This window comes from Eublepharis macularius, chromosome 12 (assembly GCF_028583425.1).
Source record: "Eublepharis macularius isolate TG4126 chromosome 12, MPM_Emac_v1.0, whole genome shotgun sequence".
NCBI lineage: Eukaryota > Metazoa > Chordata > Lepidosauria > Squamata > Eublepharidae > Eublepharis > Eublepharis macularius.
In genome coordinates, this window is record NC_072801.1 from 33,476,200 (window position 1) to 33,586,569 (window position 110,370).

General features: G+C 44.0%; 2 protein-coding genes across 3 annotated transcripts; both read right to left on the minus strand.

The window, feature by feature from the left end:
* Positions 1–2,268: 2,268 nt before the first annotated feature.
* Positions 2,269–19,096, minus strand: GFAP (glial fibrillary acidic protein). Its single transcript, XM_054993029.1, has 9 exons — positions 18,594–19,096; positions 14,814–14,874; positions 11,939–12,034; positions 10,938–11,099; positions 9,519–9,644; positions 9,028–9,248; positions 8,070–8,113; positions 6,739–6,824; positions 2,269–2,741 (listed from the first exon to the last, which is right to left on the minus strand). Exons 1-9 carry the CDS (start codon positions 19,094–19,096, stop codon positions 2,700–2,702), a joined length of 1,341 nt encoding a protein of 446 aa, XP_054849004.1. The 3' UTR covers positions 2,269–2,699.
* Positions 19,097–44,011: 24,915 nt separating this feature from the next.
* On the minus strand, positions 44,012–100,048 carry ACLY (ATP citrate lyase). 2 transcript variants are annotated; one of them, XM_054992818.1, is made up of 29 exons: positions 99,941–100,048; positions 80,477–80,641; positions 78,028–78,150; positions 77,773–77,835; positions 75,701–75,891; positions 74,814–74,893; positions 73,571–73,701; positions 71,394–71,512; positions 69,097–69,233; positions 68,756–68,817; positions 67,650–67,767; positions 65,877–66,031; positions 65,290–65,380; positions 63,866–63,895; positions 60,355–60,496; positions 58,209–58,377; positions 57,060–57,164; positions 56,449–56,645; positions 55,583–55,664; positions 54,143–54,253; positions 52,620–52,747; positions 50,458–50,551; positions 49,394–49,548; positions 48,525–48,675; positions 48,016–48,159; positions 47,733–47,846; positions 47,191–47,273; positions 46,280–46,356; positions 44,012–44,891 (listed from the first exon to the last, which is right to left on the minus strand). In XM_054992818.1, the coding sequence occupies exons 2-29, from the start codon at positions 80,633–80,635 to the stop codon at positions 44,797–44,799; spliced, it is 3,306 nt and encodes a 1,101-aa protein (XP_054848793.1). In that variant the 5' UTR covers positions 80,636–80,641; positions 99,941–100,048; the 3' UTR covers positions 44,012–44,796. The 2 variants fall into 2 exon arrangements, with proteins under 2 accessions (XP_054848793.1, XP_054848794.1); XM_054992819.1 differs by lacking the exon at positions 63,866–63,895.
* Positions 100,049–110,370: the final 10,322 nt, after the last annotated feature.

Genomic DNA, 110,370 nt, shown 5'->3' on the forward strand with positions numbered 1-110,370 from the left:
CATTTTTGAAAGAAAGAGTAAAGAACACTATTTGAGGTAACGTTGCAGTATTAATGCTTTTAATGTTTGCAAATATTAAATGCATATTCCGACGTGAGGAGGGAATCCCAACCCTTTGTCGTCAAGTGTCAATGCACACGCACTGGTTACAAACTTAAATGGGCCGTTTCCACACAGCTTACCTGCGCTCGTAACGTCCTGGTAGATCGTGCAAAAAACGCAGAAGATCACGTTTTCTCGCGCGAGATCTGCTCGATGTCACGCGATGTCGCGCAAATCTCGCGCGAGGAAACGCAGTTTTTGCGCAATCTACCAGGACGTTACGAGCATAGGTAAGCCGTGTGGAAACGGCCATGGTTTTATTTAACTTTTTCATACACGTAAGGAATCTCTACTCACAATTCTTCTAAATAACGAAAGGAGAGAGTGCATCTTTCATGCATAAAGGCACTTGATGGAGCTTTGTAGACCCAGTGAATGTGGTGAAAAAAGAGAGAAGACTTGTTCCTCTCCCTGCTGAGGTGTGAATGAACAAAAGAGGAAATGGCCTTAACAAGTTTTGGCAGGCTTTGAATGCCCCAGGAACTGAACCTGTGGGGTAAGGCACTACAACTCCCAAGATGCACTTCTCTTAAAACTATAGGCATACATTCTAGTCTGGTACATACTGATTAATATAGTAAGCTTGCTGCTGGAACAGTACAATGCATATCCCCGTTAAGAACTTAACAGTGTTAGAAATTGGTTCAGCATTCAGAAATATGCAACCAATATCAAGATCCAGGATAACATGCACATTTTCAGAAGTACACACGGAGCAGCATACAAGTAAGACACAACCACTGATGGAAAATGAAAAAGTCAGAATTAACAATGGTCATTTCAATACTGACTGGTAATGGTTAACAATACTGATATATTGCTATTGAAAATAAGGTGTAGGCATCCAGTATTCCTAGACTCTTACCTATGAGCTCAAAAAAGTGTAACAAATTTTGATATCTGTGGTCAGGAGGACTCAGGAGGAGCTCTGATCTTTAATACTCATATTCTGTGCTTTCACATTTTCCAGAAACTCTACATCTCTTAACAAGAAATGCTTGTGTTGGGAGAATGATCAGTCAGTGTGTGCTGAGAATGAAAACTGACTTTGCTGAAGCCCCTTATTTGAGCAGCTGCCATAATGACTTCTCTGGGGCATGCGGGGAAGAGGTCCAGCATAGAATGCTAACCAATGAGGCAGCCTCTGGGAGGAAAACAGAGGGTCAATTTGTTGGGAGAAAAACTTCACACTTATTGCTGGCATGAATACGGCAACAGGTGTGTTAGGCAGACACAGACGCTGAGGACTGGAAAGCTGAATGGAAACTGGAACCAGGCTGTCTGAAGGAAGGAAGGAGGGAGACCATACAACTGTCAAAGGCAGGTGGAGAACTGGAATGTTGGAGTGTGGAAAAGGCAAGGTCCTGCGGGAAGGAAGGGGGAAGGAAAAGGGAAAACCTAGGGGAAACTCTCATGGAAGGCACAGGAAAAGCTTCAGGGACATTGTGAGATGAGGGCAGAGGGCCAGGGAAGTGGGAAGGCAGCAGAGCCTGCCCACAATTTGGCTGTGTATTGGCCCTGATTTTTGTGCTGGAAACTCAAGTGGTCCTCTCCCTTCCTCTGTCCCCCACAACCACTGCCCCGTCCTGGCAACAAATGAGGAGGAGCAGCAAGGCACCTGGGTCACAGACTCATTCTGTTTTATTATTTTGGGACTCCTCCTGCCACTTGAAATCAGGTATACCTCAGTCAATAGCTAACTTCCCTTGCCTCTAGTTTTCTTAGCAATAACAAAGGGGATTTGGCTCAATACCTTTAGTCCCCAAAAGTGTGTTTTAGGGAGCCATTTCAGATTCCGTTCTGACCTGTGCCCAATCCCTACCTTGATCAGAGCTTTTAAAAAGAAATACAAGCTCTCTTTGTCTTGTAGACCTCTGGTCATACCTTTAGCTCCCCTCTGGGTCTCCTGTAGTATGTCACCCTTCTCAAATTGCCCAACCTTTCCTCCTTATCTCTCCTCCAACTTCTCTGCCTGGTACCCCCATCAGCCTTGTTTACTTTTCCCTGAACTCCCTCCATCTCAGAAGGCCTGTGGCTCTTCTGCCAAACATTGAAACCTCTAGTTGGCCATACAAGAACACTGTAACCTTGGAATACAGCCATTTTAGGTCTCTGATCATTGTTTACACACCCACCACACACACACACACACACACAGAGCCCCTTTCCTGCAGCACATTCCTTTAATCAACAATAACATTTGATCCTATTTATTAGTAAGTTTATTGATCAGATTTTGGCATCAAGACTAAGTTGATATCTAGACAAGCTACAGTCTGGTCTAAACATCTGTTGGAGAAGTTAACATGCCAATTTAAGGAGGCAGGATAAGAGACTAGAGCTGGCCCCCAAAGATGCCTGCAAAAGGCTGAATCTACAGGCTGGATGGCAGCTGGCCAGTCTTACTCTTGCGTAATTAGATTTGCAAATGCTTCCTGTCTCTAGCCGGTGGTGATATGTTTGGTGTGGTCGCTGCATATCCATACACATATCCATATGCTGTTTGTAGGCCAGGAGATGGAAGCATCGAAAGGCAGGCAGGTTCTCCTAGCATCCTACAGCTACAGGCATCCTCCTTTACTGTGTGGCTGCCGTTTTCATGCGACCTCCTTATGCTCCTGGGTGGACTCCTTGATCACCTGCAGGCAGAATGGGGAGGAGAATCACAAAGTCACTCGCCCTGCTTGACAACTGCTTGTGCGCTTCTAGCTGACAGCGTGTGGTAAAAACTGCTCAAAGTAAACAAATAAAACAAGCACTTGGCTATTCCAGCCACAGTGAGCTTCTTGTTCAGTCCAAAAATTGACATTCAGAATCTGTCGAGTCCTTAGTGTTTATAATTTAATAAACTGAGGTTGATCCAAATAGGTGACAAGTAGAAATAGTGGTCAAATTTTCATCATATCTGGGGCCAAATTTGGATAAGAATAATAGAAACATAGAACTAGAAGGTACCCCAAAGGTCATCTAGTATAACCCCCTGCACAGTGCAGGAAATTCAACGCTGCTCAGTAAGCCCTGCTCAATGCTCAGAGGTGGGCAAAACCCCTCAAGGATACCTGGTCAATCTGGCCTGGAGGAAAATTACTTCCTGACCCCAACGCGGTCATTGGCATGGCCCTAGGCACCCAAGCAAAGGCCAAGATTTGAGGGTGGAGACTGGGGAGGACAGGCTTTGGAGAGGGGAGGGACTCGGCATGGTATAATGCTATAACATCTATCCTCCAAAGTAGCCATTTTCTCCAGGGGAACTGTTCTTTATCATCTGGAGGTTAGCTGTAATTCTTGGAGATCTTCAGGCCCCACCCGGAGGTTAGCAACCCTAGGTATAATACAGACAACTGAACTGAAAACTTAAGTAATGCTGGTATCCTGTAGTACAATATTGGACATGACATAAGGGATCTGTAATCCAGTTGCTCAATACGTAGCTTAGTTTTGCAAAGCGGTCATTTCCAACCCCCACTCACGAGAGCCATTGTACAGGGCAAGGGGGTAGATCTTTTCCCCCATGCAAAATCAGCTCTCTGAATGACAATTGGTTGTAAGAGGGAAAACAGAGATGCCTATCTTCTCTTCCCCATCATTACTGGGGCTAAAAGTAGCCTCAGAAGGTTTCAAATCTGGCCCCCTTTGGCAGCTTTTTATCCTATCCCTAAAAGGGATATCCTAGTTCCAAACCAAAATCCTTTATCCATGACAGGCACTCACCCAGAAGAAGAAAGGAAAAAGTGGAATGCGTGAGAGCCAAGCTACAAGTGACGAATGACACTTGCCTGCCAAGTGAACAGATTCACATGTATTCCTCCCTGTTCACTTGCCATTCATTTGCACTCCACTTGATCAAGTGAAGAGCAAGTGAATGGCAAGTGAACAGGGAGGAATACACATGAGTCTGTTCACTTGCCAGGAAAGTGTAATTTGTCACTTGTAGCTTGGCTCCGACTCAATCCAACTGCAATCAGGCCTATTGGACACCAGAGGGTACCCAAGCACTGAGCTCAGATTTCTGCCTACATGCCTTGGCTGGCAAAACATTTCATGAAGAGTTTCTTCCCCAAACAATATGCAATATGCAATAAGCTCTGTTATCACATTAATGGAAGAGAGCAAGAGAGTCAATGTAGTATTGTGGCTAAACTTGTCTCTGCCCTGGAGGGTAATAGCACTGGCCTACTTTTCAGGGTTGTTGTAAAGAGTGCAAGGACATAATACATGTGATGCACTATAAATGCCCCAAAGTGCTTATTACTGTATTTTAAAGCATCCTGCATGACTATCACTCACATGTGCGTTCTGTGTGCAGAGAGAGGCTGGTTGTTTTCTGGGTTTGTTACTCTACTGTAGTTGAATATTACTGGCTAAGCCTATCCTTGCAAAATCAGTTTGCAAGACCTTGCATCTGAATATGGAGCAGCTCAGATTCCGCAAAGAGTCCGCAGAGGAAATGAGGCTCCAGCAAGAGTTCTGCTTTGATCTGACAGCACAGCTTCAGCAAGGAGAGTATCCTAGTACCCAAGACAATCAGGTCTGTGCAGGTGACAGAGTAGTAGGTCCACACGCTGTCTCCACTCCTCTCCATTATCCAAACATACAAACCAGGGATTAATTATCTCTTCCCCAGTGGCCAACTATAAACCATCCCTTCCCCTCAATTTGGTAAGGATCCATATGATAATGCTGGACAATTCCTGTTCCTGTTTCTTTTGACTCTAAATTCTCACCACTACTCCTGTTCTGGAGAAAGAAAAAATATTTTGCATTGCCCAAAAGCATACTTGTATACCATAAATCTGGCTAGCATTTCCCCTCATAGTAAACTAAAAAGCTTGATAAAGCTCAATTAGAACGAAAACCCTCAATCCCAAGTGTCAACACAGGAAAAAGGAGGCCATTGTACAAGTTCAAGACCGGGCAATTGACCGGGTGGTGGCAGCAGCACACCAGAGAGAAAAAGATGAGAGGTTCTAGAAGATCAATAGTATGAGTCAACAGTCCTACGCTACAAGGTCATTTGTGATTGTATCTCAATAGAAGCCTCAATTCCAAGAACTGGGAAGTTACAGTATGGCTTTACTCAGTCCTGGTATATTATTTGTTTGGACTTCTGGGTACCACAATTCAAGAAGAATGAACTGGAAAAGGATGAACTGGAATGAAATGGATGAACTAGAAAAGGACAGCCGTGAATATAATCAAGGGTCTAGAAGATAAAGCCTACAGGGAAAGACTGAAGAAGGTGGGTATATAATCTAAACACAATTTAACTTCAAATATGCTGATAGTTTAAGAATGTTAGCAGAAAGTGAGTGTGTGATACAATGATTCACCCACTGACTACAAGACAAGATGCTAAGCGACTATCTTAGCAGCAGCCAAAATTTCTATAGCCCTTTGCTGGAAAGCCTCTACTGCCCCGACCTTGCAGATGTGGCATATATGATTATGGGATCAGTATGTGTTAGCTAGACTTACTTTTAATTTGAACCAGACGACATCAGCTAACTTAGTTTAAGAAAATTTGGTCACCAATTTTAACTTGTCTTTCTGAACAGGAGATTCCAAAGGAATTATATCACAGTTATGTTTAGTTTATGTCGTTACATACTGGCCATCGTCACACGGGCATCTCTTCCATTAAATTTACAGCATATAGCGTCCTACCTGTTATCGGCACAGTAACGTTTCTTTGGGTCACCTAACGGCTCTTCGCGCCACCAGCTATCCACACCGAAGCGCTCTGTTCTGTTCTCTCTAACCGCGCAGAAGCAGCTCCCCCCCCCTTTTTTAAAATTATTCTGGCGTTTAATTCCGCTGTAACGGAATAACAGCATATAAACATTCTGTTAGAGCAAAACGTTACGTTAGTTATGTTAAAAAATAAAAAAACTGAAAACGACTTTACACGGACATTTGTATTGTGGTATGTTTTTGGGTTAATCTTTCTCCAATGGCGATTGAGTCATTTTTACTTCAGCAGAAAGTTTGCATTGTGTTATGTCGTTATGGCGTTATAAGGACATAATAAAATTTTAAAAAGGGGAGTCGCAGGAAGAAATGGATTCTGGGATTGAAGGGAGGGCATAGGGCATTGCAAGGCGAAATACATCGATGTGAGGCATTCACACTGAGGCACAAAATAGCGCGACTATCAAGCACAAAGCAGAAGAGAGAAAATCGCTACAGTATTGGAATAAGGTGGGTGTTTGCCGGGAAATAGCGCCATTTTCGCACTAAATAGAAGCCCGTGTGACAACGGCCACTGTATAGTTAACTGATACATTCTCAATTTATATCTATTGTTTCTAATTTTAATAAGATCTGTATGAATATATCGGTGTTTTAAGAGGTATTGATATATATTTTATGTATTACTGTTTCTTTTATGCTCCATATTTAAATAAAACATTTTTAAAAAGACAAGATGCTAAGTATAGATTAGGAAGAACTTTTTACAGTTAATAGAAAGCAGAACAAGATATTTAAGGTGACTGGGGGAACTCTTTCCATGCAGAGAAGTGAGGTGTTTCGAGTGCTTGGGAACAAAGAATTTAACTCAGTGTTCTGTGGGGCCCCTTTCTGGTCAGAAATTGAAGGCTTCCAAAGCACAAGAAAACAGGGGTAGCTTTTTCCTACCTCACCATCTCTGGTCTCCACTGTTTTGACCACTATGCTCCTCTTCAGGTGGGCCTCAGAAACAGATTTTGTGTCCAGACTTGTTTCTGGTGAGGAGGGAAAGAACAGCCTGTCATAGATCAGCAATAATTAGATTCTGACCAAGGAATCGTGGGTGGGTTATCGGGCACCTGCAGGTAGTCCTCGAGACAACAGAAATAACAGTGGGGAATGCAGAAGGCCCTTTGCGGAGCAACACCAAACTACTTCTACATTCTGTTGCAGCTGTACTAAACACTAAGGGAAGAGGGGAAACCACAGCTAAAGAGTAGGTTGGTGTTGCTAAGCTTAAACTGATCCCAGATCGCAGCTTCTTGAAAGACTGATGTCTTTTTGACAGACAGCAGGTGAAAACTCTGTACAGCTGCATCAAATTGCAGAAGGAATCTTAAGTCAGGAGCAGGAAGGAGTTGAGGTTCATTGTAGAAGCTTTTAAAAAGACTTCTTAGTTGCACCAAAAATGAACACAGTGGCCCCCAAGAACAAGCCACAACAAGAAGGAAGGTGTTTGATGCAGCGGGTGCAGAACAGAGCTGACAGAAAGGCTAAGAATGTGATCCAAGAAGCTTTCCTAATCAAGCCACTGCCTTGAACTCAATGAGCTATGATGATGGTGGGCGGAGAGGAGAAAGAGTGGAGTGAATTAGGAGGTATAAAACTGTGAGGTCTCTCTGAATCAGCCTTACCCTGTTTGACTGAAACAAACGTGATGGGATGGACCACTACAGAGACAGCGGAGAAGTGGACTGAAGTGACTGTGTGTGGTGGGCTCATTTTTGAAAAAGCTGTGCTGTATTCTAGAAGCTGAGGCACACCCGGGCCAGGCCGGCATGTTCCCAGTTTGCTGGCTGTTGATCTCACAGTGAGAAATTCTCTGCTGGGGTTCACAGCTGCCTTTCTGGGGCCTGAAGGATGGTCTGAGAATACTGGAGATTGCAGGAGACCACATGGAGCCACATGAGAAAGTGGGATAGAAGTTATGCTGTGGCTGCAGAAGGTGCCCTCTGGCCAAGCAGATAAATAAATACGGAAATGTTTTAAACGCCCCCTCCCCCCAGCTTACTGCCTCCCTTCTTCCATTTTCTTCTGATCTTGCAAAATGTGTGCAGTCCACTGCCATTTCCAAAAGGCATCTTCAAGCCTCCATAAGCTCTTCCTCAAAAGGAAATGGGCTGTGCAAAGACCATCATTCACCATCTCACCACTCGTGGGAAAGGGGAGGGGAAGCTTAATGCTGACTTGCGGCTGTGACCACCTGGGGATTGCTAACCATGAAAGAATGAGTTCCTCACCTCGGATCTGAAGGTTGGAGAAAGTCTGCACAGGGATAGTGATCCTGCAGAGAAAGAAAGGAGGAAGGAAGAAGAGTGTGGGTTGTAGAATTTGGTCCTTTTCTTCCTTCCTCCCCCACCCTTTGATCCATTGTTCTGGAATGACCCAACATCAAAGCAACTCTCAGAGGAGTTGTTCAAACTGCAAGGATAAGGCAAAACCAGCATGCTCCACAGCTAAAGAAGCTTGGAGGGAATACCTGCCCATGACTCAGGTGTGTTTTTTGATGAAGTGAATGGAGGGTTTCAGCCTGCCCAATGTCACAGCAGGCTAAGGCACCACCTGGTGACCCTGCCAGGTGAGGTTCAGCTCTGACTGTACTAGACCATTCGGGTATCTATTCCACCAGTGGACTCAATGGAAGGAAAAAAGTCCACTTCTAAGATCATCAGGACATTCTGTGACTGATCCTCCTAGCTTAGGAGTAAGATCTAGTTTTCAGGTGGAGCAGAATGAGATGGAAGACCAGACTGTACCACTCTGAGTTGCAGGTAGGAGTCCCACTTTTTAATACTATCCTTTGTTGCTGTTTTTTAAAAGTTCTCTGCAAGTAAAAAACTATAGTCAGCACATCACAGAGAAAGGTACTGGCTCAGGCTACTTATTGTTCTGCTCTTTCAACTTAAAGAAAGGTTGTTTTTTTATTGTAAGAGAGCCTTAAAATTTAACTCCCCCTGCACATTGAAGATATTATTATTATTTATTATTACAAAATTATGGTCAATCCTACCATCTCAAGTCTTTGCTACTACATTCTGCTGCATAAATTTATGAGGCTTAACACGTACATCTTCCAAAGAACTCTAGGATGTGTAAGGTTCCCTGGAGAGATCAGTGGACTTCGGACAGAGCAATTTACCTGCCAATAATATCATGACACTTCAGATATAGGCCAGGGAAGCAGTTTCTGAGACATACCTGCTTTCCTCTCCTTCCAGCAGCTTGCGGTAGGTGGCAATCTCAACATCCAGGGCCAATTTGACATTCAGGAGGTCCTGATATTCTTGGAGGTGCCGGGCCATTTCCTCCTTGAGACTCCGAGTGTCTTCTTCCAACCGGCTCACCGTGTCCTGGTAGCTGGCTGTCTCAAGGGCATAGCGGTCTTCCATCTCTCTCAACTGTCTCTCCAGAGATTCGTTCTGTAAGGAGGAAAATGAAAGAATTGCTAATGAACATGAAGATGACCCAAAGGGTTACCAGGAACCTCGCTGCTGACTGGGGAGGGGAGGTTCCAGACAGGCCCAGCAATAACGAAAACAGCAGTGTTGAGAACGAGTCAGAGATTGAAAGGGGCAGGCATTCCCCTCTGCTCCCCCTCTCACAGTTTGGGGTTGCTCCTTGCCTTACAGAAACAGTGCAATTTGGAAATTGGAGCAGACTCTGCCTGTCCCAGGGCCTTCTCTACCTACCGATCCTCGCAGGGACTCCAAGTCACAAGTGAGGGCCTGCAGTTGCCGGCGGTATTCATTTGCTTCCTGCTTGGCCAGGCGCAGGGCTTCAATGTTTCGAGCTGCTGCATCAGTCAGGTCTGCAAACTGTCAGGCAGAAGTTTAAGTTTCAGTGGACTGAGTTTGTGGACTAAGAAAGACCCCATTGGACCTAGAAGTTCTTTGCTTCATTCCATGATGCATCAGGACCAAGTGCACATCTAATTGTGCACATGAAGGGTGCTTTTGGGGTGCTTTAGGACTTCAACATTCCCACCCAAGGTACTAAACATGGAACTGAAAAAAGAAAGTGCCTTATCGAAAAGCTGCTTCTTTTTGCAGAGGTTTGGTGCCCCCAGACATGCATTGCTCCTCCTCAAGCTGGTCATAGTGGGGTTGATTGTATCCTACCATTTCACTGTGCAAATTTGTATTTATTTACTAAAATATTTATACCCCAATTTTTCTTTTGGCTCAAGTTTGAAGCTTTCTTCCAATATAAGGAAACTTCCTCCATCCATCCATCCATCCATCCATCTCTAGTCCCCCTTTCTCACTGGGACCCAAGGGGGATTACACAGTGCAAGTCAATATAATCAACAGCTAGAACGTTCAATACAATATGATCAACAGCTAGGACATTCAATGAAAAAATACAACAGGATATGGGGTACTGAAATCTGAAAACAAGCATAAATCCAAACACAGAGGGGAAACAAAACATTAAGTAATTAAACATAACATCTTTAATGATGCGGAAACTACTCAGTAGGAGCACATCTACCTCAGCAGACAGTACCCAGTAGAATAGTCTACAGTCTCTGTCCCTACCAAGGTATCTCTCTGAGCCATTTCTTATGGCATAGCCCTATTACCAGAGTTAAAAAGCCCTCCTGAATAATTCAGTTTTGCATAGTTTGCAAATTATGGGAGCTGTCTGGACCTCCTCAGGCAGGCCGTTCCATAAGCCCCCCCCCCAAAGAAAGTGTGTGTACAGGTAGCTGTTCATTTTGCTCAACTGCCAAAACAATCAAATGCAAATCAAATATATTTCTATATATTAGATTATTTAATAACAAAAAAGTTAGTAGGACCTCTATGGGTGCAGGAGCAACCAGTAACAGTCCTGTGTTGCTAACCAGATAGTACAAAATGAATACCACCCATTCTCTTACAGGAGAGGACAGCATTCCTCCAAAGAAGTCTCAGCCACAAAGATCGGAGGGATACCCACTAATTTGAACCTCTGGGATGTATTAAAAACCACCATGGGCTGTGCCAAGCAATGGATGCAGAGCGCTGCACTGCTCTGCCCTTGAATCTCTGTGGCACACACCTGTCATAACCTGACTCAGCCAAAACTTGGTACTACCAATCGGGCCCGCCACCCCCTCACAGTACCTTGGACTTGTACCACTCCTCAGTCTCATGCATATTGTTGGAGGCCATGGATTCATACTGGATGCGAATCTCCCGCAGGGCAGATGTCAAGTCTGGCTTGGCCATGTCCATCTCGATGTGAACTTGCTGCTGCTGCAGCTGTTCCAACAATTCTCGCAGCTCCTGGCAGAGGACACGAGACACAAAATTGAAACACCCTGTAACTAATTCTCAGGCAGCAGATTGAAATCTCAGCAGAGTTATCTGCTAGCCCCTCTTTCTGTGTCTGACTGATCTGCGGTGACTACTTTACATAGAGATGGAATAATCTGGCCTTTAAACCTCATCTTCCTTGTTGCATTTCTAACATAATTAGTTTACATGTTGAGTTTTTAAAATATTTTCATGTGGTTAAAAAGGTAAAGGTAGTCCCCTGTGCAAGCACCGAGTCATTACTGACCCACGGGGGGACATCACATCCCAACGTTTTCTTGGCAGACTTTTTTTACAGGGTGGTTTGCCATTGCCTTCCCCAGTCATCTACACTTTACCCCCAGGAAACTGGGTGCTAATTTCACTGACCTCGGAAGGATGGAAGGCTGAGTCAACCTTGAGCCTGAACCTGAACCCATCTTCTGCCAGGATCGAACTCAGGTCGTGAGCAGAGCGTGGACTGCAGTATTGCAGCTTACCACTCTGCACTACAGGGCTCAATAGCCTTTTAAAAAAAAATTCACATGACTGTGACCACACACTGATTCACACAGAGACCAATCAGCTCCCATCACTGTAGAGCATGCTTGGCTTGGAACCGCCTAACATGTTGTGATTGACCCCTCCATGGCAGCCATTCTATGGTAGTGTCACCTCCCTTCCTTAAAAGTCCCCGAGTGCTCACACGTTCAGCAAGGTTGGGTAAGGGATGGATCTTTAGCAAGGAGGCTCTTTGAGGAGACCTGGCAATTCTACCCCACTATACTTCCAAAGAGAGGACTGCCTCAGCGTCATGCTCCGTGGTGTACCTCATCGTGGACTTTCTTTAAGAAGTTGATCTCCTCTTGCAGGGATTCAATTTTCCGTTCCAGGTCTATGCGGACCAATGCTGCATCATCAACATCCTACAGGACAGAGAAACCAGGAGATGAGAGAGCAAATTACTCACACGTTATGAGCGCTGTTCAGCTTCTTATGGCCCTATGAGGAAACAGGAGCTCATGGTGTGCGTGCATCATGCTCATCTTTCCAGATCTCACTCCACCGCTGTTTCTGATTGCATGTCCAATGCTACACTAGAGAACTGATGTTCAAAGGGAAGGTCTATTTTCTGCCAACTCCAGTGCAAGAGGAGGTGGAACTCAAGTCTGCCTGGAAGTTATGGAATGCAGGCAGACATACAACACGTGTTTTCCTGCATAGAGGAATACGCGCCGAGAATGATGGGCGGATGCTGGGAGAAATTGTATGAACTGTTGTTGTAAGTTTTTGTATTTGATTGATTGATGTTACTAATGACTGCCTGGATGAAGCACATAGTTTGAAATGGGTGAATTTGCCAGCCTCCCATTGCAGTTTCATTTAGCACCTTCAACTACCTTTGTGAAATCTTCTGGAAAGCTTTCAAGATTGGAATTCGTTCATATAATTGACTTTGTATGGTCATTTTGGAAGGGTTTTTACTCTCCTGTATTTTGCACTGCCTCTTTAAATTGTACATGTTCCATCATTACTCTATGTGCTTGAGTGTATGGAGTGGCATCTAATAATTGTTCATTGTTTGTATTATGTATAGTACAGGCTTTGTATAGGCACTAGCACTTTATAAAATAATAGGAATTGTTGAAAGTTGTTCACAAAGCACATTGCTCTTTAGCACAGCTTGTTATGTTACGGTTGTAGTTTAAAAATGTTGGATGCTTGCCTCTGACTCTTTACCTGGCTATTCAAACACTCCCTCTCTTTACATGCACATTTAAAATATAAAAAATATAAACATATGAATAATTTGTGATTAATTTTGTGATCTGTGGATGGCATTGAATACTTTTGCTTTAAATTGTTCTTGAATGTGATGAGTTAGTAAGTCAAGGCGTTTGCTTTGTAAAGCCCCCATTGTTCTACCGTGACTCTCTCTGTTTTTTTCTTCTTCTAGAGGAATACTGATGCAAAATACCTCAGAGCTCCAGCATCTTCAGAGGTTTAAGGCATGGTGCCTCTATTAAGAAAAGCTGCATCTTCCAAACCAAGCTACCTGTGATTCTTGCATGTATATGGAAGGAGGGAAATACACCACCTAAACTTTATCTCAAGCCTGAGACCTGAACTCAAAATCCTGCTCCCTCCCTTCTGTGCTTTGCCACTCTTCTGTCACCTCCTTTTTGTTCCATCTCCCCAGAAGTTCTTTGTCCAGTTAAGAGGCCAGGGCTGCTGGGAAATGTAGTCCTTTAGTTTCAGTCATTGCCATTATAGCAAACTTCAGCGCTCCACACACAATCCAATGGCCTTTTGCTTAAGATTTCTTCACAACAAAACCAGGTCAGTTTAAAACAAGAGCAATAAACCAAACTCTATCACATATCATTGAGCTTGCAGCCACATTGATCCCTCTAACCTGGTTCAGTTAACTCATGCTGAGCTGGGTTGCCAGGTCCCTTGACTCCCCCAGCGGGAGACTGGGAGCCCAGTACCTACCTCGCTGCACCCCTGGGTCCTGGTTTCTGCATGTGCTCCCGGCTTGCATGATGACATCACTTCCTGGAAGTGATGTCATCACGCAGGTCAAAGGGTGGCCTGGGAGCACTCCCACGCTCACCAAGAGCCTGGATCAGCCCACTGCGCCACTATGATACCATTTTGAAAAGAAAAAAACCTACTTGCACTAGAGACCTCTAAGCATTTCAGACTTAATTCAATGCAATTCAATAGTTCATCAGAGGAATCCAAATGTTAAGACCCAGCACTTGAAAGAAAGAAAAGTGGAGTCTTCGCACCAACCTTCCCAACAGACCATCTCATATACTCCTGGTCTGCTTGTGAAAAGTTACTGTTTACCTAGAGATCTAGGTGAATGCATTGGTTCAAAATGAAATCTAAGAACAGAAACTTTGCAATACCTTTTATTAGGACCAACCAAAAGAGCACAAAACAGTGTGCAAACTTGCTAGTTCTACAAAACTTATCACCAAGCTGGGTATTAAAACACACAAAATTGGGAGAACAAACAATGTTTCAGGCCATGATCTTAGGGGCATCTGGAGATTCCTTCTCTTTACTAGCTTGTTCACCACTTAGTGTTATTTTCATTGGTCTTAAAAAGTATTACAAGGCTTTTGTTTTTCAATTTTACTTTGGCTACCTGTGATATCTGTCTGTATTGGAAATACCTGCATTTAGCAGGCACAGAAAGGGATTCTTCAACTGCAGTGAAATGACTCCTGGAAAGGGACTGTGCTTTTGCACTTTTCCATCACCTATTCTGGCTTCTGCTGACTCTGGTGTCATCTCTCTCTCCAATATTGTTAACTTAACTACCACTTTCCCCTCTGCTCTCAAACTTTTACGGGACCAGTAGGTTCCATGTAGTGTTGGACCCAATCCAAACTGTCATTGTACAGTAGCATCAGCAGCGCATACAATGAAGCAGCCACTAATTTGGCACCCATCAGAGTGGGGCAAACTCCTACTTCCCCACTTTTCTTTCCTTTTTTTAGAAATTATGCATTGGGTTGTTCTAAAATATGCAAGCAGCTCAGTTTAACATATGTGTAAAAACCCCATGCAGAGACTTGAAATGAGACAGCAGGAATTCCCCCCACCTCACCGTGGTACCGAATAGAAGGCTGTCCTGCATTCCCCTTCCATAATCCCAAAGTGGGATTCATCATCTCGCTGCTGCCTCACCTGTCTGTAGGAAGACAAATTGTTTTCAGCTTCCAGACGCAGATTAATCTCGTCCTGTAACCTTAAACAAGAAAGAGAAAGAGGAGTGTAGAAATCCAGGCAGCCTCATTGGAGTAATCATTGATTCTTCTCTTCTGCAAGCAACTGGGAAGGGAGCCAAGGCCCAACATCAGGGCCTCCTCTGAGCACTCAGGCCTTGGCCGATCTCCTGCTGTTTATGCACCAGCAGCACACTGATCAGCCTCCCACATCTTTTGCCCTTTCAGCCTCTGTATGCCATGCAGTGCAATGGCCTTGTTATTAATAGAGCACCATCTTTGTAAATGGCTCTTCCCAGAGAAACTTAAGTGAAAAAACAGATCTCTGCCCTCAAGGGCAGAGATCTTCCCTGGAGCCATAAAAGGAGCAGAGGTGCCAGCTAAGGATCCATTTGTGCACTAGCAGTTACACCTGAACCTCCTGTGATATTAACGACAAGACATGCTTGCTCAGGTCTTGCTGTAAATCCCTCCCTGGAACATTTTATGTGCCTCTGTGGAAAGTTCCCACACTAGTTTAAAACATCCCTCCTTTAGCTGCTTGTGTGAAAGCACTTAAGAGCCAGTCTACACATTTCGAGCTCATTCAGCATTTCCCCTCGCAGAAACAGTTCCCACATCCAGTAAACTAGTGCATGAGTGAGCATTGCCTTTTCCCTTATGTGAAGCTTTCCTATCAGCGGGGAGCTTTGGAGTTGCAGGACTATGCTGCAACACAACCCTTGCAGCTGCAACCGAAAAGTCCCAGAATATGTAATGAAAGAACCTGATATAGCTACCTTGCAGTATCTCAGCAGTTGCCTGGATGGAACTCTGTCCCACAAGTGGATATAGCCTAGAGTTCTGCACAGTTCTCTCTCACGCATACATGCCCATTCCTCCTTGCCACATTTGGGCAAACACAGCCATGCAACTACCCTTTTGCACTCAAACTATCCCCAGAGATTCACATGTGCCCAGCTGGCTCATATTTGACACCATCCTCACATGTATAAAGAAACCACAAGTCCTCTCGGGGAATCACACAGGGCCAATTTGTTCAGCTCTCTACTGGTAGTTCTGCCTGGGAATTTCTTCCTTTTGGCAAAGCACTGGGTGAAGAAAGCAAAAGCCCATGGCTAGCCCCCTCAATTAATCCTAGGACCCAACTCAACTCACAGGAATCATCCTCTACTGCCCACCTTACTGCAAAAGGGAAAGCTCAGCCCATGCACAACCCTCCAGAGAAATGATTGTGGTGATCTGGTAGGATATTTTGAATCAATGCATTCAACTGAGGTCTCCCGAGCTTTCTCTACCAACAGCACTGCACTAGGCTTTGCCTGAGGCGCGCTCCCTTCCCCCCTCTTTAAGTCCCCCTTGTCTACCCAACATCACACAACCTTTCTTTTGGCTCCTCCCCTCCAAGTGTTCTAATTCCCATCAACACTGAGCTTTCTTGTATGGCCCAGACGTCAGCAGCATGGTCAATATTTTGTTGCTGACATCTTTCCCCTCAGCTGTTAGAATGTTTGTGAACATTCCATGATGTCAGCAGAGTTGCCAACTGCCTGGAGAAAAAAATACTGCCTGTTAGAGTATTAATGATGATGTTATTTATCTCAATTCCATGAAAAGCTTCAGCTGCCTATTTCTGCACATTAAACCTTTATTAAAGAGAGCCATCTTTCTCTGGGCTTGTTGGCAACCCTAGATGTTAGAGCTCCTTGGCCAGTTGCTGGAGAGGAGGAAGAAGGAGTTGCAGCAGCACTTATTCTCAGTCCTGTATGATTCATTCCCCCCCCCGCCCCTGCGCCACCGATAAATAAGCACTTTTGTGAATATTCTGTAACTTTTACAGTTGGTCAGCTTGTAACCTACTAGTCATGAGAGAGGGACAGAGAAGAAACAGCCACTTTTATCCTATAATATCCAATATTATAGGATATATCAATATTATTCTACAGGCTTGGAGAGAAGATACCCTCTCTGGGTGAAGACAGGCTGTCTTCCAATGCCTCTCAGAATGTTCCCAATGCTTATTTGAATGGCAAACACTGGTCCTGTTTCTCCTAATTGGGCAATGAAGCAGGGCCACCCACAGGTTGTCAACTCCAGGCGGGCCTGGAGATCCCCCAGAATTATAACTGACCTCCAGAATTCAGAGATCAGTTCCTCTGGAGAAAATGGGTGCTTTGGAGGGTGGACTCTATGGCATTATATCCCACTGAGGTTCCTTCCCTCCTCAAATGCTGGCCTCCACAGAGTCCACCCCCAAATCTCCAAGAATTTCCAAACCTGGAGTTGGTAACTGTATGCCACAGGCAAGGCTTTCTGCATGCTCAAGGTACACCTCTCCCCCAAAACACATTCCCTCTTCTAGGTAATTTAGGGTTGCCAGGTCCAAGTTGGGAAATTCCTGGAGACTGTCGGGGTGGAGCCTGGAAAGAGTGGAGTTTGGAGAGGGGAGGGGCCTCAATGGGGCATGATACCATAGAGTCTACCCTCCAAAGCAGCCATTTTCTCCAGGGGAACTGATCTCTGTGGCCTGGTGATACTGTAATTACGGGAGATCTCTAGCCACTACCTGGAGAGTGGCAACCCTAAGATAATTCCATACAGCACAGAGAGAGAGAGAAATATCCCTCTCCTTCATTGTACTGTAAACAGACCGAAGAGCACACTTCTGTCCATAAGATGCAAATCGCAAGCGTGTGCTGCCTCAGGGGGAAGTGCATTTTTTTGAAGGCCACTGCTTCCCTTCCTTTTAAAACGCAAATAGCTGAGGTGGGGTGGCTTAGCCAGTTCAAGTAGCAAAATTAAGTGATGGTTGAAGGGTTAAACCCACTTCTCTACAAACGCTGGGAGATTGCCTGCCTCAGTGGGAGCCTGGCAAGGCTACTTATGGAGACTTAAAAAAAAAAAGTCTCATAATTTGTGCTACTATATCCCTTCCATAGTTTTACTATAGAGTTTCCAGAAATTCTTACAGCTACCCTATAGCACATCTGAATTTTCCCTGGAAGTAACATAGCGGTGCAGATGACATTGTGCCCCCCCATATCCCCCCCCAAACCTCTTGCTGATTGCCAGGCATGTCCTGGCAATTTTAAGAGAAGTTTAGATTTCCAAATTGTTCATCTCTCCAGTGCGTCAGTCAGTGGCCCTCTAACTTGCAGTCCTTAAACAAGTCATCACATAGTGTTGCCAACTCTGGGTTAGGAAATTCCTGGAGATTTGAGGCTTGAGCCTTGGGAGAGCAGGAGAGGAACCTCAGTAAGCTATACTGTCATAAAGTCCACCCCAAAACAGCCATATTCTCCAGGACAACGAAGCTCTATCGTCCTGAGATCAATTGTTATTCTTGGGAATCTCCTGGTCTCACTTGGAGATTGGCAATGCTAAACTAGTGGTGCAAAGTGGTAATATTAGACTCTACGCTGAAGAGACTTATGGGGGTCCCCTTTTAGATAGCAATACATACATCAAATGTGACAGCCTGTTACAGAGCCCCCAAAACTGATCCTGTGAACTAGGGCCCTGGACTTCTGCCCCACAGTCCAGCCCTGATAGCACCACTCCTTGGAACAGCATTACATTTTTTTTAAAAGGAAAAGCTTTATCTGAAGTGACTGTAAGAGCAGCTTCATTCTGCATCCACTTGCTCCTACAAGCCATTCCTCTGCTTATATCTACCCCCCCCCACACACACACACCCCACCACCACCAAGTGAGTGGAAGGAATTTGAAGGAGTTCCCTTACTTTTGCCGGAGATTATTGAGATCCTCCACCAGATTGTCCCTCTCAATCTCCAGCCTGGCCTTGGAACTGGAGAGCTGATCCACTTGGCGGCGAAGCTCCCTCAGCTCTTCTTGGTAGATGTCAGCCAGCTTGGTGGGCTCCTTGTCCCGGATTTGGTTGAGCTCGGCCACCAAAACTTTGTTCTGTTGCTCCAGGAAGCGGACCTTCTCGATGTAGCTGGCAAAGCGGTCATTCAGCTCCATCATCTCCACCTTCTCATTGGTGCGAGTCTCCTTGAATTCTGTGTTGAGGGCATCTGCCAAGGAGAAATCCACCTTGTCTGGAGAAAATTTGGGACCAGCACGGAAGCTGAGGCTAGCCGTCTTCATCTTGGTGACAGAGAACCGGGTAGTGGGATTTGATGGAAGGTACCTGCGGCCAGGTGAGAACCTCAGAGCCTGATGGACAGAGGTGGCTTGGGAGCCAAAGCGTCGCCCATAGGATGACAGCTTCTGTCCCTCCATGGTTAGGCTTCTCCTCCAGGCTCTGCACACTCAGATAGATCTTTCCCTCTGTGCAGCAATGGGTTTTATTTAGGAGGATAAGCCCCCTCCCCCAGTGTATGCGTGTGATGGGCAGGAGGCAGCAGGGGGAGGGGGAAATGGGTTGCCTGCCAGGCCCTACCGCCTCACATCCACCCTGCCAAGTGCCCTGTGCCCTGGCAAAGAAACAAAAGACAGTCTTTAGGCAGAAGGCCTGAATGTTCATGGAGAATGCCCTCGTATGAGCTACGTGTCCAAGTCCTTTGCCCCGCTGTGGTGGCTTTTTGCACCTGCATCATCCCGGGACAGCAGGTTGTCACAAGACCAGGAATGTATCCCTTGCCTTAGAATGATAGAGCAGGTTATGGCAAAAGTGCATCAGCCACAAGGGTAGAAGATCCTTCCTTTATAAACAGGAGGACCCAAAGCAATGCTCAGCTATAAACATGGAAAGGCACCCCTCTGCCATCGGACCCAAACCCACTTTGAGAGTGACTCCCATTTTAAGAGCCCGTATCTCCTATTTTAGGAGCCCGTATCTTGCAGGAGAAAAATTGGATTCAAACCTGTTCTGGCCAGAAGGCTCATTCATGTTACAAATGCCATTTGGCTGCTTTCTCTTCCACAGGATTATTGATCAGATGTGCACACAAATAGCTCTAAAGAGCTTCAAAAGCAACTGAAGGCTCACATCTGATAAATAAACCAAGGTGCAAATTCTGTACATCAGTATAGGAGGGATTATTATGCTCTGGTGAATTTCTCAAATTTTGGCTCAGTCCTGCCTAAATTCCATTACTTGAGGGGGAGGTCTTATCTCTAATCCCAGATCTACAGGTTGTATGAGCAGTAGTTATTACGTGGTGAAGTATGGGCACTCTGCACATAGTTGGTGGAGAAAGAAAAAAAATTAGAGAGATTAGACCGTTGGGCTAGGATCTAGGAAATCTGGGCTCAAATCTCCACTCTCGTTCTTAGTTTAACCTACCTTAAAAGGTTGTTGTGGGGATATCATGAGGAAGGGGACAACTATGTGTACCAATAGATAGATAAATAGAACTCAGTGTTTCTTCAGAGTATCTTCCTGATTGAGTAAATTGCGTCTGTTTAATGTTGCTTAGTGTATTTTATTAGTTTAATGTTCCAGTGTTTTTAATTATGTGATTGTATACGGTTTAATTTTATATTATTACCCAACATGAGTCCTAACTTGATCAGGAGAAAGGTGGACTCACCAATAGTTTGAGATCCAGAGGTGTTAGCCGTGTTAGTCTGTAGTAGCAAAATAGAAAAGAGTCCAGTCGCACCTTTAAGACTAACCAACTTTATTGTAGCATAAGCTTTCAAGAACCACAGCTCTCTTTGTCAGATGCATCTGATGAAGAGACCTGTGATTCTCGAAAGCTTATGCTACAGTAAAGTTGGTTAGTCTTAAAGGTGCTACTGGACTCTTTTCCAATAGTTTGCGTAATTAAGTATCCAGCCCCAAACTGTCAGAGGTTAAGGGAAAATGGGCTTCTCAGCCAGAAAATACAGTTTTCCATGCAGGTTTGAGCCCTGGTACCTCTCTGACATGAAGCACAGCACACAGTTTTCTTTTCTCCAGTCATCTTTGGCCCTGCTGTAACCACAAGTGACCATATGACAGTTCTTGGATTCATCCCAAGCAGCTGAGAAATTAATTAAGGAAGACTTCAATGAACTGTCGTTTTGAAACCCCTGGCTGGTTTCCTACTCAGTGGTTCTTTAAAGACAGCCCCTCCCCACCACTACTATTCCCAAAACTTTATTTCTTCACCTGAAGCTTTGGCAGGAAACACATCCCCTGCCAGGGTGTTGAGAAGAGAGGAGGCTGGTAGACCAATGGCAGTGGCTAGGGAGGGAAGGAGGTACAGACAGTGGTTGCCAGCCTCCAGGTGGTGGCTGGAGATCTCCTGAAATTACAAGGGACCCCCAGCCACAGAGATCAGTTCACTTGGAGAAAATGGCTGCTTTGGAGGGAGGACTTATACCCTGCTGAGGTCCCTTCACTCCCTGAACCCTGCTTTCTCTACCCCCCAAATCTCCAGGAATTTCCCAAGTTGGAGCTGACGCTCCTACCTTGAAAATGTGCTTTTTGATTTGGTCACCTTTCCCCAACCCCAAAAATGTGGGTCCTGGTCATGAAATACATTAAGAGGCATTTCCTTGCCTGAAACAGGAACCCAGATCACTGTTCAGTCCCTCAGAAAGGAATTCACAAATTTAGAACTCGGTTAGAAAGTTTGAAAATGTGGCATCTGCTAGTGGCTCCAGAGCAAGGGGAGAAATAACTCAAGTCGTGATTAAAGCCAGGACAGTAGGATGTGAACGGGGCTTCTGGACACCTGGCTCAGAGGAGGCTGTTGAGCAGAGTGATTAAAGCGGATACCACAGGAAGTGCACTTTTCTGCTCCAGGAACATGATGCAACTTTTCTGTCCAGATCAGGGCCGTTTTCACACTACTAACCTGCTTCTGTAACGTTGCGAAACGTCGCACAAAAAACACGGAAGATAGCGTCTTCTCGCGAGAGTTTTGTACAACATTGCGAGTTTTGCGCGACATCGTGCAAAACTCTCGCAAGAAGACGCTATCTTCCGTGTTTTTTGTGTGACGTTTCACAACGTTGCGGAAGCAGGTTAGTAGTGTGAAAACGGCCCTGCTGTGTGACTCTGCAAATTGATTAAAATTTTTTACTATTACTATCACCATGAAGGCTTGTCTATTAATGTAGTGAAATCCAAGGTCATGATATTTAGTAAAAAGAAAAGGAGAAAAATCTTTGGATAGTATATAGCAGGCCAATCTATGGAACTGGTTAACCAGTTTAAATACCTGGGAATCCATTTTGAAGCATCCCTTGCATGGAAAATACATTTGGACTTGGCAGGGAATACTGCCTTGAGAGTAGGGAGCACAATTGTAAAAATATTTTTATACAGCAGGAGGTGAATTTGTCCCCTCAGCCTTAGGGGTATATAATGCCAAGGTTCTAAATCAATTTGTATATGGTGCGGAAATCTGGATTCAGGCTGCATCTGAGAGAATGGATTATATCCAGTACGATTTTTACCAACGCTTATTGGCTACTTCCAGATGTGTTTCGGGAATAGCTCTGAGAGCTGAATTGGGCAATATATCGATGCAAGCTAAGGCATAGACAAAAAATTTCTTTTTAAAGTAAAGATTTTAAAATCTGAGGGAGGGCCCACTCTTCTTGGACTCATTCAGGCAGATAAATATAATAATCAATGGGATCAACTACTGGGAAAGAAAATGAAATGCCTAGGAATAACAAAATAGCAAAGAGTCCAGTAGCACCTTTAAGACTAACCAACTTTATTGTAGCATAAACTTTCGAGAGCCACAGCTCTCTTCGTCAGATGCATGCAGCTTTATTGTAGCTTATGCTACAATAAAGTTGGTTAGTTTTAAAGGTGCTACTGGACTCCTTACTATTTTGCTACTGCAGACTAACACGGCTAACTCCTCTGGATCTAGGAATAACAAACAATATGGTCAAGAGGACTACAGAGACCCAGGGCCGGATCGAGGGGGGGGGTAGCTTGCCCCTGGCCTCCCGCCCCTGCATGATGACATCATGGAAGTGCCGTCATCATGCAGTGCCAGGAGTGCGCGCGCACTGCCGCACGCAGAAGGCCAGACAAGGGTTGCACCAGGCACCAAGAACCCTAGATCCAGCCCTGCAGAGACCAAAGATATAATTAGGCAAATAAAAATGTGTATCAGGAAGTTGGATATTACTAGTACATCTGTTAGAGCATGGAGGGTATGTTCAACTCTTTACTTAGGTATTGCCCTCCCAACGCAACTACCGAACTATTTTTATCAGCTGACAGTACCAAACTCAGAAGAGCTTTTACACTGGCAAGAATGAATGCCCTTCCCTGCAGTTTTGGAGGGTAGATACAAGGAAGTACCATATGTCAACAGTACATGCAGATTATAGATTGTCCCATATTTAATGAGCTGAGGGCTAGCTTAATCATCCCTCTACTTAAAAATATGGAACTACCTAACATGAGAGCCCAGGTGATGTGGTTACCATTGGATACAAATGACTCCGTTACTCTTTCTGTGGCAAAAGATATAGGGGCAATAATTAAACATCAGAGACATGATACCAAGTAAGGTCCTTCCCATTTTAACTTCTGCTTAAGGCAATAGCCGTAGGAGCAGTACTAGATAGGCAGATGCGACTTTTTTTGCTTCTGAGCTGCCTGAACATTTCAGCTCCAGACAGTGAAAGTTTTGGGGTGGGGTGGGGTGAGGAAGGTCTTCACTATAAAGAGATGTCATTAGGGGCAGCTTGGCAATGCCTGGGTCTCTTTTAACTGGCAGTGCCCCCTCCTAATCCCTCTCTGTAACCTTTAGTCCTTGTGGTTGGCAGGAGCTGGAGCCTGAACATTTTAATGGAGCAAGGGTGGGAAAGTTTCTCTCAGTTTCCCAGGAGGGGAGGTGGAGGTGGAGGGAATGGCTCCAGGAAGGAGGGAAAGAGAACTACTCGCAAAAGCCTTGTTGCTGTCCTGACTTGGCCCGGTGGTCTCCGGGCACCAATGGAACAGAATGGGTGAGTGGCAGATGGTGTGACTTCTGGGGCTGGCTAGCGCTCAATTTATAATTCAAAGGGCCAAGCTAGAAGTGACGAATTACACTTGAATGGCAAGTGAACAGACACATGTATTCCTCCCTGTGATTGTGTGGAGTGCAAGTGGAGTGCAAGTGAACAGGGAGGAATACGTGTGAGTCTGTTCATTTGCCATTCAAGTGTAGTTCGTCACTTCTAGCTTAGCCCAAAGGTGCAAGTACAGCACTGGCTGACAACCCTGTTTGTTATTATGCGTTCCTACTGTCCCTCACCTTTTCTGAAATCCTTCCCAAGCAGTAGGCACTGCACTAAACACAGCAGCTTGTATCCTAACCCCTTGGTAATATTAGAAGCCTTCTTCAGGCCACAAGAGCTTTCTTCCAACAGAAGCAAAGAGCCACTTCCACTTCAGCTGGAGGAAGAGGATGTCCTCAGACTGGACTGAATGAAATGGTAGGAAAGTAGCCTGTGTGTGAAACAACCAGCACCTCTAGCTTCCAGCCAACAGTTACCTCAGCACTGACAATAAGCTCAATGTAACCTGCCCTGCCCAGGTTCATGTGAGGAATTCCATCCACCTCCAATTGACCCATGGAAGCCAGATTTGAAATGCCACAGAAATGCTGAGGATATTCGGCTCTCTCTTTCCTTTCCATCTGATTCCAGGGATGTGGTGGAAGTGCTGAATCATGGAGGCTGTAACAAGGTGGAAGAGGGCAAACAAAAACATAATCCAGGCAAGTGGGAAGAGCTGTGGATCAGGCATGAAAAAGAAATGGAAATCTGGGAGGCTATACTCCTCCTGAAAGGTCAGATGGGCAACGTGGAGTTGTTCCTGGACTCATGGTGGTCAGAGGATGCTTCTTATTTTGTGGTTCACCAGCTGTTTCAGGGCCAGATTTGAAGTGCTGGCGTTGACTTTTCATGCTCTTAATGGCTTGGGTCCAAAGGGCCCACTCCACCTGACCATCCAGGGTCTTCTTGAGAAGAGATGGACACACGAATGAAAATACGAACCAAAGTTCATGACGAATGATGTGGTTTGCAAACCGGTGGTTCATCAGAGCCCATTTCTGACTAACCACCACAAACTTTAGTCTGGTTTGTTTGGTTCATTTTTTTGGTTCATCACTGCAGACAGCCTGGTGCCGATCAATCAGTTTCCTAGGCGACAGGGGATGGTCTTCCTGCAGACCCTCTGCTGATCCAGAAGTGGCCTTCTGCTGGCTCGGAAATGACCTTCTGCTGACCTGGAAGTGACGATTTGCTGACCTAGATGTGACGTTTTCACAAACCAAACAAACCACGATAGGTTTGTGAAAGTTCGTGGTTCGTGAAATGTAACGAACCACGAACTGCACGGTTCTTTCCCCCCCAGTTCATGCCCATCTCCAGTCTTGAGATAATCTGGGAGGGCCATGCTACAGAAATGCACTCTTTTGGAATATTGGTTGCCAGGGACTTCAAAAGGAGGGCTTCTTGGCTGCTATTCCAAGCCTGCAAAACTCCTTTCCATTGGCTTTTGGCTCTATTCTTGCAGGGATTCTAGAAAAAACTGAAAATGCATTTTGTTCTGGCCTTTGAAAGAACTTGACTTGTTCCTGGGGTATTTCTGGGTTTTATTTATTATTGTTGCACTTCCATTATGAGCCCCTCTGAGATTTCATAGAATCTGGGCCGCATTAAAGTGTAGAACCAGTAAATAAATAGCAAAACATGTCACTGAATGGTACCCACTGAGCACATAATGAGCTTTCAAGTTTTCTGCCTTTGGGAGACTGGCTTGTCTGGCTGGAGGGTTGACAACTCTGGGTTGGGAAATTCCTGGAGATTTGGGGGGATGGAGCCTTTGGGAGTATGGGGTTTGAGGAGAGGAAGGACCTCAGCAGAATGGAATAGGCTTGCCAGTCCCCCGGTGGGGGTGGGGGATCTGCCCCTGCCTCCCCCCCCACCTGGCTGGTGGGGGGAAGAAAGGCGTGGGAACACAGTGGTGGGAGTGAAGTGCACTCCCACGTGTTCTGGAGCGCCCCACCATGTGCCTGTGTTGTACCAGGAATTACATAATTTCTGGCATGACATGGAAGTAATGGGTCGCACTGGGGGCTGATCAGGTGAAAATTTCCCCCCAATTTAGGGTAAGTGCCCCCTCGCATGACTCTCCCCTGCACCTCCCCATCTCCCGGTTTGGACTCCCAGGGACCTGACCAGATGTAACTTCATACAGTCCATCACTCAAAGCGACCATTTTCTTCAGGGGAACTGATCTCTGTTGTCTGGAAATCAGTTGTTACTCCCGGAGATTTCAAGACCTGACTGGGAAGTTGGTATCCCTATCTGGCTGGGAACCCCTGGGCTTCTTTCACAGAAACACTGCTCATAAGATTCTGTTTACGGTGTAAGTTCACATTGCTCACTGCTGGCCAGGCCTGTGGAGCCTCACTAGCTTGCTACAAAGCTGCCCTAGAACAAAAAACACACAGAGAAGAGAATCAAGCTGTCGTCCAGGAGTTTACAAGCTTCTCTGGCTGCCATGTCTCTGGCCCACAGCTGAATTCCCAGCTGCCACCTCCATTCCCGGCACTCACTAGTCCCCTCCCTTCACGAAACTGCTACTATTGTCCAGTCCCCACGTCCCTCTGGAGCCAGAAGCAGACAGCCCCACAAAGGCCTTATTAATGAACCGAGGCCATGGCCTGAGTGAGCCCCCTTCTTGGAACAGAAGGGTCTCTGTGCTCCATCTGTGGTCTCAAGGTGTTTTCCAGTTTCATGCTCATCATGGCAAGATTGATACCCCCCTCTGGCTTTACCACAAGCACAGGGCCTACTGTCAGAACACACAGTCCTCCAAAAACCCAGCCTGGGAAGAAACCAGCTCCACAAAGAGCCAAAGTTAATGAGAAAAATTCTATCTAAAGATTATGGAAAGCAAAGCTGGCCCAATACATTTTGTCAGTCCCCGCCAGTGTATGAACCAGGAGCTTTACTCCAGCAAATTGTTCTGGGGCTACTGCACAAATCATACACTGCTTCACAGGTAGGGCTGCCAAGTCCCTGTTGAGAAATTCCCAGGGATTTAGGGGTGGAACCTGGGGAGGACTGGGATTGGGATGGAAAGGACCTCAATGAGGCATAATGCAGTTAAGTCCACCCCCAAAGCACCCATTTTCTCCAGTGGAACTGATCTCTGTAGTTGGAATTCTAGGAGATCTCCATGCCCCACTGAAGATTATCAACCCTATTCACAGGTAACAGCCGTCTCTCTTGAAGTTGCTCCTCCTTCCTCCCTAGATCCTGTGTGGTTTTGATCTGATGGCAGTGGCTGATTTAGGAGTTGTGTCCAACATGCTTCTTCATCATTTCTCTATATGAGGTTTAAACTGGCTTGAAGATTTTATAGATCTCTGCTTTGTCTGACAGTGGTGGTGGTGGTGGTGGATGGGCCAGCCATGATTGTAAACCAAATAATGCAAGGACTCTAGTGTCCTTGTTATACCTATGAGTCCTAAAGTACAGTGGAAAGAGAGGTCTCCCCGCACTGCTTGTATGGGGCAGAAGCAGCCCCGGGGCGCCAGCTCTGCCGAGTGCAAGCAGGATGGGGAGAAACTTCCCGTCTCTCTTAGCACTGGGAGAGCCGGTGCCACAGGGCTTCTTTTGCCCAGTGTCAGACGGACGAGGAAATTCTCCTCGTCCCTCTGACACTGGGCAAAAGCAGCCCCGTGGCATCGGCTCTTCTCATCCCTGTGACACTGGGCAAAAGCAGCCCCGTGGCATCGGCTCTTCTCATCCCTGTGACACTGGGCAGAAGCAGCCCTGTGGCGCTGGCTCTCCTGGTGCTAAGAGGGATGGGAAGATTCTCCCCACCCTGCTTGCACAGGGTAGAAGCAGCGCCGTGGGGCCGCCTCTGCTAGGTGCGACCGGGACGGGGAGAATCTCCCTGCCCCACTGGCACCGGGCAGAAGAAGCCCGGCAGCACTGGGGTGGGGCAGGGGGGTGGGGGTAGGGGTGTTTAAAGCACCCTGCTGCTTGCAAGCAGGACAGGGCCCTTTAAACTATCAGCTGGCAGGTGGCAGGGGGGAATCCCCCCCTGCCGCTTGCCAGCTGATAGTTTAAAGGGATCTTTAAATGGCCAGGTAAGTGGATTAGAGGGGAGGGGTGGCTGTGGGGGGGGGGTTGGGGGTGGGGGCTGCAGGCCCCCATAAACAACGAGCAACAAGCATGTTTGTGACAGCATCATGTTTGTCAATGTTCGTTGTTCATGGATGGCAATGAACCACGAACAGCATGTTTGTTTTACCCCCGCATTCATGCCCATGTCTATTAGAGACTCCCCGAGCCTGTCCCCGTTAAAATAATATATGCTTTTCTGGTAAATAAGGATCAGTGTGGCTGTTTCCTGGTTCAGTCCACCAAAGGATAGCCCGGCTTGCCTAAACGAGGTTCTCAGAACACCCTACACACTCAGACCAAGCTCTAGAATGTGCCCCGCATTTTTCTGTGCTGTGGCTATGCATAGCAGAGCCAGAAGGCCAATGGCACAGCATTTCTTTTAGGCCATTCTGTGCTCCAGCATTCAAAACCACCTTCTTCCATGTGAACTATTTAGACAGTGAGGACCCCTTCAGAGGTCCTTTCCTGCGTGCCTCCCATCCACCATCTAAGGTGCAGTGGGTGGCCACAAAAAGAAGTCTTTTAATAGAGACACTTTAATCCTGGAACTCCCTGTTAAAGAAGGCCCCCTGGCACCCTCCTTTCTAGTGCTTCCACTGCCAAAGCTGATGCTATTTAAGAGGGCTTTTCCTCTTGGTATCGTGTCTGGCTGTTAACTGTATTTTATTTCCTTAATTCTGGGCTGCTGACATGGTCCATGTTTTTATTGTTTGGTCAAATTTATCTTAATCTGAACAACAGCCCTAGAATGTGGATCAAAACATCCATACAATGCAGTCATGTTTTTCTACAAACATGGGACAGTCCCAAGATTTGCACAAAAATTGCCGCAGTGGGAAATTTCCTGGCTGGTTTAATGGCTAATCTGTCTATACTTGTAAATCATCCCAGCTTGTATTTTTTCCATTTCTCTTCTAAGCCACATTGGGGGTTCTGTATAGGAGAGAAGGATGGGATAGAAATGCTTCAAATAAATAAATTGTAATAAACATTATTGATCTTTTCACTGAGAAACTCCAGATAAGCTTCAAAGGGAACCCCACAGGGAGTTCCTAGGAATACAATTTGCAAAAGTACTGGACATGGAAGGGTAACTCTCAGGTCAGTATTGACAATTTATAGGAGAGCTTCCCCATCAGTTTCGTTTTGATCAGTGACTTTGGCTTTTAGCTTCACTCTCAGTCTCTGCAAAAACATATCTGAGAAACACTCTACCTCTACACTGGCTGGTCTGCATGCCTATGCACACACACACTTGCTGCTGTATACACATTTGTGCCCTTATATGACCTTGTCCACTGTTGTTTGTATGGCATGGTTCTCCTGCATGCCAACACACACCCATACCCCACGTACCACAGTGACTCATTTTGTGTTTATGGGGATTTTACAGCCCAACAACTCCTGGGGAGGAATGGGATCCCCCTTGTTCCTGGCCCACTGCCAGCTCTGATTCTACCCCATGCAATCCCCCCTTGCTTCATGCAGAGCCAATGGAGTCGCTTGCCAGCTCCCAAGTCTTTTAAGCCATGTTGCCCATTGGAACAGAATGAAAGGGCTGTTGTTCGGCTGCCGGGCAAGAGTTCGGCAGTGTGAATGGGATGGCAGGAGGGGAACGAGCTGCCTGTGCATAGCAATGAAGCTTCCTTTATCCCACATGTCCGAGGAGCTGGCACGACACAGGGAAAGCCTGATGATTCGAGCCGCCCCCGCCTGGTTCTGGGAAAAAACAGGGCATCGAGGACAGAGAACCGGGCCAGTTCCAGTTCCCTGCCAATGCTCTTTTCATCAAGTACAATGTGGAAGACGAGAGCAGCACATCAGGTGATGACTAGCTATGAGGTAATCACTTAAACGTTGAAGGAGGAAAGCCACCACTATTGGGGAGTAGCTGGAATTGTCATTTTGTAAATATGGGTGGAAAACCCAGAAAACAGAGCCAAAGTGTCTCAAATTTTGTATCACACAAATGGGATGGTTCTGGGGTCTAAATCAATGATGCATATTGTTTTAGTCTCTCTAATTCTCCTTCCACACAACACGGAATGGACAAGAAGCCAAATAGGGAATTGAACCATACTGCTCTTCCAACCATGGCCGATTCTGCACGGCTTACCTGAAGCCAGGCCGTTGCAGAACATGCCGGCAAAAACGCGGAAGATCACGTTTTCTTGCGCGAGTTTTGCGCAACATCGCACAAAACTCATGCGAGAAAACACAATCTTCCGCGTTTTTGCCAGCATGTTCCGCAACATCCTGCAACGTTCCGGTTTCAGGTAAGTTGTGCAGAATCGGCATGTCCCTCCTCAGGCCACCCTCTGGGTTCTGAGGTGTCATCAGGCACTGCTCACAGATTTTCAACCTAACCCTATGGACTAGAAACTTGCTGAGACTCTTTGCAAGCTGTAGAATTTTTGTGCCAGCTGCACAGCAAGCAGATAAGGAAGACACACAAGTTTTAGTATTACGCACCAAAAATAAGATTGTGAACATACTTTCCAGTGGACACAATAGCGATTACTCACCCCCCCCCCCTCCGCTGGGATGGTGGTTCTGGGAAATTTCATGTTTAAATGTTGGATGCACCCTGTACCTATCACTATTCGGTATTCTCTGCCATCTATGCTCTTCTGGTTTGGTGCAGTAGTTAAAACCAGTGAGACTCTAATCTGGAGAACAGGGTTTGATTCCCCACTCCTCCACGTAGCCAGCTGGGTGACCCTGGGTCAGTCACAGCTGGGGTTGCCAGGTCTCTATACCCTCCTGCTGGGAGGGTTGGAGGCTTGGCACTTACCTTGTGCTGGCGGTGTGTTCAATCTTTGTGCACACCCCAGAGCCAGCGCAATGATGTCACTTCTGGAAGTGACGTCACTGAGCCAGCTGCATGAGTGCTCCTGTGCTCTGCATGGGGCTGAATCAGCCCATTTGGGGCCCAAATCAGCCCTGAACGAAGCATGGGAATGCTCCCACAGCTGGTGCAACAACGTTACTTCCAGAAGTGACATCACTGTGCCAGTTGGGAGCATGCGGGCAGCACGTGTTCCCATCGTACCGCCCTGGGAGCACTCTTGCGCTCCGCAGCGGGCTGATTTCGGCCCCCAAATGGGCTGATTTTGGCCCCAAATCGGCTGAAATTGGGCTGCTGCGGAGCGCTCCCAGGGATGGCACATGGTCTGCGCAATGACATCACTTCCGGGAAGTGACATTATTGTGTAGCCCAGGAGAGAGGACCTCTCAAAGGTAAGGGGACCTGGCAACCCTAACAGCAGATTCCACTATTTTCCATGGTTCTTATATCCACGTAAGCATGCATAGGATTGCAGCATCCAGATCAGCAAAGCATGCATAGGATTTCAGTCTCTAATGGTGATTGGCAATAGGACCAGTCATGTTATACAAGCCAATTTTTAACCAACAAAAGTAGGCCATTGTTAATGATGGATATTTTCGATAGATTGTAAATGACTGAATCTGACAAGTTCATACCTAATATTCTTATCAGAAAGATTTCCTCCTCAAAGTCTTTTTTAAACTTGATACTTGGATATTTAGAAATGTTTGAAATTTCTGAATTGCAAGCCAACCCCGCATCAAGCTGAATTGCCATTGCTTCCTTTCCCAAGGAATCCTGGGAATTGCAGGGCTGTGAACGCATTAAGGATGCCCATTCTTTTGTAGGAATAGGGGAGGCTTAAAAAAGGCCTTATAGAAATCAGAGAAAATAATTTTGTATTTTAACTTTCTCTGGCCTGAATTCTTCCTTTCTTCCTCATATTCTGAGTTATGTTTGATAAATACTACTTAAGATCTATAGGTCAAAGGAGTAAAAGAAAGAAAGAAAGAAAGAAAGAAAGAAAGAAAGAAAGAAAGAAAGAAAGAAAGAAAGAAAGAAAGAAAGAAAGAAAGAAATGTCTATTTTTCCTCTTAAACAGGCTGCCAAGATAAATTGCAGAGATGGAGCCATATTAGGCTGTTGTAGTCAAAACAGCCAGGAGACTCACAACACAACCTCATTGTGGCAGAAGCTTTTGTAACCCCAGAGCCTATTTTGCATCCAATGCTCCCTCTTGCAAAAAGTTTGTACAACAATAAATGTAAGAGTAATAATGCCAAAGGATATTTCCCAGGAAGGATTAATTATGTTGAGCATTAACTACTGTTGCTGAAGCCATGGTAACTGGGACTAGGGCTGGCTCCAAAGAGTGGCAAAGCTGGCTATTTGCTGGAGCTCAAAGGCTGGTGACCCTGCTCGCATCTTACAGTGAACACATATGCATCTTAACTGTGTATGGGTACATCTGTTTGTAAAAAAGAATCAATACACACTCATTTTACCAGTGAAACCAGGGACCAGTACCTGGATAAATGTGGGACTTAAATCACACGTTCAGATGTTCATGCATTGACTAATAGTAAAGAGTCCAGTAGCATCTTTAAGATGAACCAACTTTATTGTAGCATAAGCTTTCAAGAGCCACAATTCTCTTCGTCAGATGCATTGACTGTAACACAAGAATTACTCAATGTTGGTGTAAGAAAAATCAAATGTTCACCAAACACAGACTGCACATGTGTTTACTGCCGCTTGTGACCAGGGCTACACAGGCCCTCTATTTCACCTAGATACGGGATGTTGCAAGCAGTCAGGATCTGATGCATGGCCTGCCCATGATCTGTTGTAGCTGAGGGAGATGGCATGGCTAAGTGGAGGGAGAGACGCAATTTATAATCCCCCTGTACCTCAGTTGTTGTTAAAGCTCTAGCTACCTTCTTCCCCCCCAGCAGGAATTCCTCCGGGCAGGACATGGTCTCTGTGACCTCTTCCCCCCTCAATATGAAAAGACTATTCATAGGTCCTGGAATATTACAAAGCCTGGCTGAAGAGAAGAGAATTGCAGAGAAGGACCGATTGTTACAGGAATGCTTTTTCTATGCTGGGGCACTGGCAGCAGTGAGGGTTTGGGGAGGGGGTAGACTGGCAGTCCTAGCAAAGGCAAGTCATAAAGCTGGAGAGGTAAATGACTGGGAGAGCATTTATGGCATTGAGAAAGTCCAGCAAAAAAGTTTCAGTTGTTTTTCAGTTATGTCCCAAAGGAGAGATGCAAAGTGAAGCAAGAACCTGAAGTATGGGAGAGAGGGTTGAAGAGGGGTATGCCGAGGATGGGACATGATGAGATAAACTTGTGGCCACATTTTGGTATAGTTGTGATACAGCAGTTACAGGAATCCTGGAGGTTTTCCAGGATATTCCATGGGCAATGGGCAGCTGCCGTAGGCCCCTCATGTGTGTGTGTGTGGGGGGGTCCAATAGCCCATGGCCCTAGCCTGGCATCTAAAGGAGGAGGGAAAAGAAGAGCGGGCTCCTATCTCCGCTTGCACCTGCCTCATTCTGGTGCTTGGGCAGCTGGCATCTGGTGGCAGTAACTGGCCCCTGCCTGGTGAGGAAGCAGTAGTTGTGGGGCAGTGATTCTGGGGCCCGATCTTGGACTTTTGCCCAGGGCTCCAGAATCACTAACACTGCCCCTGGATATCCACAATCTAATAACCTTCCTAACCTGAAGATCATGAATGCTCATGTTACTCACATGGTCATATCTCCAGAGTCTCCAAATTCACCCAACAACCATGCTCCCCTTCCCAGTTTGATTTTTAGCACACCACAAACAGCGCAGCCAAGGACATGAGAAATTCACCTTGGCTGTGTAGTAAAAATCATGTTAGCTAAATGGCTACATATAAATCTCACAATGGAGACTGAAGTGGCTCCCTGAGGTAGTTTGGAGACATTCCAATCTCCTTTGTTCCCATTGATTGCAACTCCAGCTAAAAACCTATCCCTTAATCTAGGGCCATCAATCAGCTCTGATAAGTTTAAGTTCTTCCTGGGAACATTTAATCACAACTCTAAATTCATCAGCCAGCTCCGGAGAACACTTAATTAAATTTACAGTTTCTTTGTGAGGCACCGGGAACAGGCAAGCTAACTGTCTTGCCCCTGCAAGCCAATCAAAGTTACTCAAGTCTTTTGTCCATCCCAGGAAACAACCACTTAGGTCTTTATTTCACAGGCTGAAGTCACTCTCCAGCCTCAGGGCCTCAGTTGCCCTATTAGTACTCTGGCTTTGCCCCAGTCAAATCGTACACGCTTACTCGGATCCAAGCACTGTGACCTCAGAACGCCTCTGAGCCTCTCTGGTTGAGAATGCTGGCCGTTTGAAGCCTTCTTCTTTTGCGAACTACTCTACTCCTCTGATAGGTAATGATCACCTGAAAATTCTGAGATCTATTCCCACTTTCACCACTGTTTTCCTAGGAATCTTGTGTACTTGTGAGTTGCTTTTTGCTGTCTGTGTTTGAATTTCCCCTTTAAATAAAAACACTTGTTTTGGAAAATACCTGTATCTCGTTAGTTTCCTTGGGGAGGGGACCTGGTAAAAATTGGTGGAGGATCTCACCTGTTACGGCCTCTTGCACAGCGTTCTCCTTGTTTGCTAATTCCCCCAACTCGCAAGGAGATCCATTCTGGTAATGTCCAGTTTCCTTCCTGGATAGTCGTTTATTGGCCTGTCCAAGGGAAATGCAGTTAAAATACTGGACATATAAATGTCCGATATTTACAGCTACTCCCCTGGAAGAGTGGCCAAGGGGATCCAGCACCTGCTTCCAGCATCCTGCTTCCAACCGGAGGCACACCTAGCTGACAAAGAGCCCAACCAACCCAGCCTCCTCTTCTGGTACTCTCCCTGTTTCCATGGCCAATCTGGGACCAATTAGCAAACACTTCACAAGAGCAGCAAAGCAGCCACCGATGATCCCACTTACTTCTGCAAGTTTCCAGGACTGGATTCAAACCATTGACCTGGAAGTCCTCTGAACCCCTTACTGAGCAGAAAGACGAATAGAAAGCTGGCCCATGAGGTTGAGACTTTTTCTGAGCTGACTTCAGATGGATTTTGAACAAAGAACTATTGGGGCTGCCTGGCCAGCTCCCAAGCCCACAGAGGGTCTCCCTCCCCTTTTATAGACCCCAGCTGAGGTTTCAGGCTGGTTTAGATCACCTAAGGGGTATCCAAGGCACCGACAAGGCTGCCAGGAGCTCAGAAGTCATTGCTTGTTCCCAGCTGAAATGATGCAGGGAACAGCCAGAGAGCCTCTTTTGAGTTTCCACTTGGGCAGCTCAGAGAAGTTCCAGAAACGTGGTTTTGCCTGGTCAGTGGCAGAGGGGGCTGAAGAGACTTGGGATGTCCAATTGACTGGATTGGCACAGTAAGAACATGCAGTATCCTGGCACCAGTAGAACCTCTTTGGTCATAGCTCTGTCAACCAATTAAGGGACTTTAAAATTTGATCGGTCATGCATTCTAAAATGTATTTATTATGGACTGCATCCCACCACTGTGCTCAGCTCAACATAGAACCTTCTTCCATTGGAAGGCAGCTGGGAATGGAGAAGACTTCCCAGCAGAGTGGTGAGATAGGATACAGGTCTTTATTTAGAGCAATTTTTTATCTACTTACCTCCAAAACCAGAATCAGTTGATCAACCCATTGAATTTAAATTATGTTTATATACAAACCACAAAGCTATGCAAAAAGGAAATGTTCCTATGGATTTTCAGGATCCTTACAGTATAAATGTGGGCTTGTCTCAGAAAGCGCTAATCTTTCATTAGTTTCTCTCAAAAGTTAGGGCTTCAACACAGCAACAGCCTTTTTTCCAGGATAGCCTGCTTTATCCCAAAAGGTAGGTTCTGAGACTTCCAAAGTCTCCAGACAGTTTCTCTCCCAGTTAACACTCTGGAGATGTAAACTGTATTTAACAGAAACAGAGCATCTCCTTTTTCTCTTGCTCCCTTCCACCACTTCTGGCTCCTCCAGCCCTACCAGAGATACCATTTGCTAGCTGCTCTGCTTACACAACAAAGAGGAGTTGTTTGTTTGTTGAAGGATTCCTGGGCAACAGGAGGGAGAGGGGAGTGATGGGGCAGATCTCACAGGCAAATGGGATCACATGTTAAGGGGACCTCCATCTGCCCAATCACAACGATTGTCTCATAGCTGATAGCTTTCAGACTATGGCCTGGCTGTATCTTGACTGCATTTCAGAGTAGAGTTGTCAGGTACCTATACGCTCCTGCTGGGGCGTGTGTAGACAATACTCACTAGAGGCATGATGCATGTTCCTGGCCCTGGTGCAATGATGTCACTTCAAGAAGCAACAGCATCGCACTGGCTACTGGAGTGCACCAGTGCTTTGCATTTGGGGGCAAAATTGACCCCTGCAAAGCATGGCAGCACTCCCAGGGCTGGCCCAATGATGTCGGGTTAATGCTGAGGGGGACTTTCTGTTGCAGTTTTGAAAAGTTTCTTTTCCTTTGACTTTTTCCTGGTTTTACTATTTGGGGTTTTGGGAATTTGTAGTGGAATTTGGGGGTGTTCAAAAATTGTACTGAGGTTTTAATAACAGTTTAGGTGAGGGTTTAAGTGTTTTAAAAAAAAATCAGTGTTTGAGAGTGGGGCTGAGAGAACTCTGAGACAGCTGTGGCTGACCCAAGGGCACCCAGCTGGCTTCAAGTGGAGGAGTGGGGAATCAAACCCGGTTCTCCAGATTAGAGTCCTACCACTCTTAACCACTACACCAAACTGGCTCCAGTGTGTTTATATTAGTGTGTCTTCTTTGAGAAATGCTCAGGACTCCACCAGAGAGTACATGAACTACAAAATCTAGACCCACCCCCCTCTCCGAGTCTTGTAGCGTGTGTAGTGGGTAACCAGGTTGAGGATAACAAAAGATTCATATATGACAAAATAAACATGTCTATTTAGATGGTAAACATGACTTGTAATTCCTTCCCACTCCACCCCACTAGTTGACAAGTCCTGGAGCTGGAAGTAGCATTATACTTAAGAGTTACAATGTTTATTCTTTTAGCAGCTTTTAAAGTAAAATCATTAACTAGACAGATTGAACAATTAATGTTTTTTTACCTGGGAACAGCACCCAATCCCTGCCTGCCCAAATCAATCACTACCATCTGTAGTGGACTCCTTGCCTAGTCCCAATCCCTGGGGGATTCATTTTTCCAAATTTGCAAATAAACTCAGGTTTCAGCAATCCCACATTGCAATTTTCCCTTGAAGTATCTCTGCTTGAGAACTACTACTCTGAGGTCAGCAATGGAATGTCCTGGCTGTTTGAAATGTTCTCCCATTGGTTTTTGAATGCTGTGGGTTTTGGACTTCCGGTTTGGGATTTATGGAGGTCTGACGCAGCTCCACTTGCGGAGCTGACCGGACTGCCGTTTTAAGCGGCCCGCGGCCAACTGCTCTCAGGCAGAGAGCAGGCAAAGAACGCTCAAGACCTCAGGGCGCGTCGATCTCGGGCGAGGGGGGGTTCTGCGCAACGGACCCTCTCCCGACCCTTGAGGTCCCACCCTGTGACAGGTCGGCTACGATCTCTGCGGCAGTTTCGGGGCCAATGCGGTTGGCATAAGACCTACGTACCCAAGCTTCAATAGGGGAAAGAAGAGTAGAGGAGAAACTAAGATTGAAACAGTGATTACAACCCAAGGAAAGTGAATGAGAAGGTAAAGATCACTATCTTCTGATACGGGACAGATTGTTAAAAGTAAAGAAGAATAAAAGTAGATTTTCAAACTGCAACAGGCTAATTACAAGGAGGGGAAGACTCGGCAAGAGTTGTATTAGAAAAAAGACTAAGTTTAAAGAAGTTATTAAAGAAATTGGACTATTGTTTTGAATACTTGCGGTTATGGAGCTGTGAGAAAATTTTACCATCACGAGAGCTACTGTGGGAAGTCGGGAAACAGGAAGTACGTAATAACAATAGAGTTGCTGGAGAGAAGCGGCCCCTGCCGGAGGGCAGGAAGAAGGGAATCGCCATCTTTGAAAGGGGAAGAGTCGCGGCTTCAGCGGAAGAGGAAGTAAGCCATTTTGGATTACAAAAATCATAGAAGAACCATAGAGAAAAGACGCCCGACATTTTGGACTTTTTAAAAGTTTTTTTTTTGCAAGAAGACCGGGACATTTAAATTAAAAAGACATTAAATTTTACGCCACGGAGTTAAGTAAGAGAGCGGACTCGTGGGAGCGAGCCAAAGCAAGCCCCACGATGTCGAAAAAAGAGTGGCAATCGGCAATAGAAAATTTAGACAAAAAACTCTTAGGAGTGATTAAAGAACTTAAGGACATGAAACCGGAGCTGATCAAAGAGGTTAAACAGACAGTGAAAAGTGAGCTGTCAGAAGTGAAGAAAGGTATGGAAACAATGCAAAATGAATTGCAAGGAACACAGCAGAGAGTCAAAGTAGTGGAAGGCGCGGTGGAGAATCTAGCTGATACGCAACAAACAGAGATGAGACTGATGAGGGGAAGAATGGCGGTTGCGGAAAGTAAACACATGGAGAAGCAGCTGAGATTTCGCGGCTTGCCGGAAGTGGAAGGAAAGACAGCGCAAGAACAGATTACTGAGGTGTTAGCTGAATACCTGGGAAAGGAGGAGGAGGAAGTTGTGGCTATCCTGGACGTGGTATATCGTGTAAATTCAAGAATTGCGACCCAGAGGAAATTACCAAGAGATGTGATTGTGCAGTTTACGACTCGAAATATGAAAGAGAAGATTGTGACTAAACAGTTTCAAGATCCATTGGAGATTCATGGCAAGACGATTATCATTATGAAGGATTACCCAGATCGGTGTTACTAGATCGGAAAAAATACAAAGCGCTAATTCAGATTCTGAAGGACATGAAAATCAGGTATAGATGGGAATTACCAGAAGGAGTGTCCTTTGAATTTGGAGGGGCCAAAAAGCGTATCAGATCTGAGCGAGAGATGGAGCGATTTTTAAGGGACAATGAAAAGGACTTACCAGCAACAAGATTATGATTATGGAGTGTAAAGTCTTATCTTGGAATGTAAATGGACTTAATTCACCGAATAAGAGAAAAAGCATTTTCCACTGGCTATTAAAACAAAAATGTGATATTGTATGTTTGCAAGAGACCCATATTCGAAAACAGGACGTAAAATATTTAAAATTAAAAAATTGGGTAATGATTTTGCAGCGGCCTCTAATAAGAAAAAAAGAGGAGTGGTGCTGTATATAAAAGAGGAGCTGCAGCCAAAGTTTGTAATGAAAGATGTGGAAGCCAGATTCATAGCAGTGGAATGTATATGGAATTTAAAGAGAGTGCTGGTAGTCGGAATTTATGCACCTAATGGAGCAAAAGAAAGCTTCTTTGAGGATTTGAGGAAGCAACTAGATGAACTTTCATATGACCAGATAATTCTTGCTGGAGATTTCAATGGAGTGACAAATTTGGAATTAGATAAAAAATCACCAACTGCACAAAAGAAAAGAGGACTGTTACTAAAGCTCTTTTTTGAATTGATACAACAGGAAACCTTAGAAGATGTATGGAGAAGACAAAACCTTAAAAGTAGACAATTCATGTTCTTCTCCGCAAGACATTCTACACTATCGAGAATTGACATGATCTGGGCCTCAAAAGACTTAGCGTTATGGACTAAGGAGGTGGAAATAATGCCGATGGTAGGCTCGGATCACAATCCAATTATGTGGAAATTGGGGAGAAGGAGCAAAAGGAAAGGATGGAGAATAAATGAGGACTTGTTACAAGAGGGAGAGAACATGGAGATGCTGAGAAAAGAGACAAAGTTCTTCATACAATACAACATGAACAAAGAAGTACCAACCAACAAGGTTTGGGACACCTACAAGGCGGTAATTAGGGGCATACTAATGGACTTAAATGGTAGAGCCAGAAAAAAGAAAGAGGAGAAGAGACAGGAGATTATGGAGAAAATAAAAGCCAAAGAAATACAGTTAAAGAAGAGACCAGGGAAAAAGAAAATCTATCAAGACATTAAAATACTTCAAGAACAGCTGACAGCAATGAATAACAAAGAATTGGAGTGGAATCTTAAAAGATTGAACCAAAAAGCGTTTGAAGGTGCAAACAAACCTGGGAAATATTTGGCATGGCAACTGAAAAAGAGAAAGGAAAAGAAAACAATAAATAAAATTTGTGAAGATAACAAAACGTATTTGGAACAGACAGCCATTAGTAGAGCCTTCTATAAATTCTATGCTAAATTGTATAATAAGAAAGAGGTGAACAAAGAATCAATAGCGACATATTTGGAGAAAATGAAGCTCCCAGTAATTTCGGAAGCTTGGAGAGATAGATTGAATAACGAAGTAACGGATGAGGAAATAAGAAAGGCAATACAGTCAACAAATCTGGGAAAGGCGCCAGGGCCAGATGGACTTACAGCTAAATTTTATAAGGTAATGGCCAACGAACTGGCACCATTCCTAAAAGAGGTGATCAATGGAGTCTTAAAGGATCAACAGATTCCAGACACCTGGAATGAAGCTAACATATCATTGATCCCCAAAGAGGGCCAAGATCTGACCAATGTGAAAAATTACAGACCTATATCGTTACTTAATAATGACTATAAAATCTTTGCGAAGATACTGGCGGAGTGAAGGGATGGCTTTCGGAAGTTATTGAGGAGGAACAAGCAGGCTTCTTGCCAGATAGACAAATCAGAGATAATCTAAGGACAGTGATCAATGCTATTGAATATTATGATAAGCGTTGTGATAAAGAGGTTGGTTTCTTCTTTGTCGATGCTGAAAAAGCGTTTGACAACCTGAACTGGGACTTTATGTTTGCCACTATGGAAAAGCTACAAATGGGAGAAAGATTCATAAGAGCAATTAAAGAAATCTATAGAGACCAGAATGCAGCAATTGTGGTGAATGACGAGGCTACTAAGAAACTGACTATAAGTAAAGGAACAAGACAAGGTTGCCCGTTGTCTCCGCTGTTATTCATTTTGGTATTGGAGATTCTGATGATACAAATACGACAAGATGAAGAAATTCGTGGAATAAAAATAAAGGACTTTTCTTATAAGGTCAGAGCATTTGCGGACGATATAATGTTAATTGTAGAAGACCCAACGGAGAACATGCCAAAAGTGATAGAGAAGATTAAGGAGTTTGGAGATTTGGCAGGTTTTTATATTAACAAAAAGAAGTCAAAGATATTATGTAAAAATATGACTAAGCAAAAACAACAATTGTTAATGGAAATAACAGACTGTGAAGTAACAAGTAAGGTGAAATATTTGGGAATTGAACTGACTGCAAAGAACATAGATCTATTCAAAAATAATTATGAAAAATTATGGACCCAGATAGAGCAAGATCTGATTAAATGGAATAGACTGAATTTGTCATGGTTGGGAAGGATTGCAGCAGTTAAGATGAATGTGTTACCAAGAGTAATGTTTTTGCTACAGACAATACCAATTATCCGAGACTCTAAGCAGTTTGAAAAATGGCAGAGGAAAATATCAGATTTTGTTTGGGCAGGCAAGAAGCCTCGAGTGAAAATGAAAGTTTTACAAGATGCAAAGGAAAGAGGCGGAATGCAACTGCCCAATCTAAGACTTTACTAAGATGCAATCTGCCTAGTGTGGTTGAAAGACTGGATGATGCTGAAGAATAAGAAATTATTGGCCCTAGAGGGATATAAAAAAATATTTGGATGGCATGCATACCTATGGTATGATAAAGTAAAAGCGAACTCTATGTTCTTACATCATTACATACGGAGAAGCCTATACGCAATTTGGAAGAAGTACAGAGACTATTTACAAGAAGGAACCCCCCTATGGGTGGTTCCATATGAGGTAATAGATCCGAGAGCTGTCGATACTGAGCAACAGTGTTTAACGTATAAGGAGATAACCCGAATAGAATCTTCTAAACTTAAAATAAAGACACAGGACGAGTTATCACCAAACTATGATTGGTTTCAGTACAGACAGATCAGAGATCTCTACAATTCGGACTGTGCAAAGGGAGGCATAAGAACAGAGAATTCGGAACTAGAGCAGACACTTTTAAAAGAGGACAAGAAGGAAATTTCCAAGGTATACCAAGTACTGCTGAAATGGTATACTGAAGATGAAATAGTTAAAGTACAAATGGTGAAGTGGGCCATAAATTTCAACAAAGAAATAACAATGGAGGCATGGGAATACTTGTGGAAGAATACAATGAAGACTACGACGTGTACTAATATTAAAGAGAACATTTACAAAATGATTTATCGTTGGTACATGACACCAAAGAAGATTGCGCTAGGGAATTTGAATACTTCTAACAAATGCTGGAAATGTAAAAAACATGAGGGTTCCCTGTATCATATGTGGTGGACGTGTGAGGTAGCTAGGCAGTACTGGGGGGAAATAATAAGAGTAATAAGTGAGATTTTACAATTTCAAATTAATAAGAACCCAGAACTCCTGCTACTGAACTTGGGAATGGAGGACATTCCAGCTCAACACAGGACATTGTTATTTTACATGACAGCAGCGGCTAGACTTTTGTATGCACAAAAATGGAAAGTACAAGAAGTGCCAACTATTGAGGATTGGATTTACAAATTGCTGTATATGGCGGAAATGGACAAAATGACAAGAAAATTGAGAAACCTTGACCCAGGACAGTTCAACACAGACTGGGAGAAGCTGAAACAATATTTGGTGAAGAAATGGGAGGTGGGAGGAGAACTGTGGCAGTTTGAGAACTATTGAAACATAATAAAATGCAGAGGGGGGTGACTTTACCGGGGGGTGGAGAGGCAAACGAGAATTTCTAAGCAGTGACTTTGTTAGATTATTATATATAGAATAATACATAGAATATTGATAAAAAATAACTAATTATAAGGACTGACTAACTAATATTACTTTTGGTAAAAATTGCATAATGTACTAAATTGAATAAGTCTACCTGAAGATATATATGGGTTAAATTGATTGATAACTTTTGATGATAGTTATATAGATGTATAATCAAAGTAGAATAAAAATAATAATATAATTAAATATAACTAAAGTAGAATGAAGATAAGATATGCAGAAAAAGTAACATATAGAGTATAAGTTAAATTGGTTGACTTATATGAATGTATGGTTTATATGGTTTATGGTTTATAGAAATATTTGAAATTATGAAAAATGGGACAAATTGTTTGTCTAATATGGAAGAAGGGACTTAAAGATAGGGTACAGAGTATTAAAAATAGTTAAAGAATTATTGCTTAGAATAAAGGGAAAGTATATGTTTGTTAGATAGATGAATTTAAAATGAGTAAGGGAAAAGGGACAAAGGGTTGGAAAACTGTTGGAAGTCTACAAAAAGGGGGGGAAAGGGAGGGGGTTAGAAATTGGGAAATGGGGGAATTGATTGTAATGTGAAATTAAATGATTCTAATCCAATAAAAATTTTATTAAAAAAAAAAAGAATGCTGTGGGTTTTGATATCAAGTTTATGCCCATTCATTCTTCTGTGAAGGGACTGATCTGTTTGTCCAATGAGGAGTAGAAGGGCATTTTTGACACTTTATGGTACATATAATGCTGGAAGATGAACAAGTGAATAGCCTGAAATGGTATAGCTGGTGTTCTTAGGTGCAGTGATTGTGTTGTTGGAGTAAATACGGGGGACAGAGCTGGCATCGTGGTTTATTGCAGGCCCTGGTCCCATAGTTCATGTCCATGTTGGGATGTACATTGTTGTGAGTGAAGTTGTTTAAGGTTGGGGGGTGGGGTTGTCTGGCGGCAAGAAAAGGTTTGCCTTGCACTGCCTTACAGCTGTTAATTTTACACACCACACCTATGTTCTTTCAATCTACTACATGTATTATAGCCAGCTTCCTGACAATCTAATTTGTAATACCTCCCCCCCCTCTACCTGGATTTTAAAGATTCCTACCTTTTCCCTACTCCATGAGTATGGTGAAGGGAGCTTTGACTCTCGAAAGCTTACACCCTGGAAATCTAGTTGGTCTCTAAGGTGCTACAGGACCCGAATCTTGCTCTGTGTAAATTTAAGTACCTGACCAGTACCTCTGTGCAAAACAAAACAGATACATTTCTGGGAAAGGTTTTCTGTTCACACAGAATATATTTTCCCTATTTAAAGCCAATTTGGCTTTGAGAGACTCTGCCCTTATATCCACAAAATTCAAATAAGGTTGTTGTACCATTTATTTGAGACTAGTTACAGTGATACAGAGGACAGATAAAACAGGACTATTATTATGAGTTTAAGATGCAAGCAAGTAAACTGGGTATAAGTTACAGGCCCCAGAGAAGACAGGTCTTACAAAGACACAGATACTCAAAAGGCCAGAATTTGCAGAATTGTGGTTTGTGGAGGGTTTTGTAGTAAGTAAAAATCTCAGCTGCATAAATACAGATAAAGGAATAAATGTAAGTTTCACAGTTTTAAACAAAAGTCTATGTTACAAGTTTACATTTTAAAATTACTACACCAGACTCTGAATGGCTTATTAAAGCAGCAGTAAGTCCACTGACCAGAAAACACAATCAGACTGAAGATTAACACAAAGGAGTCAAAAAAGGACAAATGTATCACAAAATTATACATCTTGTGAGGAAACATTCAAGGTTTCTGTAATGCGGGGACTCTCTCTGGTTCTTCAAGTCATAGATCATAATTTTTAAAAAAATTAAAACATGGCCAGAAAACACTGCTGAAAAGCAGTGGGGGAAGGGGAGAAATAAACACACTCACACAAAGCAGACAGACACAGTTCAGCTGCTTTTACATATTAAATACAATAGGACTTAGCGAGGGGTTTTGGTTTCTCATAAGATCCCTAGGGCTGTAGAGGCCGCCTTGTACAGATTTCAGTTTGATGTTCTCTTCCATACATCAGTCATGGCAATATTGTTAAGCTGTGCCAGTGTTCATCATCTGTACAGGCAACTCATTTTGTTGCCTTGGGTTGTCACATGGTCATGTGCTCTGGCAGGACGTAGGAGATGTCATCCCATGGGTGACGGTACAGGCCCTGCTTCAACCTCTTCTGGTCTAGGTAATGTCCTGCAAGTGAAGAGCTCTTTGTGAATACTTGTCTCTTAAATGACCTACAAACCACACTGTGTTTGCTGCTGCCACTACCGTTAAGAAAAGCAGGAGAAATTAAAAGCTGCATCCTTAATTTTACCCACCCAACACCTCAAACTAAGGAGCCATAGTATGAGTACAGAACAAGAAGTGAAAACTCAAAAACACAACTTTGCCGCTGGTATGGCAACAGTACTCGGCAGGATTGCTACAATACTTGCCCTCCACCCTCCCTTCTGCACAGGGTCATTCTGTAGCACCAGTGATCAGACTAGAACTAGGAGAGGGATAACCAAAACTGATCTAGAGTAGAGAAGGACACATCTGTATTCTCGGAAACTGCTTTCTTCTCCAGATGCTAATTGGGAAGTGGGGTTGGGCGGAACAGAACCACTATGTCGGCATGGTGACGTGGTGAGAGCATCATGCTAGGATCTGGGAGATCCAGGCTTGAATGCTGCCATGGAAACTTGCCTGGGGCCAGTCACACACTCTCAGCTTAGCCTGCCTCATTGGTTCTCTGATGGGATAAAATAAAGGGGAGAATGTTTTATGCTACTTGGGGGCAGTGGGGGGAATGGGATATACATGAAGTAAATAAAATAAATTAAAAACCATACCACCTGCCCCCTTTACAAATGGTGATGACCTTTAATAAAGTTGGTTCCATATAGGCAATAAGGCCTTTTGAAGCAACAGAGCACTTGGATGGTATAAGGCCATTGGCTGAGGTATCTGCCTTAAAGAGCACCTCAAACATTTATATAAAATGTCCTACATGAACTCTGTTTGCCTTCACACTGCTATTTTCTCCATCTTACTGTGCAAAAAGACATGAAAAAGTCTCTATGCCCACTTAAACAGGATCACTGGGTCCCAAGCCAGGGAATTTGGCTTGTTCAGCAGTAACAGCCACCTCATGTACCACAAAGTTTATCTCCAGAACTATTAGTACAATGATTACCAAGGAATTCCTTTTTTACTCTGCTTTTTAAGGGATCTTTTTATCTCACTGGGTATCGAAGAAAGACAGCTGGCCTTTGTAATTCCAATGGACAAATACCAATTATTGGTTTCTCTCTGCTGTTCAAGCACAGAGATGTCATGAGAGAAGGCCTTTAAAATCATGGCCTGGACATGTTTTTCTCCCCCCACTTCCTTTTTCATATTGTCACATATTGCCTGAGGAAGTATTCGGGCAAACTTGAAAACTTGTACACACTTTTGTACAAGTCATTGTAGCCAGTCCTAATGAAAGTATGACTTGGAATGTGATTTGTTTTTGAACACAGCATGAGCCTGAACAGCCTTTTGCCGTACAGAGAAAGGCCTTGCACTTCAACCATGGGATGTGAAAGACTTACCGATGAACCCCATACTTCTGCCGAGCACGAAGATGCCATTGAGTGCACCAATGTCAATATATTCATCGGCTTCCTCCCTGGAAGAGAAACCAAATGGTTTTTGCTTTTAAAAAAAATCTGTCCTTCACTGATTCTTGCCACCCATATGAAAGAGAAGAACATTTATCCCACAATAGTAAGATTTGCTTAAAGGAAAGAAAACATTCCCATTCCTATACTGTGCGTATGGAAACTGTGGGTTCGCAACATACAAATTGGAAGCATGAGTAGACCACCCTCCTCCAAATACTTTCCTCCTTGACATTTGCAGAAGACCCAGAGGGAGGTCAAACTATCCCCACCTCATTCTCATAACGTGGGTGAACATTCTTCAAGTCAGAATTGGAAGGCAGGTAGGCATTCATCTGGTGCACCAACACCCCTCAAGTCTTGTTTCAAAACTCTCAACCACAACCATGAGACAATTAGAAAAACAGAAGTGATAGGAAGTCCCATGTATGATTTGGGTAGTGGTAGCAGTGGGGGGCGCAGCTCAGTGACTGAGCACTTGTTTTGCATGCAGAGGGTCCTATGTTCAACTAACATACCTTTGCAATCATGAGGATAAGAAATCTGGGTTCTTTTTCCAAACAAAAGACAAGATTCTCTGGAAGCTGAGTTCTGCACTCAGCACTGCATCCTGTTTTTCCCCACAGGTCCTATGTAACTGTAATGTCCACCGAGTCCTGCCTATGGTTTGAGTGACAGTGACTGAACCTGGAACCTCACACACCCAAGCAACGTGTTCTGCTGCTGAACTACTGTTTGTCCTTATGGGATATTTTTGGACACGCTTGGTCAATTACGTGCCTCGAGCAGAGAGACTGGCTGTCAGAGCCATGACATACCCAACTGGATAACCAGTTACTCACCGTGTAAAGGAGCCACAGTTCCTGAGCGCATCAACAAAGGCCACTCCAATAATCCCATCGACATTCAGGATGAGGTTAGGTTTCTGGAGCAGAAAAAAAAGGAGGAAGGGTCAAATTTCCCAGGGCCCACAGCTACCTGGAAGAAGGCAGACTTTGCATAATTAAGATTCTTGAGTTAATCGGTTGTTTAAAAAACCAAGATCATTGTTTGGAGAATCACTGCAGGAAAAAGTATTTTATTTATTTTATTAACAAATTATAAAGCTGTTTTTATATATGGTATGCCACAATCCTGTGAACAACAGTTACCTTGGTCACCAACGGCAAGTACTAATTGTCTCAGGGTGACCACACACAGGAACTTTAAAATTAGAAGAGCCAAAGCTAAGTATGCAGAAAACCCTTGCCTTGACTGGGAGTGGCTGTTCTGGCACCCAGCTAGCAGTCATGGCACTAACAATTAGAAGGAGCAAAAGTGGTTCTATTCTCCCCCTGGCTGTCAGTGTAGTACAAGGGACTAGTTAAGTTGTTACATGAGGTACCTTGGAAGTAGTAATTTTTTCCACTTCCAGTGCATAGTCCAAAAGGGGTGTTGCAGGAAAATGCTGCTTCACATAATCCTTGAGGATTTGAACTCTCATATCTGGGTTGTTGATCTATAAAATTTGAGTAGGGAAAAAGAGAAACAGATTACAAACTTTGGAATAATTGTAACCAAGGGCTGAAATGAAGAACCTCTGCAAAATGACAGCTAGCCTCCTCGAAAGCTGTTCTGAGCGGCAGCCTTCCTGATGGACCCTCCCAGCAGGGAGGCCAGCCACCTACCGATTTGACTCTATGACCAATGCCCATAATCAGCTTCCCTTCTTTCTTCATCTTGTTCACAAACTCCATTGGAATGATGCCGCTGTCAAACGCTTTGCTGAACATCTTCGCTGCTGCATCAAGAGCGCCACCAAACCGATCCCCCTGGGGCCAACACACAGAGAGTAGCTTAGATTTTGTTTTTTCAGTAGGGGTTATTGGTGGAGGAAAAAATTGGAGGGGGAAGCAGGAGTGATGAGCGGACTGGGGAAGAAGAGAAGAACCACAGGGTCAGCAAGCTGAGTGGGGGGAAAAGACCAGGTGAGTGATTGGGCAAGGGAATGGGGAAGAAGAATGAAAGATCAGAGGAAGTGAAGACAGAGGAAAGGTGGGCAGAGGAGCAGAGCAAAGGGAAGAAGCAGGGATAAGTGTGGGATGGGACAGGACGTCCCTCCTCAGCAAGTCCTTGCAAGTCCCTTCTTTGTGATTTCCTTACAGTTACTTTAGCCCAGTTATTGTTAAGAGCTTACAATGGTGAGCAGGCCGGAGGTGAGACTGGAGACCAGGTCCTTCCCTGCTCTTGCACAGACTATAGTGTTATGGGCTCCCGAAACTGCAGGCCCATGATCAGCCGTCACCATCAAACACATCTCTATGAACTGGCAGGCATACTTGGGTAACCTACCAGAACAAAAGACATTAATGCAGGTGTTTGATAAACATTTGATACCTTATTTTCAACTCTTAGATGACTTTACAAAAAGAAGGAAATGGTCCCACCGCTCCAAACCAATCAGTTTTAAGTAAATAATAAAACTATGCACTAGCCCAAAGAGCAGAAAGCAAACAAACCAGGAACCTAAAATTAAAAATCATCCTAGACAAATTCTGTCAAGGTAGCTGTCTTAGTCTTTGGCAGCAAAAACAAAGTAAGATTATGGCAGCAATTTAAAGACTAACAAACTTGTTATAACAAACTTATTCTGTTTCTCTGACTCAAGGAAGTCTTACGCTTTTTTCTGAATAGTTCCAATAGGAAGTTCAGACAGGTCTGGCTGTGCTACTGGTTAAAAATGGTTGGGGGCATCGAGACTTGGCACAAAGACCAAAAGGGTCTTCTTGGCTGATCTTAGTGGTTATGCTAAGATAAATGGAAGATGTCTTCTAATTCTCTTTGCTAGGCCATAATTGCCCCAGAACTCAGTCAGATTTACTTCTAAGTATACACGTTCATGATGGCTTGGAAAAAAGCAAGCAGCACGGCTTACAGCATTCTCCTTTCCTCCACAGTTTATCTTCACAACAACCCTGTGAGGTAGGCGAGTCTGGCCCAAGATCAACTAAACTCTCTCCAAGTCCACCAGGTGAACAAACCCCAATCCTGAAAAGCTGCTCTCACCTCCTCTGGAACCACAAGAGTCCCAAGACACCACCAATTCCCATCTCTTCTTTGAAGACCTCAGTAATGGGCATGCCGGCATAGATTAGCTCCTGGCCTCGCTCATCACAAATGCTTGTCATGAAGGAAGCCGGTTTCCGGATCAAACCAAGTTCCTAAAGGTTGCAGGGAAAAGAGTTAAAAAAAGTGGCCTACTTCTCGCTGAAGACGTAAGCGAGTGACTGAACACTCCTCCATCAACAAAACATTCCCTCAACATGGAAAACCAGTGCATCAAGAAAAAGCTAACCCCCCTCTGATGTTTTAATTTTCTATGTTTAGGGAATGTTTTTGTACGGAGGAGCCTTCAATCATTTAATTTAATTTATTGTATTTATATTCCGCCCTCCCCGCTTTCGCAGGCTCAGGGCGGATAACAGAATACCATGCAAACTGGAACTAGGCATCAGACAATTCAGTATTTTAAAAGGCAGTTTAGGACTAGCTCCCATTTGCCTGGTTCTTCCATACAAAATATTCCCTAAAGACAGAAGGCTAACACATCAGAGACAAATCCAGAGGTCTCCCTGATACTCTAATTTTCTATGTTAAAGGAATATTTTCATATGGAAGCATAGTCAATCTTGCAAGTAGGAATTAAGAGCCAGCCAGCTTTCCCACACAATATCATCAATGACTTCTCCTTAGTACAGCATCCATGCAACATGGCATTTGTGCATGCAGATCCCATGATCCCCAACATGGCCTTTTTTCAGTGGTCACAGAAGATCCATTTCTCCCTTTTTCACCAGCAGAAAATCTGGTTGGATCCAGTCTTAACCTTCAAACAATTAATTTTTTAGATGATACACTGACAGACACTATCCTGCATCTCTCTCATGTGTCATGCTGTTCGTAGATGGGATTTTTTCATCTGGTAGCTGCCGTTTTTAGTTGGCCAGCTTCTTTCCATATCAGCTCAGAAGTTTTTGACTGGTGGATTCCAAGAAACCAGTTCAACCAAACCCCCTTTGCAGACCACCTGTTCAGTATTCCAGTAACCAGCCAGAAAAGAGCAAACCTACCCTTGCCCACGAGTAATCCATTGGCACAGTAGGGGGAGGCACCTCCTGGGCTGGCTCAACCACACCCTTGGAAACGAGATCTTCATACACAGTTCTAGCAGAAAGGAGAAGGAAAAATGTTTGCTACATGAAACAGACGAGGGTCACATTTCAGGGTCAAGTGGGCTGTATTTTTGCCATTGGGGCATCCTTAAACTTGGGTACAATTTCTCAAAGCTGTCCCAATCCTGCATTGCGAGGGAAGTTTGCTTAGATCTAACTTTACAAGCTTTAGTGCACTGGAGTGGAAAGGTGGAATAGAAATTTAAATAAAAGGAACACACTGCAAAACTCAGTTGAGGAGAACTCATTTTTATATCATTAAGAGAGCAGATTCTTCACAAGTCTTTTTGGAAGTGCAACTAGGATAAAAGATCCTGACAAATTAGATAGGTCAGCTGCCTAAATTAAGCATACCACACATAATCCACAATATTTGCAGTTCCTGCCACCTGTCCCTGCTCAAGTCCTGCAATCAGCTTCAACGTGGAGACTACGATACATTAACAATTGCCAATGTAAATATAATTGTTACTTTATTCTCCAGCTTTCTCATTATGTAATAATTTGCTATACTACATGGCAAGTATAAATTCAATACCCTGAGCTACGTAGATAAGATACGTCATTCCTCTGGTGCGGAACACTATGATGACCTTTGGCTTAAGCAAACAAGTTTTGCAACTTTACAGTTTGTTAACTTCTCTTAACTCTTTAGGCCAGCTTTAGGGATCCACTGCAATTGTTACACATTGCTTCTTTAATCTTAAGTCGTCCTGTGTAGTATCAAGTTGGAGGAGTTTTGTTATGCCTAAGGTCCCTTTCTCCAGCTTAGGTGGTCCTTCTGTTGGAGAAAGACTTAAAACATTGCTTTGCACAATAGAAGGATATTGGCCATTGTTCTTTGCAATTTAATTCTGTTACTGGTGCTATTTTACTTTGGATCATGGTATCTTATTTTTTATTAATAATTTTTATTAGAACCTTCCAAGAGTTCTTTGAATGAGGCTGGGGTAGAAATTACTTTTTAAAACACCACCACTACAACGCTTACACCATTTGGCCTCGTGGTATTTAAATTAATTTTAGTCTTAAAGAATGCATGAATTTTTTAAACTCAACCTGTACAGGGGCTTTCAAACTTTCTCTTCGAAGCCAAAGGCAAAGTCTAACGGACGACCTGGGGAAGCCTCAGAGCCTGATATGGACAGAGAGCACCTCAGACCTAGAGAGAAGAGCTCTGCCATTGAGAACTTTTAAAAATTGTACCCAGAACAAGAGAAACAATGCTGCTATTTAACCCAATATGGCTTGCAAATTGTTAACAACAACAAAACATATTTATAGTCCATCATTCCAGCAGACTATTTTATTTTAGACAAACAGGTCTCTTGCTTTCCTGGAATACGTTGCTTCCATTAAAGTGCCTGCTTAGAATTCTAAAGGATCTCCCACCACCACTGCCACCGCCAACATGCAGAGAAAGCTGGAATGAAGGGGGTGCTACTGGCTGCCTCTCTGGTTCTTCACTTAGCTTCCCTTCTTGGCAGCTATTTTCCCTACTCCTTGGGACAATTAGCCATTGCAAAGGAGGGAAAAGAAGAGGAGGCCCTTTTAGTAAGGGCCAAGCTACAAGTGATGCCTGACACAGATTGGACACTTGTCAGCTTCCCTCAAGTTTTGATGGGAAATGTAGGCGTCCTGGTCTTGCAGATTGGCTCTCCGACTGCTGTCCAATGAACTTTTCAACTGTCACTTGTCCAACATTCCGCCAAACTGCCTACATTGCCCATCAAAACTTGAGGGAAGCTGACAAGTGTCCAACCTGTGTCAGGCGTCACTTGTAGTTTGGCCCTAAGAGATTTCCTCCTGCTTCCTGTGCCTGCTGATGAGGGACGCCTGCAGAGTGTGACAGGCAGAGCTTTCAGTTGGCAAGGCTACTCTCATATGGCAGGGTAATAGCGAGACAGGTTTGTGGGTCTTCTCTAGGGACTTCCCCTCCAAACAAGACAGAATTACTCTGTCGGAGAGTGGATGGCCAAAGAGAAACAACACAGCATCTAACTAGTCAAAAGGATCCAGCTTTGACCACCTCAGCAAAATAATCACAAGGACAGACTTACTGAATCACATCACCCAGCTCATCGAAACTCCGAGGTACACAAACGCCCACTTCTTTGAGTGCTTGGTTCTTGGCCACAGCCGTTTCGGATGCCTGATTGGCGCAAGCTCCTGCATGACCAAACTGGACCTGTCAAATGAAAAGCAGGAAAGTGTCTATAATAGGGCTGGAGTCTTAAGTCATTGAATTAAAACCCAGATATGTTTTAAAAGCAACATTTCTGCACTTGGAATGATGCCTGCACCCTGCTTCTTTGGCTTCTACAATTAAAAGTATTAAAGAATGTAAGCTTTTGGACAGAAACAAAGCAAGGAAAGCAGTGCAGCAGTGAGCGTGTGGTATGCACTCAAGTGCAGAGGCTGGGGCCAAGTGATAAGTAAACTCATAAGGCAAGGGATTAAAATATATTGGATTATATTCGTTTAATTCATTCACTTTGTTATCCCTTGCCTCCCTTCCCAAAGCAGCTTCCACTGTCTTCCTGTCCTTCATTTTATCCTCAGAACAACTCTGTGAGGTGGCTTAGGCTGAGAGTGTGACTGGCCCACAGTCACCCAGTAATCTTACATGGCAGAGCGGGGATTTGAACCTGTCTCTCTCCTAGGTCCTAGTCCAACACTAACCACTGCACCACATTGGCTCTATATACAGCAGTGCTGAGATTTTGTGTTTGAGAACACAGGAGGGAAGAGATGAAGAGAGCCCCAAAAACATGTGTAGGAGGAGCAGGAATGAGAGAGAGGCCATGTTTACACATTCAAGAGAAAGAAGTGATAAAATGAACTGCACCATATCAGACTGCAGGTAGACTATCACAGCTTGAAAACAAAAAGTCAAACCTGCCAGAAAAGGGCTGGGGCCGGGGGGGCTGAGACTGACTCTTTCCTGTACTAGCTCTCCACTGGCCTGGAGTTTGCTCCATTGCAGAAAAACCAGAATACCCCACCTGCAGTTTATTCTACAAGCTCATTCTCTTGCAAATGTAAGCCAGTCCTAAATGCAACGGCGGGAAGGGGGGGAGCAGAATAGGAAGGAAGAATCCTTGCTGCCCCACTCGGTTCCAATGTGGGGTGCAGGACAGAGAGAAACAGCCCTAGCAGCCAGATATTGTGGACACATTCACCAGGCTCTGACAGAAGGAGAGAGATCATCATGAACTGTATTCAGACAAAACTGGTAATTTCCAGCCATTCCCTCTTCATGTCATTCCAAGAGGTCCCAAGTCCTTCTGGAGCAGCGGTTTGTGGAGATCAGTAGGCAGGGGAAGGCAGAAAGCTCCATTCTGCCACTGGAAAATTTAGTCTGGATCCAATCCTATAATTTGATCTCATTTCCATAACATCCAGCTGTCCCCTAAAGGCTTCCCCTTCTTCTCTTCTAGGAATTTTGTTCCTGATGTAAAGGTTTCAAAGAATTGTATAAAAATACCCTATCCTACAGTCCAAGGTCTAAAAGCTATTTAATACATTCAGCCACATTCACCCACCTACCAACAGCCCTCCTCTTTACTACATATCCCTTTACCTCTGAGGAGAACATGGTAGCGCAGGTCCCAATGCACCAGCAGACCACAGGTTTAGTGATCCGGCCTTCTTTAACCCCTCTGCAGATCTTGTACTCCTCTGTTCCTCCAATCTAGGGAAAAGAAATAAGGGTTACCCAACGAAACCAATCACATTCGGAAACAGTCTTGTCAAAAGGAGAGCATAGGGCTTGGGTTCAGGCAAGGGTGGATAAAAGAGTAATAACAGCGTCACTGAAGAAGCCCTCAAGGATGCGATTGGACACATTTTTTTCTGTTTAAAATTTGTGTAGTTCCAAACACAAAACTGCATAATATAAAAACAAATAAATTAGCTGTACGCTCTGATCTTTGTGAGGATGGCATTTGCAGGTTATTGGAAACAACTAACATTGTTGGCCAAATGAGAATGGTTCTTGCAGTTGTGGGAATTGCTATCGATAGTTTAACAACAATTCAAAATTTTAAGAATATTTTAGGTGACAAAAATTGGCAACAATTGGCTGCATTTTTTTTTTAAATCCCTTACGCTATCGGAATTGAATGGATAGGAAAGGATGTATGTTATTACTTTTGGCCTCTGACCATAATAAATATACTGATACTGATAGGAAAGGAATCATAACTATGTACATTCTCTATATTTGTTTTTAATTTTGAATCTGTTTCCTGTTAACAAACAAATCTCTACTGCTGCTCTGGGTTTATAAAGAAAAATCAGCCACAGAACAATTCCCACCCTCACCAAGAAGATCAGGCAAAATAAGAACATGTTCTCCTTAAATAATACAGCAATGCTACCTGCCAAGCCTCTAGAGAAAATGAAAACTGCTTAAGAGCAGTTCAGGGCGTGTGGAATGGTTAACCCAGCCCACCAACATCACAACCCTGATCAAAATCACCAGCACCCAATTTTTATCATTAAAAATGGAAAAGCAAGAGACCCAATCATGGTGTAGTTCCCAAGACCACTACATTTGGGGAGGGCTTGCCAAACAGATCTCCCTCCTTCGGGCAGGAAATTATCCATAAGATACACTGGTGTACATGATTCTCTGGTCAGATCAAAGCCTGAAAACAAGACTCTTTCATAACAACCAAGGGGTTTGTTCAGGTCATCCACTTTTTCTCTTAGTAATTTTAATAACTGCTGTATTAACATGAACTCATTAAAGATCTAGGTTTGGATCCATGATGCACAAGCAGAAACATGAACAGACCCAGCTGCCTCCTCCTCTCTATATTAGAGTGCCCAGAAATTGGTGGCTCAAGATGCTGCGCAAGCAGAAATGCAAGTGGAAATACAATAGGTCTGATTTAGTGCAAACAGCTACCACAGTCTATTTTTTGCACTTCTGCTTGTACAAGAGCTCTTGCACAAGCAGAAATTTTGCCCTGGATCCATCCTCTTTCCCAATACAGAGAAATCAACCTAAACTTACTTCTCCGAGCACCACTATCATCTTCACCCCTGGAGTGTCCTGGTAACGTAAAACATGATCCATGAAAGTAGAACCAGGATACCTAGGAAGAAGGGAACAAAAAATTGGTTAGTATTTATTTTAGGATGCTAGCCATGTTTAAAGATAATGCACAGGGAAGCAATCTTAGCCACTGAAGTATAAACAATCCAGCCCCCCCCCCGCCCCCCCGTTCCAGAGACAAGAGACACTGCAGCTTATCTGTTGAACAAATGCTTTGCACACAGGTGGGCCAGTGTTCAGTCTTTGGTACCTTCATACCCTTGGCCTGAAAACTTACAGTACTTATGCTACTCAAAGGCTGGGCAAGATGACCCAATGGTCTGATTCAATACAATGAAGAAGGGGGGCCGCACCAAGGCAAAACAAAGATGGCGAGACAATTGGTTGGTGCAGAAGAAAAGAATCTTTACTAATTGTCCAACACCTATGCATTTCACGTGGATCTTCATCAGGGGGAATCTTTCAGATTCTTTTTAATTCTGTTCCCCTACATATGTGGAAGATTTCCCCTGATGAAGCGACACGTGAAATGCATAGGAATTGGACAATTATTCAAGATTCTTTCCTTCTGCACCAATTGTATTTTCATCTCCAATTCAGTGCAAGACAGCTTCATATATCCTCCCCCCTCTGACTTAGGAGTTCCCTGAAAACTCTGGAGAAGCCCCCTACATTCTCCATTTGAGGTCACAGCCTATTAACTCTTGTACCGTCTTAAACTGGAACCAAACTTTTAGTTTTATGCAGGTGAGAAACTGAGTCCAAACACAATAAAGATTTCCAAGCCAGTATGCTAGGCACCATTTCCCTATCTGTAGTCTCACCTGTCCCCACCAATGGCTACGCCTTCAAAGACCCCATCTGTGGTCCTGGAGATGATGTTGTTGAGCTCATTGGACATTCCTCCTGAACGAGAAACGTATGCTACGCTGCCTGGGCGGTATAGCTTAGATGCCAAGATGTTGTCCAGCATTCCACCTGTGTTTCCAATCTTAAAACAGCCCGGCTTGATCCCACCTACCTATAAATGGAGACAAGGCCATCATATATTAAATCTCTGTAATTCACACAATGGCTGAATTGCATTCAGAATTACTGACACACAAAGTGCAGACATGTGAACCAGACCCGTATCAATCACCCAACAGGCCTGCACAGGAACTCATCCCCACTTAAAACCTTACCTTGACAGGTATTTATCCAGATCATCCCATACCACTACACTAATGATGCGATCCTATGCAGTTACTCCACTCTGCAATCAATTGGCTTAGAATGGAGTAACTCTGCATAGGATTGCAATGTAAATTAGGCAAGTGACCCATCTACAAGGAGCGGAAAGAAAGCCACAATGCACTTGAATATTCTATACCCCAGCTCAATAATAAGTCCTTCTCTCCCCAGAGAAAAGAAAAATAGACAACCACTCTCTCACCGTTGCAGGGCCAATAATTGTAACTCCTTTCTCATCTGCTGTCTTGATCAATTTGCGGGTCAGTGCCTCTGGGATCCCTTCAGCAATGATAGCCACAGTACGGATCTGCAGTTGAGAGAAACAACAGTCAATCTGTTTTTCAGCTCTATAAAGGAAGAGTTGGGAAAGCTCAGAAAGGCCTTTAGGCATCAATGGGTAGGAAAAGATCCAGATTAGCATCCTCTTAAATGCTAAAAGAAGGGCTGCGTGTATTGTGTGCTAAATTCAGCACCTAGGAAATCTCTTTTCTGCACTAGCTGACTTCTGCAACCTCAGCCACTTTGCAGAATCTCCCATTTTATATAATTCATTCCTATTTTGGAAGTCATGGCAGGGGCAGTCGAGCAGGAAGGCAAGGAAACTGATGCCTTACACACTAGCCACTGGAAATCTTAATCACCAACCTCTCTAGCTTCTAAGACTTCAGGCGACATTACACCAAGAATGCTTTGCAGGTTTATATGGTTCTTCCTCTCTGCCTGTGCACTCCACACAAACACTCACACTCTCTCTCTCTCTCTCTCTCTCTCTCAGTTGGCATTAACTATGATTTAGTATTATGATTATGTTGTTTGAATGTAACAGACCAAACCTTTAAACTACAGACTGAAACTCTGGTTAGAAGCTAATTTGTCTATAGTTACCACCCTCCTTGCTTATTTAAGGAAGGAACAGTCTACCGCATTCTAGGTGCTGTACAGGAATAAAGTCAGGCGCCTAATCACAGTCTAGCTGAGGTTATGCTATTTTGGATTCAAGCCTAAGCTATCATGAACAATGACCAAGGAAGGAAGGGGGGAGTTCATAGCAGTGGTAGGATGAAGTGGCAGCGGCACTCTCCGCCTCCCTTCCAAAATACAGACTATATCTAACTTGCAGTGTTGAAGCTTGAAAATGCAATGACAACACTTTTAGAAGGGAAGCCAAAGCAGCAAACGTCCGTTTTTCCATGTCTCTCGCTGCTTTCACCTCACCCCTCCCACTCTTCACAAGAGTTATCATAAATTTACGCGAGGCAGCTAAACAGAGAAAGAGAAGTGTTATGTTTCAGGGCTTCTAAATGGGAATACCACTGGATGTTTGCACACAAGTACCACCCGCTCAACAAACCTGCGGGTAGTTCATGGTTTCCATGGTACTGTCGTATGCTGAGCGAAGGGATGCAAAATTGATCAGCACGTCCACTTCTGGGTGCTTCCTCATGGCATCTGCCATGTTCTTGAAGACAGGGATAAGAATCTCTTTGTGGCCCCAGTAGAATTTCTGTTTGTGGTCACCACTATAAGTAAAACAAAACAAGTTTACTTCTTTGCAATAGAAACAGGGATATGCATAGGAGAACCACAGGAACCCTAATTCCATATTTCTAATTTTCACAGTGTGGGGCTGGCCTTTCAGTGGGGCCCAACTTAGTTATTTTATTTGTTATTAGGTTTTTTAAGCTGTTGCTTACCTTGGGGTCTCGTGACTTACAACATTTAACAATACAGTAAATTAAAACCAACATGAGAACAGATAACAACAAAATTGTCCCTATCAGCACTTGCAGAGCAGCAGCAGATGGAAATGTACTTATTTGCTTGGTTTAAGCACTTGTACCTTGCTCCTCAGCCAGAAAACTGGTTCCCAGTTTGGAACTGGTACCTTTTCCCAACCTCTCCTATTTCTCTCTAAGGTGGTGATCCTGCATGTAGACTGTAAAAGGGGACCTCATGTGACTGAATGCTCCTCTATACCCCCGTCCCGCTCTGCAAACAGAAAGGTTGCTTGTTAGGGAAAATAGCATTAGAACCCATAGCTTTCTAGCAATGTTTTTATGCAGAGGATCATTCAGTTATGTGAGCCCCTCACAGCAGTCTAAAGCAACACCAACATGCCACAACTCAGCCTTAAGTAGGTATGTTTCTGCTGCCCACAAAGAAACAACACAAGAAGGGGGAAAAACCTCAAGGGCCATGAAACACTACCTAGGGGTAAGAGGACAACATCGGGGGGGGGGGGTGGCGGCTGGCTGGTAAACATGTGGTAAGCATCAGTGGCTCAATTTGAACATCATGCACAACCATGGTTTATTTTAAATATTCCTTAGCTTGGGAAACCAGGATTTTGCTCACAGAAAGTCTCTCAGCTCCTGGTTTGCTTTGCCAAATGTTGATTTAATTGCCTTTTCTCTGTAGCCTGGGAGGGCTTCTCTGAGGAAGAAGCCAGGATTTCTGCATTGTGAAACCATACGTACGACTAACCGTGGTTAATAAGTGAGCTTCAGATGTTATAGAATAGTTAGTAGTGTCCTTCAGACCCTAACTATGGCTAGTTTAATTAAACCATGGTTTTTCCTGATGCCTGAACTGAGCCAGTGTCAACCTGGAGGATAAAAAAAGTTACAAGACTAAATAATTTGCTGGGCTAAGTAGAATAAGATGCTGCTCAGCACAGGAGTTCTCAGACGTGGAATGGCTTAAATGCTGCATGTCAGAGGGGTAGTCGTGTGAATCTACTGTAGAAAAAACAAAACAGAAGTTCAGTGGCACCTTAAAAGCTAACAAAGTTTATTCCAGCATGAGCTTTTTTGAGTCAGAGCTCACTTCTTCAGATGAGGTAGAAAAAAAAATCTCTCCTCATATTTTCCAAAAAGGAATAAAGTAGAGGGGGACAAGGAGAGGAGTTGAGCAAAGAGACCTGGTGTCATAAATCAGGTGTGATTCTCTATGTCAGACTTGAATAACTTAGGTTGTTATGCAGAAGAGAGGACGAGAGAGGTCACATGTTCTAGCCTCCCTCTCACAGGGTGAAGATAAACAGAAGTGCAATAAAGTAGGGTAAATCACAAACAAATTAAGGAAGAAACAGTTTGAAGCATGAGAAAAATTCTTGACATCAATAACAATCTGAAACACCATGTTAAGAAGACACTATTAAAGTTTCTTAGAAGTGGGTCCTGTTAGGGTATTAGAAATTATAATGAGTGATGAAATCCAGATCTTGGTTTAAGCCAGGATGGCAGAGTTTAAGTTCTTGATGAAGTCTAATTAAGCAACAGTGCAATCAGTAAGGGAAAGATATATAGGTGATGAAATGTGTGCAGGAGAAGGGAAGGGGCTAAATTCAAGGTAGGAGAGAGAGACACAGATTACAAACAGACAGGAAATTTGTGTCCTTGGTACCATCTTAACTATATTGTTCTTCCTTCAAAGTTGGCAGAAAGAGATGGGAAAGGCCAACAGGGGTAGCTTCAAACAGGATCCCATGAACGTACGTGAATGGATAGACCATGGCAGCTACAGAAGGCTCATCTCTGGAGCAGGTGTAGTCAAAGTCCAGCATCCCTTGCACGGCCCGAGTCTGCATCCCCCAAACAATCGCTTTGGTGTGACGGCTGAACAAGGTGGTAGCTTTACCTGCAAAGGGGAAAGAATCCCACCCACCCAGGGTCAAACAATGAACACACACTGAAGAAGCAACACACTGGCACACACACAGGCACATCTCTGACCAGAGACCTTTCTTGGAGTTGCAAGGAGCTGACAGACCAGCCAAAGTGAAAGCAAAGCAGTGGAGATGAAGCAGCCAGAAGCTGTTCGCTTCCTATCAGAAATACTTCCTTCTCTCATCCCTTGGTCACAAGCAGGAGACTTCGAAACCCTAGCAGAGCCACATGTGGCTCTGAGCAGCAGAAGGAGAAAAATGAAAATAAAACACTGGCATTGCATGCACTGTGACGTCACTTCTGGGGAAAGACCAAAAATAATGTCACATCACTCTAGATTCCTAGAGCAATGTGACATTTCCAGGCAAAACCTGAAAGTGACATCACAGCACATATGTTGAAGGCCCCCTCTATGTACATACCACCTATGGCTCTTTCAGGCACTGATCCCCATAGGAGCACCTACCCCATGTTTCAGGAAAGTGGGCAAAGCTGTTGCCTGGTGGGGCTTATGGTTGACAGGAGGTTCCCACCTTGAAATAGCTACAGCCAGAGGAATGGATAAGCTGCGAACCTCCCTAAAGTGCAGCCTTCATGCCAGGGACAAAAGTAAATGTGGCTCTTTTGGTTGATGGCAACTACAAATATAACTCTTTAGAAGTTCTGGGGTGTTAAAAGCATCCATGGCAGGGGGAGGGGAGCAAATACATTCACGGCTGTGGTACTGAGGTGTATAGCCCCGGACTGGGTTATGCAGCCTTCCAGACAAACTCCCAAGGTATTATTTATCATGCTTACAAACCCTATTTCTTTACTCCCCACAGCTGCTTTTAACTTTAAAAAAGAAAACCCAGGAAACGGGATCACCAGCTTCCCAAATCAACATGGCCCTAAACATTTCAGTAAAGCCACCAGAAAGGTTTGAACAATGGCATTCTTCACTTAAAGGCCAAAGAGGAGAGAATCTGTGAGAAGTGCACGTCTCAGCAGCTGGGCAGTCACCAACGCTAAGTTCTTGGCAAGGGTGCCAAGCCCAAAGATGGAACTAAGGGCTCTGCGACAGCCTGCCCCTTCAAATGCCATTTTAAATACAAGGTGCAGAACCCACCAAAGGAGGCAGGGAAACAAGGGATCTTAAAATGAGGGGGACAAAAATGTTTCTTCAGGGAAAGAACTAATTCATCAAAAGTAGTGATTGATAACGGGGCAAATTAGGCCAAATTAAATCCCTAAAAGACCTCCTCTGCCTCACACACCTTCAGCTCCTGAACCTGTGTGTTTGTTTTTTTAACACAACTGATGGATAGCCCTTCATCTTCACTGCTTCATCAACCAAAACACAGTTATTGGGCTGTCAACACCAAGTTTAAACATTGTTGAAACAGTTTAATTCCATATCTTAAACCTAACAGTATTTCACACAAACTCCATTCACTGATCACTAAGCTCCCCTTTTAAGCAAAATCTTTATTATTCTTACACCACACTGGCTCTTCTCATACCATCAAAAAAATCCACCACCACACAACACAGACAAGTGGAAACCTCCACAGAACCACCCCCTTTCATTAGAGAACAATACATAGAGTGTAACAGCACCCATGAGGGGAAAAGAATTTACTAAGAATTTTATGTTTAAAATTCTAATGAAAAATACATTTCCTTGCATCAGGTTCACCTTACTGACTGCTCCTGCTCCCATCAAATACCTCACTTTCTGTTTGCTACCAAAATAGACAAAACCTTTCCAGCTGTGTTGAGGGAAAATGCAGACAGGACAATTTCTCCCCCGCCCCTCCTCCCCATCACAGCCTAATAACCCGAATAGATATTAGACCACATGAGTTCTACAACACTGGAAATACGTTTTCATTATATCGGAAAGGACTGTCCAGAAAAAAGGGACATGGAAAAGATCTGCAGTCTTTTTGGTTGTAGATCGCAAGATTCAATCCATATATTTGTTCAGTACTCCACTACGGCCAGCTGGAGAGGTTTTGCCAGTGCAAGTAGCCATGCCACATGATCCAACTGGCTCTCCCTAGCATACTTTGCACTGCCACAGAAGATGCTGGAAGATCTCTGGGGCTGCATGAAGCTTCATGGCCTTCCTACAGGGCTGCTTGAGAGGTACAGGCCTTACAATCCAGTGGATCACACTAACCAAATATTGCTTGGCTAGAGAACAGCAGCTGTTCCACTCCCAGTGCAAGCACTCCAGGGCGTTCCCTGTGGAGACTTTCTCCCTGCCCAGCTCCATTCTGCTTAGCAATCTCTTACAAACACAGCTCAAAGCACACATCACATCAACATGAAGCTTCTATGAAACCACAATTTACCACAAAATATTGGTGGGGTCGGGAAAACACACAGATCTGAATTTAACCAAAAACCAAGCTCACAAGGCCAAAATAACAGAGAAAGAAGCCAGGCAAAAGAACTGGTATTTGTTTTCTGTCCAGAAAGCAAAATGCAGGAGTCCCTTCATTACATTTCTAGGAGACTCTTCTACCAAGAAGCTCAGGGCTATGTACACAGGGTTGATTATACCATTTTCATGGTCCCAAAATCTCCATGTGGTAGACATGGCCAAGACACTTAGTTCAAGGCCACACAGAAAGCTTTGTGGCCTGAGCAGGGATTTGAATTCAGGTCTCCCCAGTCCAGTACACTGACTGTTCCACTGCTTGTTATACTACTTTCAGATTTATTTTGTCTAGATTCAGTCAATGGAATGGCTTATTCTGCAAAGCTGCATTTATAGGGATGCAGTTCATTTTGCTAGCTGGAACCTTCCCAACTGGAAATGCCTGATAAGCATGGCTTAAACTATACACTAAGTAAGTGGAGATAATGTACTGATAGAAAAGATCAGAGTCACATACAGCCTAAATTTCCAAACCTAAACAGAAAACAGCCATTGGTCGTAACCACTCTTTGGAAACCAACAGAGGCACTGCCTTTCCCTGCTGAAAGAATCGAAGTGGCAACCAATTCAGTTTGATATGGACATGTCAATAAGGACTGCACTGAGCAGTGCAACTTTGGGAGCAGAAGAGAGATAGAAAGATGCTCCATGGTTAATAAGGCTCTTCACTGTCATATGTGCATTTCCAAAGGAAAACATAGCTTGGGGCTGAAGAACAAGAAACAAACAAACAAACAAACCACGTCACCAAAAGCGAGAAGGGACAGGGATTGTAAGCATTGTAAAATTTTTGCAAAGAGGATAAAAACAGTGGAAACAAACCAACAAACACCCCCAAAAATAACCGTAAAAAGAACTGGACAAGCAACAGTTAGCCAGGCTGGACACGGTGAGCTAGTGGTGGGATCCTACCTTGAACAGGTCTCGAAGATGTGGACGCATCTGTTAAAGAGAGAATCACCATTGCAAGAAATCCAGTATGATTGTCCACCTTCGGTTCTGTCTCACGCTATGATCACAGACAGTCCCTGGGTCCTTGGCTTACTATGAAAGCCGCTGTATCTCAGGACCCCTGGGGCTCCATGGAATCTCCTCAATGGGAAGAGCAGTCACATTGGGCAAGCAGCCCAAAAGAGTTTGCTCACTGTGACTTAGCTTCCTCTCAAAATTTGGGACAGACCCCCGTCGCCCCTCCCATGAAAAACGTTTGAGGGAAGGAGACCATCCTGCAGCAAACATAGCTGGAGGAATTTTCCTCCTGGCAGCAGAGATTCGGTACCGCTTCCAGCAAAAGTGCTATGCTCACCATGGGAATTGCAAAGCCTGCCCCGTTCACAACCATCACACATGCAACAAAGGGCCACACAGATGCTGTTATGTGCACAGATTCCCTATGCTTGCATGCTGGAAAGATGGCTGCCAATGGGTTAAAGGGCTTGGAAAGTGAAGGAAGTTTAGAAGGGAGCCCAAGTGCTAAACATTTAGAAACACTGTCCCAAATCCACAGCACAGAGCACATTTTAGGACTTTTCATGCAGTGAGAACTGAGCTCAAACTTGCAATGCAATCCTGGGCAGGAGCGCTTCAGTCTAAGCCCCTTCATTCCAATGAAACAAATGCTGCCTAGGATTATACTGCTGGCTGGCACAACACACAGGCTGAGCACATGCCACAGAAGAACGCACCACAAAAAAATCTTCCGAAAAATGCAGGGATTTTGTGACAGATGGCAGGAGTTCCTTGGCAGGCAAACTGATGAAAAAAGGATTCCCTGAAGACAGGAAGATGGAAATCCATTGAGGAAGTGTGAATTTTGCAGTGAGAAAAGCAAGCAAGAGCAAGTCTCTGGCTTGCCAATCTTTCTGCAAACTTTCCTTTCCATGCACTTCCCCAGGGGGACTCCCGGAAAAGAAATGTATATCCTGGTACTACTGGCTCAAGGTAGGAGAGAAAGAGGGGGAGACATGTTTATGTAGGGCTGCAAATTCTTCAGGTAACATTATCAGTTAACACAACCCTGTTTTTTAAAGCCCCTACTTTTTAACCTTGTCCCTCCATCTTCTTTTGGGCATCCTGTGGAAACTGTCATTACATTCCTGGTTCACGCCCCCCCCCCCGCCCCCAGCCTATACTCTCTCCCACCTTCTCTCCCCACTCCTCCCCCAAGGATACAATTCCTCTCTTAGTTCACCAGAAGGGAATGAGGAACAGTGCAGCAAAAGGTAGAAACTGGGGACCAGACCAAGGCAGCAGCAAGCACCAGGAAGAACGTTAAATTATGAGAGAGCAGTCCCACGAGAACATCCCCAAGACCCTGACCCAGGCCAGGCACTTACCAGAAGGGGCTGCCTGCTTGGCTTTCTTGGCTGGAGCCAGCTCGTCGGGTTTGCACTCAGAAAAAGATGCTGTCCTGCTTGGTGCTGGAGTCTGAAAGACAGCCAAGAATGGGGTCAACGTGCACAACAGGATTGGCGGCTTCACATCCCTCAAACATGGCAAGAATTCTGAGCAACTGCTGTACATTTAGGAGGAAAAGCCATGTTACTGTACTGTTCTCCCAGATAAGGATATGAAAATACCTGGGAATGAACACTGATTTTTTTTTAATCAAGTGTTCTGCAATCATTATACAATTAGGCCAGAGTTAACAGTTTTACCTTTGTTTATTCTGCTGCGCTTCTGCTAGTCCAGTGAGGGAAAAAGGTACTTAAGCAGCACAGAGATGTTCCAGGAATCTCTGGCTTTCAGGGTGATCACAGGGTTCCTGTTAGGTTTCTCGTAGCCTAGCCTTCTCCCTAATGTGCTAGCTTTCTTTTGAATGGGGAGACATTGAGGGACATAAGCCTTCACCTTCATGAAGCAGCACAATGCAGGAGACACAGGCTTACCACCAATATTGTGCCAACTTGCAAAAGAGACCTACCGAGGAGCTGCCACTGGCATTAAGGAGGAAGTTTGCCGTGTGAGCTGCAGTGGGAGGCTGGTTGGGGATGGGCCGGTGTCCCAGCGCCATGCCAACAATGGCAGTCATGTGGGTCTCTGTGCCGAAGACGTGGATAGGGATGCCAGTTGTTTTTCCTAAAGGCAAAGAGACCAGAAGCAGGTTAGAATGCAGCCCCTGTGTGAAAGCTCAACCTGGAGCTCTGGTGAGGAAGAGGGCCTCAGGTGGCACTGGCACACACTGATGACAGCACTAGCCAGCTCTGAAAGGCAGCTGATGGCTAGGATTGGTTTTTTAAAAATTGTTTTAAGTCATCAGCTACCTTATGCATTTCCCAGTAATTAATCCTCTTTATTTTGGAGATATGAGTTTTATGACAATACAGAATCATATAAATATACTAGTCAAGAAGTTGTATGTGACACCAACTCTCTGTTCGATGTACATTTATCTGGTGTCACAACTGTAATTTGGTGTTAACGCCATGGTTTTACCAAATCCTACAGATTACAAAGCTGACTGAGAAAAATGCACAATTGATACAGCTGTAGGGATGCCCGTTTTGCCTGGAATGCATCCTCCTGGTTAAATTTTTACAAACTGCCTAAGGCAGAGCTGGGTTTTAACTGAGAATTTTTAGTTGACAGCTGCATTTCTGTAGAGAATATCAACTGTTTTGGAATTCTGTGTTACCTCTGTGACCTATGACTATGCGTACTTTAAATGGTTTATAATTGTGAGTTTTTAAAACTAACATAAGCTACCTTGTTTACACTTGTAGAATAAGGTAGACTAGAAATGGGCCTAAAAAACAGAGCTCTCCTTTGCCCCTGGACTTCATTGCAGTCCTGGGAATGTGTATGCACATCCTGGTTATTTTGCCAATACATATTTATTGGGTAGAGCATCCCATGCCCACAGATCCTCTCTTGACATGCAAATTCCGTATCTTTTCAATAAAGAAGCACAGACCCAGAGAACTGGCTCCCTCTTGAACATGCCTGTATCAAAGACACTCACAATTTCGATGGCTTGTCAACATAGCTGAGATCTCACATTCAAGCCCCGGCCCTTGCAGAACACACTTGTCTACCAATTTATTTTTTTCATTCTTTTATAACCCAGTTTTCTCCCCAGTGTGGGCTCAAAGCAGGTTACAACATTCTCCCCCCCTTCATTCTACCCAGTGAGGCAGTTTACGCTGAGAGCATATGGCCACCCCAAGGTCACTTGGCAAGCCTGCATGGCCGGGGTGGAATTTGAACCCGGATCTCCCAGATGCTAGTCTAACACTCTTAACCATTACACCACACTGGTTCTCTCTCACATTGTCAGGATGAAGGGAGAACCAGACCAGACATTAATGCCCTGGCTAATAACTGATATTTAAACAGAGGGCCCATGCCACTGTGAACAGCAACAGAGACTCTCGGCACTTTGACTACCCAGAGGTGTGTAAGAGGAATAACTCACTTAAAGCAATCATAGCTATTCACAGTAGGGGGCAGAATTCTTCTGCCTTTGTTCACCTGTACAAAGAATGACCACGGGGGTGTGCATCTTTCGCTTTAAAACCATGCTAGTGGTCAGAAGGGAAATGCTGTGTGTCAGATGAAAGCCCACTCTGCCCATTATCTATCAATACTTTAATGAAGCCAAGCCCTTGGATTAACTGCAGAAAAGACAAGGCAAAGGAGCAAAGCCAACAATGGGGTACAAAACAATGGTTAAAACAGCCCTTCAGAATCTCCTTACCTACTTCCCCCATGACACGCAGGCCTTCCTGGTAGTTTGGCCCACCTCTTCTTACGAAGATCCGCACCTCATGCTCTTTAAGGGGGCCCTGGTAATCCTTAATAGCTCTAACAATCCCCTGTAAGAGGAAACATGGGATGGGGGGAATCTGTGAGTGTGCCTAACGTGCAAAGTTCTTTCTTGCCATAATATTTTGTCTTTTTTCCTTTTAGAAGGAGGCATACACAAATCATGTTAAGCTGCTTTAATTATCTCAGTTCATCCTGGAAACTGCAGTTCTGTGCCAGTAAGAGATTTGGAAAGCCCAACAGAATTCTTTCTACTTTCATAAAATGACAATTTTTCAGGCCTGTTGCAGGATGCTATTACAGTTAAAAGAATTTAGTCTGTAGTATAAATATGCTCTTAGGAAGTTTCAAATCTCTGCAAAACCACGAAGGCAGCTGAATGCCCGGGGTGGATTCAGACCACCAGAAGACTTCTGGTAAAGTTTTAAGCACCCACTCTTTGCACTCCCTGCAGGGGGGGCTTTTGCATTGCCCCAATCATGTCATTAAAACCAGCACTGCTCCTTGAAGTGTCCAGGCAGCTAAACAGGGAAGGCAATGCTTCCACCACATAATCACTGTCTGTCTGAATCAACTGTATGCCTCCACCTTTCTGGTCTGTAAAATGGCTCCACGGCCACAGCAAAACTGCATGCCACGCACTGCACCGACAGCTACCCTTTCCCTTCAGTTTCTCCACTTTTTCCAATGGGAACGGCAATCCTTGCTCGATGTTCCAGTGCCTCACTCTTCTGTCTTTCTCAGATTTTGAGCCTGGAATATTAACAGTAAGAGCCAGCACTGAAGGCTGGGTCAAGGAACCCAGGAAGAGAGCATCACCTGTCACTGGCTAGTGCTGGCCATGAGATGTCCAGGTGGCCATCCTTCCCGGTCAAAACTAGCAAAGTATTTCCACCTCCCTGGCGTAGTTATAACAGGCCTGGATGATCAACAACTGATTCAATGGCATTAAGGCCCCAGGATAAACTCATTAGGATGTCTCTTCCGAGACTGGCGGTCAGCCAGCCCACGACCACCATTTCCCAAGATCATCTTTACCTTAAACGTGGCAGCGACATTGGTAAAATTAGCGATGCTTCCTCCAATGATCAGGATTTTGCCTTATAGAGGAAGAGAGAAGGGCAGCTTTGTAAGAAACATTTAAGTAACTGTAGGCACTTCAGCAAGAGTTGAGAGGCAGAAGGATCATCCAATACAATACAGGCTCATTTGAGACAGCTGATTGTCTAAACCAACCCTGAAACCCCCGCGTATACCAGGGGAAAGACTCCATCTATGCTTTGCTTACAGCCCAGCAAGTAATCACCCCTAGACTCAGCCTCTGCAGGAGGACAGTCAAGACCACTTTGACCCCCTGAATCTGCAGCTGCCTCCTTTACCTTCTGGATGTTTTTCCCGGGTCATAAGAGACAGGATGGTCTTGGCATAGTCGTAGGTCTGCTGCTCACTAGGAGCTCCAGAGTATTCACCATAGTTGGCCAGTTCGTTCACCCCACCAAGGTCACAGATGGTGTCACTAAGGAGAAGCCGCACAGGTGATCTCAGAAGGCTTAATTAGGAGGACTGTGCTTACTCATGAAAAGCAGAAGATGAATGGGCATGCAGGCTGTGTGTAGGCTGAAACACTCACACCAACAAAAGCTAGGCCTGAACAGCTCCTAACCAGCATGAGCTTTTTTCCTGTACTAAGCAACACAAGTTCTCCATAACATCACAACAGCTCAAACCAATAACTGGGAGTGGTGGGCTATAACGAGGCAGTAACTAGTTTGTTTAGACAGGGCTCGAAGTTGTTTAATGCACTCATGGACCTCTTGTAGGCATAGTAAGAATTCATTTGGCAATGCTTTGCAGTTGAGGAAAGTGAAATTTCAACCAGCCAAACCAACACGGCCACCAAGAGAAACTATGGTAGAACTGCTCAAACTCTGAGATAAGCAGTTATGCAGCCCACTGAGTCTTTGAGCCTAAAGCTTTGCACAATGAACGCTCAGCCAAGACTGAGCTCTGCCAGGTATATGGGCTACATTCTTCCAGCAGAGGGAGATCTAGCTACTGACATTCATGCTCTGATAACCTCTAGACTAGACTACTGTTATTCTACACAGGGCTGTCCATGAAGACTGTTCAGAAACTTCCACTGGTATAGAAATGCAAACATAAGCATAAATTGCTCTAGCAATATTAAACCGGTATTAAAATGATTATTCATTTATTTCTGAGCCAAATTCAAGACTTCCAATTTTGATATTTAATGTCCTAAACGGTCTGGGCCCTGGGTATCTCAGACAGCACCTCTCCCAAATTTAAGACGGGCTGGTGAAACCTATTCCAAGCAGCAGCTTATCTATATGCCAAACTGGTATCCACCAAGGAGGAAGGATTTTTCAGTGGTCACTCCAAAGCATCAGTCTATGAGCTGTTTCGTTTGACATTCTCATTGATGCCATTCCCCCAAAACAGGTAAAAACGTAATTGTTCTGCTCTGCCCTTTTATATCAGTTGTGCTGGTGAGATTTGGACTTTTATTGGTTTTGCCCATGTTATCAACTTGCAAAGAAGAAAAAGAAAAAAAAGAGGGTGAGGTGGGGAGCACGACCCAACGAAAGAAGGGTAACTGAAAATACTGGAATAAAAAAACAGTGTAAAGTATTGCTCCAAAACACGATAGAAATCAATTAGGAACTGGTAAAAAATGTTAATGAGATAATAAATAATAAAAAATACAGTTAAATACAGTAACAGTGTTGTTTAACATATTACTACTGTACCACTGTATATAAAAATGAAGAATACCCAAATACAGATATTGTTGTACATTTATCACTGTATGTATAGAACCATATTTTTGGATTATTCATTCTCTGATCTAAAATTTTAACTAGTTTCTAATTGATTTGTACCACGTTTTGGAACAACAGTTGCACGGGTTTTTGTCTCAGCCTTTTCAGTTATCCATGTCATCAACTTGAGCATACAACTTTGAAAAACGTTGTATGAACACAGTATAAAAAAACCTCATAAATAAAACAAATCAATAAATGATAGCACGGTGAAATGATTGACGAGGAAGACCAAGAGAACCAAAATAACCTATCCAATCTCTACGGTAATCTTCCAAAGCCCTGCTTTGGGTGCCCTGCCCTTCCGAGATTAGGCAAGTGGAAAAATGGGAAAGGGCCTTCTCAGTTGTGGCACCAAAACTCTGGAACTCTCTCCCTAGGGATACTCACCTGTCCCCTTCTGTTGCCATCTTCCGCCAGTGAGTGAAGATATACCATTTAGCACTCGTTCAGTCATCCTTCCTGCTCTATGCTTTGTTGTTTTTCTATGTGTATTTCAGCTTGGTTTTAATTCTTTTAATTATTTGTTTTTGTTTGGTGTTAAGAATTAAGACTAGTTTTTAATTGGTATGTTTTTAATTTGTTACTCGCCTTGGTTGCCCTGATGAGGGCAGAAAGGAGGAGCATAAATTTCTGTAAATAAACAAAAAGCAAAAATGGATTGTGGTGGTGTGAGAAGGAAGTTCTCCTTCCGGGCACCTTTGAGATCCAGCTGATGTTTCAACCCATATAACAGTGGCAAGTTATTTCCTCCTGCAGCTGCCCTAGGACACACTCCGCTACACGTTATGAGCTGCCCCTCCCAGTCAGCCCACTTCTGCAAGAAACGGTACCTGTACACCACGGATGCTCCGCCTCCAGCCACCATGGTCCAAATTCTGCCCTTTGGATTCAAGATCGTCAGCTTCAAACTGGCTCCACTCTTGGCATCTAGGTCAGCAATGTAGGCTTCCTGCAGATCGGAATCCCAATGTTATTATTTCTCCAGGCAGAGTACTAAATCTCACATTTCACAAGTACTGCAAAGGTAGGACCATTCTGCAGGAAAAATTAGGAGAGGGAGTGCTTGATCTTCTGCCTATGTTTCCTCCACTAAACCAGCTGAGCTGCACATTCCCCCCACCCCCCATGAACACATGAAGCTGCCTTATAGTGAACCAGATCATCAGTCCATCAAAGTCAGTCATATCTACTAGCAGCTCTCCAGGGTCTCAGGTCGAAGTCTTCCACGCCAGCTACTGCATGTGCCTTTCAGCTGGGGAGGGGAAGAATTAGCACAACAAGGAATGGGTTAAATAGAATTATGTCCCACAAGTCCTCTCACACCAAGATTTGTGTTCTCAAAAAATGGGTATCCAGAGACAACATCTCCCTTATCACCTCTTTGGAGGTTGGAAAAGGTGGCAACTGTCACAACTGCCCTTTCCTGGGGAGGGATAAAGGGGATGTACTCAGCCAGGACTCCCCCCCCCCGCCCCCACCAGCAGAAACACAGGGCTCAAAGAGTTAGGTAACTCCCCGACAAAAGATGGAAGTGGGGAGAATAGATGTAGGCCCATAGGAACTCATTCAGCCATCACAACGTGAAAAGAAAAACACATGGATAAAGCGAAGGCTCAGACCTCAGCAAGCAGCAGCTTGAGCCTCCCTCTGCTAAGCCCACAACTGCACTTGGAGAACGCGCTCATTAAAATTCCCAACAAGCCCAGGGAGTCTACAAGACTTCATTAGTGTCTGGCAAGGAGAATGATTAAATACAGCTGAAATTAAAACTAATTCATTAGAAACCAGGCCAAATTGAGTTAAGAAATGGCACTTGAACAGCACACAAGACGGGAAGGAGACAGAAAAAAAGGGGGAGAAATATACCTATATATATATCTAAATGGATTTCTTGGCAACCATTCTTCCACTTGCATTATTACAATTATTAAATTGAAAATTCTGAAACATCAGATATCCCTTTGTGACGTTAAGCAAAGCATCAGATCAGCAGATTTTCTGTCAGGATGGTAGATAATCAGGGCTCCAGGCGTTCCCCAGTTCTACCCCACACTGAAGAAAATACACCCCTCACCATGCAGTGTGGCTGACAAATGGGACCTATGTCTGAGTGTCACAGGTGTATTTGTTGCTCTTTTGGGAAGTCCCTACCTTGGGAACTTTCAAACACTTTCTAGAGTGCAAGGGCTCTTTGACCTGTCTACTCCTACGCCAAGGATGGAAGGGAGCATCCCTAAACAAAAGGTCTGTTTATCTTTAAAAATTGCATTCACACGGAATGAAGTCAGTCAAACAGAAAGATTTCGAAAACCACAGGTGCTCTGTGCAAAGCCAGTTCAAGTCCTGCACCCACAACCTTCACATTCTTAACCACAAAAACACTATACAATTAATCACCATCTCACTAACCCTTACAACTACTGTAGTGTGGATCTGAAATGTTGTTTGTTTTTGTGCCTCTGACCATCTGTTTCACTGCACATCTGCACTTTCCTCCAGTGCTAGGTACTTTGTGGCTTATTGGAAAAAACACACCAGGATTTGAGTCCAGTGGCGCCTCAGAGACCAACAAGATTTTCAGAGTGTAAGCTTTCAAGAGTCTGAGCTCCCTTCTTCAGGCACTAGTGAAAAACACACTAGTCTTGTATAAGGGCAAAACCTAGCAGAGGGGGAACTCTCTCTGTAGCAGAAGATGGCCCCCCCACAGCAGGAAATGGCACAGTGCTAGCCAAGCTTAGAATCCAAGCTCATGTATGATACAGTAGAAGTATTATTTTTCTAGATGGGTATCCAAGACAGTCAGGGCTTGCCTAAACTTGATCTAGGGGGTCAAAGGAAGATTTGACCAGGGAGGAAGAGAATACTTGCTGATGGTTCACTTGCTGCAAAATGCCAATGGGTGGTACTGACTCTGCCCAACTCTTTTGAGCCAAGGGTACTACTTTCAGAATCAAAGCCCAGGATCACCTGGGGGAACTGCAATAGCTTCCAAAGCCCTTTGACTTGCCTCTGGATAAGCCTCTCTTCCAAAAGGAGGGGGGAACTCCACATCGCCCCATTTCACTTTGCAGATATAGTCAGCTGTTGCATCAATCTTTGCTGCCAGGTCTAGCACATAAACGCCATCTGCGGTTACGACTGTATTTTAAGGGAAAGAAAAAGAACGAGTCAGCATACACTTTCCCCTAACAGCTGTTAACACAAAGAATAGCCACACAAGGAGGTTTGTTTAAGAGACAATTTCAAGGTATTGCCCAGATCTGAGGTCATGTCTTGATTTCAGGATCTCACCTCCAATAGGATATTTGGGTGAAACAGTTCTGCCGTCATGGAGATAACCGCATGGACACAAAATTGGATCTGGTGTCCTACCAATGCAAGAGGGAGGAGGAGGACCCTTTTGACCCCTGAGAGGACAATCCCGGGAACCATGGGGCAGAGCTGCAGCCAGGACAGGAACCATACGAGACTGCCTATCCTGCCTCTTGTCCTGACGGAAAAGCTGGTAGGATCCAATCCTGATGTCAGAGGCAGCCGCAAAGGTTTGCTTTCAGAAGACTGTGTCAGAGCAGGAACTACCCAGTGCCTGCATTCTGTATGACTTTCCCTTGGCATGCCTCTTCTAAAGGTAGGTAACTGCACAGCATCTTTGCTTTGGAGCAATTGCATCACACCCGATCCAAAGATGTCACACAATTACCTACCCCTAGCAAATTCAGATTAACTCAAGCAGAAACATAACGGGCATCCTCCCTTTTTGGTGGTTACATTTTCTTAATAAAATACTTCTAAATTTATTTCTTGTGATACACCTAATGCTATTTGCACAGGGCCTGCAATCTGACTTGAGGATTGGCTTTCAGATTTAGGAACCCATCAAATAGTCGATTCAGGGTTGAGACCCCAGATCAGCCATACAATTCACAAAAGACTGGAAGTTCAAAGATGGTCTTTGCAAGTGATGCTTAGAACAAAGTGTCCATCTTTAGCAGTTTTCTAAAAAGTCACATTAAAATTAATCACTGAAGCAGTTCGCTTGCATAAGCATTCCGATAGACTGATGGGGCACCTTCTACATTTCCCATTTGTGCAGGAAGAAAAATTTAAAGTTATTTTGACAGTAAGGGCTCATGGAAATGTATTGGTTGTCTACAGCACAGACACTGCATTCCATCTTCATTAGGAGGTATACCGGAGAACGTAGGAGGAAATTCAGCTGTTTTGTTGAAAATAATGGTGGAATAAGTTACCTAGTGGATTGATTTCCAGATAAGTAAAATATAAGTCTTCATAGAGGTTGAACAGGCCGGAGATGAAGCTTGCCAAGACACTGCATGAAGAAGATTTTTGAAAAAAGCAAATTTATTAAAAGCAGACAGACATGCACTAACCCCATGTGCCCTCCACACTTGGCCAGCCAGATCACTAATTCCTTCACTCTGCCTGCCATGGATCCAGCTGATGACTCAGAGGCTTAGCCGGGATGAGTCAGGCTCCTCAACCACTGCCCTTCACCCTCATCCATCTTGATTCTGATGCTTTTAATCTTGTTAGATGGAAAGAAAAGCCTCCCTCAGAACGTCTCAAGGGCAGCTTCATTTGCAGCGCCACAAGCAAAAACATGTTGTTAATTAAGTAGCCAGATTTTAATCACCCTTCCCACACACCAAGAAACACATTGTAAGCAAACAGAGGGACACCCCCCCCCATATAAGATGGAAACACTTAACTTCTGAAGAGAAGGGTGCTAGGCCACAAGCCTTCCAAAAGGACATGTCTTTGCACAATAGAATTCAGCCTACTTGGCTGCACAGATGACGTTAGAGGAGGAAAGTAGCTTTTCTGGGATCCACCCACTGAAATGGACATTTTGTGGTTGGCCAGCACTGGATTCCTCTCTACACTGATTCTGAGGGCATCTCCTTCCACCATTGCAAAGCAGAGCAGAAGAAAACTCTGGGATATCCCAAGGTATCCACAAACAAGATTCTTCTTCTCTGGGAAAATAGTCTGGGGTGAAGTATTTCTTAGCTTTCTAAATGTTAGGTCGCATGAATACAGCTACTACTGTGAAGTGCCCCCCCCCCCAAAAAAAAACCTATGGCTAATGGGATACAAAACAGCATCTCAGAATTACTCTCTCTTGTCAGGCGGCGCATGCACCAAGAGGTGCTTCTTGATAGCTGACTCATCGAGCTTGTTGTCCACTCCCACCAGCAGCTTCTGAGCCTTGGCGTCCACGTCCCCCACATCCACACCCCCTTGGTGGTAGAACAGTACATAGTCTCCCTCACGGGCAGCATAAATGCACACATAGAATTCGTCTGCCTGTGAATGTGACACAAAGTGGTAAGATTGTAACAGGCCAGCCAGCAATTTAAACATGTTATAATCTGCAAGACCCACTTGTGTGCGATGCATGTTTTACAAAATGCCTAGCAATAAAGAGCAGGGTATCGGTAGGGGTCAACTGAGGGAAGGGGACAGCTTTTCACAAAAGTCTTTCCTCCTCCTGAAAAATAGTTTGCCAAGAGAAGAGAAGATGCAGGGGGAGAAATGACTGTGCTCTTCAAATACCTGAGGGACCACCTTATGGGAGGAGGACAAAGATTTGTTCTCTTCTGCTTCAGAGGGGAATGTTAGAGCTGCTGGGCTTAAGCTGCAGGAGGGTAGGTTTTGGTTGAACATCAGGAGGAACTTTGTAATAGTATAGTGGTTCTATGTTAGAACCTAGTGCCTGGAAGTGGAAGCTCCCTCACTGGAAGTCTCGGGCAGAGGCCAGACAGTCATCTGTCTCGGATGCTCCACCTTTGAATTTCCTCTACACTGAGCAGATGGTAGGACTGGATCATTTACAAGGCCCCTTCCAACGCTCTCATAAAAAGTGTGCACGCGTGGGCACCCCACCCCATCCCCACACATTGTATCTTTTTGGCTATTTTTCCAGGGCCAAGCTTTTCTAGAGCTTTTTTGCAAAGGGGAAGAAGATGGCAAGAAGAAACCCTCCCCTTTCCAGGCTGCCTTGACTGCAACTCACTCTCACAACTTGGTGGCACCTCTCCTGTGAACACAGCCCCAGTCAGCACAGCTTTTGTGCTTCCTCCCTCACCCCAGAAACAGTGATGTCATCACACAAGAAAACAACCATCTGACAGCACCACTGAGGGCAAAACAAAGGCAATTAATGGGGAGGTGCTGCCCTCACTGTGGCATCACCTCTTCAGAAGGCAGTACCCTCAAAGCAAACCAGTCAGCTTCATGCTATCTTCCATCATGTAGCCAAATCCGACTGACTAGATTAAAATACCACTGGTAGCTGGAAGGAAGATTTGATGAGAAAAAAACATGGTGCAGATACTGTAGCTGCTCCAACTTGCAAGTGCCAGTGAACAGATGTGAGAAAGATAAAGCTAGTGGGGGATGAACAAGAAAGTAATTCTCTACACAGAACATTACATGCAATGAAATCAACATGCGTAGAAGTACAGCAGACACAAGTATGCGGGCCCTACTCTCCACCTGTGTGAATCGCCAGTTTGTGAATACGAAGTCTACAGACACAAGAACAGCACGTGCGCGCACACACACACGCAAAATGGCTCTGTCCCAGTATTTGGGAATGCGGCTTTTTCAAATGACCATGGAGGGAGAGCTTACTATGCAAAAATCATGAGCAAGTGAGGGAGACGATGCACACACTCAGACCCATATATTCTGCGCCTCTATGCATACTGATTTCAAACACATGTACTATCCTGTGCAGAGCACTCTTGCCTTCTGGAAACTTCTTCCTCCCTACGATGCACCATTCCCACACCTAAAATATTTGATGGAAGATATACAGCTCAGCTCCAGTTCTCAGTGCCGTCACTAGAATCAGACTGACTATGCATGGGGATTTGTGAGAACAGTGATTGTCCAGAAGGAGTACCAAACAGGAGGCCAGGCCTAGCCAGCCCTGAGAAGCCAGTTTACACACAGAATCTCTCAGTAAGCAGCTAAAGGAGTTAGTTTGGAGTATAAGCACCAAGTGAGTCTGGACAAGAATTCAGGAAGCCACATAGGGAACTGGTTCCTTTTCTTCCAGCCGTCCAGAAGAACATTCCACTCCTTGCTCTCTGCAACAGCCCCTGGAGATCCACCCCAAAGGAATATAGCAAAGTTGTCCCCCATAATAATTCTGCACATTTACATACAAGTTAAACAAACCTGTTTGTGTGGAACGAAAGGTTCTATCAAGAAGTTCTTTAGGATGCCTGTTGCTTTGGCAATCTGTGAAAAACAACGCACAAAAAAGCTGCTCAGAAGCAAGTAGAATGAGATAAGTCCTTACAAGTATTTTAAAATGCTGCTTTTCCCCAAGACTCCAAGGATCCCCCCCTTTACTTAAGTCTGTGTCTATTCTATCATTCTTACTAGGAGCTCAGAGCAGCCTAAACTGTGAGATTATAGCACGGTACTCACTGTGGTTTCATGACCCAGCCGCGGCTTCAGCCAGGCCTTCACTTGATCCAAATCAAGATTTACCCCTACTAGGCCAAGCTTGCCACGTCGTTTGATCAGCTGGTCAGGCTTCACCACGAGACGCTGGAATTTTACAAAGCAAGAAAGAAAATAAATGAAAAAATAGAAAACTTCTCTTGCTAGTAAGCTTGTTTACAAATTGCCCATTTTGCAAGAGGTCAAAGTCTAATTCAATTTCCCTAAAATCATCCAACTGGAAAGAAACCCTGCAGCCACATGACAGAAGTAATACACCAGCCTGTGCACTCATGTTGACAGTACCTTTTGTATACATGCTATGGTACAATTCTTCTAGCCGCCCCACTGATGCAAATCCCCACCAGAAAGCAGCATTTGATAACTCAGTCATGAGAGCCTATTTCCTTTGATCTGTTGTAGACACAGGCCAGGAGAAAGGATGAGTGAGAGAACTCCAGAGAGGAGAACCACAACCCTTCATAATGGGCTCTCGTGCTACAGCGATCATGTGCAACTGTTTTTTCTTGTGCAGACAAGACAATCCAGTTACAAACAATTGCTGTAGCTCAGTTATAGTACAACATTCAACACTGGAGGCATCTGTGCCCTCTTACACTTTTGTGCAACCATTAAGTGCATCCAAGTCAGTCAACATAACTTGTTCTTTATACAGCTATTTTGCACAACCAACACATTTTATAGACCCTTCTTTTTAAAGAATGTAAATTTGTTTCTACTGTTAGCAGCAGGAGGCACAGAAGAAAGTCTGAGTGGATATTCCAAGGTTGGGATGCAGGACTTCTGTGCCCAATATCATTTCTTGACCCAAACACATTGATTTTGCCTTTATTAGTCATGGGGGCAAACTATTTATCTATTTATTTGTATTTTTACCCCAACCTCCCTGCGAAGGGCTCAGGGCAGCCAACAACAAAAGGAAAACATTATACGTTAAAATCATAAACAGATATCTAACAGCAATAATTAAAAGACTCAGTACAATACAGTATGAATATGTGACTGGCGCCACGAGCAATACAAGCCAATATAGTTGTCTAAAAGGCATGCATACAGCTGTGGATAGTCCTACCAAATATATTTTCAATGGCCCACATTGCCAACCTCCAAGTGAGGCCTGGGATCCCCTGGAATTACAACTGATTTCTAGATTGCAGAGATCATTTCCCTGGGAGAAAATGGCTGCTTTGGAGGTTGGACTCTATGGCATTGTACCCTGGTTTGAGGACCTTCCTCTCCCTGGCAGGTTGTCTATATGCATTTGGGGCCTTTGGCACTTTGAGAGGTCCACCAGCCTTGAATGAGTGGTTAGAGACACCTTCTACTTCAGCATCTGTCTCATCATATTACACTCGAGAACCACAGCTGGCATGGACATTACAGGCCGTTTTCACACATACTTGTAAGCATCCGGAAGATCACGCAAAACTCATGGCATGAAGTGTCTTCCTAGCACAATTTCCTAGCACAATCCCATTTAATGGCACAATGACATCAGAAATCGCGCCATTAAATGGGATTGTGCTGGGAAATCACGCTAGGAAGACGCTTCATGTCGTTAGTTTCACGCAATCTTCCGGAGGCTTTGGACATGTGAAAACACCCACAGTCTCTCCCCATTTGCCACACTACTGGATCAGATGGTAAAAAGGGTCAATGTACAGAGCAGGAGCCAGCTGGGGGATCCACCAACATCCCCAGACAACAAACCAAGAAGCTGTTGACAAACTTGCCCAAACCAATGTTATCAGTAACCCTAAACATTTGTTTCAGCACACAGGAATTTTTTTTTAAAAAGGCAGGTTGGAGTGCCTGCTCAAGGGAGCTCCCAAACCCTTTGCTACTTTTCTGGCAAGACTCATCAAGTCCAATCATCCCCTTGCTGATGCATGCCAGCAACTGACTCATTTAATTAGCAGCCGATACAAGCTGCCTTCCACCAGCAAAGAAAAATGGGATTGCACAGCAGATCCATGTACAACTAAATGTGATTAAACAAATGGATGGCAGCCAAAGAGAGAGACGCAGGGAACTAAAGAAAGGTCAGACGAATGTCTCCTGCCTGCAATTTAACTTGTGCTGCCAAGCAATAGGAGACAAAAAAGTACCCTAAAACTTCAGATCTGAGCCGAGCGACCCTCACAATGCTGCCATGGAGCATCATGGGGCCATTCAGCCTGGTCTGTTCCTGGACCATGCCTACCCCAGCTTACCTTCTTCTAATTTCAGACAAGTAGATTTGCCTCCCTGGGACTGAGTTTCAAGAGTCACTCACATCCCCTGTTCACATACATGAAAGCATCTCTCACACAGGAGCTTTTAAGAGCTAAAGCCATTTTTGTTCAATCCCCATACAGATCTTACAGGGCAGATGCCTTTTAAGGGACAAGGAAGAGCTGCCAATTCTGCTCACCTCAGTCAAAAGCCAGGGATGATCTTGGATCAGATGGTCCCAATCAGTCTCCAGTGATACCCGGGCATATTTGAAGCGGTTCTGGATGGCAGACGAGGTGCAGATGTATTTATACAAGAACTCCTTCCCGGTCTGCTCAGAAATAGCTTTGGCAGACATGGCTACCTAATGCAGATTAAAAAGGGACGCTGAAGTTAACAATAGGAACGTTTCTGATCATTATAGGATTTACTGTTTAAACATTATGTAGCCAAAAGAGCTAGGAATATTTCTACCACCGTGAGAGTCTTACTTCTCCAGTGGTAGTACCCTGGGAAGCCTGATCTACATAAAGTCTTGTGGTACGGCCTTCCCGCAGGGGACTGTACCCCTTCAAAATGCATGTGGGACACGACATGAGGAACTGTATGAGAAAAAGAGAACAAAAATACCCCTGCATATAAACTAGACTAGCAGGACCATAGGATTTGTTCTGAACAAGTGGGCTGGCTTTCAGAAGGTTTGGTATTCAGGGACCAAATATTTTGGAAAATAGCATAAAATGGACCCAGATTCTTGAAGTAGTTGTGTCTCTGAAACTAAACATGTCTGAATCTGGGAAAATACCTAAGGATCCCAAATACATCAGGGCAGGGAAAAAGTAGGCTGTGATCCACTAGTTGACCACAGATTAATTTTTGGTGGACCACCTAAATTGTTACTGTATTAGGTTGGAGTTTGATGAGATCCAGTAAGATAATTCTTAAGCTGTTAAGCAAGAATACATTCTGAGCACTGTGTGTGTGAGTGTGTGTGAAGTGCTGTCAAGTCACAATTGACTTATGGTGACCCCAGCATGGGGCTTTCAAGGCAAGTGAGAATGCTGAGCATTACTTGGCACAAATTAGTTATACCTCAATTGTTAAGAGCTCTCACGTACATACTTTTGCCTTGCAATGTTTAAGAATACACTGGGCCACAGAGACTGGAAGACTGAAATCAGCCCATCCTCAATATATACCACTCCAAAATTCATTCATTCTCTCTCTCACACACACACTCACACAGTTCCCTTCCCTCCCAAACAGAAACAGTTGACCACAGTGTCCTCATCCAACTGCTTATTTGAATTTCAAATCCCGTGTGACTGTTCAATTCCCATGATATATTTCAGTTTCTGATCAATTTGTTTGCGTCAATCATATGCTGATACTAAGACTTCCTTACAAAAGAATCTTTGAAAGTCAAATAACAGATGCTTTCAAAATGCATATGAAAGAATATTTTGTGATCTTCCAGGAAGAGAATTTTTGAATGTAAGTGTAATTCAGCCCTTAACAAATGCCAGTTCCTTACAGGAAGAAATTTGCCAAATGTGTAGCAGTATAATCTTGTGCAGAGCCACTCCAGACTAAATCCGTTGGAAGTAATGGGCTTCGATTAGACTGTATTAACTCTGCATTGGATTCTGCTGTAAATTACACAAAACTTCATTTCAGGCCTCCTAAAACCAGGTTGTTATCAACACTGAAACTCTTTAATCCATTAAATCACTTTCATTACCAGAACAAAATCTGAGTCTCCTTAACTCATCGATCAATTCTGTCATTTGCAATTCCCTTTTAAGCAGCACTGCCCCTTCCAAGCCCACTGACTTCAACAGACTTGGAAGGGTGCAACTTGGCTTAGAATAGGATTGTTAAACTATTCTTGCACAACAAACCAAATCCTGTTGGCAATCTTACACACCCAGATCTACTTGTTCTACAAGAACTATAAAATGTTCTTGTTTCAAACAAACATTTTTAATAAAGGAAGGTTTGGGGTTGATTGGGAGGTGGGGGAGTTGTTTAATTTGACACAATAAGATTCTGGGCTCATGCTAAGGAAAGGATGACTTGCAAAGCCGTTTCTTCCACTGTGTCTTTGTTAGTGTGCTGGAAATACATGATACCCAGCAGAACAGATCTAGGAGAAAATGGAGGCAATCTCCTCCATTCATAAGAAATTATCATGGTAAATCAATTGAGCTCATGGGTCAATTCAGGCCATTGCAGAGATACACACATGCACACTTTAACATTATCAATTAACAACAACATTCGATTTATATACTGCCCTTCAGGACAACTCAATGCCCACTCAGAGCAGTTTACAAAGTAAGTTGTTATCCCCACAACAAAACACCCTAAGAGGTGAGTGGGGCTGAGAGAGCTCCAGAGAACTGTGACTAGCCCAAGGTCACCCAGCTGGCTTCAAGTGGAGGAGCGGGGAATCAAATCCAGATCTCTAGATTAGAATCCTGCGCTCTTAACCACTACACCAGACTGTACTTAAGAGTACACTGCAGATTTTTCACATATTTAATTTGTAAGACAAACTAAACCAGCAAAAGAGAATGTACTTGGCATGTAGAAGGCTGTCCCACATTTAACCTCTGGAATTCCCAGGAAACATGGGAAGTAGCAGGGCTGGAAAAACTTCTCAGTCCACACTTTGGAAAGCCAGTACAGCAGAGAACCCTGGGCTACGCAGCCCCTGTGGGCTATACTAGTTTCACAAGTAGAAGACAGCTAAGGTTCTGCAGTTATTAGACTGGTTTTCACTGGAGAACTACAAGAGTAGGTTAGGTAGAAGACGAGAGCTACAGAACTGTTAAGATCCTAGACAACTCACTGAGTGCCATGCAAGCAAGTTATGGCTAAGAGATGGAGTCTGAATCCAGGTCCAACGTGAACATGTTATATATCAAGACAGTCACTCAGATTAAAAATTAAAACATGCTCCCAACCCACAAGCTCTTTCCATTTTCACAGCACAGCAGGGCAGCAAAGAGGATGCCATTAGGAAGAGAACAATCATGCAGAGTGTGTTGATTGAAGCACCTCCATCAACAGCAAAGTAACAAGATACAGAGAGGAATGGAAAAGACCAGCGGAGGGGGAAGAGGAGAAGGCCCAGTGTAAGGAGGAGAAACCACTTCTTGAATTTGCAGAGATAAGAATTCCCCAATTGTGCCGAGGAATGTGAGGATCTGCTAGCTGTGTTGCAGTAAGTTAGTAATTCACTAGGATCCCAAAGGACGGATCCACAGACGATGTTGTCTGCTGCATCTCTACCTGAGTCACTGCTCTAGGCTTGGCTCCTTTCAGTCAGTGGGTGTGACTGAATTAGTCAATTATTCCTGAGAGTAGAGTTACAGTTCTATTGATGCTACCACATCTTCTCAGAGGAAGAGCAGAACATTCACACCGTTTTTTTAAAGCCTTCCAATGTCAATTGGACAGCCAAGGCATGGCCACAGTGAAAGTGAAAAATATGAGGACATGATACCCTGGCCGTTTTCACACGGCTTACCTGAAGCTGGGCCATGGAGCAACGTTGTGGATCATGCTGGGGAAAATGCGAAATATCGCATTTTCTCGCGCGAGTTTTGCGTGACGTTGCGCAAAACTCACACGAGAAAACACAGTATTTCGCGTTTTCCCCGGCATGATCTGCAACGTTGCACCATGGCCCGGCTTCAGGTAAGCCGTGTGGAAACGGCCCCTGTTAAAGTTGTGAGCATTTCATGTGTTTGACACCAAATATTGGGGAGGGGGGGGGATTTCCTAATGCACTTCAGGCATCCAAAAATCCTTGTCGATCTTCTAGACAGAATCCTGTCAGCTGTGAATGAAATTCAAGTACTTCACGCATTTAAAAACTGCATTCTCAAACAGGCTCCTGCACATCAAGTTCTCTTTGCCACCACAAACTTCATTCATCACTTTCTTAAACTGGTCTCTCCTTCCCCCAGGGGCTCTCAACACTCTCAGGTACAAGACACAATGCCTCCCGCTCTCTCTCAATAGCTCTAAAGCTGCAGGGAGATGTATCAAGCACTTGTTTTATTGATGTGCCAAAAGACAGCTTGGTAATGGAAGTGGCGCTGCTGCATTTTTGGGAATGAGAACTTCACGAAGACTGTTGAGGGGGAGGTAGCAGATCCTTCTTTTCGGAACCTCCATGAAGATTAGAAGTTGGGTCTTGTATTGTTCTTTTCAAAGAAACTCAAACTAAAGCTAGCATAGGGACATGGGTAAGGAGTAAGAGACACAGAGGGCACACTCATGGTATTCTAGATCCAGAACGAGTTTTAGGAACCTCCTCCCCCTAGACTCCATCAACCACCAAGATCTGGCAGGATTCTGGCTTTTAACAACAGCAGGACAAGAAATTCAACAGGTACAATACTGACCTAGTTGTTAAAACTTCCTGTTAGGAAATGTTCCATCTGCCAAATGTCTACTGAAGGCCTAGGAGATTTGCACCCAGGGATTAAAAGAGGATGTGGACAGACAACCTGAACCAAGAGCCAATCAAATTTTCATGGATGCATAATTTAACACTCTGGCAAAAAATGTGTGTGGGGGGGGGAGGAGGGAGGAAGAGATGAAGCACACGAAATGATTGCTTAGCATTTTAGAACACAGTGCTCCATTTCACAAGTTGATAGGCGTTACGGTCATTTGACACGTACTAAATCTACCGGTGCAAAAACGAAGGCACTGCCGAATGCAAAAGATGTTTTGCTGAACAAACCTGCTGTCAGTTTCAGTCAGTGAGCCCACTGATGGAAGGCTTGAAAGCTCAGCCACAGATCTCATGCTCTGAATACAGAAGATTTCATCTCCCGCAGCGATAAGAGGAGCAGGCCTGGGAAAGATCCCTGCTCAAGACCTTGGAGAGCTGCTGCCAGTAAACTATTATGGGCCAGACAGATCAGCAGTCTAACCAATTAAACCACTTCTGAGTTATGAAAGCTTACACTGGAATACATTTGTTAGATCTTAAGGTTCTGGTGGACCTCCAGTCTAATTCAGTGAGTCAGCTTTGCATGCACGAAAATCTACTTTGGAATTCTCAGAAAGTATCAATGGTACATTTCGCACTGGGTTTTTAGAGCGCGTTTGTACCTGTTCCACATCCCATGTTTGCAAGGTTTTCACACTTAAAAGCAGTCATGGGATGCAGTCCCGCTTTTTGTCCGCTGTATCCCCGATTTTCCCCCTGCGGACATACCCCAATGTTTTTTTAAGTTCGCTGCCGACTGGCAGCTGGCCCACATTTTGCTAATGTGAACACTTTTGCCCACTTTTTGCTTCTCTCCCCCCCTCTCCTTTTCCCTGGGAGCTGATTGGTTTGTGCAGAATTAACCACTCCCACCCTCCTCAGCTCTCTGAACTCCTTGTCCACCATTTTTTTTAGTAAAGCGAGGTGAGGGTCATAAGGCTGCTTCTTCGTTGGTTTCCTTCCTCCCGGTATGCATGCTCTTTTATTTTTTTTCAAAAGCCAGGAATGATTCCTAAGCTTGCTGCTAATTCCCTGCTAGCTTTAAAAGCAAGGAAAGTGTTAAATAGCTGCTTTCTCCTTCCTCCCTTAGGGTATGCACACACATTCTTTTTTTTTTAAAGACAAGAATGGGTTGCAACATTGTAATGTTGCTGCACTTTCTTCCTGGCTTTAAAAGCCAAGAAAGGATTAAATGGCTGCTTTTCCCTCCCTCCCAGGCATGTTTCAGACTTTGCCAAAGATGGGGGGGAGGAGGGAAACCCAAGCATTTTGCACAGCCCTTTGGAAACAAGCCTCTGCTTCCTGGGAGGAGATGAATCAGCAGCATTTTAACTCTTTCCTGGCTTGATTAAAAAAAATGAGAGTGGTACATGTTTTCCCCCAGAACTCTGCCACCAATTGCCTCTCCAGTGGGCAGGGGACAGCCCAATCAGCAAAAAGGGGGGAAGGGTTCCAACACTGCAACGTTACTACGCATGCTCAATTTTTTTAAAAAAAGTGTGACGTGAATTGCAAGGCCCCGAAAGCCCAAAATTGCACTGAGGTTTTGAAATGAAGCACAGACACCAAATCAAAATTGGGGTGAATGCTCATAAATGGCAGTTTAAACCGTAAGTGCGAAAAGGGCCAATAAGTAAAACATTAACTCCCCTTGCTTTGTTTGGGATAGGTTTGCTTTCTCATAAGCTATCCTGGGCACTACAGAGGATCTAAACACTTATTTCCAAGCTGTTACATGCCATTGTTTTTCTATGCTGTCCTTTCATTTTCTTTTCAAGACCAAGTTTATGGCATTTTTTAAAGTTTTTTGATCAGCAGTACCAGCTTATCAGCATGGATTAGCAAACCACTGTTGTAGGAAGCATTGCAACACTTGGTGCATAGAGATATGAAGGCCGCGGAGGCAAGAACGTATAAAATTCAGGAAAAAATTCCTCTCCCACCCAAGAAATATTTACGAAAACTGAAAAAGTTCCAATGAAATATTCTCTCTTTTGGATTAAGCGAACAAAAGTAAGGATAAAGTTGTACTCACTCTAAATGCGTAGTATGAAGATTTATTTTATTTTACTTCATTTACTTCCTCCATCCCACTCACTCCTCTATTTATTTCATTTCTATCGCCATCTTTCTCCCCAGAAGGGCTTATGTAATTCTCCTTTTCAGCATTTTATTCTCACAACACCCTTGTGAGGCAGGTTAGGGAGAGCATGTGATTGGCCCAAGGTCACCCAGCAGGTTCCATGGCAGAGTGAGAGCGGGACCACAAGTGACAAAAGGCACAGGTTGGACACTTGTCAGCTTCCCTCAAGTTTTGATGGGAAATGTAGGCAGCTTGGCGGAATGTTGGACAAGTGACAGTTGAAAAGTCCATTGGACAGCAGTCGGAGAGTCAAGCTGCAAGACCAGGATGCCTACATTTCCCATCAAAACTTGAGGGAAGCTGACTAGTGTCCAACCTGTGTCAGGCGTCACTTGTGGTCCCGCTCTGAGGCATTTGAACCAGGGTCTCCCAGATTCTAGTCAGAAACTCTAATTACTATTCCACACTGTATGTACAGTGGACAACTACCATTCCTGTGCTTATTATAGATTTCTACAACAAATGTTTATTATTTGGTAACTGTAGTCCACAGTATACTATAATGTGAACAATACTACGCTACCAAAGAGTTCAATGTTATAAAATTTACCTCTCTACCCAAATACACCGCTTCTCCTACTGTAACGGTATGTTCAAATAATACACCTTTTGCTTACTACAAGATCTGTGCTCTTTATTTTTAACATATATTTTTCCTACCTTCCTGAAGGCAAATTCACGTGCTAAGGTAGCATAGGGTGTGGCAGTTTTCACCTCTTTCATGTACATGCTATATTTCAAAAACTTGCTTGTAAAAGACAAAGGCATTTGTATTTTTAATTCCATAAATATGCCAAATAGTACAATTTTACATGCTGAGCTACAAATGATACATTTTGTGATCTTAAAGTAGTAAAATAAGATTAGGGTTGATAAGTAACAACAACAGCATTCGATTTATGTACTGCCCTTCAGGACAACTTCATGCCCACTCAGAGCAGTTTCCAAAGTGTGTTATTATTATCCTCACAACAATCACCCTGTGAGGTGGGTGGGGCTGAGAGAGCCAGGACTGATCCAAGGTCACCCAGCTGGCTTCAAGTGGAGGAGTGGGGGATCCAACCCTCTCCATACTAGTGAAGCCCCAGGTTCTTTCATCTGCTCAGCCCCCATGTAAATGAACAGTTAAAAAAAATTAATAGTATTATGAGCAAAATCACTGACACAGCCACATACATTCTTAGGGGGAAGGTCCCATATATCCACCCCACCTCAGAGAAGCAAAAATGGCAAATGGGAGGGAAAGCAGCAGGTGGGTGCTCTACACAGAGAGGAGGCTGGCAGCTCAAACAGCCTACCCACCTCTGTACCAGAGCTGTGGGCAGAACAGCAGGGGCCAAAGACGCACCTGGAACCTGTTGCACCTCTCCCTGAACTGCCAATGTGAATAGAGATTTTATTTGTACACAAGTGAAAACTCAACTCAAATAATAAAGCAGCCAACAGATAGCCATGAGATTGCAGTGACAGATGTTTTTGCTGCGGAGGACAAAGTTCTAATGGAGAATACAGTGCTCTATTAATTGTTGGGTGGAATCAGTTTTAAATTCATTTTCAGCCAATCACAGAAGTGGCCTACCATGCCATCTTAAGCAGAGCTGCACCCTTCTAAGTCTATCAAACTTAATAGGTTTAGAAGGACGTAACCCTATTTAGGACGTCACTGCTAGCAGAGATGAGACCTGGGGCAGATAGCAGAATGTTGTGGACAGCGCCATCTAGTTGTAGCAACCCTGTAGGGCTTTCAATGCAAGAGACTAACAGAGGTGGTTTGCTATTGCCTGCTTCTGAGTAGCAGCTCTGAACTTCTCTGGTAGTCCCCCATCCAAGTACTAACCAGGGCTGATCCGTCTTAGCTTCCAAGAGCTGATGGGATCAGACTAGCTTGTCCATCCAGGTCACGGTTGCAGAATACAGCAATTTTTTAAAAAAAATATGTATTGCAGCCAGTTCACTTCCATGTGACATGTCCCTCAGTGAGAAGTTAGGTAGCCAAGGCTACTGTTCCCAAAGTGATAGAAACTTGGCATTGCTCTTGGGAATGTTCAAAATAAAAAGCCTGCTCTCTAACACAATTCATGGCCTAAAATGGGAAGCGAATTGAATCCAGGTCTTGCTAGCCTGAATCTAACCATTACCTCCCTCCCCAAATTAAATATTAAAAAGCCAACTTATCCATTTCATAAAATATTCCCTCCATGATTCGGTTTCGTTTTCTCAGCCATGTCGGACGCTCCTCTTCGCAGGTCCGAGAGGAAGCGCCTGAGCACCCTGTCCGGGCGGCTGATCTGCGAAGATTAGCCCCCAAAACTCCCAGTGAGGGAGGCTGGGTCTGGGACGCTGCGGGAAGAGCCCCCCGGAATCAATGCGGGGGGTTAATTGCCCGTTTGTCCCTACGGAGGCCGGCAGACGTGCGTGGCGCCTCGAGTGCTGCCGGGCCATGGAAAACGGCAAAGAGCAGAATTAGGCGAAAGCCTGCAAGTAAGCGAATCCCTTCTGTTATTACAAGCGTACGTGAAGGAGTGGTGGGATCTGAAGCTAAGAAGGCTCGTTCTTCCCCTTCGCTGAGTTTCAGAATCTGGTTGGCGGTTTCCCCCCCCCAAAAAATGGCAACAAAAAAACAAAGTCCCGCTTTGGGCAAGTCAGTTTCGGCTGCCCTGAAGGGAGAGTCGTTGGAGGAAGTAGTGCAGAGGGCGGTTGGTGAAGCCATAAAACCCTTTGTTGACAAGCTGAACGAAACAGATCAAAGGGTGGGCTTAATTGAGAGCGAAGTGAAAACCATTAAGGAAGCAGCGGGGGGGTGCAGAGAAGTCTGCTCGGGAAAGTGCGTCACTCGTGAAGGCTACGAATAAAGAGCTTAAGCTGGTGGAGAACCAGCTGATCGGGCTACAAGTGGAACGAACACAGACAATTTTGCGCCTCCAGAATGTGAAAGAGGAGGAAAATGAGGATTTACGGGGTCTGGTCTCGGAACTACTGGCGACACCCGCGAGGGCAACTAAAGAAGAAGTAAAAAGCGCCATTTTGGAAGTCCGTCGGGCTACTTCAAAATATGCAATGAAGCGTCAGCTGCCTCGCGAGATCATCATTGATTTTTCATCTAAGAGGATCCGGGACACTATCCTATATAATTCATACAATGCAGATTTGGATTTTCTGGGTAATAAAGTTAAGATATTGAAAGACGTCCCATTTCTAGTTCGGAAAAGACGTTTTAAGTATAAAAAGTTCGCAGCTCTTATGAGAGAACGTGGAATAAAGTACAAATGGTTATTTCCGGAAGGAATCTGGTTCAGTCACAAAGATCAAGCTTTCAAGATATTATCAGAAGATCAACTAAGGGATTTTGAGGATAAAAATCCGGAATTTCAGTGCACCAAGCAAGACGAAAAGGAGAAGTCTGAGGGGTGGGGGAGGAAACGAGCACTGCGGCTGCAGTTGCTCAGAGAGAATTGCATCCGGGACCCAGGAGGGGAAGGAAAATTTAATTTGAATTTAAATTGTAATTTGCATTTAGTAAGGTCAACCACTCCATCAATATAACATAAAGCTTTAACTTTTGAATAATGGCAGTATGAAGGGAAAACATTTTGTGTAGCATAGTGGTTACATGTTGTAGTTGTTGTGTTTTTTTTTTCCTTCCTCCCCTTGTTCCCTTTCTTCCCTTTGTATTGTTAGTTAATGTAGTTAATAAAAAATAAAAATATTATAAAAAATAATAATAATAAAATATTCCCTCCATCTACTTGCTGGGATGCAATCTGTAGAAACCTGATTTCACATTTGACTCACACAACCAAGGAACGCAAAAAGCCTGAAGTACAGTGTGAAGACTTTTCTGAAACAGAATCAATCATACTTCCCCTACATTTGACTGAAGAAGAAACCTCAGACTCCTCGCCTCTCTCCTCCCACAAATTCTAATGATCTCGATTCCTCTTCAATCTCGTTTTGAGTCCACTCCTATGGTATCTCCAGGTGCTAACTGAACAAGGCAAGGCGACCACTTCATTCTTGCAGTGCCAAAGGGCTATACGTCTCCATTTCAAGAACTGTTATGAAAAACTTGCAAAGGAATCATTCTTTCTAGAATGCCTGAAGAGACCCACTCCAAGTTCTGTGCATGAAGGTCACATCAATCTTCCAGACGCTGTCGTCAAGCTGTGCTCTGCATCTAACAGAAGGGGCAGAGGAGCGTGTCTGAAGAAAATCAGAAAAGCTCCAAGGAGGTCGGTAAGCATCTCACACAAACCAAACACCAGACACTTCCCTCTGTCTCCAGTTGTATAATGCCCCCCAACAGCCTCTGTTCTATTAAAAGCTCAAGAATCTGGGAACGGCTGAAGGGGGATGCATCAAGAGATGATGGAGAGCCTCTTGTAAGAAAGCTAATTTGGGAACAATTTGCATCTTGCTAAGTTTGCCCTCTTACAGGTAAAAATATACAGGGCTGCCTCCCGGATTAAAAAAAAAACACACCTTATTTGTTCAAGTTGTTTTAAATCCACTAAACCTGCACACATATCCCCAAGAGGAAAACAAACAGTTCTGAAGGGGAAAAAATGTTTGTTATTCTTCGATGCCGAATTCTCATGTCACACCATACACCACCTTAAGAAAGACTCTCTCCTTTCTCTGACAGAAGGGGATGTGGCTCAGTGGCGGAGTGTGTTGTTTGCATATGGGAGGTTCCAAGTTAAATTCCTATCATCTCCAGTTAAAAGGATCAGGAACCAAGTGATAAGAAAGACCTCCACCTAATATTCTGGAGAGCCACTGCCAGTCAGTGTAGACAATACTTTTACAAACTGATCGCCTGACTCAGTATAAGGCAACTTGGATTCATGTGTGGGAAAGCCACTTCCAAGATGGAACTTGACCTGAAGATTTTGCAGCTACTCATTCAAAACAGCTTTAATTTTTCTTCTTCTAATTATGCCGCCTAATTAATTAGGTATGTTCTAAAGGCATATGATGTGGCAACTTTGCTAAACCTAAACAGATATGCTACATAACCATAAAAAGGAGTAGATATTGTGAAAGCATTCGTCCAAAAAGTACATTGTAAAATAGGTCAGCGGCTGTCACACAATTTCTCTAGTAATTAATAGTCTAAGTACCAGTACAGGTGCTGAGTAGAATAAGGGAAGAAGACAGAGCAACGACGTCTCATCATACTAGGTAAGTATATAATACTTCAAACAAACAATGATAGTCTATTTTTCTTTTTCCTTTCTACAGGTGCTGTAAATAGAGGGGTGCAAGGACCCTGCGACTTGACAAAGAGCCTGCAAGTGACTTGTTTCGTAGAGCCTTCCTCAGGAGTCTCAGAAACAATACACCTGAGAAACATTTACAAAAAAAAGCACCACACTGAGACTCTCTGGTGGTAATTACAAGCACCTCAAAGAATCAGCCGCTGGCCAGAGCACCTTCTTTGAGGTGCTTGAGATTCTTTGAGGTGCTTGTAATTACCACCAGAGAGTCTCACTGTGGTGCTTTGTCTCGTCGCAGAGTCCTTGCACCCCTATATTTACAGCAGTTGTAGAAAGGAAAAAGAAAAAAGAAAAATAGACTATCATTGTTTGATTGAAGTATTATATATTTACCTGGCATGACGAGACATCGTCGTTCTGTCTTCTTCCTTTATTCTACTCAGCACCTGTACTGGACTATTAGCTACTAGAGAAATTGTGTGACAGCCGCTGACCTATTTTACAATGTACTTTTTGGACTATATCTACTCCTTTTTATGGTTATGTAGCATATACACTTTACTTTTCTTGGAATATATCTTTTATATATATGTCTCACAATTTCTCTAGTAACTTACATATATTTCATTGTTATTGCCCTCTGCGTTTTGCTTGTTGGCATGTTCTCTCTGAGGGCGGCGCTTTTGTTTTGCAAACTTAAACAGGTGGCAGAGCTCCTGAGCCCTCTGCTACAGTTGCCAACCTCCTGCTGGGGGCCTGCAAATATCCTGGAATTACACTCATCTCCAGGTTACACAGATCAATTCTCATGGAGAAAATGGATGCTTCGGAGGGTGGACTCTTTGGCATGAAACCCCACTCAGGTCCTTTCCCAAACCCAGCTCCTCTTAGGCTCCACCCCAAGATCTCCAGGAATTTCCCAAGCTGGAGTTGGCAACCCGACCCAGAGAAGAAAAGTGGACTATAAACACATTAAAATTTGACTCATTCAGCCAATAAAATGCTACAGACCTAGCAAATCAAAGTGACAGAACAGCAAAGGTTGATAACTCCTACTCCAATAAGGTCAGCAGAAGCAATTGTTGGGGAGGTTGCTACAATTGTTGCATTTCAGCAAAAAAATCTTCCTCCACAGTAATTTCCAAGCACTGCAATGCACTGGAGAGACTCGCACTCAGAACTGCCAAGTCTGCACACTGTAAATTCAACAGGAAACCAGGCAGTGTGGTGCAGAAGTTACACTGTTGGACTAAATCTAAGTTCAAATTCCCACTTTGCTACGGAAGTTCACTGGGTGATCTTGGGCCAGATACACTCTCAGTCTGACCTATTTCACAGGGCTGTTGTTTTGACAATAAAATGGAGGAGAGGAAGAATGATGTTGTAAGCCACTTCAGGTTCCCATCACAGAGAAAACTAGCATATAAATAAAGGGCCTAATTTGAAGGCTTCCATACAGTAATTTAATAGCCCTACTATACTGTATTAAAAATTGTATTAACCATACATTAGGGTGAGACGCGGGATGAGGAGGGCTGCAAATAATCTGAATGTTAAAAATATTCAGAACTCTGCAAAAAGGAACACTGAATTCTGCAACCTGCATAAGTTACTCAAATGTCCATCTATTTGCTCATTCTGTATGGTTTATTTTGTCTTTCGCACAGTGCAATCTTATGCAGCGTTGCTCCCATCTAAACTCATGAAACCAAACCAGGAAAATAGGCTCCAACAGGAGTAACTCCACATAGAACTGCTCTGTTGGTCATGAAGAATTCTGAAGTCCAAGGCTGCACAGCTTGTACACTGAACACCAGCCACAGAAGGGCATGCTGCCAGAGGTGCAACAGATTCTTTACCACCTGCTAAAACAAGGGGATGGTCCTGCACTTGGTGGATCAAAAGTTATACAAGCCTGCTTCAGCTGCATCCTTCAGATTCCGGAAATGCTACTGAGTCCCCCTCTGGCTTCTGAGATGTTCACTTACAAAGGAAGGGGGTACCGTAGCAAATATACATCCTTCAAAGTAAGACACTTGAACACTATCTGCTACTAAACTTGCCATTTGCCTGCTCGCAGTGGGCAACTCTAGGAACCTCTACTAGTCTTTATGATCTTTACCGCTAAGAATAGGGAGAATTCCTAGAGAGTCACCTGAAAGTGATGTCACTTCCTCCTAGAACTCTACCTCCCCAGGTACAATCTACTAACTTAATTTGCCATCTTGGCCACAACAGCTGAAAACCCACTGAATGGGTCTTTGTACTTACCCTCTCAAACTAGATAATTTTACTTTAGCAGTGAAAATACTTCTCATCTGTACTGTCAACTCAGTTTAATCTCTACTTCTAATCTTGCTGTGAAAGTCACATTTAGGAACAAGAACAGTCTTGTATTGGCTTCAGCAGCTGGCAGTGGCTCACCAAGGTCTAAACAGATGGTCTCTTCACCTTGTTCCTTTCATCTGGAAACACTATGAATTGAAGCCTTCAGCCTTTTGCAAATATTCTGTTGATGAGTTATGGGCACTCCTCAATTTTTCACCTAAACCAAGGGTTTCCAACTTTGTTGAGCTTGTGGGCATTTCTGAAATTTCGAGAACCAGCAGTGGACACCACCACAAAACGGCTGCCACAGGGCATAAGCCAGCTGCAAAATTTTGGGAGGTTTCAAGTGGAGCATCCTCCTACAACGGAGACAGCTGTTTCTGAACAAGGTCCTCCTTGCAGACTCAAAGTTGTGGTCCTAGGCTCTTCTGAAGCACCTCCTGCTCCAATGAGGCAGACTGGCCACTTTGGCAGAAGAAGCAAGTGGACACCTGGAAACACACGGCAGGTACCCACGCTAGAGATCACTGAGCAGAAAGCTAGACTCTGAATTATCAGACTTGATTTCAGTAATAAAGCATCTGTGAACCAAGTCAACCAGAAAGATATCCAATACAGAAAAGCTAAGATAGTTAAATACATTTTAAATAGTTTGTATCTCCCCCTCTACCATAACTTTCTTCATGGGGTACAGCGTGGGCAACATGAAGAATATGAAACAAAAAGGAGCGCTGGGATATTTGTCACAATAATAGGAACGGTATAGATTTCAGAAAACGGCTACCTCCCTCACAAAGGAGGTCAAGAAATCACAGGTCAATCCACTTAAGACTCCAGCAGTTACAGCTCTAGCCTTTTCCAGTGCTTTAATGAGATCCTTGGAAATGCAGAACTGGAACATAAAAAATGGATGCAGAGATAATGTAACAGACAAATAAACGTTTACAGAAGCAAGATGGCAGAAGGAACTGAACAGATTAACAGTGAAATCCTAACTCTGTTTAGGATTTCACTGTAAGTGACAGAGCTGAATGTTTTCAAACATTTACAAATAATGTATTTTTTTTCTTTTTACTTACGTCACTCCATGAACAGATATCACTATATAAACAACACTCACCTACAGCCTTTAGCCAAACATTGCAGAATTCCTGACAGGCTTTTGAGAAATGGCAGAGGTCCAAGGAACACAGCCTGAAGACCAGGCCTCTAGATCAGTTCATCTTTGGCCCTACAAAGAAACCTGCAACGCAGCATAGCTTGCAATGTTTTTAAAAGATGGGCTGCTCCAATAAAACATGCATTATTCATCCTACATATCCGTAACAACGACAGTATCTTGAGATGGAGTTGAGGATAAAGACTATTTTGTTTTAATTTATTGTTTGTAATTCCTGGAACAAACAATAAGTTTTAACACAAAATAATATATTAAAAATTGAAATTTAATTTTAATTAAGACTACAATTACTCAAGACTATTCAATCCTCTGTTGGATTAATCTGATTCCATCCCTCAGCCAACCCAAGAAGAGTGGTGCAATGGTTCCAGTACTGGACTAGGATCTGGGAGGCCCAGGTTAAAATCCACTCCTGCAATGGATGCTGGTTGGGTGACCCTGGGCCAGTCATAAACTCTCAGTGCAATCCTAAACAAAGTCACCCCAGTCTAAGCCCACTGAAATCAGTCGGCTTAGACTGGAGTAACTCCATTTAGGATTGCACTGTCTGAACCTAACCTACCTCACCGAGTTATTGTGAGGATAAAACAGAGGGGAGAACGTTGTAAGCCACTTTGAGTCTCCATAAAAGAAAGGAACAAAATTAAGTCTTATAGAACATATTTAGAAGTATCTCTGACAAGCACAACTAGCCAACAAGAGGCACACTGACACAATCTCAAGCTCTATAGAGAAAGCGGCTTACAGGCTATGGCATTAGAGATGCACAGACACATGGTGCCAGAGCACCAAGAAGCTGTCTACATCACAATTTTCATAAGTAGACAAAGAAAGGACCCACATATTCCTGCTTCCCCTCTGCCACTCACACCCTTGACCTGGACACTGAGAAAAATGCATTAAAAGACATTGGGAAACACTAAGAAATACAGATATTGCAGCAAATTTCTAATAGTGTTGGACTGCAGAAGCGTGTTGAAAAATATATCAAACATGAGCTCAACAACACACACCTTAAATCTTTAAAGGCAGACAAGTTGTATATGTTGCTCTGCACCACTATTCCCTACTTTACGGATGAGGTGAACTTTTGCTTTGGAAACTAGGTGCAATGGATACTTTCAGCCAGAGCTCACTCAGACTGACTGGCAGAGGCATAGTAGATAGGAAGGGGCCACTAATCTAATCAATTTATTTTGATTTAGTAGAAGAACTACACTTAAAGTGAGCTAGGCTGGGTTTATCATTCCTGGACTATAAGAACACAAGTTATGCCCAAGATCTATGGGTGCAATCTACCTTACAGTGAAGAAAGTAGGGTGTTCAGTTGTTTGAACAAAACTGTACCCTAAAGGTTCATTTGAAAGAAAAAGAATGAAATTAAACCACTTAATTGCAGAAAGGCATCTACACAGTTAAATTCCTTGTATTTGCATAGTGACCATGAAACCATGCGAAAGAGACAGACACAGCAGGAGTTAAAACACAGCCGACTAGTCAGACCAGAATTCCAGTTAGGAGAAAGAAGCGGCAGTCCTACTATTTTGGATTATTTTGCTGTGCTTTGCCTTTTCTTTATCTGATGTCAGTTGCAATGTTTTAGATTAAACTATGCATTTAAAAAAATGCAAAGGTGTGAGAGAAAAAGAAAAGAAGCCTTTCATATTGCTGTGGGAACTACAAGCTTTTAAAATTGGGATAATCACAGCAATGACTGCGGTCTAAGAACCAGAGTGTTTAATGATACAACTGTAATTACTAATTTGAGTTGTCTTAGAATGGAGTTAAATAGCAAAGAGTCCAGTAGCACCTTTAAGACGAACCAACTTTATTGTAGCATAAGCTTTCGAGAGCCACCACTCTCTCCGTCAGATGCATCTGATGAAGAGAGCTGTGGCTCTCGAAAGCTTATGCTACAATAAAGTTGGTTCGTCTTAAAGGTGCTACTGGACTCTTTGCTATTTTGCTCCTGCAGACTAACACGGCTAACTCCTCTGGATCTTAGAATGGAGTAACTCTGCACAGGATTGCACAGCCCATCTCAAAAATAGTGCTAAAGCCAAGCCAAAACTGTATGCTAAAAATGAGGCGTGAGGGTTTATCTGTGAGGTTTTGGGGAGGGAGTATGTCTTGATAGCCTTATGGGTTCTTCCTGCTTCGGGAGAGGACTGCTTGGACATATAGGAACATTAGATAGAGGAAGAAGTCATCTCCCCCAAGAACTTGCCAACATGTTCTGGAATATTTCTCAGCATCAGAACCAAAATGTCCCCCTTTTAATGCAGTCCAGTTTTCTTCTTGCACTTAACAGCTGACTGAGGAACTTGTTTCCTTTAAAAGCGCATCAGCTTTTCTGTCTGGTAGAGTAACAGTTCCCTTGTCTAATGTTTGCATTTATAGTTTATTTTTCATATTTGCCTATCAACATAAAATGGCAAGCAATCAAAGTGACAACTGATACAGATTAAAGGAAAATTCAAATAATGTTTATTCCCTTGCCTTACATACAGCTACATTCAACAAATATGTTTAGCACACTCATTTATTAGACACACGGTGGTATAATTCCAGGCTCTCACCCAGAGGCAACTAACATTTTGTCAAAGGGTCCCTGGAGTCTCTTTTTCTAGAGCTCACTCTTTGGCACCCTAACTATTTGATTCTTCTGGCCAAAGGTGGATTTAGGCCATCCAACTTTCTGACTATGGATAATTTTTCTTGCCTTGTTACAAGATCTAGACCAGTTATCCAGTCCAGCTCAAGCAGAGAAATTAAGGGAAAGGTTAGAATATGAGAAAGAAAAATCCAGAGTGTTCTGTGGCATGTGTAACTCAGCAGAAAAGCTCCAGGTTTTAATTGGAAATACTGGGTATAAAACCTGGGGATCTTCACATGTAGAAGATCCCCAAGTTTTATACCCAGCATCTACAATTAAAAATTACCTCAGGCACCATTGGAAAAGCCACTGTCAGCCAGGCAACATAGGGCATAAGTACTCTATTTTACTTTGGAAAACTACTGCTTCTCTCAGTGAGGAGAGAAATTACATTCTGAACTTAAAGGCTTGTCTGATAAACCTTCTGTACTTGAAGCAGCTTCCTCACCACTACACTTTCAACATCACACTAATGTCAACAGCTTTGTAGGCACACCCCGCCAAGAGCCAGAAGAAAGTTCGCTGCTGCAACAGGCCTGCATAAAGGAGCAGAAAGGATGGAGGAGGATCCGCTCTGCTGCATCACGCCACACACCCTCTTTTTCAATCCACTGATGTATTTGAGGAGGCATACTAAAACTGAGCAGGAACAACCCCACTGCTCCAGTAAGAGCTGCCTTCCACCAACCCAGAAGACTGAGCTCAGCATCCTGTCCTTACTGGTGGTCAACCAGGCACCTTCAGGAAACCACAATCAATTTATAAAGCAACATCCCTACCCCTCTCCCAGCATACGATACTCAGCGGTAGGCTGCCTCCAAACAGGAGGTTATACTTTTGATCACATAGTTAACCATTGAGTAATCTATCGTCCCCGACTTTAAAATTAATCGAAAGCTAGTTTTAGGAAGTTAGCCGTGTTGGTCTGTAGTCGAAGAGCAAGTTCTGGGACCAAGAGCACCTTAAAGACCAACTAGGTTTCCAAAGTATGAGCTTTCAAGAGGAATTTGACAAGTTAATTATGTATTATGAAGTTACTTACTTTTCCTCTATCCTGAACCCACCACCAATAAGTTTTATTGGATGGCCCTAATTTCCAGCATTTATGAACGAGGGAGACAAACATTCTTTCCTCCCACTTCAAAACAACCCAAAACAACTCTCAAAAGTACTTCCCTTCACCCCGGCATCCCATGGGTCATTCAGCTTCATGCAATTCTCCACCAACCCCCTTGCCTGCTTCCTCTTCCTAAGGACTACCAAGGGCTGGGAGAGAAACCCCCCACCAATGTTCTCTCCAACACACCACGCTAACCTATTTTATACTGTGGTTCCTGTGGACCCAGGATCTTAGCATTGTACACTAGGGCCCAAGAAAAGTTAAGGATGGAGTAAGCTTAAAAGACACGTCTCTGCTCCCGAGAAGCCTACAATCTCCCACAAACATTGATTAAAGAAAATAACCGACACTATACCCCCCCCCACGAAACCCCTTGCTCATTCCTGAACACTGATGTTCTAAAAAGTATTGACAGCGCAAAGAGTGCATGGGGGGATAGGGAGGTCAGACTGAAATTGCTATAAAGGAAGAAAACAATGCAAGTAAAGCATCGCCTCCCCCACTCACCTTGGTGCAAAGCGCGACTGCACGGGACGCCGACGCCTTCTGCTGGGGCTCCGAGGCTTTTGTTCAATCTCCCCTTCCTACCGGTTTCCTCTCTGGCGCTCAGTCTCCCCTCCTCCCCTGCCTCATCTCATATGGCTACATGCCCTCCCAGCCCTGCCATAGGACGGCCTTGCCCCCACGTGCCGCTTGCCTGAGCGATGCCTGACTTCGCCCATTGGCTCGCCTCCCGTGGGTAGAGCAGTGCGTGATTGGGAGGGTGGAGGGGCGGTCGCAAAGGCTAGTGGGAGCTGTAGTGTTTTCTTGATCTACCCGCTCTCACTTTCATTGTGAAAAATATTTTTAAGGGATTTGTTAAATGTAAACCCTTCTTTCCAACTAGGACAGTTTATATGTTGTTGTTGTTGTTTAAAAAAAAAGGGGGGGGGGAGGTTGCCCCTACAAAACATTAAAAAAGACGTACAAAAGTAGAGAGGAAAAAAGGTTGCCCTTCCAACGCATCAAAAAAGAGGTCCAAAAGTAGGAAGCGTGATAATAAAAGTGGAGAGAGATTCAGTGAAACCAAACTGACTCACACAACATGAGAAAAACTTGAGAAAAATGAATGTACAGAAAGAAAAAACTCATATTAAATGCAATATCTCACTATTAATACAATGTATCAATGTATCAACATGAAAAGAATACATCAAAGGATAAAAGCACAATAGCATCAGTAAACCTCAGAAAAAAGACCGCGAGTAGATGGCATGGAATAAAATGGAATGGAATGACTAAGAAAGAAATCACTATTTTCTCTTCTTGAAAATCAGGAGTATCTCTGAGAAGGTAGTTAAACTAGGGTCAGTGGCCAGCAGCCTGTTGAAGAAGGGTCCTGTCCCTTTCACAGAGGCTTAATGGGAAGGTTATTTACTACATGATGTTTCTTACTTTCATGCCATGAAAAACTTCAGTAGCCTATTTTCACATACTAAACCTCTATGAAAGGTACAGTACATTTTTTCTCCAGGTTGTTTGCAGTCCTATGACTTCCAAGATGGTTTTTCCCTTAATAGATTGGAGTCTGAAGCATCATTGCTCAGAAATTTCAACTCAGTTACTTCCTAGTAAAAGTGTTTGAATTTTTCTATAATTATTTTGTACAGAATGTTTTTTTTCTCATCCCTACACATTTAGGATTAATTGAGGTAATCCAAGGCAAGTTACAGCACAGTCATACTCTTCTATTGAAGTCAATGGACTTTAAAGTGTGTCACTCTGCTTGGGATTGCACTGTGAGGGTCAAACGAGATGTGATGGTGTCCACATGGCCATTATAGGGCTGCTGCCACCATTTTAAAGCAATTTAAAAACTCCACAAGGGCTCCCTTCAGAGCAGTGGGCTGAGGTGCTCTTCCCCCACCCTTCCTGTGCCTTATAAAGTGCCAAAATGGCCTTGCGTGCATGTACGTACACACACACCATGACTGTTTTGGCACTTTAAAAAGCACTTTAAAAGCATGGGAAGGGGGAACAAGAGCACCACACTGTGCCCCCACCCTGTGGGGCATTTTTAAATTACTTTTAAATCGTGGCAATACTTCATGGCAGCTGCAAGGATGCCATCATGTCTAATTTGGCCCTGAATGCTGGCTGAATTGCCTTAACAGTGAGAACATGACATTTTCTCTCCTGCCCCACCACTTGCTCCCTTGTTCAAACATCTTTTTACAAAAGAGATTAAAATATGGGGGGATGCGTTTCATGGGGATGTGTTTCATGGAGGAGGGGACTGTGAACAAAAACATGCCCCTTCCCATCTTGTCTCAGCATTGTACATCTCCACAGTCTCACCAGACTGCTCAGCTCTGCTAAAACCTACATTTGAGAACAGTGAGTGGGAGAGATTTCAAAAGAGAAAGAAGGTGTCAGGGAGCCCTGGAGACAGGGAGTGTAGCAAAGAAGGGAGTTGGGATTGCAAAGTCACAGCATCTGGGTGGCCTGACAGCTCAACTGAGTTGCACCCTGTTGCTCATGCTTTGGGCAAGATTGGGGAGTACATGCAGATGCACACGAGGGACGCCTGCAGAGGGCATGGTCAGGATGCCAGTGACCTTCCACAAGAGCCTGGTGGAGAGTTAGGCAAGACAGAGGAGAGGAGCAGGAGTTGTCTGGCAGAAGAAAGGGTGTTTCCTCACCATCCTTTTCATCTCTTTGCCCAAATCATGACGTCAGATTTGCAAAATCACCCAACTGTGCTCTAAACCCAGAAAAGCTTATGCTGGACTCCGGTTTTGTTAATGATTAAATCTTCTGTTTAATTTTGCTGCAACAAACATGGGCTACCACCCAGGAATCAAACCTTTAATAGGTTTAGCGTTGCTTACAAAACTCAGCAGCAAAGCTGAGAGAGGATCACTTGGAGGCAGAAGTAAGGATTGGGAGTTGAGGATTTCCAAAGGCAGGCAATCACGCAATCACACCACTTTATTTCAGAGTAACAATTTCCAAAGGTAACCATCTCCAGCTGATCAGGTACACAATCCCTCATTAAAAAAGAAGGCAAGCTATAGCAACAGGTAGAAATATTAGGTAGCAACAATTCCTTTATGAAATCTGAGGCAAGATCTGATGATAGCTGCTAGATTATATTTAGTGTAAGCATACAGCAAAATGAGGTAGTAGATTGACAGCTAATCTATATGTGTTGCTAGCAATGGCATGAGTTTAGTGAGGTAATGAGGCCCACAGTCCTATCCGGACCATGGCTGGTGAAGACTTGTCATGAGCCTGCCAATTAAAGAAAGACAAAACACAGGGAAACTATACTCACGGAACTTCTGGTCTGGGTTGAATACGGTTCTGGAGTGTACCATTTCAGACTGCAGGTGAACTATACAGTGCCTCAGCAGGATTTGAGTCCAGTGGCACCTTAGAGACCAACAAGATCTTGAGGGTATAATCTTTCAAGAGCCAAAGCTCCCTTCTACAGATACTTGCTATTCTGCCAACAAGGCTACCTACCTAAAACTATACAGTGTTTGAATGCTTGCCCACAGTATACAAAAAGCTCCTGGAAAGTAAAAGCAAATTAGTGTTTTGATACATAAGGAGCTTTTACATACAGGAGAATTTAAAATGGTGATTCTGCATCTTGAACCACCTCAGAATATCTCCCTCTTTTTGTTGCATGCATACAATCAGGTATGGGGTCTGACTGAAATTTATTTTATTTATTTATTTTAAAACATTTGTATGCTGCTTTTCTACCCAAATAAAGTCCACAAGGCAGCAAAATGGCAGGGCAAAAAAAATTCCTTTGTGATTGGTAAGTTTAAACTTGGCTCTCTGCCACTATGTGTTATTTTAATTTTATTTATTTTTATTCTGCTTCACTTATATTTCACCTTTCTCCCCAACAAGAACTCAAAGCACGCCAGTCTCTGCTCTCCTCCATTTTATCTTCACAACAACCTGGTGAGGTTGGTTGATTAGGATGAGACCATAGGACTGACTCAAGGTCACCCACAGCAAGCTTCCATGGCAGAGTGGGGATTTGAACCTGAGTCTCCCAGATCCTAGTCTAAAACACTCTAATCACTACACCACAGTGGCACATCTAAGATCTCTGGCCTAAGTGAGTATTATCATCCCAAACAAAGATGCAACCAACTGTTTTCAAACACAAAACACCCATAAGTTATGAGAGAAAAGTGGGTGTGCAAAAAGCATGAAAAGTGAAATAAGCCTGTCTGACCTCAGTGGGATTTATTTCATTATTACCTCTCAGGGCCAAACCAGAACATGTGCTTGAAGTTCCTTGTTTACTTACAGCTTCCAAGTTTAGCTCTCACATGAGAGAAAATGAAGGTGGTAGACTGCCTGGCTTCCTGTGTCCCCAGACCAACAGGGGTCCTGGGAATTTTGTACCTCATTCCTTCCTGTTCAGCACCCCTGCTAATGTTGCATGGGTCGTGGGGTGGCATGTGCAGGGAGTAGCTGCCCTGGGCCCCACACTGGTAGGGGCCCATGCTGGAGAGTCCTCAACCATCTCTAAATGCTTAGTTGCTGTGCCCCAGCCAGCAGCATCTCTGCCATCATGGTGGGTGGCACTCAATGACTTCACTTCAGCAGTTAGCTGTAGAGTGTCCTACAGCCTGACTGCACAGCCACCACACTCAATTATTAGGGCAGAGTGGGAGGCAAAAAGAGCCCTGGAAAGGGCCCCAGTCCACCCATAACCTTGTTCCCTGGGCAAATGAAGGAGGGAGGAAGGGAAGATGAATTGACCTCTGTAGGGATGGGGCTGCTGCTACTCTTCCTTCTAATTTGCCGTAGTGTCTGCTCCTCCCACCCACTCATTCACTATGATGCTTGTTCACAGTGGTGGCTGCTTGCACTCACCACACCTGAGCTTGTGTCACTCAGTGCAGTGACTGCTTCTTTCTTGGGGCTAAGCTGGCCCAGAATCACGAAGGCTGCCCCATGCATGTGTAGCGGCACTTTAAATGGGATGCAAGACACGTCACATTGTGGAAATAAGTGCTCCTGTTCTGACAACCAGATTATATATTGATTTATGTTCAGAAGCAAATGTCTGTTGTAGAAAAAGGGCTTTTAAAAAAACTGTTCCTGATAGGGTTGCTAATTCCAGGTTGGGAAATTCCTGGAGATTAGGGAGTGGAGTCTGGGGAGGATGGGCTTTGGGGAGAAGAGGGTCCTCAGCCAGATGCAATGCCATACAATCCATTCTCCTAAGTAGCCATTTTCTCTAGGGGAAGTTATCTCAGAGTCTCTCTACACAATACTTCTTACATGAGGACGCTCAGGTGAAAGGAGACACAATGTTAGCCTGGAGGCGTAGTTTAAAAGCCAAAGGCTCTTTCAATTTCCCCTCTCCATAGGAGAGTAGTTTGAGAAGACAAAGCCTGATGGCTCCTCAAAGGATTTGTTAATTTCGTCTAATTAATAAACCCTCTGAGGAGCATCTCTGCTGGTTGTCTTTTTAAACTACCCTCCTGTAGAGAGTGGAAATTGACAGAACCTTCCGTTCTGTCTTTTTAAACTACACATCCTGGCTAACATTGCATCTCCCTTCACTTGAGTGTCCTCATGTAAGAAGTATTGTGTAGAGAGACTCTCTATAGTCTGGAGATCAGCTGTAATTCTGGGAGAACTCTGGGCTTCATCTGGAGACTGACAACCCTACTTCCTGATCTTAAGTAGCACCAATATAAACTCTATATTTCCTAATTGTCCAGTTCTGAAAAACAGCCCTTGCACCGTTAATTCTGATAGTAAATCCACCCTGTTAAGGCTTCAAAATGGAGTATAATTTGCAGGTACTCAGTTTAAACGAACATGGGTCTTTGACATCCTGGAGATATAGATAGGCATCAGGGCAGTGACTAAATTGCCCACATTGTGGTCTTGCAGCAGCTATCTGGCATGCAATTGCCACCCACTCTCCTGTCCTTTACAGGTTCTCAAAGATGTCGTGCTTCTCTCCTCATCCACACCTTTCCAGACAGAATTGCGACAATCTCTTCAGCCTTACACACTTTCCTCAAATCTTGATTGGAGAAATGCAGTCCTTCCCCTCCCCCTTTCTGGATTCTGATCTGCTCCCTTTTCATAGGTGCCCAAAACATTATGGAGGTTTTGTTTTCCCTTGGCCAAATGCATCCTGTCTGGGTCAGCTAAAGCTTCTTAAGAGCAGGGCACAGAGACGTAACCTGGGTTCTAGGGAAAAACACAGCACTGGGGGCACCCGCTTGTACTCCCATCCAAATGTAGATAACATATTTAAGTACAAGAAATATTGGCATATGATATAGTTTAACAAATTTAACATCAATATGTGGGCTAATAATCACAAACCATTCATGAGACAGGCAAACAGATTTCCTATAAGCAGGGACCCACAACAAAATTACAATGTTTTGTTTTCAAGTTGTCCAAGGATGGATGCGAAAGTAAAAACCGTCACACCTCTGCAGTTGTCTTTCACCATTGTTTTGCTTAATGTCACCAAGGGGTGGCTGGGTTCTAAATTGTTATTTGTAAGCAAGAGCTGCTTAACCCTCTCCCCAGCAGCCATTTTTCTAATCAAAATCCATCCCCCAAGTTCCATGCCTCTTATAGCAGGGGTGACGGTGCATGTCCACTAGTTAGGCAAGCCATGGGCGAGTCCATGCCACAGTTACCTCAAGGCTAGACTACTGCATCATGCTGTATGTGGAACTATCCCTTTAAGACCATTCAGTTGAGAATGCAGCAGCTTATTTATATTAGAGGCTAAGGGTAACATACATAATACAACTGTGTTACAAACCTTGCAACAGTGACAGGTTGTTTATTCAGGATATTGCTTATTACCTATAAAGTCCCTTTATGGTCTGAGATGTACATACTATGCACATACTCGGAGGACCACCCATATCTCCCAATATGTCCCTATGCCCCCGCATGTCACCCCTCAGCTGAACAAGGCTGTATGTAGAATAGCTGCTGCTGTGTGGATTATAATTGTTATCACTTTCTATTGGAATTTGGAAAAATATGAAATATTTTGTATGACAATGTTCTTATAAATATTTGTATAGCACCTTGCGCCTTATAATCTATTTGGAATATACCTTTTGGAATACATCTCTACATTGTATAAAACTTTCTTATTGCTGTTTCCCTCTGCTATTTTGCTTTTCTACTTTGGAGCAGCAGCAGGAGGAGAAAAAAATCTTAGGTGTTGCATGTGCTGTGACATCATTTACAGGGAAAACTCAGAAGTTATGTTGGGTAGCTCCAGGGCTTTTTTTCTGGGAAAAGAGGTGGTGGAACTCAGTGGTGGAACTCAGGACCACACAATGACGTCACTTTAGGTTAGCTGGAACAAGGGGGGAGGTTTTTAAAGTTTAAATCACTCTTGATGAAAATGGTCACATGGCTGGTGGCCCCGCCCCCTGATCTCCAGACAGAGGGGAGTTTAGATTGCCCTCTGCACCGCTGTAGCATGGAGGGCAATCTAAATTCCCCTCTGTCTGGAGATCAGGGGGCGGGGCCACCAGCCATGTGACCATTTTCAAGAGGTGCTGGAACTCTATTCTACCACGGTCCCGCTGGGTAGCCCTGGGTAGCTCTAGGAATCACTGAAAATGTTATGGTAAAACCATAGCATTTCTGGAGATTCCTAGAACTACCCATCTTCACTTCCAGATTTTCCTGGAAGTGATGTCATGGTGCACGTAACATTGTGCGCCCCCATGTCCCTGCCCCCAAGCTCCCACCAATTACTTTGCAACTCTAAATGGTAGGGAGTTGCCAATGGCAGGGGGTTGTCAACTTCCCAGTGGCAACTAGAGAGCTCCCAGAATTACAACTGATCTTCAGGCTAGATCTCCTGGAGAAAATGGCTGTTTTAGAGAGTGGACTGTATGCATTTTACCGTTCTGAGGTCTTGTCCCTTCCCCAAACCCAGCCCTCACCGGCTTACAGCCCCAGCTGTCTAGGAATTTCTCATCCCAGAGCTGGCAACTCTATGGTCGCCCAGACTATAGTCAGAACAAACTCCTCATTGCTGCTTTTTAGAAGGCCAGTGTAAGATGAAGTTACTTAGATAGGCATTCGTGTGAAAGCTGTTCTTGCTGATGGCATTGGTGGTATTAGGGATCTGTTTCTGCTATTTCAGAGTTATTGCTGTGTTTTTGTTAGGTTTTAATTTGTTTTTAAAACCCATTTATTTATTTAAAACATTTTATTAGCTGCCTTTCCTCCAAAGGTGCTCAAGGAGGCTTACAGGGTAAATAACATATAAACAACATAATATATTTTTAAAGTTAAAAACAGAGTTAAAATACAGTGAAAATACATTTAAAAGCTGTCCTAAACAGTCTTCAGCTGCCTCCTGAAGCTAAAGAGTGAGGGGGCCAGGTGCATGTTGGAGAGATTGTTCCACAGTCATGGGACTGCCACCAAAAAGGCCCTCTCTCATGTACCCACCCACTGAGCTTCTTTGGCTGATGGGACAGTCAGGAGGAATCTTAACTCCCGGGCAGGAGCATATGGGAGAAGACGATCCTTCAGATACCCTGTTCTAAAGCCGTGGAGGAATTTAAAAGATAGAATCCACACCTTGACTTAGGCCTGAGAATGAATCTGTTGCCAATGTAATTGCTGTGATAGCAGGGTCACATGACCTCAATGAGTGGCCCCAGCCAGCTCTTTAGCCATAGCATTCTGCCCTAGCTGCAGCTTCCAAACCATCTTCAAGGGTAGCCCCAAGAAGAGTGCATTGCAGTAGTCCAGTCAAGATGTAATAAAGGTATGGCTCACTGTGCCTAGATCTGACTGAACCAGAAATGGATACAGCTATCATAACAACTGAAGCTGGGAAAATGCACTGTGAGCCCTTATATCCACCTGGCTTTCTAAGGTGACCATACTGTACTGTGTATTGATTTTCAACTTGGCAACATGGTAAAGTGCTATGGACATTAGTACCCTATCCATTCCAAGAAACAACTACACTTCCCTAGCCTAGTAGCCAACCTTAACCTGATGTCTTATTTTTAGACATTAGTACCCTATCCATTCCAAGAAACAACTACCCTTCCCTAGCCTAGTAGCCAACCTTAACCTGATGTCTTATTTTTAAAAAGAGGGAAAGTGGTGAAGGGGTAGGGACCTGGGGAAGACTAGGAAGGAAAGCTGGAATGTGTGACTAAGTCCATTGATTTCAACTGATGTAGACAGGTTTAACTCTGTTTAGGATTGCACTCTAATTAGGATCATGATCCAGAGTTGTTCCTTAGATGCTTTGCAGTGCAATCCTAAACAGTTGTATTCAGACGTAAGTTATATTCCGTGGGGCTTTCTTCCAAGAAAGTGTTCTTAGAATTATGCTATAGGTCTTGATATTGACAGCTCTAAATATTTCCCAGATCTGATCATGTTCCTCCAGAGTTTCACATCCATTGTATACATTTCCCCCCCTCCCCTAAATTCAGTCTCTTTTCTATCTTCTAACATTGTAAAACTCTGCATTTGGTCACTAAAAGTGGTAGCCTCAAGTGTGGTGTTGAGCTTGGACTAGAACTGCAGAAACCCCAGTTCAAATCACTACTTAGAGCCAAATAGGGTTGCCAGCACCCTCCAGATGGGACCTGGAAATCTTCTGGAATTACAACTGATCTTCAGACTAGAGAAATTAGTTCCCCTGGAGAAAATGGGTGCTTTGGAGACTGGACTGTATGGCATTATACCCTGCTGAGGCCCCTCTCCTTCCCAAACCGTGCCCTCCCTAGGCTCAATGAATTTCCAAAACTAATTTAGCAATCCTAGGGCTAAACTAGGCATGACAGCATCCTTGTGGCAGCCACAAAGATAACACCACCATTTTAAAGAGAATTAAAAATTCTGTGGCGGCCTTGGTTGGTGTAAGAAGTACGATGGGAGGCTTCAGGAAGGCTTTCAAGGGTTCAGAAGATTTTTAGCACTTTGCAGAGCTTTCCCCCCCTTCCTTGAACAAGAAGATAATAATAAATAAAGAAAAATATGCAGATGATCTATGCAATGTTTGCATAACAGACAGTTGAATGCAGCTTCTCTTGACACAGCAGTCAGTTTGCTGTTTACCTATTAAGTGCCAGATACCCACCACTGCAGACCCAGGCATAAGAAGATCATTTAAGAGAATTCTGAGCAAGGGTGGGGGGTGGAGAAAAGGACAGCACTGCTTCTGCTTCAGTAAGGAATTTTCTTGAGTTAATTCTTCTTGGGTAACTTACCATTTAATATTTCCCCCCTCTGAGCCATTTAAAACTTGAAACGAAATCTGTGTGTAATAGTGCAGGGTGAGGGAACTGTATTTTTTCCATGAGAATGTCAGCATTTACCAAACGACGTTTTCCAAATATGCCGAAGGACTGCCGCACCCTCTTTGACTAAACCAGTCTTCTGGGAGAAAAAGCATGGGCAGACATTAAATCATCTCACACTATCGTCAACGGCTGACATCAGCTCAGGAACAGTATAGGCCAGCAATTCCCAAATGCAGGCTGGCCTGGAACAAATTCTGTGTGTTTAACTGCCATAATAACTAGGAATCTGATGGCCATTTAAAAAGAAACAAGATTTTATTCCAGCAGATGCTTTTGTGCATGAGAACCCACTTGCAGGGGAGGAGGGGCTTGTAGTGCATGAAAGCTTCTTTTGCCATAACATCTTGTTAACTTTTAAGGTGCCATAAGCCTCCTGTTTATTTTTGCTGCAACAGACTAACACCCTTACCCCTCTGAAAGAACTGTCAGGGGACCATGTGAAATAATAAATCAATAACCATCCTCAAATCACCCCTTCCTGTTGTTGTATCACGTGCCCCACAATAGTAGACCATGGATGAAAAGCTCCTTAGGTCAAATTTGTGCCAACATTGCTTCTGACTCTTATAGGATAGA

Bases quoted from the DNA above. Each gene is read 5' to 3' on its own strand.
- GFAP (XM_054993029.1), bottom strand. From the start codon at position 19,096: ATGGAGGGACAGAAGCTGTCATCCTATGGGCGACGCTTTGGCTCCCAA. The intron at 9,249-9,518 runs GTAGGTAGAGAA...TCCTCCTTACAG, and splicing joins TGGAGTCCCTGCGAGGATCG to AACGAATCTCTGGAGAGACA. The intron at 8,114-9,027 runs GTATGTCTCAGA...CTTTCTCTGCAG, and splicing joins CTGGAAGGAGAGGAAAGCAG to GATCACTATCCCTGTGCAGA.
- ACLY (XM_054992818.1), bottom strand. From the start codon at position 80,635: ATGTCTGCCAAAGCTATTTCTGAGCAGACCGGGAAGGAGTTCTTGTAT. The intron at 74,894-75,700 runs GTAATTCTGAGA...TTCTTCATGCAG, and splicing joins GCGCCGCCTGACAAGAGAGA to TGTCTTGGCAAGCTTCATCT. The intron at 44,892-46,279 runs GTAAGTCTTTCA...CTTCACTTGCAG, and splicing joins CAGAAGTATGGGGTTCATCG to GACATTACCTAGACCAGAAG.